The sequence below is a fragment of the Crocodylus siamensis genome, chromosome 8, assembly GCF_052110815.1.
Source record: "Crocodylus siamensis isolate JL-2025a chromosome 8, ASM5211081v1, whole genome shotgun sequence".
Lineage (NCBI taxonomy): Eukaryota > Metazoa > Chordata > Crocodylia > Crocodylidae > Crocodylus > Crocodylus siamensis.
This window is the reverse complement of record NC_143402.1, coordinates 45,290,834-45,435,012: the sequence shown is the minus strand read 5'-3', so window position 1 is coordinate 45,435,012 and position 144,179 is coordinate 45,290,834.

Below are 144,179 nucleotides of genomic sequence, written 5' to 3'. Positions count from 1 at the left end.
AATAGTGGAAGAGCTATATCACACATCTTGCATACAATATTTCTGTTTATACATCCCCATATAGCATGAACATTTTTTGAGACGACATTGTCACCTTGTTGCAGTTTGTGATCTTTCTCTGCAGAACTGCTGACTAGCCATCCATTCCCCATTGTATATTTGTACAGTTGATTATTTCTACTTAAGTGTAATATTTTATATTTGTCCTTATTGAATTTCATTCTACTTCTTTCAAACTGTCTGTCCAACTTGTCAAGAAAATTTTCAATACTATTTTTTCCCTCCAAAATGCTTGCAATGCCTCCAAACTTCATTATATGCAAATATAATAAGACTTTTCCCCATTCCATCATCCTAGTTATTAATGAAAATACTGAACAGCACTGAATGCAGGACAGGCTCCTAAAGACCCCGACTTGATGCATCCTTCCAGCTTGAGAGGGAGTTACTGATAACTATTCTGTGAGTGTAGCGTTCTAGCTAATTATGTACCCACATTCCTTTAATTTCCTTTAGATGATATTTATCTGGTTTATTTATGAGGAAATTGTGTGGGACAGTGTCAAAAGAAATTCTAGACATATCACATCTGTTGTTTCTGTTGTATCCTTAGCCCTTGTTACTTTACCACAGAAAGAAATTAGGTTCGTTCAACATGACTTGGGTTGTTCCTATTTATTACTTAATTATAAGTGCTTTCAAATAAACTTTTTGCAACCTGGAGTTAAGTTATTTGGTCCTTAATTCTTTGGGTTCTCTTCCCCCTTTTTAAAAATAGGCACTATATGTTGATCCTTTTCTCATAAGTCTTTAACTTGGGCAATTATTTTGTGCAGAGAGCCGCTTACTGAGTTTGGGCAAGCTGTTGAGGGCTGGATGGGTAGCCCTGCCCCTTAACACATGCCCTACCCACTGTCACCATTTTGTGACTGGAAGTCCTGCCCCCTAACCTCTGACCATTGCCACCAGAAGTCCCTCCCCTTGCCCCTGGAAGTAATCCTTTCAGCAAGGGTTTGCTGTCTTGGAACCAAAAGAATACCAAATTATATTCTAAAAGAAAACATCTACAACATTCATTAATTTGATTTTAAAAACTATTTTTGTCCTGATTTACATGTGTGTTTGTGTGTGTGTGTAGTGTATATAGAGGTGATTGCACAAGAGCTTAAAATGAAGTCTTACTCTTGTATGTTGAGGGGGGGTGGGTATAGGTTTGTGGGGGACTGTAGGTGTGTGGGTATGTGGGGTGTTGCGGAGGGCATGGGATATCTGTGGGGGTGGATAGGTATGAGCATGTGGCTATGGGGTTTTGTGTGGTGTGGGTGGCTATGGGGTTTTTGAGGGGCTGTACAGGGGAGCGTGACTGGGGTGTGTAAGTGGGTGTAGATGTGGGGTTCACATGTATAGTAGTGTGAGGGGGTATGGGTGCATGTGTATGGTAAGGTGTGCATGTGGGACTCACCCTGCAAACATGCATACATCCCCCTCTGCCCCTGCCACCCTACAAACACCCACACACTCCCTCCCCCTTCTGGCCCTGTGGTAACGGCACGGTCCATGCTCCCTGGTTTGGTGATGCAGCGTGGGGGCAGGGAAATGGCTGGGGGTGGAGCAGTGCTAGGCTGCTCGGTCCTGCCAGCTCCCCCTGGGTCCTACTGCCCCTTGCTCCTGTCATCTTTGACAGGCAGCCAGGAGCAAATAAATATGAACTTACTAATTTTTTTAGGGGCCCTGTGGGCTGGATAGAATGGCCGTATTTTGCCTGCCCCTGCTCTAAGTAGTTCTTTCCCTGCTCTAGCCTAAGTTCTTGCCTCTTATTACTAACTACCATTTGATTAAAGTTAATAATTTTAGTGAAGCATGAAGCAAAATAGCCTTGAAACATTTCAGTTTTCCTGTCTTGGGGAATGCTGAAAAGGGCTATTTACATATTGGATCACTGGTGCCTCCAGCTGAGCACTTTGGCAAAATAGATAACTATGAACAACTACTTCTTTAAAGTTACAGCATGCAAAATATAAGAAAGAATGAAACAACCCCAAAGTCCCTCTAAAGTTATCTTCTCTAACACAGCAGAGATCAACACTAACAGGACTCAGGGATCGTCTTCTAAACTCCAATTAGCATCTATCCATGGAAAATCACATCTATATGATTTGGGTGCAGATTGCTGGGCTTCTTAATAGATTTCATAGACATCAGGGCTGGAAGGGACCTCGGGAGATCATCGAGTCCAGCCCCCTGCCCAAAGGGCAGGAAGTCAGCAGGGGTCATAGGATCCCAGCAAGATAAGCATCCAATTTACTCTTGAAGGTGTTCAATGTAGGTGCTTGAACCTCCTCCGCTGGCAGACTGTTCCAGACCTTGGGGGCTCGGACAGTAAAGAAATTCTTCCTTATGTCCAGCCTGAAACGGTCTTGTAGGAGTTTGTGACCGTTCGACCTAGTCGTCCCTTGGGGCGCTCTGGTGAACAAACGTTCCCCCAGATCCTGGTGGTCACCCCTGATAAACTTATAGGTGGCCATCAGATCACCCCTGAGCCTACACTTTTCCAGGCTAAAGAGTCCCATGTCTCTCAGCCTGTCATCGTAAGATCTGTTTTCCTGACCTCTGATCATGTGCGTGGCTCTCCTCTGGACTCTCTCAAGCTTCTCCACATCCTTTTTGAATTGTGGAGCCCAAAACTGGATGCAGTACTCCAGCTGCGGCCTCACCAAGGCCAAGTACAAGGGGAGAATGACGTCCCGGGATTTGCTCGAGAAGCATCTATGGATGCAAGCCAGTGTTTTGGTCGCTTTATTAGCCGCAGCATCGCATTGCAGGCCCATGTTTATCTTGTGGTCAATGATGACCCCCAAGTCTCTTTCTTCTGTAGTGCTATCCAACATAGCACTGCCGAGCCTATAAGGATGCTGCAGGTTTTTCCTCCCAAGGTGGAGAACCTTGCATTTTTCGGTGTTAAACACCATCAGGTTCTCATCTGCCCATTTGCTGAGCTTGTCCAGGTCAGCCTGGATCACCCGCCTATCTTCTGGTGTGGATGCTTTGCCCCAAAGTTTGGTGTCATCGGTGAACTTGGCCAGTCCACTCCTGACTCCAGTGTCCACATCATTATTGAAGATGTTGAACAGTATGGGTCCAAGGACAGAGCCTTGAGGGACCCCACTGGTCACAGGGCACCACGATGAGTGACTGCCATCAATTACAACCCTCTGGGTTTGACCACGGAGCCAATTTCCCAGCCAGCAGATCGTGGTGGAGCCAAGGCCATAACTGGCCAGTTTGGCCAAGAGGTGATCATGGGATACCAGATCAAAAGCTTTTCTGAAGTCAAGATATATGACATCAATCTCTTCTCCCTCATCCAGGTGATAGGTCACCTGGTCGTAGAAGGAAATGAGATTGGTCAAACAAGACCTACCCGCAACAAACCCGTGCTGGCTGTCCCTTAGGATGTTAGCCTGGGCCAGTCCATCAAGGATGGCCTCCTTAATAGACTTAATGACATTCATTCTCATTGTGCCAAGAGGTGAGGCTGACTCCAAACCAGATGCTTCCATGAGCAGATGAGTTTAGCTGAACACTGCAGGACATAACTCTCTCCCGGTCTCTTTGGCTCACCTTGGCCCACTTTGCTGGTAGCCCCGCTCTCTCTGTTGCAATCTCATACAATTTTCTCACATATTTAGCAATTTAGGCTCAAAACATATTCCCCTCCCTGCTCCATGGGATTGTTGATGATGAAAGAAACCCAAATGATATAGCATTGACTCATCAAAAAGAAAAAACAATCACACACTAATCTGCCTTGAGTCAGTAGAATGTTAATTGCATTCAAGGACAGGGGTTCAAGACTCTTACAAAGGAACCTTTTTCCATGTGAAACACAACTATTTCTGTGTTTCACTACAAACTCCATATTCAGACTAAGAATCAGCTGAAATAATTCACCAAAAATACATATGCCTTCTGGGATGACTGCAGGAGGATGGACAGTCAGGAGGCTGTGGTAGTTGGCTCCCAGCATGTTGGACCTCTGTGCCATATGGGTCCTTGGGTCTGAAGAGTCTCCTGTGTTATTTCTTTCTTAGCTTCTCTGTGGCATTGCCTGGGCAAAGACAGCTTATGTTACCCCTTCATGAAAGTTGGATTTTGTGGGCCAGCTGCTCTGAGCTTACAAGACCAGTGGTGATCCCCTAGAACACCCCAATGCCTTAAGCAAACCCTTTCCCACAGTCCTGTGGCCACTGCAAGAAAACACCACGAGTACTGAAGTGATGATCATCTGACATCAACTCTGTTGGGCCAGCCATGTTATCCAGATATCTGACTCCAAAAGCAAGTTTTATTCTCCTAGTTCATTCAAGGCATATGCTCAAGAGGAGGGCAGACAAAGCACTTCAGGGATGTCCTCAAAGCTAACTTAAAAAATGCAATGTCAGTCTCAGCTCATGTGAAGGTATTGCCCAGAACCACCTCAAATAGAAGAAAAGTCAGCTGCAGAGATCTCAGTACTTTGAAATGTCATGAAAACAACAGGAGATGGAAAAGCAGGAGCAGCAGAAAAAATGTGTCCTGGACCAAATCAAGAATCCAGTATCACCCACCCCACCTGGAAACACATGTCTGAGCTGCAGTAGAGTCTGTTGATCCCAGATGGACCTCATCAGCTATCTTTGGGTCCAGCGTCAGCTTCGGCACCGGTCAGTTACCTGGATTTCAAGGCAACTGGAGCCCCAGACCCTGTTGTCTGGCATCCCTGAGAGAGATGCTCCTATAAACTCTGAAATGCAGGCAGCTGGGGATTGATCATCTCCAGCCCAGTGCAAGGACGCTGCTTCCCCTACTCCAGGTGCAGGCGCAGTGCCTGCAGCGACGCTCCTGCCAGCCTCTGGAGTTACCACCTGTCTGGTGTGCTCCCTGCCAGCTTTCTACCTCTCTCTACCCTGCCTGCCGGCATCCAGTGGGGTTTTTAAACTTCCAGCGGCAGCGTCCCCAGCCACTGCAATTAGCCTGGTGCTCCCACACCTCAGGAGCATCTGTTTAAAGAGCTTGCACAGCTGCGGCTCCAGTTCTGGCTCTGGCTGTGCTCCAAAAGGTAAGCTTCCTGGGGTGTGGGGGGCCTGTTTAAAGAGCTGTTCCATTTCATCAAAACTGTTTCACTGTTTTAACGTTTCACCCATAAGCTATAATGGGGAAGCATAAAATTGCCTGTAACTTGGACATTTCGTACCTGATTTGGATGAAACTTGCAGGGATGGTAGCCCCTCCTGAGGGCACGAAGTCTGCCAAGTTTGAAAGAGATAGGTGCAGAGATTTCTATAAAAATGCATCTCAAGGTGTTGACAAGCAGGAGCTGGGGAGCAGGAGCAGCCACCTGTGATCCAGCATGCAGATCGGGGGCCCGCACTCCCAGGAGGAGTCCAGGAGAGCCCCCGCAGCCCTCCTAGGGGTGTGGACAGACCCCTGATCTGCCTTGCAGATGACAGGAGGCTGCTTCTGCTGCCTGGGACTGGCGGTGGGCACAACCCGCACCCAGTGCTGGGAAGATTGGTGCTGCCACTGGCCCTAGGCAGCAGAACCAGCCTCCTGTCATCCAACAGGCAGATTGGGAGGGCTGCAGGGGCTCTGCCAGACTCCTCCCAGGGGTGCAGGCCCCAGTCTGCCAGCTGGATAACAGGAGGCAGCTCCTGCTGTTTGGGGCCAGTGGCAGCACAGATCTTCCCGGTGCTGGGCGCAGGGTGTGCCCAGTGCCAGTCCCAAGTGGCAGGAACAGCATCCTGTGATCTGGCAGGCAGATTGAGAGCCCAAACCCCCAGGAGAAGTCAGGCAAAAACCTGCAGCCCACCTGGAGGTGCGAGCAGGAGGCTGCCACTGCCACCTGGAACCTGCACTGGGCGCAGTCTGCACTGGGCACAGCTCCATAGAGCTGAACCCAATGGAGGGAGAGAGAGTGCAGCCCTGGCACTGCACTCCAATTCCCCTCACTGGTCTCAGTTTCACGGGGCTGTGAGCCACTGGGAGCTGAGCCTGGTGGAAGGAAGTGGAGCCAGTCAGAGCACAGGGGCAGCTCTGCCCACCTCCTGCCACTGGGCTGCACTCCGATCTGCTCTGCCAGCCCTGTGAAGCTCAGCCTGGTGGCAGGAGGTGGGTACAGCTAGTGCTGTGCTTCGCCTCCTGCCATCTGCTCGAGTTTCATGGGGCTGTGAGCCACTGGGAGCTGAGCCCAGTGGAGGTAGGTGGAGCACAGCCCTTTGAAATGAAATGAAACACCATTCCATCAAAATGTTGAAAATGAAGACAAAGCAGAATGGTGCGGTTTCACACAGCCCTACCTGGCGGAGTCTGGCTTGTTGCCAGTGTGGTTCCAGGCAGTCCGGCTCTACTTTTCAGCAGTGTGTGCTGCCCCAGGTTTTTTTTTCCTGTGGGTTTTTTTACCCCTGAATATCCAGGGTCAAAAATACCCACAGGGAAAAAAAACAGAGCAGCATATGCATGGGCAGTGTGCCTTTGCAGTGTGGAGAACAGCTGACTATGTGGTGTTGTAGATTTGTTTGCAGTGGCACATACCACATGGCTGCCCTTGTCTGGACACACCCACAGATACCAATCCCTTCCTATCTCCTGCATACAAGGTATAGGAGGTAATACACAGTACAGGACAGTCGTAAAACAGAAGGGAATTCATAGCTCACATGAAAAATCTTAAGTTGTCCACAGACAGATCCCCCAGGTCATCAGAGTTCTTCTTTGACTTTTCCTGGCATTACTCTTGATAGTTCTCTGACTTCCATGGCCATTAGTTAAAACCAACTGCCAAACTACTGTATTTTCCTGCATACAACACAGATACTTTAAAAAAAAAAAAAAAAAGCTGCTAGAAATCAACATGTGCACTATATGCGAGAAAATACTGTAGAAGCTGTTTCCGCCCCTTTGCTGACTGAAAGCAAGAGTAAAGTTTGCACATAATTCACAGGGAGCAGAAGAATGAGAAGGCTCAGCTCCATAGCTGCTACTACTCACGTGTTACAAGGAAAGATCTTTTTTTCTTTTCATTCTACCCTTCAAAAACAGAGTGCATATCTTATTCCAGGGTACTATGAATGTGGCAAAATATGGTAATCTACATGGCAGCAATGCCTGATTTACCTGAGGATTTAATGCTGAAACTTGCATACTTCTGTCCTTGCTCTCCTTTATACATCAGTAGAATATTATGCTCCAGGCTGAGCTTTCTTGCCCCACATGAGACTGGTTGACTTGGAATTCCATGAGACCATATCCATCACATAAAGGGCCCTATAGCTCCACACCTCTACACCAGTTACTAGTGTTAAGTAACACTGCTCCATTGCATATCCACTATAAAGATGCTTCCACTGAAATGGTCGTAAAAACCAAAGCTCCCTTAAACTCCAGTTGTATCTAGATTTTTTTAACCTCTTCCAGTTTGGCTCAGATCCCAATACGTGCTATGATCAGCAAATTATCTTGTTAAAATTAAAATGAAAAATGAAAACATAATGTTAAAATGGATGCAAATCTTTAAATTAGATTAAATGAGAAGATAGAAGAGACAAATCAAGTCTCTTTAAGGAACTGAAAAAATTAAATTTCCTGATTGAAGAAAATGAGCAAGACCAAAGCAATAAGGAACAGATCTTGAAACTAATAAAATACTTCTAGTTCCAAGACTGACACACAGAGCTCAAACTATGGGTAGATTGAGCCAACAGTTACAAGCAGTCAAAACTTGATATTTTTAGTATTTTTAATGTAACACAACACAAGATGCTACATGAATGCCTGCTTCTCAGTTGACTCCAATAACATTAAAAACTGTGGTTTTGCTTTCTCATTCCTTTCCCATTAAAAATGCTCTGATTTGCTCCTACAATATCTGTGCTCCTTATGAATGAACATCAAAAGGTCGTGAGCCATGAATTACGTAAGTAATTAAATGTGAGTATATTTATCCTATCAGGGCCTTATTGCTGAATTGTCCAAAGCTCTCTTATCTGGGCTGGAAACCTCACTTGCTGAAGGAGTTTTTTAAGAGATTGCTGATGCACCTCTTCAAGGCAGAATAAACCACCAAAGTGTCCTTCAGTGAGAGAGTTTGCTGCTTCTAGATTTGATTGTGGAACCAGTCAGTAGGAAGATGTGGAAATGAAAGGTAACTCAGTATAACCTCCAAGGTTTTGTCTGTTTGGATGCGAGTTTGAGAGGGTTTTAGTGTATCTACCCTACAATAATGGCCGATATCTGTGAATATATAATGATAGTAATACTATTATGTGCATATAAAGCACAGCTCCTGTGTTGTCCTTGCCTAACTCAGCAAAAGGGTCATTCCATGCTGTTGCCATGTTAAGAATATGGAGCAGCAGGGTTGGAACATGGATGTTCCGATGAACATGACCTGCTAGGTCACCTTTTGAAGACTATTACTTGCTACCACAAGTTAAATCAGCTCATGAGATTGTTTCAGTTTGTGCCAAGAGCAGTTCAGTCCCCAAGAATCTCCAGGAGCAGGTGACAAAAAAACAGTGAAGCATCTTCTGCAGAGTTGTTATGCCTAGTTTGATAGTTTCATAGTTAGTAGGGTCAGAAGGGACCTGAGCAGATCATCAAGTCCGACCCTCTGCCGTGGCAGGAAAGAGTACTGGGGTCAAATGACCCCAGCAAGGTGTTCGCCTAGCCTCCTCTTAAAGACCCCCAGGGTAGGAGCCAGCACCACTTTTCTTGGAAGTTGGTTCCAGATTCTAGCCGCCCTGACCGTGAAGTAGCGCCTCCTGATGTCTAATCTGAATTTACCCTCTGCCAGCTTGTGACCGTTATTTCTAGTCACTCCTGGTAGTTCTCGGGAAAACAGGGACTCCCCCAATGCCTGCTGGTATCCCTGACTAGTTTGTAACAGGCCACTAGATCCCCCCTCTGCCTTCTCTTGTGGAGGCTGAACAGGTTCAGGTCCCGTAGCCTCTCCTCGTAGGGCCTGCTCCACTGCCCCCTGATCATGCGAGTGGCCCTTCTCTGGACCCTCTCCATGTTGTCCACATCCCTCCTGAAGTGCAGCGGCCAGAACTGGACGCAGTACCCCAGCTGTGGCCTGACCAGTGCCGCATAGAGGGGGAGGATCACCTCCTTCGACCTGCTTGAGATGCATCTATGGATGCATGACAAGGTGCAGTTGGCCTTCCTGACTGCATCCCCACACTACTAGCCCATGTTCATCTTGGCATCAATGATGACTCCAAGATCCTTTTCTGCCTCTGCACTGATGAGAAGGGAATTCCCCAGCCTGTAGGTATAGTGCTGGTTCTTACCCCCAGGTGCATCACCTTGCACTGGTCAGTGTTGAATCCCATCCTGTTCTCATCCGCCCATCCCTGTAACCTGTCTAGGTCCAATTGCAGCCTGTTCCTTCCTTCTAACGTGCCCACATCCCCCCACATCTTAGTGTCATCAGCAGATTTGAACAGGGTGCTTTTTACCCCCTCGTCCAAGTCACTGATGAAGATGTTGAACAGTGCAGGCCCAAAGACTGAGCCCCGGGGGACCTCACTGCCTACATCCCTCCAGGTCAAAAATGACCCATCCACCACCATTGTCTGGGTGTGGCCCTCCAGCCAGATGGCGACCCAATTGACTGTGTAGGTGTTGACACCACAGTCCCCCAGTTTCTTAATCAGAATGGGGTGAGAGACAGTGTCGAGGGCCTTCCAAAAGTCCAAAAAGACTATGTCCACTGCTACCCCTGCATCTAAGGATTAGGTGACCTGGTCATAGAAGGCCACCAGGTTGGTCTGACAGGACCTGCCTCTAATGAACCCATGTTGGTTGCCCCTAAGCATAGTCTGCCCTGCTGGCCCCTCGTGGACATGTGCCAGAATGATTCTTTCAAAAAGCTTACCCAGGATTGAGGTAAAACTAACTGGCCTATAGTTCCCTGGGTCCTCCTTCCTCCCTTTTTTGAAGATGGGAACCACGTTGGCCCTCTTCCAGTCCTCTGGCACCACACCAGAGCACCATGAGTGCTCGTACAGCCGTGCCAGGGGTCCCACAATGACCTCAGCTAATTCCCTCAGCACTCTGGGGTGGAGATCATCCGGACCAGCTGATTTAAATACATCCAGTCCCTCCAGAAGTTCCCTGACTGGATCCTCCCTGACCTATGGCTTAGGTATGCCTCCCTTGGGGCCTGAGGGGGCCCTGGTGGGGGAGCTGATCTGGTCCCTGCTCAGGAAAATGGAGGCAAAGAAGTCGTTAATTAGGTTAGCTTTGTCATCTGATGTGACGACTAAATTTCCTAGCATGTCTTGCAGGGGCCCCATGTTACCCGGTACCTTCTTTTTGCCCCCTATGTATTTAAAAAAGGACTTCTTGTTGTCCTTGATCTGGGAAGCTAGTCCCAGTTCCATCTCTGCCTTGGCCTTCCTGACTGCCCCCTGTATCCCCCAGCAACCGCAGTATAATCCTCCCTGGTGATGGCCCCTCCCTTCCATTGGGTGTATGCCTCCCTTTTAGCTAGGAGACATTCCCGGATGCTTTTGGTGAGCCATGGGGGCTTTTGTGCCCTCCTGCTCCCTTTGATCCGTGTTGGGATTATCTCCCTTTTGGCTTGGAGGATTGTCTCCTTAAGGAGCAACCACTCTTCTTGGACACCTGGCTCCCCTCCCCTCTGGGACCTCAGTGCTTCCCTAACTATTCTCCTTAGCTCATTGAAGTCCGCCCTCCTGAAATCGAGGGCTGCTGCCTTGCTGAAGGCCTTTGCCACCTTGCGCTGGATGGTGAATTCCAGCAGGCGATGATCACTGTCGCCCAGGTGGTTGAGCACCCACACCAGGTCGTCACTTGTAGCTAGCACCGGGTCCAACAAGGCATCTCCCTTGGTGGGGCTGTGCACCTCTTGGGTTAGATGGAGGTCCTGCATTTGGGCTAGGAACCTACGTGAGCGGTCAGACCTGGCTGACTGCTCTTCCCAGCAGATGTCTGGAAAGTTCAGGTCACCCATGATGACCACGTCCTTTGATCTAACTACCTCCATGAGCTGACTTAAGAATTCCTGGTCTAGCTCCTCCCCTTGGTTGGGAGGTCTGTAGTAGACACCCACCGTTAAGTCTCTTTCCCCTCGACTGCCTTGTATTCTAACCCAGAGCACTTCTGTGTGCCCCTCCTCTGACTCTGTGCTACCTGGTAAGGAGGAATACACATCCTCAACGTAGAGCGCCACACCTCTTCCTTTCCTCCCTGTCCTGTCCCTCCTGTACAGCCTATAGCCCTTGATATTCACTGCCCAGTCATGCATTGGGTCCACTACGTTTTAGTGAGCTCCACTATGTCTGGGTTGGTGTCAGCTAGCAGGAGGGTAAGTTCCTCCTGCTTGTTTCTCATACTATGAGCGTTTGTGTAGAGGCATTTGAGGCCTCCTGTGTATGTGTGCACTGGCCCCCTAATCACAGCATTGCCCTGGCCCCTGTTGCTTACCTGTGTATATGTTCCGCTCGTCAGTCTAGGCTGGGCTGTACTTGTGAGTGCTGCTAGGTTTAGCGGTCCAAGGCTTCCTCTTCCCTTGTCTTCCCCTTTCCCCGGCGAGCCTAGTGTAAAGCCTGCCGGAGGAGATCCACCAACCTAGAAGAGAACACACGCTTACCTTTAGGGGAAAGGTGGAGCCCATCCTACCCAAGCATGTCTTTCGTCGTGATGTGTGGGTCGTTGTCAAGGAAGCCAAAGCCTGTCTCAAGACACCATTCCCAAAGCCCCCAGTTGGTCTCCGCAATGCAAGTTTCATGCCGTCTACCATGTCCGCTCACTGGTAGAACAGAAGAGAAAACCACCTGTGCACCTATCTCCTTCAGCACCCCCCTCAGAGCGTGGTAGTCCGCCATCAAGTGATCAGGGCTTCTCCTGGCCACATCATTAATACCCACATGGTATACCTGGCAATTTAGACTAAGCCCCCTCTCTTTTGATCGGTCCATTTTCAAAATGAGAATAAAAAGGCACCATGCTCAGCACATGGGTGACTGTGATGTGGGACGAAAAAGAGGGCTGTGAAGAGCTGGTAGAGCTGGCCAGTGAGGTGGAGCTGTTGCTCTGGAAGAGCCCAAAGCCTTCTCATCAGTACTGTACATTACAAAAATTACATTTTGGAAGAAGAAAAACAGAATTTTTTAAAAGAAGTATCCACTCCAATTTCCTAAGTTTTCCAGACTTTTTGGCAACCCATGAAATGCTGCTGAGCCAAGGAGCATGAAAGTCCATATACCTTGCTTCCCAGAATGTTTGCCAAGAAGATAGCAGATAGCCCAGCTGCTGGCCTCACTTCCATCCAAAGTTTCAGTAGAAATGATGCAACATTTCAATCCTGTTGAATCAGCATTTTTCAACAGAAAACCATTTAATTGGAAAAGTTTTGACCAACCCTAATCCTTTACACTACCCTGGATTAGCATCCCCTTCAGCTGGTTGATGCATCAAAACAGATTTATCTCTGAAAGTGAAAAGAAGTAAGTAATGGCAAATGCTGAATTTCACACATAGCACTGTTCAATTTTAATTAAAAAAATGTAATGCCTGAAAAAAAAATACACCCCAAACTATTTTTCATTTGAAAATCAGAATATTTCAGCTTAAAACTATGGGTTTTTTCAATTCAGAAATGTCATTGTGGTACCTCATAGGAGTTGTAGCTGACTCAAATTCCCATTCTCTATGAATGAGCTGGACTTCATTTTCCCCACATTACATGGTTATGCAATTCCCATGATATACCTCTCCCTCAGCCCTTCACAAACAAAGACTATGGTGTGGCCCAGGTGACTGGGGATCCTGGGGGCATGAGGCAGCTGAAGGAGAACTTCCACAAGCCCCCACAGTATCATTTTCAAATTGAAATGATTTGTTTGCATTTTTCACTGAAAATTTGAAATGGTCTTCAAGGGAAAGACATGTTCAGTTAGCCCCAATTAAATCCAAGTTTGCTTTATTTCCAGTCCAGAGGCCTAACTACCAGGGTCTATGCTCTGCATGGCAGCAGAAGCAAGGCAGGGACTGGGCTGGCAATAACATCAGTTGTAGTTCTTGTGCCCCTATAAGTGGGAGGTAGGGCCGGCATCCTTGGTATGCTGTGGCCTTTCAAGTGCTGACTGGCTTATTAGCAAAGGGTGCAGGTGCTGCCCAAACTAGCACTGGTGTGTGCTGCGGTTGGAAACTGGAGGCTCTGTTCATGCCAAGTTGGCCTAAGCCGCCTAGAAATACTTTGGGAAGGAAGGAGCTCCTGATTTTTATCTTTGTATGTCAGCTTAACACAAAGAAGGAAGAAAGAAAATCCAGCTGAAACCAGTCCTTCTATGAAAAGGGCAGTGAGAGGGAATTTGTGGCTTGGAAGGAAAATAACAGAGCCATAGAGGAATGAAGACTTCAGAGTAATTAGCTGAAACCAATGTAATTTACTCTCCACTTTGACTGAAATGTTTGTTAACAGTGAAGCATGAAGTCAGAAAGTAAACACTTCCGAGTGGGAAAGATATGCATGACTGTTAGATCAATCTCCAAAGGCTGCATGAGAACTAAGAGGATGTGTTTAGGAGTTCAGATAGCAGAGAAGTGGGCATTGGCCTTCAGATAGTTAGACTAGAACTCAGGTTTCCTACACCCAGTATTAAAAAAACAGTTGCATCAAACTGTTCAACTAGGGCTTTGGCTAGTTCAGAGAGCCAGGTGGGCTGAGGAGCCAGGGAAAGGCAGCTGGGGAGCTGGAAGGGTTGGCAAGAAGACTGACTGACTAGCTTGCTTGTTCCCTGCCTGAAATTTTTTGGTGGAATTGACACAGTCCCGTGAAATCTGTCAATTCTGTTGAATCAGCATTTTGCAACAGAACATTATTACAAGAGAACATTGTCGACCAGCTATACCAGCAAACGCTTTGATAGGAGAACACCAGGGAAGGTCTAGAGGTTTTTTACAGTAGCAGTGGCGACCACTGCCTGAGTCCAGAGATGCCTAGCTGCTGGACATCTTCTTTCAGTCAGACATTATTTATGTCCCAGATCCTTGCTATCCTTAATGACCCCACAGTGCTATTTGTAAGGGTAGGAATGCCCTGATACCATGGCCAAATTCAAAGAGTTAATTAGCTTCTCCTTCCCTACATTCCTGCTCCAATTTAAAAAGGATACAGTGTTCTGTGTTTCTCCTGGTACTCAATGGTTTTCACATTTGTGAACCACTAAACAACTGCCACGGTTCACAGTAGAAGAGGCAAAAATACAGGGCCAGATTTTTTTCTTTTTTAGGCGCTCATACTTAATTGTGTTTTCAGGCTGCTCTAACTTCGCTTGAAGTACTAATCAAGCACACAACAGCCAGCAGTTTGGAAAAGCAGAAAGGTGGTTCCAAGTATCCCCTTAAACCCAAACTACAGCATGTGCTCCTTAACTGCATAAAAAGTATGTGGCCACAGACTATAAGGCGCTCTAGACAGAAAGGTGCTGGAAACATGTATATAGTCATAGAAAGAAGACAAAACTTACTATTTATTTTCTGTTGTTGAAAAAGTTTGGAAAAGCAAGACTGTAACTCTCATTTAATTGGCTTGATAACAGCAGGCTAAAACAACATGATTTATTAGCTGGAAATCTTACCCAGGGATTGTCATCTAGTAAAAAAAAAAAATCACCTGAGACAATTCATTAGATTGGTTAAAAATGAGCAAAGAGGGTGCAAAATGGCTGGATAATTTCCCAGTTCAGGTTAAAGCAAAAAAGATATTCTACTTAACATTGGTTAGGCTAATATTTTTTTCTCTGGGAAAATAAAAGGAATTCTGTGTCTTCTTCTCAGTCTCAGAAGAATAAAACAAATCTTTCTAATGAAAAAATGGAAATATTTCTTCAAAAAAAGGAAGTTTCCCCACAACTTTTCAATGGAATCAAAAAGCCATTTTCTGTTCAAAGAAAATTGTGGCAACACATATTTGCCCAGCACTAGTTACAACCTTAAATAAAGAGCAGCTTTTCTGCCTGACAATGACTCATATTATGCACTAGATGAGCGTGAAATGCATTTTTTCATTGTATGGCTTGCAGCTTGAAAGGTACCAGTGCTAATGCCATAGCTTTTACAAACTTGTTTCACCCTCAACCCCTTTATTTATACAGATTCCTTTAGCAACAGATCTGTGCTCTATATCTGGAAGAATGACTGTTTCTTTTGCTTTTCTCTCAAGCTTTGGCATTACCCTCTAATTAATACGACTTTCAAACTGCCTTGTGTTTATTCCTTCTGTTTGTCCCCATAATTAAGAGATTGTCATTACAGCTTATATAAGCATATTATGTAGCTACCCTATTTAGCTTTGTTTTCTAGTTAGCTTATTATCACACACATTCTGGCAAGCTTAGTTATCCTTTTGGCCCTTGTAGCATCTGTTTCATGTTCTATCACCCTGCAAGTTATGGGTCATAAATCATATCACTGTGTAACTTGCTCCATTGCAAAACTTCTTTTAATAACCAGATGCTATTTAGATTTGTTATCCAATGTCATTTGCTGATTACCTTTGTCATATCTAATGTGCCAAATTCCTTTCCTCTTATGATAGTGTCAGAGTGATGCTGTAGTCATGATGATCCAGGAATTATAGTCCAGGAAGTATCTATCTTGAAGCCCAAGATGCTGCATTTCCATTGATATCAGTACCTGAGCTAACTATCTTAGATATATTTCCATGTTGCAGCAATTGCTTCTCACTGCAGTGTAGATGTATCCTAACAGAGAATAAGGGAGAAGAAAGGTAAAAGGCTGGAATAGGACAGTGCCTAACACAGGCTTGTCTAAAATTTGGGATACTTAATATGGTGAAAAGAAGAGTCTGAATGGAAGTTTTGCTCTCAACACCTGTGAATAAAGAGACTTTTCTGATAAACAAGAATATACATGTGGTATAGCACTTATCTCTGGATTATTCACAGCTCTAGTTGATCAGAAAAGCAGGGAGCCATGGAAATAATTCAGTGGAACAACACAGATAACTGTTTTAAACTCAGTGAAGGAGAAAGGTTTCTAGTGTACCAAAATAGAAGTTTCTGGGAAGCTCTCAAGAGAGATTTTCAGCATAGATGAACAATTGTTCCAAGCTATCTGCTGTGGTCTCTCAGAACTGAGGAGGGTTTCATCTTGGTTACATGACTAGGAACCTACCAAATTCACGGCGGAAGTGGGCTGCAAGGCAGCTCCTTTAATCTTGCAGGTTCCCCCTTGCACTTCCCCCCACCCATCAACAGGCGGAGGGGTCCCATCGCTCCCTCCTGATCAGCAGGAAGGCAAAAACTGTGGTTTTAAATATGGCACTATTTTTGGTTTTGCCTCCCACTGGTCAGCATCAAACAGTAGGGCCACTGGGGCCCCTCAGCCAATCAGGAATGGGGAGGGGTGCACTGGGGAACCTGTAAAATTAAAGGAGCTGCTGCTCAGCCCACTTCCACTGTGAATTCAGTAGGTCCCTATCATGACATATTGTTTCTCCCAATCTGTATTACAGCTATAAGCCTGATGACATCCACGTTTAGAAATGGTTACATTTTACAGCATCCACCAGGCTTTAGTGGAAAAAAATGTATCACGTAAGAGCAATAACATCTCCCCAGCTAAGGAGCACAAATGGTAAATGGCATCAAAGGCTGTGAATTGACACAGAATGATCAGTAAGGCTGGCTGTCATTGGAGTGACATCAATCAACCAGTTAGGTTAGAGCAGTCTCCATAATAATCCCAGTCTGAAAGCTACAGTAATGGTCTCTAAAGGTGCTCTTGCTTAGCAGTTTTGCATTTTGTGTTTGAATTTCAAACTACTGAGAGAAGAGCTACTTCTGGAGTAGTTAGGGTTGACTACAAGGACTTTCTCAAACCCATACCAGCTGCTCTTTTTCACTGTAAACTCTTACATGTGACCCCCCAGGTTGAAATCCAGCCTGACCCTGGAAGCCCTGCTGAACTTCTGGACCTGAGAGTGACCCTGCCCCATTCACTGCCATGTCTCTTTTCAGTGCGTCTGGAACTTACCAATGTAAGCGGACATCAAGCATGGGAAATCAGCCAGCATCAATCCCACAATTCTCTGTTCCTGACTTCTAGCCTTCCACACCCTGTTTCCTGTCTCTACTTCCCAAAATTAGACCCAAGCACAGAAGAAAGGGTAGGTAGTCCTCTAACTGACTTCTAGAAGGGCTTCACTTGAGGGTCAAGAAACACTTTTGGACAGCATCCACATGGGCCACAAAGCAAGCAAAAGCCAAGTCATATCTAGACCACAAACTTGCCACCAGAGGTGTAACTGGTCAGGCAGTCCAGTGCACCTGAGGCAGTCCCCCTTCTTTCCGACCCTGTACCTTTTTGCAGAGCTGTGACTGTGGAGGTTCGGACAGCGGGCAATGGAAGGACTCACTGTGACTGGGAGGAGGTGTCACCTTATTCTTTTGCTGCAGGCACCCATATCAAGTGCCCAAAAAAACACCTTTTGGTCTCAGAAAATGGGGTGACATTTCCCTCCATCAACAGTGAACTCTACTGCTACTCTAGAATGACATTTCCCAGAGTTCCTGTCACTCACTCGCAAACCCTCCTGAGCTGGAGCTGAAACCAGAAGGTTGCAGAAGGAGGGGCAGGGGGTGGGAGGGTAAGGTGCTCCTCCACCTTAGGCAGTGCTCGGGGCTCATGCCCTCCTCACCTGTGCATGTGTCACTTCTCTGAATAGGCATGTTCTGTTGTACAGCAATTGAGGGCAGATTTGGGGTAGGGATGTCTTTTTAGTCCCATTAGGAGATTAAAAGTGGGGTGATGTGGTACAAAAGTACAGCCTGCCATTTTTTCTTCTCTTTGCCATTTTTTTAGCTTTTCTTTTTGTTGTTTTTTTTTCTTTGGAGCAGGGCAGAATTCCAGAAAGAGCATTTGGCTTCCACATTTCTCTGTGGAGCCCAGAAGTCTGAGTGCAACCTGGATTTCCAGAAACTGGAACCAAAAGATATGGACAGTGGCCTAAGCTGGAGAAATGGGAAAATAATATATAAGATGAGGGAAATTGCTAATTGAGGTAAATGACAGACAACTCTGGTCCCAATCTAGCCCAGAAATTATGTCAGTGATAGGCTATGAATGCTTCAGGGGTCCCTGTTGCTAATTAAAATTGGAATTTGCAGAAAGGCCTGAAATAGTCAGACATTGAGTTCCATTTGGACAGCAACAGGATCTGATGACCAGATTTTCAAAGCTATCAGTACCCATTTCAAGAGACACAGAGGTGCCTTATGGGGCTATTTAGTACTTTTGCTGGCTTCAGTGAGAGTTAGGCAACTAACCTGCTCAGGTGCAAGCCTACTATCCACAGGGACTCTGTGGATACATCTACACATATACTTTAATGTGCAGTAGCAAATTTTACTTCACATTAAACAGTCACGTAAAAAAATGTGGGTGCCTGTACATGAGCCCAGAGGCTGCTCTAATGTGCTGTAATTACTGTGCTCCAGCCATTCTCCGTGTCTTATATATCAGTGTCTCCACACTTCAAAATGGTGGCAGGGCACTTTTTCAAAAGCTCATTGAAGAAGCTTTAGATAAAGTGCCCCTGCTACCATTTTGAAGTGTGGGGATGCTGATACATGAAACACTCCAGGCATCTTAATTAAAGCAGCCCTTAGAGCTGCTTTAATTATAGCACTGCAGAGGCTGCTGGCAGCATCGGCAACACCTTTTTGTATGGGGTACACCACCATGCTCAGGGGGTGCACATGCACCCCTTACATGTTGCCAGTGCTCCTGGCCAGGGAGGAGACATTGCTTCCTGCCCCAGAGCAACTGCCTGCTGCTGGGGTGAGGTGGGGGGTGGGGGGTGCAATGTCTCCCTGCCCTGGCAGCAGGGAGCTCCCAGCCCCAGCTCCCTGGTTGGGGCAGGGGACTTAGAAAGAACTGCAAGGGAAGGGCAGGTCCCAGCCCCCTGCTCCAATTTGCCAGTGGGGCAGCTAGCAGCAAATCCTCATCTGGGTAGGGATTCCCTACCCAGCTGGGGCCCAGTACTAGTTGCCCCAGATCAGGGTGTGGGGCTGGGACCTGCCCCTGACCAAGACAGTTTCCAGCCACTGCTCCACGATCACAAGGTGGACAATGAAGAGCTTGTTCACCGCTCAGCTCCATGACTACAGAGCTGGGTGGGGAACAGGCTCTCCAGCCCCTGCCAGCAGACAGTGCCCAGTGCCAGCTCTGTGATTGTGGGGCTGGCATTGGGAAATAAGGATCTCCCAGGTCCTGCTCCCCAATCCTGATCTTGGAATGGGGGGCTTGGAGCTCCTGGCTGCCGGGGCAGGGAAACGTAGTCTTCACCAGAGCTCCAGTGGTCTGGGCCTGTCTGGGCAGCAGACAGCTCCCAGGGGTAGGGAGCAATCTCCTACCTCCTGGTGGTCAGCTGACCAGGAGCAGATTTGCTCCCTGTTAGGTATCTATATGAACACTACCATGCAATAACTAATCACAAGTAAATTTGATGCTTCCATTTGCAGCTAGCAAATTTACTCATCATTAGCAAGATTTACTGTGGAATAAGCATGTGCACATGTAGATGTACATGCTTACAGCCCCAGAAACTACGCTACTTTGCAGTAAAGCATCTTGTGTAGATGCACCCACTGTGTGTGACCCACTTGCTGGCTTTCTCTGGGGCTAATAGACAACTAAGGCTGACTTCTACAAAATACTTTGCTAACTAGAAGAGAGATCATTTTATCAATTAAAGCATGAGCTTCAATTTCCCTTTTCATCATTTTTGGATGAATGGGTGCAGATGGGAGTTGATTTTGGCTGTAAATTTAGTGGAACATACTTAGTAGTAATAACATGATCTATCCTTCAAAAAAATCCATCTGCATTGTTCTCGGAGCTCCCTTTGCAGCAGGGAATTTCACAGCTGACTCAACAGATATGTCAGGTCCCATTCTCAGCTAGTTTAAATCAATGCAGCTCTATTGATGTTAGTAGTGCTATGCTGACTTACACTCTCCTAATCCTTATATTAGGTGACCCAACTTTCTTTGATCCACCTGGATGCTTTGATTAGAATACCATGAGTGGTGGGGTGGAGTCTGCTCATGGGGAGATTTCTTTCTCTCTTTTTTTAGAGTTGCCTTTCCAAAGCTCTTGCTTCATATGTTCACAGTGGGTCATTCCTTAAATCAGTGGAGGCCAATCTTTTTGCCAAACATAGCATAAATTAGCCCTGTACTTTCCTTGAGTGCCACTCCAGTCTCCTTCCCCTGCCTGTTCTGCTGCTCTGCTTTCTGTTCCCTGCTCCATGCTCTGTGCTCCTTACCAGATCTGCTGTTTTGCTTTCTGCTTCCTATCTTCCTCTTTTCTGCCTATCCCTTCCTTGATCTGCTGAGTGCCACTCAAAGAAGCTATCCTTGCCACATCTGGCACACATGCTGCATGTTGGCCACCCCTGCCCTAGATCACCCTGTCTGAGCCTCTTTCTCTTAAGCCCTAAAAAATTCACCAGAATCATAAATCATAGAAACATAGAAAATGAGGGTTGAAAGGGACCTCAGGAGGTCATCAAGTCCAACCCCCTGCTCAAAGCAGGACCATCCTTAAGCAGGCTTAAGGGGTTGGGGGTGCAGGTGGTGTTTTCCTCTATTCTTCCAGTTTCAGGCTATGGGCTGAGGACGGAGAGGAGGATCCAGGTAGTGAACCAAAGGCTGTGGCGCTGGTGTCATCAGGAAGGCCAATCTTAATGGACTGGCCGATGGCAACACCCTAATGGATAGCCAGCACAGGTTTGTTGCAGGTAGGTTGTGCTTGACCAATCTCATTTCCTTTTACAACCAGGTGACCTATCACCTGGACAAGGAGGAAGAGACTGATGTCCTATATCTTGACTTTAAAAAGCCTTTGATCTGGTATCCTGTGATCACCTTTTGCAAAACTGGCCTTTTGCAAAACTGGCCAATTGTGGCCTCGGGTCTACCATGATCTGCTGGCTGGGGAATTGGCTCTGTGGTTGGACCCAGAGGGTGGTGGTTGACGGAAGTCAATCGTCATGGTGCCCTGTGACCAGTGGGGTCCCTCAAGGCTCTGTCCTTGGACCTATTTTGTTCAACCTCTTCATTAATTATGTGGACATTGAGTCAGAAGTGGACTGGCTAAGTTTGCCAATGATACCAAACTTTGAGGTAAAGCATCCACACCTGAGGACAGGGGGGTAATCCAGGCTGACCTTGAGAGACTAAGTAAATGGGTGGATGAGAACCTGATGGTGATTAACACTGAAAAATGCAAAGTTCTTCAGCTTGGGAGGAGATACCTGCAGCATCCTTGTAGGATCGGCAGTGCTACGTTGACTAGCACTACAGATGAGAGGGACTTGGAGGTAAGGATTGACCATAAGATGAACATGAGCCTGCAGTGTGATGCTGCAGCCAGTAAAGTGAGTAAAACAATGGCTTGCATCCATAGATGCTTCTCAAGCAAATCCTGGGACATCATTCTCCCATTGTACTTGGCCTTGGTGAGGCTGCAGCTGGAGTACTGCGTCCAGTTTTGGGCTCCACAATACAAAAAGGACATGGAGAAGCTTGAGAGAGTCCAGAGAAGAGCCACATGCATGATCAGAGGTCAGGAAAACAGACCTTATGATGACAGGCTGAGAGCCATGGGACTTTCCAGCCTGGAAAAGCACAGGGCAACCTGATGGCCACCAATAAGTTTATAAGGGGTGTTCACCAGGACCTGGGGGAATGTTTGTTCACCAGAGCACCCCAAGGGATTATAAGGTCAAATGGTTATAAACTTCTGCAAGACAGTTTCAGGCTGGACATAAGGAAGAATTTCTTTACTGTCCGAGCCCCCAAGGTCTGCAATGGCCTGCCACTGGACGTGGTTCAAGCACCTACTTTGAAAGCCTTCAAGAGAAACCTGGATGTTTTTCTTGCTGGGATCCTATGACCCCAGCTGATTTCCTGCCCTTGGGGCAAGGGGCCGGACTCGATGATCTCCCAAGGTCCTTTCTAGCCCTAGTGTCTATGAAATCTGAGAAATCCCCAATGGCATCATCCCAGCCAAGGCTTTGTCTACTAGGGACTTAAAAACCTGTAAGGATGAAGATTCCACAACATCTCTATGTAGACTGTTCCAGTGCTTTACTACCCTCCTAGTGAAAGAGTTTTTTCTATTAGCTAACCTAAACTTCCCTTGCTGCAACTTGAGACCATTACTCCTTGTTTTGCCACCTGCCACCACAGAGAACAGTATAGCACCATCTTCTTTGTAACCACCAATCAGATAGTTGAAGGCTGGTATTAAATCCCCCCTCTGTCCTCTCTTCTCCAGACTAAGCCCAGTTCCCTCAACCTCTCCTCATAAGCAGGGATCCAAGTTTTCTGTTTGCTGAGGAAAAATGTGGATTTTCACATTTGAAGGAGAAAACGGTAGAAAACCACAGGTTTCCCCTTGCAGACTGGCAACCTTCCAGCCTGCAAGCAGCTGTTTAGGGCTGGGGGGAGGGCAGGGGGAAGGCAAGGCAGGGGGCACCACATGCGTCTACATGCACCCATGCATGTGGCCAGCATACAGCCAGGCAGAGTGGTGGAAGCAGCCCTGGCAGCTGGATGCAGGTAAGTCTATAGGGGCTGGGGGTTGGAGGGCTGTGGCTTGGGAACTGTCCAGGAGGCTGAGGGTGTGTGTGTGTGTGTGTGGAGGATGAGCTTGTGAGGGGGTGGGTGCCTGCTGGCACTGGGAGAAGGTGTCCAGGAGATGGGGCTGTGGCAGGGCAGGTGGGTTGGGAGAGCCAGGATCCTTTGCAGGTGGGGGGGCGGGGGGAGGGAGCTGCGTGGCTAGGCCAGCAACACCAGTCCTGGTGCCTGTGTTTGCAGGAGGAGGGTAGCCAGGAGACACTGTTGAGTGTGGAGGGGGAACCTCACCAGTGCTGAATAAAGGAGAATAATGACTTCCCTCAATCTGCTGGCAATGTTCCTACTAATGTAGTCCAGGATGCCATTAGCTTTCTTAGCAACAGGGGCACACTGTTGGCTCATAGTCAGCTTATTGTCCACTGTAACCCTCAGGTCATTTTCTGCAGAGCTGCTGCTAAGCCAGGCCATCCCCAGAGTGTCCCGTGTGTGGGATTGTTCCAAACCAAATGCAGGACTTTGCACTTGTTCTTACTGAACTTCATGAGATTTATTTTGATCCAGCCCTCCAATTTGCCTAGGTCTCTCTGAATCCTTCCTACCTCTATCCTTCTACTACTCCCCCCTCACTTGGTGTCATCTGCAAACTTGCTGAGGGTGCACCCTATCCCATCTTCCAGATAGCTGATGAAGACATTGAACAAAATGAGCCCCAGAACCAACCACTGGGGCATTCCACTTGATACGGGCTGCCAACTAGACATCAAGCCACTGATTACTACCCTTTGTGCTGGATGATCCAGCCAGTTTTCTATCCACCTTACAATCCATTCATCCAACCCATACTTCTTTAGCTTGCTGGTGAGAATGTTGTAGGAGGCAGTATCAAAAGCCTTGCTAAAGTCAATGTATATCACATTCACTGCTCTTCCAGCATCTAGAAGGTAATAAGGTCAGTCAGGCATGAATTGCCCGTGGCGAATCCATGCTGACTGTTCCTAATCACCTTCTCCTACCAGTGCTTAGAAATGAATTCCTTGAGGACCTGCTGCATGATTTTTCCAGGGACTGAGGTGAGGCTGACCAGTCTGTAGTTCCCTGGATCCTCCTTCCTCCCTTTCTTAAAGATAGACACTATATTTACCTTTTTCCAGTTTTCTGGGACCTCTCCTGATCACAACAAGTTGTCAGAGATAATGGCCAGTGGCTCTGCAATCATGTTGGCCAACTTCCTTAATATCCTTATGTGCATTGCCTCCAGTACCATGGATTTGTACACATCCAGCATTTCTAAATAGCCCCTAACCTGTTCTTTTGCCACTGTTAGCTGCTCACCTTTTCTCTAAACCTTACTGCCAGAATGTGCTGGGAGCTGACCTTGCCTGTGAAGGCTGAGTTAAAAAAAGGCATTGAATACTTCAGCCTTTTCTGCATCATCTGTCACTAGGCTGCCTCCCCCATGTAGTAAAGGACCCACACTTTCCCTGATCTTCCTTTTGCTGCTGACATACTTGGAGAAACCATTTTTATTACCCTTCACATCTCTTGCTAGCTGCAAGTCCAATTGCTCATTGGCCTTCCTTATTTCATCCCTGCATGCCCGAGCAATACTTTTATACTCCTTCCTAGTAATTTGTCCAAGTTTCCACTTCTTGTAAGCTTCATTTTTGTGTTTTAACACACTAAAGAGTTCTCTGGTCTTCTGCCATACTTCCCGTGTGTTGGGATGGTTCATTCCTGCGCCTGCAGTAAGGTTTCTTTAAAGTACAGCCAGATCTCCTGGACTCCTTTCCCTGTCAGACTGGCCTCCCAGGGGGTTCTGCCCATTAATTCCTTGAGTGAGTCAGTCTGCTTTTACTCACTGCGCTGTTCTCCTTCCTTCCTTTCCTCAGGATCCTAACTCAATCATCTCACGTTTGCTGCTGCCCAAGTTTGCATCCACTTAAACATTCCTCACCAACTTTTTCCTGTTTGTGATCCGCAGAATAAAAGGAACATAGCCCCTAGCTGGCCTCTCCAACACAGGCACATCTCCAAAACCTTCCTGGAATATGTATATGCTCCTTGTATAGTCCACGGAAATGTATGGCAAAAATAGTAAGACAAAGGACCAGCCTACCCTTTCGCACTCTGGCCAGCATAGAGGCTTATGCCAGTTCCTTGGATGATTTCTCTAGAATTCACTAGCCTGTATAGTACTTCTTCTGCCTGTATATTTCAGAGAGGTATCCTGGAGCCCTATTTTGGTTCAGTCATGTTTTTGCATGTGACTCAGAAATGAATAGGTTTTCTGTTCTGGTGAAAACAAAGGACAGACCCTTCGGAGACCCCGGAAAGCATCTTATTTTACATTCATACAATATAAATACACAGACTCCTGCACATTTTAAGACCCACATGTTAAAGATACATAGAAAAACAACAGTTTCTGGCTAAGTCACAGTTAGCTAGTAAACCGCATCCAGCCTCATGTTACAGCAGGTTTGCAGATGGAATAGCATAGGGAACTAAAACTATAGAGATACTGTTCACTAAGTAGAAAATAAACTAGTCTAGATGGAATATGGCAAGGAAGACATCACGCTTTCTGTGTCAGAACTGTAAGGGAATGTCTATGCTGCACCTTACATACCTGTTATGGGCTGCTCACCCCACTCACTCCACTCGCACACACAAAAGGAGGAAATGAGGCAAGGCAGCTGCTCCAGAGGAATCTCCCATGGTCACTTGAGCTCTCTTTCCCTGGTATGCTTCTGAGCAGATGTGAGGGGTGACCTTGGGCTGGCTTCACTGCCACATGGCAGGGGTTGGTGAGTGTGAGTGGAAGCATGTAGGCAGGGTATGCCCTCCCCAAGAGTGTAGGATCGACATCGAAAGACATTTCAGAGGTGGATACCAGGTAATGTTCTCTTTGGAACTTGGAGAATTTTGTGTCTACTGATCTGTAGAAGACAGATGAAATATTTGAAGGGACACTGGCTTTACGGCAGTCAGATACAGCCCGGCCCAGCCCATTGCAATAGAGAATCAAGTATCCTGGAAACAGCTAAAAAAGCTGAGTGTTTAGGGAAACTTACTTCATCTCATAGGCACATGACACAACCATTATGGTTATGTGGCCTGAGCTGCCAGTTTCAAGGCTTGCTCCAGACTTGTGTAGAACGTAATCCTCTGTAAATGGGTACCTGGTCACAAAGCAGGGAGGCCAAGGTGGCTGGGTGTGATTCCGGCCAAGCTAGTCCTTTGTGTGCCACTGGCTACAGGACTTGGTGCCCACAGGGCCAAACGTTTCAGAACAGACTTTTGACCTTCTTTGACACTGTCTTATGAGCTCATAGGCTGGAAGTAGGAGTCAGGAAGTATACTGATACATGAACGCTGTGTGCCCCCTGAGGCTGGAGGGGCATGGCAACCACCCATTCATGGCGGTGGTGGTGTTGGTGGCAGGGGAGTGGTGGTGGAGAGTGGGAAGCTCCTGCAGGCAGCCACCAGTGGTGTCAATAGTGGGGCTGGGCCGCGGAGGGAGCTCCTGCATCCGGCTACAGTGGTGTTCGCAGGGGGGAGGGGGTGGGAAGTGGCAAGCAGTGACCACCTGCAGGCACAGTTGGCAGCATTGCAGTGCTTTTTGCAGGGGGTGCACCGCCAAGTTCAGAGGGTGCACATGCACCCGCATGCACCCCCTGCACATTGCCAATAGTCTGGCATAAGATAAATTATTGATATATTTTGTCATACACTGCAAAGCCATTTCTGTGCTGTGACTACTGTCCTTGTACGATCAGCACAAGGACAGTGGATTTTTCCTTTTGGTACATCTACAATATTCTGCAGGGTCATCATCAACAAGCCTAAGTCATATGAGCTGCCCTTGCTTGTCTTTACCTTATCTTGTGGCTGCTGCATATTGTGGTTGCAGTTCCTCAGGCCTACTGCTTGTCTGTCCTTCTGTATTTGGCTCTAATTGCAGGTAGTAGAGACAGGAAATAAGTACAGAATGACTTGAAGTCAAAAACAGGGAGTTGTGGAATTTCTGCTAGAAGACTTCTTGTGTTCATGACTTGCTGAAACCCATGAGTCAGTTCTGAATGTACTGTAGACTAGCTGAGTAGACATAACTCACTCTTGTACATGATATAGAGACAGATTGGACTCTGCGCACAAGCCTGAGTATGGGACCTTATACCAGGGGTCAGCAAACTATGGCCTGCAAGCTTGATTCCATCTAAGGACATAGGGCTTTGGTGGCATTCAGTGGCAGGGGGTTTCCTGTCATACTCTGGAGAGAAACAGAGGCTACAATTGCATGGGAAAAACTGTGTCCCACCCGACTGCCTACCTCTTACCTAAACTGGGTCATTCCCAGCCTGTAGCCTAAAACAGCTGCTGACTGCTGTCTTATACTATTACTAAATTAGTGCATGCCAGAGATGAGGAACATCACTGTGGTTGTGATTAGTGTTGTGTGTTTTGAGCAGCAAGCCATTTCCACATCAAGTTTCTTCCTTTCTAGTTCAGAAGAGGCCAAGTGCACCAGGAACAACAGATCTGCTGAAGAGGTAAGACTTGTATATTCTTTAAGGCTGAGCTGGCTTTCAGGCTGGAGCATGTAAATATTGAGTTGGTGGTCGGATGAGGCTCTGAGGCTTTCTGGAACCATTGTGATTACCTCCTCAGCAGGGCCTCTAAGATCTGCTTTCTGTTTGCTGGCAGCCTTACAAGTCCTGTCATGATACACACGTATTAAGTCACAGTTCATTTGTCTGTGTCCTACTGGCCTTTGGTCTCAAGCGCTCACACCCTGTATGTCACAGGGTAGACCCTGCGTGGTTCCTCTGTCATTGTACAACTTAGGCAGGTAGAGCAGGTTTGTGATGCTCTTTGTGAGAAAGGTGGAACCTGGCATTCTCATGCATGAGGCAGTGCCATCTCATGAAGAAGTTGGCATTGACTTATTTCTGATGCAGAACTCATCTCTGAGGCCTGGAAAATATTTCTTAGTGTGTTCAGGCTACTTAGCTTATATGACAAATACCTAGCCAGTGGCCATGTCTACACAAGACACTTACTGTACAGTATCTCATTTACTGCTGCGCAGTAGCTTCGTCTCATGTAGACGTGGCCAGGGAGAATGACGATGACCTGGATCTAAGACAGGCCCAAGTAGGTGGGCCCAGGATAAATGGTGAAGTAGTTTAAGGCAACTCCCCTTCTTCTCTTTCTTGTGAACTGTGCCAAGCTCCCTGGTGGCCAGCTGCTAAACATATGAGCCCCCAAATTTGTGAATGTTCATACAAACCAGACTCTCAAGACCTTGACTCATCAGGAAATCTCAGGGAATGCAAGCTAATTTAAGGATTGAGTCTGGGCCTAACATGGAACATCTTTGTTCTTACCAGGTTTGAGGCAAGTCCCTGCATCTCACAACTTTGTTTCTGAGTTTCTTTTTAAAAATCTGACACCAAAATAAGGCAAGTCTCTTGATAGTTTGTCACAAACAGTAATCAAGTAACAGATGTGACAAGCATGACTCTGTGGTCTGGGTGGATGTTCAAAACACAGGGGCTGCCCATTCCCTGTAGCTTTTCAGTTATGAGAACATCTTAGTGGCTCCATAGTTATTGATACACGGAGGTTCTCTTCCAGGTTGGCTGATCTCCTCCGGCAGGCTTTTAACTAGGCATGTCAGGGGAGGGGGAGGAAGAGGACCAAGAAAGCCACAGAACACCAAACCAAGAGACACCCACAAGAACAGCCCAGCCAAGTCAGGTGACAAGCACAACAAACACCCAGGTAAGAGACAGGGGCCCAAACAGTCCAGGGATTGGGGGGGAGGTGCATACACCCTCAGGAGGCCTTAAATGCCTCTACACTAATGCTCGCAATATGGGGAACAAGCAGGAGGAACTTGCCCTCCTGCTACCTAACACAAACCCAGACATAGTGGGGCTCACTGAAACTTGGTGGGATCCAAAGCATGAGTGAGTGGTAAACATCCAGGGCTATTGGATGTAGAGGCAGGATAGAACAGGGAGGAAATGTGCGGATGCAGCGCTCTACGTCAAAAAGCAATACACATCCTCTTCAAACAGCACTGGGTCTGAGGTAGGGCAGACGGAGGTGCTCTGGGTCAGAATAAAAGGGGGTTGGAGGAAAGGGACTTAACGATGGGGGTCTACTAAAGGCCACCTAACCAGGGAGAAGAGTTGGACTGGGAATTCTCAGGTCAGCTCATGGAGGCAGTTAGGTCAAGGGACGTGGTCATCATGGGTGACCTAAACTGCCCGGACATCTGTTGGGAGGAGCAGTCAGCCAGGTCTGACCACTCACATAGGTTCCTAGCCGAGTTACAGGACCTCCATCTAACTCAGGAGGTGCACAGTCCACCAGGGGAAATGCCTTGTTGGACCTGCTCCTGGCCACAGGTGATGACCTGGTGAGGGGGCTGCAGGTTCTCAACCACCTGGGTGACAGCAGTCATCGTCTACTGGTATTCATTATCCAGCGCAAGGTGTCAAAGGCCTGCAGCAAGGCAACAGCCCTAGACTTCAGGAGGGCAGATTTCAATGAGGTAAGGAGACGAGTCGGGGAGGCACTGAGGTCCCGGAGAGGTGGGGAGTTGGGAGTCCAAGAAGAGTGGTTGTCCCTGGAGACAATCATCCAAGTCCAAAGCGTGACAGTCCCATACGCAGATCAAAGGGGGCAAGAGTGCTCAAAAGCCCCCATGGCTTACCAAAAGCATCCATGAATGCCTCAGTGCCAAAAAGGAGGGAATGGAAGGGAGGGGTCATCACCAAGGAGGATTATACCTCCTTGGCTCGAGATTGTAGGGGAGCTGTTAGGAAGACTAAGGCAGAGATGGAACTGGGACTAGTGACTCAGATCAAAGATAAAAGAAGTCCTTTTTTAAATACATAGGGGGTAAAAAGATGGTGCCAAATAATGTGGGGCCTCTGCAGGACATGCTTGGTAATCTGGTGGTAGCACCTCATGATAAAGGTAATATCTTTAACAGATTATTTGCTTCCATTTTTCTGAGCAGGGACAGGGACATCACCCCCCACTGGTATTCTGGACAGACCCAGGGGAGGTGCAGCCAGGCCCAAGGTCAGTGAGGACCTAGTCAGGGAACTTCTGGAGGGGCTGGACGTGTTCAAATCAGAAGGTCCTGACAATCTCCACCCCAGAGTGCTTAGGAAACTGGTAGAAGTCATTGCAGGTCCCCGGCACAGCTTTACGAGTACTTGTGGTGCTCTGGTGAGGTGCTTGATGACTGGAAAAGGGCCAATATGGTCCCCATTTTCAAAAAAGGGAGGAAAGAGGATCCAGGAAACTATAGGCCCATTAGTCTTACCTCAGTCCTGGGGAAGCTCTTTGAGAAAATTATCCAAGAGCACATCTACGAGGGACCAGCAGGGGAGTTTATGCTTAGGGCCAATCAACACGGGTTCATTAAAAGCAGGTGCTGTCAGAACCAACCTGGTGGCCTTCTACGACCAGGTCACAAAAGTCTTGGACACAGGTGTCCCAGTGGATGTAGTCTTCCTGGACTTTAGGAAGGCCTTTGACATTGTCTCTCACCCCATCCTCATTAAAAAATGAGGCGTCTGTGGTATCGACACCTACACAGTCAGATGGGTCGCAAATTGGCTGGAGGGCCACACTCAGAGAGTGGTGGTGGATGGGTCATTTTCGATCTGGAGAGATGTGGGCAGTGGGGTCCCCCAGGGTTCAGTCCTCGGGCCCACACTGTTTGATATTTTCATTGGCGATTTGGACAAGGGGGTGAAAATCACCCTGTTCAAGTTTGCAGATGACACTAAGATGTGGGGAGAAGTGAGCACGCTAGAAGAGAGGGACTGGCTACAACTAGATCTCGACAGGTTACAGAAGTGGGCGGATGAGAATCGGATGAGTTTCAATATGGACAAGTACAAGGTGCTGCACCTGGGGAGGAAGAACCAGCACCATATCTACAGGCTGGGGAACTCCCTTCTCATCAGCAAAGAGGCAGAAAAGCATCTTGGAGTCATTGATTCCAAGATGAACATGGGCTGCCAGTGTGAGGATGTGGTCAGTAGGGCCAACCGCACCTTGTCATGCATCCACAGATGCATCTCAAGCAGGTCCAAGGAGATGATCCTCCCCCTCTACACTACATTGATCAGGCCGTAGTCGGAGTACTGCGTCCAGTTCTGGGTGTCGCACTTCAAGAGGGATGTGGACAACATCAAGAGGGTCTAGAGGAGGGCCGCTTGCATGATTGGGGGGCAGCAGGGCAGGCCCTATGAGGAGAGGCTACGGGACCTGACCCTGTTCAGCCTCCACAAGAGAAGGCTGAGAGGGGGTCTATTGGCCGTCCATAAACTTACCAGGGGGGACCAGCGGGGAATGCGAGAGTCCCTGTTTCCCCAAGCACTAATGGGGGTAACAAGGAACAACAGTGATAAATTGACTGAGAGTAGATTCAGGCTAGATATCAGGAGGTGTTACTTCACAGTCAGGGCGGCCAGGAGCTGGAACCAACTTCCAAAGGAAGTGGTGCTTGCCCGTACCCTGGAGGTCTTCAAAAGGAGGTTAGCCAGCCACCTAGCCGTGGTCATTTGACCCCAGCATCCTTCCCTACCCATGGCAGGGAGTCGGACTAGATTATCTGCTTAGGTCCCTTCTGACCCTATCAACTATGAAACTATGAGATCTGCACTTAAAGAAGGAATAAAAACCTTCTGTTTCACTCTTTCATGTCTAAATTTAACTTTGAGATGCAACAGATTCACTCTCTAGGGGGCAACTCCATTTTTATTTATTTATCAATTTATTGTGTTTAAATAGTTTTCCAGAGGAAGCCTTTAAACATGTTGAAACTTCACAAATGAACATTCCTATAATATGCACCCTCTACACATAGTTCACACAATGACAAGTACACATGAATACACACCCCATACAGACATTTCCATAGTGAACGCACCTACTATTCCATAATCTTCATGGAATGTTCAAGGCCCCCTTCTTTCTGTGTTACGTTTAAAAGGCAAAGCGTTGTTCCCCTTATTTACCAAAATGGAAATGTCCTTCTCCCTGAAAAGCTTTTACAGTTGCCAGATTCCATTGGCTACTAAACTGCTACTTCGCTGTGAGTCTCACCAGTTTGGCTTGACAGAGATCCTTGGGTAGCCTAGGAAATTAGTTTAGGGAGCAGGATTTGGGGACTGGCAAACCTGTTAGGTAGACAGGAGCTAGAGAGGAGAGAAGAAACCCAGGGATCAGCCCCTGAAGGTCTTCCCATGATACATGGGTGGAGCTGAGTCAGTAAAGCCTTAGGGTACTAAGGGAAAGTGAGCACCTGAGCTGGGTAACAAACAGGGTTATGGGTTATGCTGGGGACCTTGGCTACTATCCATGAGACCTTGCGTTCTGTGGGATGTGGAGGACTTCAGAGAGGTGAGCGGTTATCAAAGCTGGAGAGAGCACAGTTTTATGGGGGATTGCAGGGAGGAGCTACAGAGGACCAGGGTGGAGAAAGATGATCAAAGGCATCCTTTGCTCTGACAGATCATCTGTATTTCACCAAAGAGGGACTCCAGTATTGGATATCTATTGGAGCTCAGCTTTCTGACCTCTCCTTCGATCAGCTTTCTGCAGCTTACACCTTTGACCTTTCCTGTTCCCCACAAAACCCCCAAATCCCTTCTTGCCACCCCACAACCCAGTAATTCTCTGATGTTCTTTTATAGCCCCATGTCCCTCATATTGCCCATTTGCCCCCTATTTTTATTTTCACACTATTCTTTGTCCCCTGCCATATTTATTTCTAAATGCAGCTTGGTATGTACTTGGGGATGTGGGATATTTTTCTTTTCTTTTTTTCTTTTTTCTTTAACTTTTTCTCTGAACACTTAAAATGCCTTCCATCAGCTTGATCAGAGCATGGAAAACATTATAGGAAGTAAGACATATCAGGGACAGTATCAGTTGAACAAACCAGAGTGCAAGGGTATCAGGGGTACAACAACGGCCCGCACTTGTAGGGAGCAGATTAGAAAGGCTAAGGTGGCGACTGAATTTAAACAAGCAACAGAAGTCGAGGACAATAAGGAGTCCTTCTTTAGGTATGTAGGGAACAGGAGGAAAACAAATGGAAGTATGGGGCCATTGCTTAACAACTCAGGACAGCTGGTTACTGACACTCAGGAGAAAACTGAACTCTTGAATAACTACTTTGCTTTGGTATTTCACTTGACTAAGGGAAAAACCATAATAGATAAGGTTCAGAATGGGCATAGTGGGAATGACTGCCTTCCTACTGTTGATGTTGAGCTGGTGCATGATCAGTTAGAAAAGTTAGACATTTATAAGTCAGCAGGACCAAATGAGCTTCATCCGAGAGTGTTGAAGGAGCTGGCTGAAGTCACTGGGGGACTTCTGGAGAAACTCTTCAAAAACTCATGGCACTCGGGGGAGGTCCCTGAAGACTGGAAGTGGGCCAATGTTGTACCCATTTTCAAGAAGGGGAGGCGAGAGGACCTGGGCAACTATAGGCCAATCACCCTAACTTCTATCCCAGAGAAAATCCTGGAAAAATTCATCAAGGAGTCTATATGTGATAGGCTTGCAGAAGGTAGCATTCTGAAAGACAGCCAGTATGGCTTTGTTGCAGGCAGGTCTTGTCTTATCATCTCATCTCCTTCTACAACCAGGTAACTCGCCACCTGGAAAAGGGAGAGGAGGTCAACGTTGTATACCTAGACTTCCAAAAGGCCTTTGATCTCGTATCCCATGATGTTCTCATGGGAAAATTGGAGTACTGTGGACTTAATTGCTCAACAGTTTGGTGGGTAGGGAGCTAGCTACAGGGTAGGACCCAGAGAGTTCTAGTGAATAGATCTGTGTCGTCCTGGCAAGAAGTGGCCAGTGGTATCCCTCAGGGGTCTGTGTTTGGTCCAGTGCTTTTCAATATCTTTATCAGTGATTTGTATGTGAGGGTGAAGAGCTCACTGGCCAAGTTTGCGGACGTCACCAAGGTATGGGAGAGTGTGGTCACACTTCAAAATAGGCTGCAGATACAGGCAGACTGAGACAGGCTGGCAAATTGAGCAGATTGGAACCAGATGAAGTTCAACATTGAGAAGTATAAAGTACTCCAACTGGGGATGAACATTCCTCAACATACTTACAGGCTCAGTGGCACCAAACTGACTAGCACCATGACTGAAAGGGACCTATGGATAATAATAGACCATAGTATGAACATGAGCCTGCAGTGCGATGCTGTAGCCAGCAGGGTAAACAATACTCTGGCTTGCATCAACCAATGCATCTCAAGCAAAACCAAGGAAATGATTCTGCTTTACTCAGCATTGGTGAGACTGCAGCTGGAGTACTGCATCCAGTTCTGGGCACCACTTTTCAGCAAGGATGTGGAAAAGCTTGAGAAAGTCCAGAGAAGGGACAACTGTCTGATGAGAGACTTGCAAGGCAAGCCATGTGAGGAAAGGCTGAGGGACTTGGGTCTCTTCAGGCTAAAAAAGAGAAGGCTGAGAGGGGACTTGGTAACAGTTTACCGTTATATCAGGGGAATACATCAAGGACTCAGTGAATAATTGTTCACCAGAGCATCCTTGGGGAAAGCCAGGAGTAATGACCACAAGCCTGTAACACTAGGAAAAACTTCTTCACAGTTAGGGTGTCCAGACTGTAGAATAAATTCCCCCCAGAGGTGGTGCAATCACCTACCCTAGAAATCTTCAAGAGAAGACTGACCCCAGTTGTCTTTCCTGCCTACGGCAGGGGGGCTGGACCCAATGATCTTGCGAGGTCCCTGTCAGCCCCTAACAATCCATGAATCTATGAAACTCATTTGGCCCTGCAAGCCAAATGAATGGTGTGGGACCAGCCTGCAGGCTGGATCAGACCCATGAACCCTGCATGCTAGATCCAGTGCAGGCAGCACTCACTCAGGCCAGTCTGGATGGGTTCTCATTGGGAAGAAGTAAAATATTGTAGGTACTTGGCTATCACCATGGGACTAAGTCATGGTGCGGGATTCTTCCTGCAGTACTGCCAGGGCTCCAGCACCGCAACTGTTACCTGGGCAGTTGGGTGCCAGCACCAAAAGATCTCCCATCTCAGCGAGGGGTAGGGCAAAGTCTATGGCCTGGATGACTTGGCTCTGTGGGCTGGATTTGGCCCTTGTGCCGTATATGTGACACCTTTCCCATATTGGAATTCACATCTTTGGGATGCATAATTTTTGTGGCAATGAGCCTCCTGGTAGGATGTGGACTGGAAAATCTATTGGCAATACCTGGTCAATTTTAATAAATTAATCCTTCAGGACAGGGAATCATTGAGAACTGGGCTGTAGAAATCCTTTGGAAAGAAGTATTTTCAGAGCATGTAGGTGAGAGAGCCTGCTGCTATTAGAGGCATACTCTAGTTTAATGCAGAAATTCGGTGTCTTTGGCTTATTAGATCCATTGTTTTCAGATGCTAAAAAGATATCCTTGCCAGCTTTGGTGTCCAGCTGTGTTTGCCAGCACCCATACTAATGATAGCTATGGAAAGTGGAGAGTCAAGTTTATTAGAAAGAAGAGTTGAATTGAGAAAGAGGTAGATTTGCTTTGGTCTTTATTCTTCCCCTTTTTTCCCATTAGCACTCCTTTCTCCTCTATGTGCTTTCACTTCTTGTATCTTTCTCTTCAAGAGGCACTTATCCTCACTTTATTTTTGGTACCATCCTGCCTGTATTTTTCAATCCTTTCCCTTTATGCCAAGTTATATTTTAAAAAATGCTGCCAAAATTGGAGTGGGGAAAGCCTTTCCATGGTGTCTCTGCCTGAGAGGGACCGGAGTCCCAGAACACAGCTTTGGAGGCATTCCAAGTCTGCTTTTCTACTGCAAATGTTTTTATTCTTGTCAACTTCTATGGAGCTCTTTATCTCTGACCTCATTATATTCTTTAATTTCACCAGCCATGATCCCCCAAATTTATCCTATGGAGAAGTCATTGAAAGGGTGCATGGGAGAAAGCCATCAAGTTATCTTCTTGGGGAGACAGAAATCAAGAGGTTCCTCAAAGGCTGCCACCCTAGCCTGCAGCAGCTTTCTGTTCATGTGCAAAAACCACTCCACACCTATCTCTGCCAGTGCTCCTCAGCCCTGATCTGCAGCTGCCTTGCTACGTCAGTCCTGAGAAATAATAACAAGACACTGCAGTCTTTGTGACCTAGGACATTCTGTGAGTGTCTGGGTTGGCCAGGCCCAAGCCTGGCATGGTTCAGCTTCATCCCTCATTTGCTGCACAAAGTACTTATTAAGTTTAGAGCAGTGGTTTTCAACATATAGGCTGCAGACCCCTAGAGGTCTGAAAATTATGTCTAAGGGGTCCGTGAAAGATGACTAATATGAATTCTCAAAAATATGTGAATACTCATCCTTACAATTCAAAGAGGTCCACATCTCCATTCAGAATTTCCAAAGGTGTCCACACTTCCATTTGAAAATTTTTAGGGGTCTGCAAGTGAAAAAAGGTTGAAAACCACTGGCTTAGAGAAATGATACACTTAATCTATTTAGAGAGCATTGTCATTGTCAGCTGGCTGATCAGACTGGCTGGCAGAAAGGCTATGTGTGGGGGTTATACATCCAAAGTGTGATAGAACTTTAACTTTTTTATACCTTTGTTTTTATACCTTTGTTAAATATAATAAAGTTTTAGAAACAAGTAACTCAGTGGTTCTCAACCTTTTTAGGTTCAAGGCACCCCTCAAAAATTCCATCTCTTAGTTTTCACTCATCTTTTACACAGGAAATTAATGAGTAATTCTTCTGTTGTAAAGAACTCTGAAAGATCACAGTGAGTAAGAATGTTTTTAATGCTATGGATTCTTATTTGAAATCATTTGGCTTATCTTCTGAATCATACCTGCATGCCTGACAGTGCTAACATTGCATGGTATCCTGTGGCACCCCTGAAAGAATCTCAAGTGCCCCAAGGTGCCACAGTATCACTGCAGTAACTGTTTCATTAATTTATTTGCATCTATGTATACATGTGCATGTACAAACATTTCTGTGTGCACTTTGTGCACGCATGTGTGTGTCCATGTGTGTTCAGAGTCACAGCCCTCCCAAGAAAGGGTGGAGGAAATAGACTTGTTTAAAGCACACTGGTTGCTGGGATTCTTCCTTCCTGTTGGGGGATGGGGGTACCACAAGAGGGAGACCAGTGAGGCTGAGCCAGTTCTTTTCTTTTCCCACGAGCTCCTAATGACCTGCACTTGATGTGCTTTGCCAATAATGTTATCTATGAGGGCCAAACAGAGTTGAGCTGACTTGGGATGACAGGGTGTTTTGTTGTTCTGATTTCTAAGCCATGCAGAGTGTCACAACAGTGACTGCAATGTGGGGGATGTTTGCCAGCCCCCTGTCTTTGAAGGTCATTTCTTGCATCCTGCGGTTGGAGGATGAGGTCATGTTGTGTGTACATGTGCCTGACTTCCTGCTCAGCATTTGGCAAATCACAACCTGCACCAGCCAGGAAACCTCATCACTCCTCAGCCTTCTTTTTACACTGAGGCCTGAGTCATGATCCATGTTAAAACTGTACAGGACAACTATGAAATGTGTGTGCATAGCGGTAGGTAGGAGGTGACTTTAGAGCACATTTCAGCTCTCTCCTAAATCAGGGAATGCTCCAGTCCCCAGTGGGAGCACCAGATCTATGGCCACAAGTTGTTGCTTTAGTAATGGGGGAGTGCTGGGATGCAAATGTTCTTGTCACCCTCCATACTCCAAGAGCACCTCCTACACTGAAGCAAAGGGTGGGTGTAGGAGTTGATCCAGCTCTTATAGACAACTCAGGTGTTCTTCTTTTCCAGGGGGACTGTTGTAACTGCTGGAAGAGTCAGTATATAGACTATGTTACACCTCTAGAGAGGTGGAAAGCTGCCAGAAGGAGCAGGAGCTGGATTTAGCCATCAGTGTTGCCTTGTGCAGTTGTTAGAACGTTAGAGATGCAGTTTCACGTGGAAAAGATGAGTGCGTCTCCTGGTGGGAAGCTCCATGGTAACAGGAGTCTCCTCCTCCCTAGTAGTGGCCAGGATTTTTTTGATAAAACATCAATTGAAAGACACTTTTTGCAGGAACACACTCGTTCCAGTGACATTTTTGGTGGGAAGGCCTCTCTGGTCTAGGGTGGAATTTCTGGCCAGAACAAGAGGGTGCAACTAGTTGCCTGGTGAGTGAGGCATACAACTGGGAATCGGAAGACCCAGATGCTATTCCTTGCCTTGCCTGCTTCAGGCTAGGGGCTTGAACCTGTCTTTCCTACATCCCAGCTGAGTGCCCTGCCCACTGGGCAATAGAGTTGGTCTCTCTCTCTAGACCAATGAATATTTAATGATTCATATAAAGTGGAACAACTTCAGTAGGAAATACTGCAAGGCTGATGGTCAAAGCCACTTCAGATGTAGCAGACTGAAGTGCAAGTCCCTGGTCTGAATTGGGCAAAGCATCAATCTTGTTTCTCAGACAGATGGTTAATTGTATGCTGTGTGCACCAGGGTAAAATTTGCATGCACTGGTCTAAATTTTCATGGTTGCTTCAAAGTCAATGGAACTGTGGCAATTCGTACCTACTGAGGTTGTGGCTCAGTGCAGTTTTAAGAAACCAAATGAAAGCGTGCTCTTTTACCTAAGCATGCTTTTTTACATGGCTGTGCTCCATAGTCTAAGGGCTGATATGTAACAGGAAGCCCAGACAGGTGACAGAGATGGCTGGTGATGGATGCTATTAGCTTGAGTCTGCAAAGGTTCTGCAGGAAGAAACCTAACAGGAAAGAGCACACTGTATGGATATAGCATGAAAGCTTTCTAGTCAGAGCCTTACTGGCCTGTAGACTTCTTAAATAGAACTTTTGTTCAGCTGATATCTCCGCAGTTAGTCATGGAACTCTTTAAAGACCAACTGGAAAGTGAGAATTATATTAATTTGGGCTGTTCATGCCCCTTTATCCTGACACAGGCCCGCAGGCCCAAGCCATTTTAGATGGTAGATTAGCAGTGCTTCATATGATTGTAATGCAGACACAACTGCCAGTCTGCCTGAAATGCTGTCTTCTGAATCCTTTTGCTAAGATATATCATTTACTCAGCCTATGTGAGGTTTGGCTGTTTGATGGATAGTCATTTAATGCCAGCCCTAAGGGCCATGACCTTGATTCTGCTTATGCCTCTTCATATTGCATCCCGAGTGTGTGCTGAACAGTCTCCGAGCACAGTGTAAGAACCGTCCCCCCTCCCCCCCGGCTCCCTCATGAGATCTAGGACATGATCTGTGACTAGGAAGTGGCAGAACTAATCAGATGGTAAAAATAAGTAATTGTTAGATTGGATTAAAGTGAAAATGAAAAAAATCTGTGAACACAACAGATTTTCTCTGTTTCTGTGTTTCTGAATCTTTAGAGGGAAACTCTCCCTCCACTGTGATTATTACAGGTGAAAAAAACAACCTTAAATGCACCCACAAGGACAAGGATTTCCTTTCTGGTAGCTTGAAGTCAGACTTCAGTTACTCCCTCCTAACCCAGGGCTGGGAATGCTGTCACTCTTTTCTTTTCCCATCTGTTCAATAAAGTTCTGTCTTGGAATCAGTGGGATTCAGGTACCTGAATAGGAGTCAGAAACCTCAAAACCTTGGAAAACCAACTCAGTGTTTTTTGAGCAATTTGTCCTGTATGGATTCCCCCATCCTTTGGGTTTACAGTACAAACCAGCATTACCCTAGACCAAACAAAAATTCACTGTTGGTTCTAGAGGAGAGGGGAATCTAGCTGCAGCTGGGAGCCTACAGCCAGTTTCCAGTAGCAGCAGCTCTCTGTTAGTGCTGGCTGTGTTCATTCATGGGGCTTCCCAGTTGGTGCTGAAGGGTGGGGTGGGTGAACTGGAACCCAGCCACACCTCAGAGGGGCTGCAATACATCTGCCTTACCCTCCGGGGGGGCCGAAAACTCCCCAGACCATAGGTGGAGGGATAAAAAATTTGGGGGGGCAGGGCTGAGTGTGCATGTGCACCACCCCCACCCCATGGGAAAGTCTGTAGGGGAAGGGGTGAGGGGAAAGGGAAGGGCCGTGGGGGGGAGTGGGGCTGGAGCTGCACCAGGCTGTGCTCAGGCTGGGCTGGGTTGTGGGGCTGTCGGAGCCAGGCAGCTCCTCCAGGTGCATTGGACGGTGACTCCTGCTGCTGCGTGCACTGCAGGGGAGCTGGGAGGCAGGGCACCATGGGGGAGCCATGATGAATGAGGCCCCAGCTGGGTCGGGTCATGGGACAATTGGAGCCCGGTGGCTCCTCCAGAGGCATGGTGCAGCACAGTGCCATGGAGCTGGGGGCGGGGGGGCGGGTGTTACATGTAGCCTGGGCAAGGGCAGGCTACAGCTGCAAGCTGGCCTCTGCCTGATCCCAGTCTCTGCACCTCACTGCCACTGATTTGAAAGCGGTGCAGCACAGTGCCATGTGCCTCGTTGCAGCGGTGGCACTCACATGGCACCACGCCACTTTTGAAGGTGGCAGCAAGGCACAGAGGATGGGAGTAGGAAGAACCCAGCTTGTAGCTGCAGCCCACCCTTGCCTCAAGCAAGGAGCGGGTGAGGCACATGCCCCACCTTGGATCCCCAAGCCCAGGCAAAGAAAGAAACTTAACTGCCTGCTGGGCTGGCTGGGATCCTGGCTGTGTGCCACAGGCTATCCAATTGTGCACACCTCTCCCTGCTGCTGCAGCAGCCTGCGGCCAGGCTGTCTTCTGGCCATACATGCTGCCCCCTGTGTTTGGGGGGGCTGAGCCTGGTTAGTGCCCCCCTTTTGCTGCCTATGCCCCAGACTGAACTCCCTCTGCTCCCCTTCCCCCCTCCCATTCTGAAAACAGCAACTGGGAGCTAGGCAGACAGAAGTTACAAAAGATGTTATATTTTGTAACATCTTTATCTGATACCTCATGCAATGAGGGGTCAGATTTTCATCCAATTAGCCATTTTAAAGCTGTTTGCAGCCATGTACTTGTGTTTGGTCACAGCTGTAAAGTGCTTTCTGTGGCAAGATCAGGTGAAAGTTGTCACTTCTGCCTGCACCCCAAATTCTCAATTGTCCAAGCATTCACTGCTTGAATCCTGCAGCTTTCAATGTCTTAAACATGCCCTAGAAGGATGTTTTGCCTACTAGCATAGATGCTTTTATTGCTGTTCCGAAGTCACTGTGGATACACCACAACAAATATCCAAAGTGGAAACTTCACAGGGAAGAGAGGTCAAAATGTAAATGCACTAATGAGATCAAGTCCCATAGAATTCATATAATTCTACTGCATTCACAAAATGAGGTGATCCTTCTAATAACATTTTTTGACATTCTGACAAAGTTTCCACTTAGTCATTAAGGCAAAATGCCCAGTGGCTTCAGCAAGAGTTTGGGATGCGCAAAGGAGACCAATGAAAGAGCCAGACTTCATGCTAAATTAATAGTAACAGGCAAAACAACAGAGCCTTTAAAGAGACAAAACGGAGAATTTTGGGTCTTAACAGTGAATCAGAATGAATCTAGGAGAACAACTTCTGTTCTTAGATAAACTTGTGCAGCTCCCCCCAAATCAGTGGGATTATTTCAATGTAAATGGGAAAATATTTTGGACCATCCAGCATCTCCTTGATGCCTTGGTACAGTGATCCACCCTTATCTTAATATCATGAACAACACTTTATAAATCCAGTTCATTTTCATATATCCAAGACAATTTCAGTTTTTAGCGCAGGATGGATTCCTGTGACAAGAATGTGTGCTCTCCTTGTAGGTGAATTTTGTGTTGCTAGTTCCCTAGTAATTTATAGGTTTGTTTGCAGTGGTTGACACAAGTTTAGAAATACTAGTGTGATATAAATGATTATTTCAGCTTCTGGGCTCCTTAGGGTTAGCAGGGATGAGGTATCGTTAGGAGGCTTGCAGTTCATATGCGATTACATTGTCTAGGACAATGGTGTATGAATTCACCTAGGATACAAAAGTTATATGATCTCCTTGTATTGGCATGATGAACAGCAGGTTTCCAGGAACCATTATCCTGTCTCTTCTGCACAGAGGCCCAAGATTTCAGCACAAAGAGTAGAATTTGATGGTGCCTAGTTGTTTTAGTTGGAACCAATGTCTCTTCTGGGGCAAAACTGTCAAGCTGATTGCTGTAGCACCCCAGAACCTGCATTCCTACCAAACAGACTGAGCCAAGGTTGGGGTCCTGGTGCTTCCACAGGCTGTAGCTTTGAGTCAGTCTGCAGAAATTAATTTAGCAAGGGTTTGTCAAACCTAGGATGCTTTCAATTAAATATTTTTGGCTCATTACAAACATTCTGTAATTTTCCTGTAATTCTGTAAGGAATTTCATTCAGGAATGTCCATGATGTGCTTTTTGATTCTCAGATGAATGGTGTTATATAAAAGCAAAGTACTGCCCTAGTCAAGAGGGACTGTGTTGCTGGGGCTGGCAATGTTGGTGGTGGGCCACAGGGGAAGTGGTAAGGCAGAGATGAGGACAGGATTGTCACTGTCGGTGCAAGTAACAGGAACACAAATGGACATGTAGTAGCTGCTGTAACTGTGTTCACAGTGGTGGGGGACAATAGCAAGGGATGGGATGGGTCTCTTTTTCTCTCTCCTGAGGAGCCACCCTCTTTGCCTCCGTTCTCGTTATCATGCATTTCTCCCTTGCACTGTAGATGCCAGTGGCTCTATCCTGGGCACCAGTGGAGATGTGATGCTTTCTCTCCTTACAGGGTGATATTGTACATTTTCTCTGCAGCCCTCAGCTGTGTTATCTCAAGAGATGTGGTGACACAAAACTACCACCCTCCCAGGACATCATTCGGCTAAAGTGCCACAGCCCTTTATAGGGTGTCACTTACTTCTCCAGTGGCTATCAACTGTCTGCTTGGCAGAGAATGCAGCAGCACCAGGGCAGAGCTTTCACTATCTGCGCTCGGTAGGGCCAGCCACAATCAGCTCTGGACTGAGCACTCCCTCGTCTGCAATGCACAGCAATATTAACACCTCCTTAGCTGTACTGGTATTTTCTCTTATCATTTTTTATTTTTGCCTCCAGGAACTGGAATACCAGGTGGGGGTGAGATCTTGTATTAGTTTGACTCCTTGGAATGGCTTCTTGAGGTATATTGCAAGGTAATCCACATACCCAAAATACCAATACTAGATCCAGGGGGTACTGCACCAGTTTCATTGAAGATGAATGTACAGTCCACCAAGAAGTTGAAGGAGTGCACAACTGTCCCTTTTTCTTCCTGCAGCTCACTATCTTGGGGAATGATCGTCTGCTGGTATAAATCTCCCTGGCTTCCAGATACAATCTGGCCTTCTATGGAGATAGCCACATTGGGTGGGTCTACACATGCATTAGACCCAGGAGAAGTTTACTCATGAGTAAATGCTCCCAGGCAGGCATCCACATGTGCAGGGAAGCAGGAGAAGATTTGCTGCTAATGGCAGCAAACTTCTCCCACTTCCTGGGCCCCTGCAATGGACCCCTGCTGCTACCAGGGGGAGCTCTGGAGCTCTACCCCTGGCTGCTAGCCCAGGGGCTAGCAGGGAGCACTGGGCTAGGAGACAACTGTCTCCTGGCTGGCGCTGGGATATTACACCCTGCCTCCAGGCGGCTGCCTGCTATCAGGGCAGGGCTCCCCAATCACAGCCAGGGGACTTGGGAAGAGCTGCAGGGGAGGGGCAGGTCCCAGACCCCTTTCCTGACCTACCAGTAGGGCAACTAACAGCTAGCTCACTGCTAGCTGCCCCACTGACCTACCCTACCCCTGAAGCTCTTTCCAAGCCCTGTGCCTTGATTAAGGCATGGGACCGGGATCATCCCTGAACTGTGATAGTTCCTAAGCCCTGTTCCTCCATCATGGGGTGGGGGGTAGAAAGCCTATTTCCTGCTCAGGTTCACAATCATGGAGCTGGGTTGGGAACAGGATTTCCAGCCTGTTCCCCACCCAGCTCTGTAATTTCATAGATTTCATAGACATTAGGGTTGGAAGGGACCTCAGGAGATCATCGAGTCCAGCCCCCCGCCCAAAGAACAGGAAGTCAGCTGTGGTCATAGGATCCCAGCAAGATAAGCATCCAGTCTACTCTTGAAGGTGTTCAGCGTAGGAGCTTGAACCACCTCCGATGGCAGGCTGTTCCAGACCCTGGGGGCTTGGACAGTAAAGAAATTCTTCCTTATGTCCAGCCTGAAATGGTTTTGCAGTAGTTTATAATTGTTCAACCTCATCATCCCTTGGGGCGCTCTGGTGAACAAACGTTTCCCCTGATCCTGGTGGTCACCCCAATAAACTTATAGGTGGCCATCAGGTCACCGCTGAGCCTGCGCTTTTCAAGGCTAAAGAGCCCTGTGGCTCTCAGCCTGTCATTGTAAGTCTGTTTTCCTGACCTCTGATCATGCTTGTGGCTCTTCTCTGGACTCTCTCAAGCTTCTCCACATTTTTTTTGAATTGTGGAGCCCAAAACTGGATGCAGTACTCCAGCTGCGGCCTCACCAAGGCTGAGTACAAGGGGAGAATGACGTCCCAGGATTTGCTTGAGAAGCATCTATGGATGCAAGCCAGAGCTTTGCTTGCTTTACTAGCTGCAGCATCACATCGCAGGCTCACATTCATCTTATGGTCAATGATGACCCCCAAGTCCCTTTTGTCCAAAGTGCTAGCCAGTGTAGCACTGCCGAGTCTATAAGGATTTCATAGACATCAGGGCTGGAAGGGACCTTGGGAGATCATCGAGTCCAGCCCCCTGCCCAAAGGGCAGGAAGTCAGCTGGGGTTATAGGATCCCAGCAAGATAAGCATCTAATTTACTCTTGAAGGTATTCAATGTAGGTGCTTGAACCACCTCCGCTGGCAGACTGTTCCAGACCCTGGGGGCTCGGACAGTAATGAAATTCTTCCTTATGTCCAGCCTGAAACGGTCTTGTAGGAGTTTATGACCGTTCGATCTCATCATCCCTTGGGGCGCTCTGATGAACAAACGTTCCCCCAGATCCTGGTGTTCACCCTTGATAAACTTATAGGTGGCCATCAGATCACCCCGAGCCTACGCTTTTCCAGGCTAAAGAGTCCCATGTCCCTCAGTCTATCATCGTAAGATCTGTTTTCCTGACCTCTGATCATGCGCGTGGCTCTCCTCTGGACTCTCTCAAGCTTCTCCACATCCTTTTTGAAGTGTGGAGGCCAAAACTGGATGCAGTACTCCAGCTGCGGCCTCACCAAGGCCGAGTACAAGGGGAGAATGACGTCCCGGGATTTGCTCGAGAAGCATCTATGGATGCACGCCAGCATTTTGGTCACTTTACTAGCCGCAGCATCGCATTGCAGGCTCATGTTCATCTTGTGGTCAATGATGACCCCCAAGTCTCTTTCTTCTGTAGTGCTATGCAACGTAGCACTGCCGAGCCTATAAGGGTGCTGCAGGTTTTTCCTCCCAAGGTGGAGAACCTTGCATTTTTCGGTGTTAAACACCATCAGGTTCTTGTCCGCCCATTTGCTGAGCTTGTCCAGGTCAGCCTGGATCACCCGCCTATCTTCTGGCGTGGATGCTTTGCACCAAAGTTTGGTGTCATCGGCGAACTTGGCCAGTCCACTTCTGACTCCAATGTCCACATCATTAATGAAGATGTTGAACAGTATGGGTCCAAGGACAGAGCCTTGAGGGACCCCACTGGTCACAGGGTACCACGATGAGTGACTGCCATCAATTACAACCCTCTGGGTTCGACCACGGAGCCAATTTCCCAGCCAGCAGATCGTGGTGGAGCCAAGGCCACAACTGGCCAGTTTGGCCAAGAGGTGGTCATGGGATACCAGATCAAAAGCTTTTTTGGAGTCAAGATATATGACATCAATCTCTTCTCCCTTGTCCAGGTGATAGGTCACCTGGTCGTAGAAGGAAATGAAGATTGGTCAAACAAGACCTACCCGCACCAATTCCGTGCTGGCTATCCCTTAGGATGTTAGCCTGGGCCAGTCCATCAAGGATGGCCTCCTTAATAAACTTTTCTAAGATCTTCCCCAGGATAGAAGTCAGGCTAATGGGCCTGTAGTTAGCCAGATCCACTCTCCTCCCTTTCTTGAAGATCGGCACCACATTGGCCTTCTTCCAGTCTTTGGGCACTACACCAGAGCGCCAGGAGTTTTCAAAGATCCGTGCCAGGGGCTGGGCTATGACGCTCACCAGCTCCTTGAGTACCCTGGGGTGCAGTACTCCAGCTGCGGCCAGGATGCTGCAGGTTTTGCCTCCCAAGGTGGAGAACTTTGCATTTTTCAGTGTTAAACACCATCAGGTTCTCATCCACCCATCTGCTGAGCCTGTGCAGGTCAGCCTGGATCGTGAGCTTGTCTTCACGTGTGTATGCTTTGCCCCAGAGTTTGGTGTCATTGGCGAACTTGGCCAGTCTGCTTCTGACCCCAATGTCCACATCATTAATGAATATGTTGAACAATATGGGTCCAAGGACAGAGCCTTGAGGGACCCCACTGGTCACAGGGCTCCATGATGATTGACTTCCGTCAACTACCACCTTCTGGGTCTGACCACGGAGCCAATTTCCCAGCCAGCAAATCATGATGGATCTGAGGCCACAGTTGGCCAGTTTTGCCAAAGGGTGATCATAGGATGCTAGATAGAAGGCTTTTTTAAAGTCAAGATATATGACATCATTCTATTCCCCCTTGTCCAGGTGATAGGTCACCTGGTTATAAAAGGAAATGAGATTGGTCAAGCAAGACCTACCTACAACAAACCCATGCTGGTTATCCCTAAGGATGTTGGCATCAGCCAGTCCATTAAGAATGGCCTCTTTAATAAACTTTTCTAAGACCTTCCCCAGGATAGAAGTCAGGCTGATGGGCCTATAGTTAGCTGGATCCACTTTCCTCCCTTTGTTGAAGATTGGCACCACATTGGCCTTCTTCCAGTCTTCGGGCACTTCACCAGAGCACCAGGTGTTTTCAAAGATCTGTGCCAGAGGCTGGGCTATGATGCTTGCCAGCTCCTTGAGTACCCTGGGGTGTAGATTGTCAGGGCCGGCTGACTTTAAAATATCCAGCCGCTCAAGGTGTTCCCTCATGAGGTCAGCATTGATGGAGGGCAGGGGATCTCCCTCACCTGGACCTCCCTGTCCCGTGGTGGGTATGGGCGTCACATGGGACTGATGAAAGACTGACACAAAGTACCCATTTAATAGGTTGGCTTTTTCCTGGTCATCAGTTGGCAGTTGCTCCATCTGGTTCAGCAGGGGTCCAGTGTTGCCTTTGCTTTTCCTCCGGCTCCCCACATATCTGAAAAAGGACTTTTTATTGTCCTTGATGCTCGCAGCTAGTTGGAGTTCAGTTGCAGCCTTGGCTTTACTGTTCTGCTCCCTGCAGGACTGGACCAGTGCAGAGTATTCCTTCTTGGAGGTGGAGCCCATCCTTCATCCTTTGTAGGCCTTTCTTTTTGGCTTCAGGAGATCTGCTAGATCCCTGGAGAGCCAGGGGGGCTGCTGTGCCCTCTTGCTGCCTTTCCTCCGAGATGGAATTGAATTAGCTTGTGCATTGAGGATTTCTCCCTTGAGGACCAACCACTCTTCCTGAACTCCCCTCCCCCTGGGGTCATGGTCCCTTAGGGCCTCACTGACAAGCCTCCTGAGCTTTTCAAAGTCAGCTTTCCTGAAGTCAAGGACTTCTGTGTTGTTGACTGACTTGCCAGCTTTACGGCAAATGGTGAAGGTGATTAGCTTGTGGTAGCTGTCACCCAGCTTCCCATCAATCACTAGGTCACTGATTAGGTCATCCCCAGTAGCCAGCACCAGGTCAAGTAGTGCTTTACCTCTTGTTGGCCCATAGACTTCTTGAGTCAGGTAGAGGTCATCCACGCATGATAGGAAGCTTTGCGACCACTCAGATTTTGCTGAGCGATCCTCCCACAAGATGTCTGGGTAACTGAAGTCACCTATGACAACCCTGGTCCTGGAGCATGCGGCCTCAGCCAGTTCCTGGGCGAACTCCTGGTCAAGCTCAGGACTTTGGAATGGAGGTCTGTAGTAGACTCCCACCATTGTGTTCCCTGTGCTGTTCCCCACGGATTTTAACCTAGAGGATCTCCAGTCATCCACCGTGGTCGCCAACATCAGCTTGCAGGGGCGTGTAGCTTTCTTTAACATAGAGAGCTACACCCCCGCCCCTTTTATCTACACAATCTCTCCTGGACAGGGTATAGCCATCTATACCCATGGTCCAGTCATGGGTGGAGTCCCACCAGGTCTCTGTTATCCCTATGACATCATAATTATTTGTGTTAAGCAGGAGGATGAGTTCCTCCTGCTTATTCCCCAAGCTCCTGGTATTTGTGTACAGGCAGGCAAGTGTCCCCTTGGGGGCTCTTGCCTTGCCCACAGATTGTACCAGGGCTGGGGCAGGAGTGGGCTCCCTTAAGTGCCTTGGCCTGCTGGCTTTGCAAGGGTTGCTCAGTGGGCCAGCAGTGGCAGTAGTCCCCCTGTCCCCCAGCGAGCTTAGTTTAAAGTCCAGTGGAGCAGGTCAGCTAGTCTGGCTCAGAAGAACCTCCTCCCCAGGTGAGAGAGGTGGAGGCCATCTCTTCCCAACAGCTCGCTGCCTCTCTCTCCAAAGAGCGGGCTGTGGTCATAGAAGCCAAAGCCTTCCCTATGACACCAGTGCCGCAGTCTTTGGTTAACTATCTGGATCCTTCTCTCCCTCCTCAGCCCATAGCCTGAGACTGGGAGGATCGAAGAGAACACTACCTGTGCCCCCAGACCCTTTAGCCCCACTCCCAAATCCCTGTAGTGCCTCATGACCTAGGTGAGAGCGCTCTGAGCCATGTCATTGGTGCCCACATGAATAAGGACCGTGGGATAGTGTTCTGTGGGCTGGAGGAGCTGTGGGATCCTCTCCACAATGTCTCGGATGCGGGTCCCCGGGAAGCAGCAGACTTCCCGGGCTAAGGGGTCGGGGCGGCAGATTGCCCCCTCAGTGCCCCTCAGGGTGGAGTCTCCCACAACAAACACCTGACGTTTTGTCTTGGGGAGAGTGGGAGCGGTAGCTGCGTTTGAGCCTGTGTTGCCTGTGGGAGCTGGCAACTCAGCAGGCTCTGCTGGAGCAGCAAGAGGTGTGTACCTGTTGCTAAGCTCTAGTGAGGCAGGGGCCTTGGTGCGGCGGGCCTTGGGGCCCTTGACCACCTTGGTCCATGCCCCTGACTGGACAGAATGGGAGGTCCTGGAGTCCTCCCCTGTCCTGGAGGGAGACCGTGGTCTACCCTCCAACTCCAGGGGGGAGAAGGGCCTGGCAGTAGGAGTCTATCTCCTGCTCACAGTCCCTGATGGCATGCAGTCTCTGGACTGTGGCTTGGAGCTCCTCCAACTGGTGTGCCAGAGACCCCAAAAGGGAGCAGACCCCACAAGGGGAGGTGGCCATGCTCCCAGACACCAGAGCCTGAAAAAGGGACAGGCAGCCCCCACAGCTGAGAGCCAGAGGTTCCATCTGGGTGGCTGTCTCTGAGGTGCTGGGGGGGTGGGCACAGAGCTCGAGGGGACCCTTGGAATGTGGTGCATGCCCATCTGCATCATGCCGCTGGTAGGCTGGCTATGGCTGGGACTGTCTACCCTAGGGGGCTTGCAGGAAGGGCCTCAGCCCTCCTGCTCACCCTCCTGCATGAAGTCCTCACTAACTCACGTGCCAGCAGAGAAGCGTGCCTGTTTGCACAGCCTGTTCACACGGCTCTGGTCTCGTGGCTCCCTGGGGGGCTGGGTGAAGTAGGGGCCTGGGTGGGGCGAGACCCAGCCCGGCTCCCACTCAGTCGCCTCCTCCCACTCTCTAGGGGTTAACCCCCTCCCACCACAGGCCCCGCTTACCTCCAGCTGTGCTGGGGGTTGGCGGGGGGCTCCGCAGCTGCTGGGGGGTCTCTGGGGGGCTTTGGGGGAGCGGGGGCGCAGCAGACTTTCACTTGCGTGTCTCTCACTGCTCCCTGAGCCTAACTGAGCTGAGCAGGGAACAGGCTCCGCAGCTCCCACCAGCAGAGAGCTCCCATTGCCAGCTCCACAGTTGCGAGGCCAGCACTGGGAGATCCTTATCACTCAGCACCAGCTGCACATTCACAGGGCTGGCACTGGGAGATCCTGTTCTTTCACCTTGAGCCCTGTGACTCTGGAGGTTGGGCTGGAAGATAAGGATCTCCCAGCCCCCACTTCCCAATCATGATTTTGGAGTGGGGGGATTGGACCTCCCTGCTGCTGGGATACAGGGACATAGTACCTACCCAGGCTCTGGTGGCAGAGCCCATCATGGGCAGCTCCCGGGGACAAGAAGCAATATCCCACCCCCTGGTGGCCAGCTGACCGGGAACAGATTTGTCTCTGGTGAGGCATCTACAGTAGTGCTACGGTGCAGTAACTAATTGCAAGTAAATTTGCTACTTGAATTTGCAGGTAGCAAATTTACTTGCAAGTAGCAAGGTTTACTGGTCAGTAAGTATATGCATGTGTAGGCCTATGAGCTTACTGCCCTGTAAAGTATGCTACTTCACAGTAAAGCATCTTGTGTAGATTCACCAACTGTATAGAAGGTCAGTAGCAGTTTCGCACTGACCCCGACCTTGTCCTTTCATCCCTGAGTGCTGCTTAACAAACTCATGGGAAAACTGCAGAAGAAGCAAACTATTGTCCCTGACATAATTTAGGGATGGACATTAAGATTAATGACCTGTTTGCACAGAGCTGCCAAAACAATCTTCATCCTGAGTATTTGTGTCCTCCCTCTATGCTAGGAGACAGGGAACATTATAGAGGTTGGAAGCTGCTGTGTGCTATATGAGCAGCCAATTATGGAGATACTCTAAAGTTGTGGTTAGCTCAGTCTAGAACAAGGTGGGCAATTATTTTGGCTGGAGGGCCATTTAATGAGTTGTGGTAAACTATCAAGGTCCATAAGGGTAGCCCCACCCCTTGACAGGTGCCCCAGCCCCTGGTCACTATCTTGAGACTGGAAGTCCCACCCCAAACCCCTGGAAGTATTTGGGCTGGGGGGAGGGTTGCCATTTTGGAACTGGAAAAAAAACAAATTATATACTAAAAATCAAACATCTACTGTAACTTATTTTAATTTCATTAAAATTATATTTTTGTCCTGATTTGTGTGTTTCTGTAGTGTATATAGAAGTGATTGTGTAATAGCTGAAAATGAAGTCTTACCCTTGTATATTGTGGGGGGCTGTGGGTAGAAGTTTGTTGGGAGGTATAAGTGGGTGGGTATAGGGTTTGTGGGGGGTTGTGGGTATGTGTGTGGATGTGTGTATGTGAGGTGTGGAAGTGTGTGTGGGGGGTTTGTAGGGGTGTGTGTGGGTAGGTATTGGGGTGTGGGTAGGTGGGTATGGGGTTTGTGGGGGAATGTATGTGGTGGTGTGTGTATATGGGGTATGGGAGAAGGTGTGTGGATGTGTGGGGTTTGTGGAGGTGTGTGTTGGATATGGAGGTGGGTGGCTGGGTGGGTATGGGGTTTGTGGGGGGCTGTGGGTGTGTGTGTAGCTTATAGGGGGTGTTTCTGGGGATGTGTGTGTGAGTATGGGGTTTTGGGGGGGTTGTGGGATATGTGGAGGGGAGTGTTTGGAGGGGGTGTGGCTGGGGGTTGTGGGATGTGCATGGTGGGGTGTGGGTGTGTACAGTGGGGTGTGCATGTGGGCCCCACTATAAAAATGCCCCCTCAAATGCCCTTATTGTGCACAGCCCCTACCGCCAGCAGCAGCAGCAGCGGGCAGTGGACTCTCAGGGCACTCACAGTCCATGGCAAGCAGAGCCCCTTGGTGGCACATGGTCCTAGTGAGCCCCAGGACTCAACATGGCCAGGCCGCCAGCTCCATTGTGTGGGCTTCCCATGCAGTTCCCAGGTTCTTTGCCCAATGGGGGAGCCCAGTGCAATGAAGCCCGTTGCAAGTCTTGGCTGGGATGGCAGGGAGAGCAGCAGATCCAACCTGGCTTCATCATGCAGAGCTCTCCCTGCTGTTCCCCATGACCTGTATGTGGCAGTGAGCAGGGCTGGGCTGCCAACTCCATCTTGTGGGGCTCCCCTCAGAGGCATGCAGCTCAGGTGGAGAACCTGGGAACTGCATGTGAGCTCTGTGGAGCCCTGCTCAATGGAGCCAGGTGGACCCCACACCCCTGCTGACCTGGGCTTCATGCTCCTGCTGCCCCACCCTGGGGCCCTGCCAATCCCAGGGCACCAACTTGGGCCCCATGTTCCGACTCAGCTGCTGCTTCACTCCCACTCACTGATGCTTCCCCCCAGCACTGCTGCCACTTCCCACTCACCCACCACTTCCACTTCTCCCCCTCTCCTTGCTGCCTGCTGCTATGGCCACCCTTTCCTTGCCTGCTGCCACTGCTTCCCTACCTGTGGGGTCAGGGCTGTCCTATGGGAGTGTGTGGGGCTCAGCCTCATGTGCCTGCCCACAGGCTGGACGAAATTGCTTAGTGGATCAGGTCTGGCCCTCAGGCCATATTTTGCCCACTCCTGAGCTAGAAGAACCCCTGAGTTAGCTCCTCCCTCTGCCACTGCTGCACACAGACAACCTGTTTGACTGACTTGTTTAATAGCACAAGCTTAAGGGATAAAACCATTAAGATTACAGAACAGAGCTATAACTAGCAAGACAGCAGCAAAAGGAAAAACTTGAAAATTACTGTTCTGCTACTTAATGTGAATGGCAATATAAAAAGACAGAAATATTCACAAGTAATTTGGAAAAACAGGATGATGCATACATTTCACAGGATATTACAGCTTGGGAAAGAAATTTGCCTTCTATAACAAAAGAAGAGGTGAAATAGTGACTGTTAAAAATAAACATTTTTCAAATCCACAATCCTACCAAGAATGGTAATTTTAACCATTTCAATCTTGAGAAATTTCAAAGGATTAGAAGACTAATAACATGGTCCAATATTTAAAAAGGGTAAAAGGGCTATGCCAAGCTAATATAGGTGGGCTAGCATGATATCATTCCTGGAGAAAGTCATAGAACAGTTAATTCAGGACTAGCAAGAAAGGTGAAGATGTATATAAATAATGCCAGCCCCCCTAGTTTCATGGAAGGATTATTTTGCCAAACAATTCTCTTGTCTTCTTAATAAAATTAGATGCCTGGTTGAAAAAGACAAGTTTGTTAATGTAGTATACTTGGGTTTCTCCAAGCTATTTGACTTAATACCACAGGAGATTTTGATTAAAGAGCTTTCATTAGGTGGAACTAACAAGGCACACATGATATAAATTAAAACCAGTCTCTGACAGATCTCCAGATGTAGTTGTTAATGGGGATGCATCAATGAATGGGACTGTTTGAAGTGGGGTCCCTCAGGGATTATTTCTTGGTCCAAAATTATTCAACATTTAGCAATAATCTAGAGATGATATATCTTTGTTGGTAAAGGCTGAAGATAAAACAAATATTGTTGAGATGGTACATAAAAAGAAGGAACAGTTTTACAAATTGATCTGAAGTGCCTGATTAAACAGGCCACATCTACACAAGATGCTGACTGCACACTTGTTACTGAACAGTCATTTAGTACTTTTATCAACAGTAACTTAATGACAGTGCAGTAACCCTAGCATTGCCAAATGGCTTTTAGTGATTCTGGTGATTCTGACTGTATAGTAGCTCATTATTATTGCACAGTAGTGTCAAATCACACTTTGTGCCATGCAATGCTGCTGCACAGTAGTAATAAGCTACTATGCAGTAGGGCTATGCGAAGCTTTGGTCCTTCTTTCAGTTCAGCAGAGATTTGACCTGATTTGGTAGCCAAATCTCTGAATCTGAATTGAATCAGGAGACCCTTAATCTCTCCAAATTGAATCAGAAACTTCCGAATCGATTTGGAGAGATTCGGAAAGATTTGGCAATTCAGATATAGACACACCCTTAAATGTTTTTTCTATATACCTCAAGGTCCCAGGTGGCTCATGAATGCTGTGATGCTGGGGCAGATGGAGTGTCCCACAGGAGCGCGGGGGGGTCCCCAGCGCACGCGGCAGCAGACCCAGAAATGGATATGGACCAGAAGCACTTCCAGTCCACTTCCGGGTCCACCAGGAAGCATGCTGGTGGGGCCCTCTGCACCGCCCCCCTGGCTTGGCAACTGGTGCCTCCTGAGTCTGGGGGGAATCCAGGGCCCCGCCGCAGCCAATTGCTGAGCCAGGAGGATGTGGGGGAGCGTGTAGGGGTCCCCACCATGCTCCTGTGGGATGCTCCATCCACCCCACCATTGCAGCATTCACAAGCTGCGCCTGGTACCTTGAGGTATGTAGAAAAAACATTTAACGCTGTGTCTATGTCCAAATCACTGATGCTCTGAATCAGCATCGAATCTTGAGATTCGGATTTGGCCGAATCATATTGGAGACAGTGATCTGAATCAACGAATCGAATCACTGTCCTTGATTCAGGCTGAATCTGAATTCAAATTGAATACGGCCTGTTTTGCACAGCCCTATTGTACAGTCAGCACCTTGTAAAGATGTAGCCACAGTCCTACAAAATGTGTCACTTAATCACTAGTTCTACTTACTTACACTTGGGTAGTCAGGGGCTATTTCAATCTTGCTGACAAATGTTCAGTAGCTAGAGGTTAAAGTTAGATTCAATCTTGAAATAAGATGCAATTTTCTAACAAAAATGTTAATTAACCCTTGATACAGCTGATCAAAGGAGGTAGGGAACTTTCCTTACTTGGGGTTGTTTAGATAATTACAGATCTTTTTCTAAAGGATATTATTCCCATTTCAGGAAAAATTTGATGACATTTCATGTGGAAACAATATCCTTAATAAAAAAGTTAATTAAAAATGTTAATTTCTGAAAAAAACTAGTAATTTCTTCACAATGATTTTTAATTTGAGTTATATTGTATATTTTTAGCTGTATAATAGTGTTACTTCTATGTTACTTCTTAATATGTCAGCAATAGTAGAGAACAATATAATTTACCAAATTCTGAATGTTTTGTTTAATTACTTTTTAAGTTTTAGTTTAGTTTAGTTTAGTTTCATTTAAAAATCATTAAGGGCAATTGCTTCTTAGGACTGATTGAAATAACTTCTTCTGTTCATAGTTTCATTACCACACAGAAAGGAAACTGTTTCAATAAATATGAAGTACCCGTAATGTTTTTAAAAATTATATCATAAGTGCAATGAGGCATTATTTTATCTTTGGACACTGTATGACCTGACCTATCAAAAATAATTCAGATTATGGCATGTCTATATGACATGTATATATACTAATACTAATGATATGTCATGAAATAATGTAAAACAGTAAAAATAATATAAATATAACAAGCATAAAATACATTTTTAAATGACATTTTGAGATTATTCCCAAACAAAATGTTCTAAATGTGTGTGTTGGGGGTGGGAGGCAGCGGTTGGACTTCTTATTTCAGGGGCAGGTTTGAAGGTGTGTGGTTTTGCATCAGTTTGGAAGGAAAACAAATTCTGAAACAAAAACATTTCCTGCAAAATGGAAATGTCAGGTTTCAGAGAATTTAAGGCCAGAAAAAACCTTTAGATCATTTAACCTGACCTCCTGTTGGACAAAGACCATTTTCTTTGTTGCCCCTGTATTGGGCTAAGTGACCTCATTTAAATCAAAGCCTTTCAGTCTTCAGCTGACTAAATTGCTGTGTACCAGGGGGAAGACTGAAGGCTCCAAATAACAGGGCAAGGGACACTTCATGCTATAAAGGAAGACATAAGTACCTTAGGGTATCTGCCAACTTTACCTTTGGGAAAATTCCTCACAAGCCCCAAATGGCAGTGAGTGGGCATGTCTAAACATGACACTAAATGTACAAGTAGATTAATTCTCTGCTCATTAATGTGTCACGGCAAAAACCGTGCTATTGCAATAAGGCACAGTAGAATTAGACTACTGTGCTTTAGCACCACTATAAAAGGCATACTTTCATAGTTGATAGAGTCAGAAGGGACCTGAGCAAATCATCAAGTATGACCCCCTGCCATGGGCAGGAAAGAATGCTGGGGTCAAATGACCCTAGCAAGGTATTCATCCAGCCTCCTTTTAAAGACCCCCAGAGTAGGAGCAAGCACTACTTCCCTCGGAAGTTGGTTCCAGATCCTGGCCACCCTGACAGTGAAGTAGTGCCTCCTGATATCTAGCCTGAACCTACCCTCAGTCAACTTATGGCCATTATTCCTAGTTACTCCTGGTAGTGCTTGGGGGAATAGGGTCTCTCCCATTCCGCGCTGCTTCCCCTTGGTAAGTTTATAGACAGCCACTAGATCCCCTCTCTGCCTTCTCTTGTGGAGGCTGAACAGGTTCAGGTCCCTCATCCTCTCCTCTTTGGTCTGCCCTGCTGCCCCCTGATCATGTGAGTGGCCCTCCTCTGGACCCTCTTGATGCTGTTCACTCCTGAAGTGTGGCACCCAAAACTGGATGCAGTACTCCAACTGTGGCATGACCAGTGTCGCATAAAGGGGGAGGATCACCTCCTTGTACCTGCTTGTGATGCATCTGTGGATGCATGACAAGGTGCAGTTGGCCCTACTGACTGCGTCCTCACGCTGGTGGCCCATGTTCATCTTGGAATCAATAATGACTCCAAGATCCTTTTCTGCCTCTGTGCTGACAAGAAGGGAGTTCCCCAGCCTGTAGGTATGCTGCTGGTTCTTCCTCCCCAGGTTCAGTACCTTGCACTTGTCAGTATTGAAGCCCATCCTGTTCTCATCCACCCACACTTGTAACCTGTCTAGGTCTAGCTGTAGCTTGTCTCTCCCTTCTAATGTTCCCATTTCTTCCCACATCTTAGTGTCATCCGCAAACTTGAACAAGGTGCTTTTCATCCCCTTGTCCAAGTCGCCAATGAAGACGTTGAACAGCGCAGGCCTGAGGACCAAGCCCTGGGAAACCCCACTTCGCACATCCCTCCAGGTTGAAAATGACCCATCCACCACCACTCTCTGGGTGCAGCCCTCCAGCCAATTTGCAACCCATCTGACTGTGTAGGCATCAATGCCACAGTTACCTAATTTTTTGATGAGAATGGGGTGAGAAACAGTGTTGAAGGCCTTCCTAAAGTCCAGAAAGATTACATTCACCGCAACACCTGCATCCAAAGGTTTGTGACCTGATTGTAGAAGGCCACGAGGTTGGTCTGACAGGACCTGCTTCTAATGAACCCATGTTGGTTGCCCCTAAGCATAATCTCCCCTGCAGGTCCCTCACAGATGTGCTCCTGGATAATTTTCTCAAAGAACTTCCCCAGGACCGAGGTAAGACTAACAGGCCTATAGTTTGCTGGGTCTTCCTTCCCCTGTTTTTGAAAATGGGGACCACATTGGCCCTTTTCCAATCCTCTGGCACCTCTCCAGAGCACCACAAGTGCTCGGAAAGCTGTGCCAGGGGTCCTGCAATGTCCTCTGCCAGTTCCCTCAGCACCCTTGGGTGGAGATCATTTGGACCCGCTGATTTGAAGATGTCCAGTCCCACCAGAAGTTCCCTGACCAGGTCCTCTCTGACCCTAGGCCCAGCTGCGCCTCTCCTGAGTTCATCTGGGATTCCAGTGGGGAGGATGTCCCGGTCCCTGCTCAGAAAAATGGAGGCAAAGAATCTGTTAAAGAGGTCAGCTTTATCACCTGGTGCAATCACCAAATTGCCAAGCATGTCCTACAGGGACCCCATGTTATCCAGTGCCTTCTTTTTACTCCCTATGTATTTAAAAAAGGACTTCTTTTTATCTTCTGTCTCCACCTTAGCCTTCCTAACAGCCCCCCTACAGCCTTGAGCAATGGAGGTGTAATCCTCCTTGGTGATGGCCCCTCCATTCCACTGGGTGTACGCCTCCTTTTTAGCTTCAGAGGATCCTTAATATCTTTGCTGAGCCATGGGGGCTTTTGAGCACTCTTGCTTGCTTTGACTCGCATTGGGATTGTCACTCTGGGCTCAGAGGATCATCTCCTTAAGGAATGACCACTCCTCTTGAACTTCCAACTCCCCACCTCTCGGGGACCTCAGTGCCTGCCCGATTAATCTCCTTAATTCATTGAAATCAGCCCTCCAGAAATCTGGGCCTGCTGCCTAGATACAGGCCTTTGACACCCTGCAGTAGATAATGAATTCCAGTAGGCGATGATTGCTATCGCCTAGGTGGTCGAGAACCCGCAGCCCCCTCACCCAGTCATCACCTGTGGCCAAGACCAGGTCCAGCAAGGCATTCCCCCAGTGGCACTGTGTACCTCCTGGGTTAGGTAGAGGTCTTGTATCCCGGCTAGGAACCTATGTGAGTGGTCAGACCTAGCTGACTGCTCCTCCCAGCAGATGTCTGGGTAGTTTAGGTCACCCATGATGACCGCATCCCTTGACTTAACTGCCTCCACGAGCTGACCTGAGAATGTGCATGGCATGTGCTGGCGCTACTGTGCAGTAGCACCAGTTACTCAGCATTTAGTTAGTACCTGTCATTACAGGTACTAAACTTTAGGGCTGTGCAAATCTTCGACTTAATATTCAATTTGACAAATATTCAACACATTCGACCTTGAAAAGTGAAAGTCGAGTCAAATAGCAGCTGGTCAAATAGCTGTTGAATCGAATACTGGAAGTCGAATATTAACAGTGTGAGTCGAATATTAACAGTGCAGGTTGAGTATTCGACAGGGGTTGAATATTCGACTTGCCTATACTGGATTCCCTGTGTGGGGGGAAAAAAGGAAAGTAAGGGAGGGAGGGGGAGAGGGGGAAGGGGTGCTTTCATGGCTGACGTGTGTGGCTGGCCAGTCACCTGTCAGCATTCTCTGAGGTCTCTTCCAATCCCAGTGCTCTGGGGGGGCCAGAGAAAATGCATAAAAGGCAGCAGTTTTTCAGCTCCCCTGATTCCTGCCTTGGGGTCAGTTTCTGAGCTGCTGGTGTTCTCCAGCACCTCTGCGTCAGACCATGGCAGCTGGAAGCCCTGATCTTCAACAGATTCTCTGCTTGCAACGCTAGCAACAGGGATTTCTGAGAACTTGGTGCTTTTATTTTATAACTACTTTTCATATTAGTTTACGCTTATATTGAATAGGGTTAGTAGTAGCCTAATATCTATTCTATATATAGGAATTTAGTTATATATATATATTTTTATACATCATTCATTCTTTCCACCACATCAACTCTTCTCAATATATTATCTACACACACGAACACATTTACATAACATCCAGAAATCTAATCTGCGGTGCACAGCACACTTAGTAGAGGTAAGCGGGGCCATGAACCTCATGGTGCAGGGTTGGCTGGGTGTTGGGCAGGCTGAGCTCACCCGTGGCTTCATGGTCACCAACAATGGGGCCAATATGGTCAAGGCAGTCCGTGATGCCAACTTTGCTGGTATTCGCTGTGTGGCACACAATTTACATCTGATTGTAAGGGATGCCTTGGAGGGAGACAGGGCTGCCGGTGATGGTGCCAGCAACACCAGCAGGCTCACTCCAGATGCAGGAAGGTGGTGGGCTACTTCCACTGGAGCATCAAGGGGGGCAAGATGCTGCGGGACAAACAAACAAAGCTAAATGTCCCGCAGCACAGACTCATCCAGGATGTGGAGACTTGGTGGAGCTCCACATACCTGATGCTCGAGAGGCTGGTGGAGTAACAGAAGGACATGCATGAGATGGCCTTGCTTGGGGAGATTGGGATCAGCGGCCCCCTGACCAAAGCTGAGTGGGATGCCATCTCCCAGATCTTGCTGGTCCTTAAGCCCTTCCTCGAGGCCACTGAGACCCTCAGTGCTGCTGATGCCTTCCTCAGCCACGTGGTCCCCATAGGGAAGGAGCTCCGCAGTCAAACAGAGAGCTTCCTGGGGGCCAATGCTCCTGGCTGGGGCAGGCTGCTGTCACCAGATGTGCAGACACTGAGGCGGCTGAAGCAGGGCCTTAGGAAAAGGCTTGAACCCTTGGGGTTCAACACAGTGCATATGCTGGCCGCCATCTGTGACCCAAGGGTGAAGGACACCATATATGGCAGCGAGACACTGACTCACTGGAGGGAGGTACTTATTAAGAAAGTGACGGAGGCAGAGCGGCGGAGGCGGGGGGAAGTGGGACAGGGGGATCCACTGCCTGAACCCAGGCTGCTATGCACGAGCCGGTCTTCCCCTCCACCACAGTGCTGCCAATATGGGCTAAGGCCATGGCAAACGTTAGGGGGTCCAGACCCACCAGTCCCCAGGATCAGGCAGACAGCCCTCACACCGTGGTGTCTGCCTATCTTGCTGAGCCTGTGGAGCTCCTGGACTGTGACCCCTTGGCCGGTGTGGTCGGATCTGGCCACAGTTGCCCAGGAATACCTGTCCTGTCCACCAACCAGTGTGCCAAGCGAGAGGGCACATCCATGGCTGCGGATGTTGTGACACCCCACCGCACCTGCTTGGATCCTGGTTTGGGGGAGAAGCTGGTGCTCCTCAAGGTGAACCTCCCGCTGCTGGGGGTCCCCAAGCACCAGGTGCAGACCGAGCGAATGCCGCCCTCCTCGCTCCATCTGGAGCACGAGTTTTGTCTGTCAGCAGCCTAAGGTGCAGTTTCCCCCAAACCCCTGCACCTATCACTGTGAAAGTTGGCAGGCTTTGTGGGCTCCTCAGGGGTGAGCAAGCCTGCAGTTTTGAGCTCCCTGTGGCTTTCCACACAGAAGTCACAGGAGGTTTTCTCTCAAGAATTTGGGGTGCTGTTTCTCCGAACCCCCAATCCTATCTTGTTGAAAGTTGGCAGGCTTTGTGGGCTCCTCAGGAGCTACCATTTCTGCACATTTCATCAAGATCAGACAAGAAATGCCAAACTTATAGCCTGCTTTGTCCTTCCCCATTATAGCCTATGGGGAAGTTGAAGCAACTTGGATATTCAACTGAGCTTCAACCTTGCATCAAAGCGGACCCGCTTCGACTCGAAGCAGACGGCAAATCGAAGTGGGACACAGTTTAATATTTGACATGGCTGTCAAATCAAATATTACCTGCTCTGCACAGCCCTACTAAACGTAATGCCCAATAGTCACGGCGCATTAATCCATGTGTAGATGTGCCCGGTCTGTCTCTGAACATGTGCCCAAGTTGCACCAGTCAAACACATGAGGAAAAGGATTCTTTTTACCGCCTTAAGAGCACTCTTCCACCCAATTCAGTGTCCAGTTCTGACTTGAGGCCAGTCCTTGATACTTCTAAAACATCATGAGCAAATGTATAACAATTGAAGTCTGCTTTCAGTTTTCCTCCCCATTCTTGCTTCTCTTCTCACCTCACTAAATAACAATTCATTAAAAAAAAATCTAATTAAATAACTAAATAAAAAAATCTAGGTGCACTGTAGAGAATATAAACTCACATCCTGGTCAAATATAGCTATACCAACAAAACGTCTGCATAATTCCTAAACCTTTGCAAGATAACCCCTAAAACAGACTTCTTTAGCCTCAGATATGGTCTCCATCACCACCTCTGTTATAATCTTAATAGTCACCGGCATCCAGATCCCCTTTCATGATCTTCAAAGTTACCAGTGAATTCACACTCATAATTCATTAGCCACCAGACCATGGCTCGAGCGATTTACTCCCTAGTTCTCTTTCACAATCTTAGTAGCCACCAGCCATTCATTCATAACATTAGTGGTCACTAGACCTCCATGCATACTATTAATAGCTAGCCTTAATGTCCACTCATACTTAATGTCCAGTTACAGTTACAAAATCTCACTCATGACATTACTGGCCAGCCCTTCTTGAGAGCTTCACACCAGAGACTTCTGCTGAAAGAGGCAGTGTGAAATCAACCTTTTGACCTATGGTGAGTCAAATGACAGGAGTTTTCTGAGGGGCTCCCAGAAGCTTTTTATCATACTCGAGAATAACTTAAACAATACTAATGATAGAAAAATATATGAGTTGCCCTGTAAATCAGGGGTGGATTGTGAGCAAAACCCGGTCACACATGTTAGGGCTGACTAGCTTCATGTGAGGCTCCTCAGTGGGTTCTCTATGTTCAAAAGACACTGGGTCCTCTGTGCATGGGAGTATGTCCAGTGAATGCTGCTGGGTCACAAGCACAGCATGTGACTGGAAAGTGGCCTCATTTAGTTAGTGGCCTCATTGAGAACGCCTTGCATATAAATCCTCATGCTGGAGTTAAGGATGAAGTCTGCCAAAACAACATGCTTCTAGAATCATCCTGTTGCCTTGGACATTTTGCCAACAGAAAGGAAGTTGATTTTGGAGGGCTTCATACTATAGCAATTTTGCAAGGCCCAGTGAGGTTTAGGCTCTTTGTTTTTTGTGACTTTTTCAGGTTCAAACTGATAAGCATTTTCCATTGCAGAGAGTTGCTCTGAGAGAAAGCAGCCAGCAGTTTGTGCTTAGACATAGATCACCAAAGGTCGCTTGGTTGGCCACATTACATGCATAACTCTGAATTAGATGCCACCTCACAGGCAAATGGGAAACTGCGGTGTGCTTGATGCTCAACTTCTGGAATGTAAGGAAGTGCTTGGTTCCTGAGAGAGAGAAAGGCACTGTATACTTCCATAGAAAAGGGCCACAGGACCCTGATTGGTGCCCTGATTGCTTATCCCTAGTTATGCTAGGTAGGCAACAGGAGAGTGTACAGGGACAGTGGTAATTAACTGTAGAACAAGGCATCCTCTTCCAGCACTGAGCAGAGAGCTTTATTAGAGCAGGGAAAGCAGCACAACCCCTGTCACTCTCCTCTCTTTCTGTTTCACTACAAATCACCTTCACCAGTAACAGGTCAGAGAAGATCAGCTTTTTATTTTCCTTTGGAAAGCATCAAATAAAAATAAAAACAAAAGCACATGCTATTATTTTCCTAGGGAGAGCGACCCAAGGGAAAACACATATGACTAGCGTTGCTAGTGGTGCAAGCAGAGTAACTAGTCACGTATGTATTTCTCATAGAAGGAGCTTAGCTCCATGGTGGTAGCAGAACATGAAGACAATAGAAGAGCCTCTGCTCAGAACCAGCTCCAGCCCCACTTACCTGTTTTAAAGAAACCACGCAAGTACCTCACAGATCTGAGGTGGTTAGCAGGAGTAGGGGTAAGCAAAATGAGTGATACCAGATAGCTAGAGTGAGGATCAAGGCATTGGGAAAAGAAGCTAATAACTATTGTGGATACCTAAATGGCTGCCAGCACACAACCAAGAATGAGAAGAAAACAGTTCGAGCTGCTCTTCCTAGCAAAGCCCCACTGTGGAAAGCCTGGCATAGCTTTGCTAAACTTAGCCCGGACTCATACTCAGCCTTGAGCAGTCAAGGGGAATGACACCAACCTGCGTAGAGCCTTTGTGAAAGGAACAAAGGAGAAAACTGGACACCTTTTTACAGCCCCCTGAAAAATGCTTATGGCCCCCTCATATCCATCTCCAGAATTGTACCATACCTGCAGAATTAGCATAACAACCCACTGCATGTATCAGCAACATGGAGCTTTACCAGTTAAGCTAAAAAATAAATTCTTTAGCTGATTCTTGTCTTATGAGAATCACCAACTAGAGGGGGAAATATTACAGGTGTGTGAAATGGGCTGTATTCGATTTGGATTCAGATTTGGCCCAAACTGGGGACAATGATTCGATTCATTGATTTGGATCACTGTCCCTGATTCCGAATTTAGAAGATTCGATGCTGACTTACAAGATCAGTGATTCAGCCATCGACACAGCTTTAAATGTTTTTTCTACATACCTTGAGGTACCAAGTGTGGCTTGTGAATGTTGCGATGCTGGGGCAGATGGAGCATCCCACAAGAGCATGAGGCAGATGGAGCGTCCCACAAGACACGGCGGCGAACCCGGAAGTGGACCGGGCAAGATCGTGTAGACAAAAGGGCTGGGGGTGTAGCTCTCTATGTCAAGAACAGCTACTCATCCCTGCAAATTGACATTGGCACCCAGGAAGGACAATTGGAGTCCCTCTGGGTTAAAATACATGGGGAAGGTGGCACAGGGGACATCATGGTTGTAGTCTACTGCAGACCTCCTAACCAGAAACAAGAGCAGGACCAGGAATTTGCTAGGGAACTGGCTGAGCTGCACGCTTTTGGTGCATGGTTGTCATGGGAGGCTTTAACTACCTGGACATCTCAGCCTTGGTGAGGCCACAGCTGGACTACTGCATCCAATTATGGGCTCCACAATTCAAGCAGGGTAGCTTGAGAGAGTCCAGAGGAGAGCCACACATATAATCAGAGGACAAGAGAATAGGCCTTATGAAGAGAGGCTGAGAGCCATGGGACTCTTCAGCCTGGAAAAGCACAGGCTCAGGGGGGACCTGATGGCTGCCTATAAGTACATAAGGGTGTGCATCAGGACCTGGGAGAACGTCTGTTCACCAGAGCACCTCAAAGAAAAACTAGGACCAACGGTCATAAACTTCTCCAAGATCATTTTAGGCTGGACATAAGAAAAAATGTCTTTACTGTCCAAGCCCCCAAGAGCTGGAATAGACTTCCTCCAGAAGTGGTGCAGGCACCTATTCTGGACTCATTCAAGAAACATTTGGATGTTTATCTTGCTTTGACCCTAGCTGGCTTCCTGGCCCTGGGGCAGGGGGCTGGATTTCATGATCTTCGAGGTCCCTTCCAGCCCAAATGTCTATGAATCTATGAACCACCCTCCAAGTGAGAAAGTTTTTCCTAATATCCAACTTAAATCTTCCTTGGTGCAACTTGAGACTGTTGTTCCTTGTTTTGTCATCTGTCACCACTGAGAACAGTCTAGCTCAGGGGTGGGCAATTATGGGAGGGCCACTTACCAAGTTTTAGCAAGCTGTCAAGGGCCTCATGGGTAGCCCTGTCTCTTGACAGGTGCCCTCCCTCCTGGTTGCCATCGTGGGACTGGAAGTCCCACTCTCTAACCCCTGACTTTTGCCACCAGAATTTTCTCCCCTTGCCCCCAGAAAGAATCCTTTCAGCAAGGACTTTTGCCATCTCAGAACCAGAAAAATTCCAAATTATATTCTAAAAATCAAACATTTACATTATGCATTAATTTGATTTCAAAAAATATTTTTGTCTCGATCTACCTGTGTGTGTGTGTAGTGTACCTGGAGGTGATTGCACAATAGCTTAAAATGAAGTCTTACTTTTGCATACTGTGGGGGTGTGGGTGGCATGGGGGAGTGGATATAGGTTTGTGGGGAGCTGTGGGTGTGTGGGTATGTGGGGTGTGGGGAAGGGTGCAAGTGTGTCTGTGTGGGGTGGATCAGTGCAGGAGGTGTGGGTGTGGGTTGAGGGAGCATGTGGGGGGGTGTGAATTTGTGGGGTGTTGGTGGGTATGGAGTTTGTGGTGGGATGTATATGGGGGGATGGTGGCTGGGGTGTGTGAGGGGGCATGGGGATGGGAGCCTGCATTTATGGCAGTGCAAGGCGTGTGTGTGGGTGCATATGTATGGTGGAGTGTGCTCATGGGACTCACTCTATGAACACTCACACACACACACTCACACACACACACACAAACACTGTGCCTCACTACACACACACATGCACGCATGCACGTGTGCACGTGCGTGCACACACATACATACACACACACAAACATACACACACACACACACACTGTACCTCCCTCACTACACACACACCACCCATCCTGCTCCTGCCCCTGGGGTACTGGCAAGGCCCCAGGTCGCTCAGTCCAATGATGCAGCCAGGAGCCATGTGGCCTGAGTCCTGCCGGCTTCCTCTGGGTCCTACTGCCCCTGGCTCTTGTCATCTTTGACAGGCAGCCAGGAGCAGATAAATATTCATTTTCTAAACTTTTTAGGTTCCCCACAGGTTGGATCTGGCCCATGGGCCATATTTTGCACTCCCCTGGTCTAGCTGTACTGGAACCATACTTCAAGTAGTTGAAGGATGCTATCAAATCCCCCTTTCCCCCCAGTCTTCTCTTCCTCAGACTAAATAAGCCCAGTTCTCTCAGCTTCTCCTCATAAGCCATGTGCCCCAGCCCCCTAGCTATTTTCGGTGTCCTCTGCTGAACTTTCTCCAACTTGTCCCTGTAACCCCCAGGTCCTTTTCTGCAGACCTGCTGCTTAGCTAGTTGGTCCCATGCCTGTAGTGGTGCATGGGATTCTTCTGTCCTAAGTGCAGGACTTTGTACTTGTCCATGTTGCAAAGTTTTTGCTTGACTGGAATATGTAAAGAAGTTCTGGCACCCTATTTATTCATTTGAGGTTTATTTCTTTGCTGCTTATTTTTTTTAACCTTAGAAAGAACCTGGTTACCAAGACTTTTTCTCCCCTTGTTTTGCCTGGAGATCTCCTTAGAAAACCAGAGAACTGACCCCAAAGCTTTCCTAGCCCCTCCTTGAAAAGACAGTTTATTGAATCTTCAAAGAGTTTTGAGGAGTTGAATAAACCCCCCTGCTCCTTTATCATTTTCTTTTCATGTCTGAGATCACAATTGTATTAGTGCTATAATCATCTGTAGAATGTTCCAGGGAAACAGACCTGGAATTCATATATCCAGAGAAGCAGATCCTTTTGCCCCCCTAAAAAAAACTTTTCAGATTTTCATTAGGCAAAAAAGGAGTAACAACCCCTAGGTTGTTACTAGGGCTGTGCAAAGCTTTAGGTGGTGATTTGATTTGGAGGAGATTCAACCCAGTTTGGTGACCAAATCTCCAAATCTGAATCGAATCAGCGGACCAATTAAAAGGTCCAAATCAATTCAAAGCTCTTTGAATCTTCAGCAAAGATTTGGAGAGCTTTGATGATTTGGACATGAAGCTGCAGCTGGACACAAAGCTGGCAAGTACGGGTAGGGGAGGGGGGCTGGGGGAGAGGGAAGGGGCCATGGGGGGGCCCTGCTAGGCCCCATCCCCTGCCTGCTCCCCCAGCCCCCTGACCTCCACCTGCTCCCCCAGCCCCCCCATGGCTGCCCTGCCCACCCCAGCTCTTGGTGCTTTAAAGAAAAGCCCCACTGCTCACCAGGTGCTGCCAGGTGTGGGGATGATTCCCACTGCCCCCCACTCTCCCAGCCCCCTCCCATGGCTGCCTCACCCAGGCCAGCTTCAGCCCTTTAAAAAAACTGAGAAAAGCCCCAGGACTCACTGCTTCTGCAGCAGCCTCGGGGCTTAAGGGGGCTTGTGGAGAGCCCCCCACATGGTGTGGTGCAGTGGGGGGGCAGCAGGGATTGCCCCTCACTGGCAGGAACAGTGAGTGTGAGGGTTTTCTTGTTTTTTTTTTCTTGAAGGGCCAAGAGCAGCGACAGGCTGGGCAGCCATGATGGGGGGCTGGGACTGTGGGGGGGGTCACAGGGCTCATGAAGAGCCCTCCACACAGCGTGGGGTGGTGGGGGACAGCAGGGATCTTCTCCTGCCTGGCAGCACCCACTGAGTTGGGGCGTTATTTTTCAAAGAGCCGGGAGCTGGGGCATGGACGGCAGCCATTGTCAGGCTGGGAGGGTGGGCGGGGGATAGACCTGGGTGATTTGGAGATTTGGCATAAGTCAAATCGCCGAATCTGATTCCACCAAATAGATTCAGGGCAGTGATTCCTAGCCACTTCGCAGAGGCCTAGGTTTTTTACCCCTTAGGTTTTTTAACCCCTTAGGTTACCCAGTTAGGATTTTTAAATGATCACATTCTATTTCCCTCTTTTTCTTCATCCGGTCATAGGAAAGCCAACTGGAACAGCCAAAGGAGTGAAACCATGGGTAGTAATAGCAGTATCACTGACTTTCCCAACCAGCCTGTTCTGGTTTCCAGCAGATTATGCTGGTGCTGTGAAACCATATCCATTCTTATTACAGGCATCATCATACATGCTGTTTAAGAGACCTGATCCAAGGCCATTTAGATCAATGAGAGTCTTTTTGCTGAGTTCAATGGATTTTGAACCAGGGTTTCAGGTGGCCCATGGAGGGAAGGTACTTGTGGCTTTGAGCAAATACTGCAGTATACAATGCACAGAGTGCTGGTCATGTCCAGATAAGGTGACACCATCACCTATTGAATTACAGAGTCCCGTAGGCAGAACTATTGATGTAAAATATTGTAATAAATAGTTTGTCATGGAGAGAAAAGTTGAAGTCAGTTAGGGCTTGATCCTGCCTTAAAAAGAGGAGGATCAGTACTTGAATGCTAATTTTGTGGCACCCTATGCATTAGCTCATTTTTATTTTACACTACATGAGCTGATGCAAACCAGAGTGAAGTGGTATTAGAGCCACATGGTCCAGAAATGCCTTTATTATGTGCAGTTATAGGTACTGTACTGGAGAATAAAGTCAAGCAGAGAGGCTCAATTCATGCTGGGTATAATTCGACTGAAGCTATGGAGCAATGCTAGGGGTAAGTTGGGTCCCAACTGCTTATTTTTTAATTGGAAGTCAGATGATCATGATTATTTAAAGGAAAAAGTTTGTTTGCCACTGTTTCTGTGTCCTGCTAATTAACAGCCTCTGAGAGGCACCAGGGAACCCATCTCTGGGGTCCAGTGTCGCAAAAACATGCGGAGGTTAATTGAAGGCAATGGGAAAACAAGAACCCAGGCTTTAACCTTCTCGGGCTGCCCTTGTTATGCTAACAGCATTGTGCAGGCAGATTTAATGACTCCTCATTACCCTGCTACCTAATTAACCTCATGCCCTGAAATACAGAGAGTCTAAACAAGAACCTCCCAGTCTAGGAACTCCCTCCATCTACCGGCCCCAGGGTTAAAGGAGATGCTTCCGTCATTGCCATGTTCAAATCCCTGAGTGGCTTCCAAGTTATTCCCATTAAAAAAGGACAGCAATTCGGGTATTTCACTTCATTACACTGGAGTAATACAGTTTAACTTCAGTATGCTGCACTGATGGCAGGGTAATTTGCCTGCAGTACCCTTATCCCATTACAGCTAGTGCTAAAATAAGGATAAGATAACTCACAAGTCAAAGGACTCTGTGCATTCCTTTCTCTTTCTGTGGCCCTCTTCCAATCCTCAGGGATCTCCCCTGTGTGCCATGATTTCTGAAAGACTTTGGCCAGGAGTTCTGCCATGACCTCAGTCATCTCCTTCAGCACTCTCAGATGAAGTCCATCTGGTCCTGCTGACTTATAAATGTCTAGCTTTTCTCGTAGGTTTTGCAACAGCTCAGCATCCACGGTGGGAAAGCTATCATTCCCACCGTGCCCCCTATGATCCTTATCTCACTTGTCTTTCCCCTTGATTCGGTGAAATACCGAAGCAAAGTGGGCATTCAGGAGTTCAGTTTTTTCCTGAGTGTCTGTTATCAGCTGTTCTGAGGTGTTAAGCAGGGGCCCCATGCTGCCATTTGTTTTCGTTCTGCTCCCTACATACGTAAAGAAGGACTTCTTATTGTCCGTGACTCCCTGGGCTAACTTAAATTCAGTAGTCACCTTGGCTTTCCTAGTCATTTCACTACAAGTGTGGACCACTGTTATATAGTCCTCCTTGAGAACTGTCTCTAGTTTCCACTGTGTGTATGCCTCTTTTTCCTTTTTCAAGAGGACTGCAATGTCCCTATTGAGCCAGGAGGGCTTGCCAGCCCTTCTGCTACTTTTCCTCTTCATAGGAACGGTTTTCTTTTGTGTTCGAGGATCATGTCCTTGAGGAACAACCACTCTTCATTCAGCTCATTTGCCTTCCATCCCTGATCCTGCACTGCCTCCATGCTAATGCCCTGAGCCTGTTGAAGTCAGCATTTTTGAAGTCCTGCTAGTTGATTTGTCAACCTTGTGGGGGACAGTGAACCTGATGAGCTCATGGTTGCTGTTGCCCAGGCTACCCTCAATGTTCAAGCCACACACCAGATCATCTCCTTTGGCTAAGACCAAGTCTAGAAGACCGATACCTCTGGTTGGCCCTTACACTTCCTGGGTCAGAAAGAGCTCCTCGATTACAGTTAAGAAGCTACATGGCTGATCTGACCTAGCCGAGTGTTCCTTCCAATCTATGTCTGGGTAATTGAAGTCGCCCATGACAACCAAGCCCCTTGCACGTGCGGCCTCTGTCACTTCTTGAGAACACTCCAGATCAAGCTCCTTCCCTTGGTTAGGTGGCCTATAGTAAATACCCACAGTTACGTCTCTCTCACCTTCCCGCCACCCTCCCCCTGCCCCGCAAAGCTTGACCCAGAGGGTTTCAAGCTGCTTATCTTTGGAGCCAATGTCAGCATCCAGAGCGGTGTATGGCTCCCTCACATAAAGACCTACCCCTCCACCTTTCCTCCCTGTTTGGTCTCTTCTGTTCAGGGTGTAGCTCTATATGGCTATGCTCCAATCATGCAAGACGTCCCACCAGGTCTCTGTAATCCCTACCAGGTCATACTGCCCACTAGCGAGCAGGAGAGCTAGCTCCTCCTGCTTGTTCCCCATGCTCCTGGAACTGGTGTACAGGCTGCTGAGGCCCCCAACTGACACTCAATTTCCTGAGACGCTGTGGGAGAATCATTCCATTAGCATTTTAAAAATAGTTATCTTATTGTCCTCCATGTGGGAGCTTTCCTGTGTGCCAGTCCCCACCAGAAGATGGATGCCGTTGTTTCTGCTGGCACAAATAACTATGGAAGTACTAGTATGGGGTGGGGGGTGCCCAGGGACAGCAGCATGCGTCCAGCCCCACTTCCACCCCACCTTTGGGGCTGGGCCTTCTACCCCTCTCCCCTCACCACTGCTTCAGGGCTGGGTCCAGGGCCAGGCTGCCCCCTCCCCTTTCCCCTCACCCTCCATCTGCTGGCCCAGCCCCACTGTCCGTTCCATTGCCAGACAGGGCCAGAGATGTGGGACGTGGCCAGAGACATGTCGCCAGAGACATGTCCAGGGCCAGGAATGTGTAGCCAGTGGTGCTGGCCTTGCCCCCCCATCCTCCCCATTTTTGTGGCCTGCAGGGAAAAGGGGGATGCGCTGCTGGCCCCGCCCCCTCTGTCTGCTTCTTCTCCACAGCCTGCAGGGGCAGGGGATGGGGCCAGCACCACTGACCCATCCGCTCTGTCACCTGGTGGGGGGACTGGGGACAGAGGCCCAGGACCAGGCTCACTCCCCCCACCCTCACCCTGCCACTTTGGGGCCAGGGCCACTCCCCCCACCCCCAACCAGGGGGCTGGCAGGGACAGAGCCTGGAGTCTGGTCCTGCACCCCTACTCCCCTAGTCTGGCCCTGCTCCCCTAATTCAGGCCTCACTCTGTTCCCCTGCCCCCCCTTGGTCGTTTCAGGCCTAACCCCATTCCCCCTCGGCAGTTTGGGTTCAGGGCCATTGCCCCATCCCCCCTCTCCACAGCGGCGCCAACCCTGTTCCCCACCCCGTCATGCCACCACCTCCTCCATGGACTGGGGGGAGGCACTCCACCTTTTCCCCACTCCGCCACAGGGCTGGGCCCGGCCAGCCCCCCACCCTGCCACTGTTGTGGGGCCCAGCATGCCTCCCCATGCCCTCCGTTTTGGGGCCAGGCTGGGCCCAGCATGTCTGCCCTGCTCTGTCCCCTGTGTCTCCACCATCATGGCGGTAATCTGCTGTGCTGCCACCTCTTGTCCAAATGCTGTATTTGCACTCTGATTGGTTGTTTCTGTCAGCCAATCAGAGTGCGAATAAAGCATTATGGACAGACAGACTATGGCTTTTATAATATTAGAATAGGTTACTAATGTAGATAGCTGGGTTGTCAGTGTCTTAACCACTGTGCCAGCAACAACACTTTCAGTAGCATTACGTAACACAATAGTTCCATCAGCACTCTTACAGTTGTTCCTGTGAGTGGAAACTGATAGCAGTGGTGGGAAATATTAGGGCAAAATGCAAACATAGACACAAAAAGAAGGATAGAACAGCCAGCTAGGGACATACAATGGGAGAGGAATGCATAAGCCAAACAATACCACCCCAGCCCATTTGTGATGGCCTATAAGATTTATCCACACATTATCAGTGAATGAACCAATTCTTTTGATGTGTTTCTGAATTATAGATGAGGAAAGGAGGTTTTCAGCCCCCAAAACAGGCACTCAGAGGTTGACTTCTCTTGGATGAATGGCCAGTTAGGTCATATCCTGTCTCTCCTTATCAAGAGATACAGGGTCAATGGCACAGACTGGCCTGTATATTCATAAAATCATAGGACATGAATGTATGTAGTCTGTCTGTGTGCCAGGGCCTGGGACAGAGGCTACACAGAAGAATCCAGGGTAGCAAGGGGCAATGTTACAGATCATTCTGCATTTGCAGTTTCTCATTCATTTCCTGGAAGCAATTGCTGTAGATGCTACTAATGCTGGTTGTGGGAAAATGACTTCTAGGGTCAACTGCTAAGGCAGAAGGGTGGGGAACAGTATCACATAAAATGGATAAGAGCAAACTGCCATGTTCTAGGCCAGTATTTGTTCAGGTTGGGGTGTGGTGGCAGACTGAATAAGATTCTCGCTACCACTCCAAGGACATCCATATAGGTCTTGGTCTGGACTCATGTTCCTAGTTGGATCAGCTGCAAACAAGCACCTGGTCATTCAGGCAAGGGAATCAATAATGTCTGTTTGTGACACTGGCCACACCCTTCCTTTGATTGCTGTTGGCTATAGAAATTGGCATGCCTCAACCATGGTGGGCTGATTGGCTCAGATAGACATTTCGCTTTTGAGATGTGCAGGTTGGTGGCTGATAATGAATGGTGTACATGATCCCTCTCTTGATGTATGCCACAGGAGCCTGATTGGGAGTCACTAGACACACTGGTGACAAAACAGAGGAGGACAATGAAGACAAAAGTAAGAGGGTTACATATGTAGCAACATCTGTAATGAAAGTGTAATGAAGTGCTAGGCTCTGAGTGCCCATTTGCATTCTTAGGTGGCATATACAAACCTTTCCCTGGCTAAGAAAGAATTAATTAAATGCTCTGTGCTCACTTAGCCCTGTCTCAGAATATGGGCCTAGCGTAGCATGTTGTGAGGGAGGATTCACCAGCTCAGTAGGTGGTAAAACTGGAAGAAGAGTGACTTTTGGGTTCTCAGCGTCTTGGGAAGACATAGCTGAAGGTTGGGAAGGTGTAAATGATTGTTGCCTGCCAGGGCTACTTTGAGTTTGATGTCTAACCAGTAATTTGGGACTACTGAGACTTACCTGAGGGCACTGAACTGGGTTATGACCTGTCAGAAGCTCTTTGATAGATGAGTCCTGCTCTGACCTTGGGCCGGCCCAGTTATCTCTGCTTGCTGTCCCTTTTACTGTTTCATAGCTTGGAAGGGGTGGACTTCCCTAGGTCCAACTAGAGAGCTGTGCTGTCTGCACCTAGTCCTGTGGTGGAGGAAGGTTAGTGGTCAGGTAAATGTCTATGGTTTTAGCCTTTATTTATTCTGTCTCTGAATATTTATTCTTTACTCATGACTGCATATTTTATCTAAGTATAAGCACAGCCAGGTCTAGTGTATTCTCTTCACCCATGCTGAAGGATGGAAAAAAAAATGCTATTTCTCTCTGCCCAGATTCCTCCTTTCCTCTTATGTCAGCTAATATTGATTCATGGAACCTAAGAAAAGTCTGTAAATTGAAGCACAAAATAGAGAACTTGCTGAAAAATTAAGTGGCTCAATTCACTAACAGCTGAACACCAGGCTACAACCCACATACTAAGTATCATTTTGATTTTCAGTTCTCTCAAAGTTTGGCAATGTTTGGATCCAGAGCTTTGCTTCATGCCCACCTCAGCTATAAGTCCACATATCACATCTTGTTACATGTACAATGACAAAGCTATTGTGGCAGTGAGGGTCATCCCCAGGGTCCGGAAGTGCCGGGGACAGACCTCAACACTCCCAGGAGAGGGCTCAGGGACCCCAGCCCTGCTCAAAACTTACCTGAGAGACAGGACAGGGATGGGAAGGAGCCACGCAAGCTGGCATTATACCGGCTTTTCAAGTGGCTGACATCAGCTGTGACTGCCACTGTGGGAGATTTAAAAACCCCAACAGAAGCTGGGTGTGGAGGAAAGGCAAGGGGTGAGATGCCGAGCTTGCCAGAGAGTTACCTGGCAGAGCTGACTCCTCACATGATGCTGCCCCGCTGAGAAAGGGAGGTTGTGGCTACAAGCCAGCACTTCAAGTGGAGGCCAGGGAGCCCAAGAGCCACTGGCTGGATACAAGGAGCCAAGCCAGGAGTCAGCACAGCAGCTCAATCCAGCTGGCGGTTGACGAGTGGACAGGGTGTAGGGGAGGCAGAGCCCAAGGACCAACCACGGTGAGTTTGTAAGTACCCCATCCCTGGGTCGTGGAAGAGAACAACATTGAACCCCTCCTTACAAATTCCATCAAGTTGTAGCAAGCAAGTTGGGGGCCTGACCCAGGGAGCAAAGTGATACTCACAGTACCAACTGAGGTCGTCACAGCTATAGAAGTTTGAAGGCCACATAGTATAAGTCAGTCATGAATGGAGGGTTGCAATGTATCCCATGGAGTGTGCTGTGTAAATAAAGCATCTCTATCCTTTTTATAGGTCATTTGTTTCTGGTTTTTCTCTGTTTCCTTTTCACCAGAAGTTTTGGGGGGTTTTACAGTTTGGAACTGAGAACAAAAGAGGGTTGAAAGGGAAGACTCTCTGATTGGGGAGAGAAGATTGGATCTCTGTGATTATACAGATGCCCACATAAGTTAGAGTCTGTCTCCTAAGAGATTAATCACATCGCCTCATTTCTCTTACCTATGATGATCTCCACTAGATTCCAAACAAGGATTAACCAAATGAAAATTAATCTGTGAGAAATCCCTCCCATGTTACATGCCACAACCTATGAATGCTACAAATGGATACTTTGGAACTCACTAATCAATTCTAACTATTTCTCCAATTACATGGGATGTATTCTAGGGAGCAACCCCATGCACATAGGCACCAGTGTAGTAGTTAATGGGACATCACCAGAAGAATTCTCTTCTATGTTTTCCTGTGTTTCACAAGGTTTCTGCTCCCAACAAGGTGCACACAAACCTAAGAGAAAAACTCTCTTTGTACCATGTGAGATTTTAGTTATGAGACTTGAACAAGCTCCCTTTCACCTTCATGTCCTTCCAGCAGAGTAGTAAAGCCAAAAGCTATGGAGGAAGAATGGCTAAGTTGCTAGTTTGAGTGTGATGGTGTATGAAGAACCTACAGAGAAGCCATTTGTAAAAGGTTATTGCAAGGCATAATCTTCTCTCCCCCCTGTGACCCAGCAGCAGAAACAGTATCTATAAAAGTTTGAAGACCAGGCAGAATAGGATAGCAAGTTGAAAGGAGCAATTTGGAGATAACGAGCGTCAAGCAAACAAGGTAGGAAGTAGTCTGGGGAAAAGGCAAGGGGTAGGAGTGGTTCTCAGCAGCTTGGCACAGGGCCTCTGGGTTGGAATCCATGAAGACACTGGATCCGGGTCTCCCATCTTTCCTCTCCTGTAGAAGGAGAACTGACCTTGACAGGTTGCAACGGTGGGCGGATGAGAATAGGATGGGGTTTAACACTGATAAGTGCAAGGTGTTGCACATGGGGAGGAAGAACCGGCACCACACTTACAGGTTGGGGAACTCCCCTCTTGCCAGCACGGAGACGGAAAAGGATCTTGGAGTCGTCATTGACTCCATGATGAACATGGGCCGGCAGTGTGGGGAGGCAGTCAAGAAGGCCAACCGTACCCTGTCATGCATCCACAGATGCATCTCGAGCAGGTCCAGGGAGGTGATCCTCCCCCTCTATGCGGCACTGGTCAGGCCGCAGTTGGAGTACTGCGTCCAGTTCTGGGCACCACACTTCAAGAGGGACGTGGACGATATGGAAAGAGTTCAGAGGAGGGCCACTCGTATGATCAGGGGTCAGCAGGGCAGGCCTTATGAGGAGAGGCTACGGGACCTGAACCTGTTTAGCCTCCACAAGAGAAGGTTAAGGGGGGACCTTGTGGCCTGCTACAAACTGGTCAGGGGGGATCAGCAGGTATTGGGGGAGTCCCTGTTCCCCCGTGCGCTGCCAGGAGTGACCAGGAATAACGGTCACAAGCTGGCGAAGGGTAAGTTTAGATTAGATATTAGGAGGCGCTACTTCACAGTCAGGGCGGCTAGGGCCTGGAACCAGCTTCCAGGGGAAGTGGTGCAGGCTCCTAGCCTGGGGATTTTTAAAAGGAAGTTAGATGAGCACCTTGCCGGGGTCATCTGACCCCGGTGCTCTTTCCTGCCAAGGCAGGGGGTCGGACTAGATGATCTACCTAGGTCCCTTCCGACTCTAGCTACTATGAAACTATGATCTGGAAGGTGAGGATCCAAAGGTGGGCAGGAAGTTGGACTAGAAAGATATCCAAAGCTAGACATTGGATTTTCTGGCTTTTGGGATATACTTGAACAGTTTATAGTCATGAAAGGAGTAGTGAACTGGACAAACAAAAGGGATCATAGGTGACAAAGGCCTGTTTGGCCTGTTGCAGCAGTGAAGGGACACCATGGACACTGACTCATTGGAACTTAAGAGACCACTTCAGTGTCTTATTCTTCCATAGACCTTGGGCAAACCACTTAGCTTCTTTGTACTTGTGCCTTATACAGTAGAGCTAATGGCCCTGCCTGCTGCACATAGGTGTGGGGTGGATAAATACACTAGGGATCATGGAGCACTCAAATGTGCCTCAGTAGTAATGTTGGTCATGAGTAACTTGGAGGCCATATTTACAAAAGTCTAATTTACAAAAGTGACTTTTCTTTTCACCCAGTATACCATTCTGTTCCATTCAGGTTTTTCTTCTGTACCCAAATAACTCTGAATTAAGGGTCTCATTTGTATAAATTTGTATAAATTTCCATGATATAAATATATAGAGTTGTATACCTTGTCCTATGTAACAGTCTAGGGCTGCTTGTAAACTTCCTATGGAAACACCCTTCAAAGGCTTTTTTCTTTTGTTTCTCTCTCAATTCTTTGTTGATCAACTCTAATAGCTGCATCCCTGTAAGGATCTTGGAGCCCTCGCTTGATATGATTGCTGCTGAGGAAGGAACCGTTGACTATTTCTTCTGCCTAGCAAGTGAAAAGGCCTGTTTTGTGAGGCTAGCTTGTACAGAAGGCTGATACGTTTCTGAGCAGACAGCATTCTGCAATCACAATCAATAGTGGGACATGCAGAAGACAAGCAAAAATCAATGTATTACAGTAGTTTGCTGAAAATCTCTCTTTCCCCCAAGTTCTCCACAGAAATAAACAAGTTATGGAAAAATTGTTGCCACTCTATTACTTCAAAAGTTGAGGAAATCTGGTGTATAGATGACTAACATTCAACCTTTTTATGATACTTAGGGACAGGGCTGAAAAGCCCTTTTAAGTTAATCTTCCTGTAGTTGAGAGTAGTTATTTTTTATCTAAATTTTTATTTATATTCAATAATGCATTGAACTACTTATTAATTCATATTAAATACATGCAGCAGGGAATCAGATGATTCAGTGAACTAATTTAAGAGCCTTTCATCTTCCAAGTCCCAGGTTCAAATCCTGACTCTGGAGGCAGTTACACATGAAAAATCCATTTGGGTTGTATTACCTTCATCTCTTATGGTTGATCTCTCATATCATATAAGAAACCTGTGCACTCTGCTCACTACTGGAAAGTTAAGAGGTAATGCAGCTCAGAACTGTTTGACAAAGCAGAGAAAGAACACGGCCAGGGCCAGGCACCTGGGGGGCTGCTGCACAAAAAGGCAGTGGCAGTCTCTAGTTGTTGCCACTGCCACAATTATGGTTGTGTGGTTGTGGGAAAAGATGGGGTTTTTGCCCCCCATACACATCAGCACCTGGAGCTATTGCCTCCATTGCCCTTCCCTAGTTACACGACTGGTTTGGTAGAAATCTGGGGAGACCACAACTAGAATAGCAGCAGCCATTGCAGATAAGGACCAAGTAGTTCATGAAAGCTGTGTTTGGGCCCCAAACTGGAAAAACAGGGAGAATGAGCAATCAGGATCAAGGTGCATAGAATATGATCTGCACTGATCTCTTAGCTGCTGCCATGCTACCTGGCTAACAGATCAGTATGGGCACCTCATCCGATTCCTCCAAAGAACCATCATCGACATTGTCCCTGGATAGACTATGAGATCTAAACCAAGCCTAGATTGCAAGGTGACTGATGGGAGGCAGACTGGTGAAGACAAAGCCACGTATGCTGTAAGGGACTGATGAAATTGTAGGACTCTGGATGCTGTGATTTCACCACAGTTTAGATGGTTTTCCATCAAGAGAGGAGGCTTGAACCTGGGTGAGGACTAATAAGTCTTTTCATGTCAGGAGGCATTTTCTTCAGCAGGGGTCTGACACTTATGTGAGTTAAGCTGGCACTGGGTTCTTGATTTCTCCATAGTGGCTGTACTAGAACCCAGGATGGGGGTGGATCTTCCTGTTCATGGAGTCCAGTCCTTGGACTGCTTTACGTGTCAGTGGGCATGCCTACATGTTCTTTAATGTGCTGTAGTTACTGAGCATTTAATTTAGTACTTCCTTAATGAAGTATTAACTGAATGCACAGTAACTACATTTACTGTGCAGTAGCACCAGTGCATGTTTTTTTGTGATATTACTGTGCAGTAGCCTAATAACACTGCACAGTAGTTTGTTAGCACAGTTTTTAACTGTCACGCTACCGTACAGTGTTATTAGGCTACCGTGCAATGAGTGTCTCATGTAGATGCGCCCAGTATTAGCAATTCTTATCACTGGCGTTGTATGGTATATGTGCAAGGAAGAGGGTTTGTGACAACATTTGCCTGATGCATACATGTGGAAATTCTAGCATTCACCTAACTGCTTCCACTGAAATTACTTATAAAACTCCCACCAGAAGCAAAGTTAGGCCAAAACTGAGTGTTTTAGAATATGTCCACTCTGCTCATGAATCCAGAAGTATCTCTCTGGGAAGTGGTGAGAGTGTAGGAGTTCTGTTGCTTCTTACAGAAACCTTTCTCCCCACTCAGTAAGCTGCCAGCTGCTTCAAGGGAGGATGCTGGAATTATTTTTTTAGGTAATACCTGCTTGTTTTTGCCCTGATTTCACTGCTGCTGTTCACAACTTTGCTCTCAGGTATTTATTTTTGGTCTTTCCAGATAAACCAATTTCCTGGAGAACTAAATGATGCAGGAACAAAATAATTGTACTCTGCATCGTTAGTATAATTCAGTAGGAAAAAATAACTGTGGGTTACTATTGATTTCCTATTGGCCTTTCCCCTGTGGAAATTTATGAAGAATCAGACTAGATGCTCTGAGCCTTTCTGGATAGGGCAGTATATAAATCTAAATAAAAATAATATTGAACAGAGGGGGAAGATTGTTGAGAATGAAAAATAAAACAAGAAGGGCCAGAAACTTGGAACATAGAGCTGGAAAGTCAGGATTAGCTGCACCTGAGTGGCTAAAGGCAGAAATTTCCTTAGTATTTGATGGGGTCATTATCCTGGATTGCTCTGAGATACCATATTTTCTCACATATAGCATGCCTCAAAATAGAATATACTTCTTGTTTTTGAAAGGTAGAATGATGAAAAGATTTTTTTCAAGAATTATGGTTATATAGGGCAGAAACAGCACCCATTCTTCATCTGACTCATCCTCCTTTTCTTGCTTAACTAAACTGAAACCTTAGCCAAAGACTGGTGTCCATGGGTGGATCTATGATTTTGAAAAGAGCTAAAGTATCCCCAAGGCTGTGAAATAGAAGGAGAGAGACCAGAAACAGCCAGCAAACAGTAAAATTGCTCTAAGAAAAGTAAGTTGTTTAGTGGAACATCAAGATCAATAAAAAGAAGAGAGGATGGTTAATATACCTGAAGTAAAGAAAAATGATGCAGTAAGTCAACTTGGCTGTCTGAATTGTAATGCAACAGCTGCTTCACCGTGAAAGAGGAATCAAAGCAGGGTGTTTCTATCCCGGTCAGAAAATCAGATTCCCCACTTATTACATGTAGCCCATTTTGGGTGGCTGATTTTGGGGGGAAAAGGTGTATGTTGTACGCAAGACAACATGGTATTACTGTGATTCTGAGGCAAGGTAGGGTGTTAGTTAAGGCTCTTGCTTCAGCTCCAGAAGCATGAGTTTGAGTGCTTCTTGTGCCAAAGGTCAACACAACTGCAAATGAGCACATGCTCATTCAGGCTGGGAGGTTAAAGGCAGTGCTATGTGATGCTATCAATTAGGGGCCTTATTCAATTTGGATTTGGATTCGGATTTGAATCAGGGACCAAAGTTTCACACAGCCCTACTATCACTATCCCTCCTTTGTATGCTGCTGGGTACTGGCACTTGCATACTTTATCTATGCTAGCCTGATGGCCCACTAGGTTTGGGCAGACTTTTGACTACTAGAACAATAATAAGATATGGATGTAGATAATGCTCTTGAATATTTGTGGCCTAGTATTGAGATGCAGAAGGAAGAGGGACTCCAGAGCTAGAATTGAGCCTGGGTTGGAAGGACTCACTCCCTTCTGTTTGCAGGTGCTTGCTGTTTGCAGGTGCATTTTTGGCAAGGGAGGGAGCTCACAGTCCATTTGGATGCAATTATTATAGCTGTTCTGCTAAATACTGTTAGCAGTAAAAAGGGGGCAGGTTAAATTTTCTAGGAACTCTCTCCCAGAAACCTGGGAAAACTAGGATCCCAGGCAGAGACTACATCCCCACTTCCAAGGACCAAGTGCAAGGGTTAAAATCAAGTTTTATTTCAGGAAACTGGAATGGGAGCACAAAATAAGACAGCAATCCATAAATCAACAATAGCCCCCCCACGGTGTTGTGGAAACAATCCTAGTCTGTCCTCTCAACATGCCCAATGTTTTCAAGCATCACCCACTTCCCATTTCCACTCTCCTGCACCCAAGTTTGTCAAAGATTGGTGAGGTCCAAAGTATGGATAAGGCTGTCTCTCACTCCTAAGGGCCATGTTCCACAAAGGGCTCTCATCTATCCTAGCTGAAACACTCACAGCTTGGGTGCTAGATAAGGAAGCTCTCCCTTAAATCTGCCTCATCACTGCCCTGGCACCCGCTCAGCTCTGCCAGCTGCTTCAACCCCTCCACCAAGACTTTGGAAAAGGAGCTGTTATAAAAGTGGCCCCCCACTGGAATCTTGTCACCGGGAAACTTTCCAGCTCCTTCCTTCACCTGACTGCTCCAGATGCCAGTGTCAGTCAAAGAAACCCTCACTTCAGGCCTGATGCAACCATGAGAAAGCCCGGAGCGAGTGAAGGAAGAATGGGGCACCTCTTCTCTGCAGCTGTAGGATTTGTCACCATTTCTTCCTCAAGAAGACGAGTAAGGTGAGGTCATTTGATCTTGGCAGCCAAGATGCAGCCAGGCTGGACCAAGTAAAGGTTCAGACTCTTCCTCAGTTTCTCTTTCCTCCTGTGATAATCTTAGGGATTACACATACGGCCCATGAACATACTGGAGCTGGATGCAGCCCTGAAAAATATAGGCAGACACTGTTTCAGCTCCCCCATCCAGCCACTAGCTCTGCATCTCAGTGTTTTGCTTCAGCAGCCCCTACTATTGAAGCCCAGCCTCCCGCAGCTTTACCCCTGCTACTCTAGCCCTGAGTCTCTTTTTACTGGACCATGCCAGCCATGGCAAAAGATAGGGTAACTTTTGTGGTAGATGCTCATTAGGAAGAAGGATGAGCTCCAGCAAACTCACTTCACTTGTAACTTCTTGTACCAAATCCACCGTGGCAGAAGGCAAAGGGACCCTTTGTGTGACCCACAGGCTCCCAGAATACATTCCTTTGCAATTTGATGAAATATGCAGTTATTCTAACCTAGAAGCTAGATGTTTCCATATTATTAACCTGCTCTGGCACCCTGCAATGGCCCCTTGTGAACTCCAGTAAATAATGCATGAGAGTCTAAGGCTGTTATGGTCTCAGGAGTTTCTTCCCTCCTTGACACACAGAATATGTGCATAGAGTAGGCCAGATCCTTTGTGGTGTAAATCAGCATAGACCCATTGAAATAACTGGCTTACCCTAGCTGGGCCCCTCGCCCAGTCTGCATGGCATTCCTCTTTGAACTCTCATGTGAGAGAGCACACCCCGACTGCAGCAATGTTCCAACATCTCGGTTTAGAGATAGTCTCAAACAGGAACCATTTATCCAGCTCCCCCCAAGTCTTAAAGGATAAGGTAAAGTGAAACCAGAGGCAGACCCCAAAGCAGCCTCACCCCCAGGCAAGGCAGAAGACAACACACAGTGGTGCAGTGGTCCAGAACAATAGGGAGCAGGACACAAGGAGCTAAGCCTGTCTCAAGATCCTTCATCAATTTGTGATATTGCACCTTTTATTAATACCCTTAAAGTTATCTACACGCAAGATTGGGACCATCCCAAGGAGCTTGGTGGCTAATGCCAGAGCCAGGCACACCCAGCCTTCACTTTGTTGAAATAGAGTGGGATTAGGAGGGAGTATTACATGTGATGGAGTCAGTATTATTTTAGTCTCATCCCACCCTCCCAAAGACTGCCACTGTGAGATCAGAGCCAGACCTCTGGCTGCTTGTTCAGTCCTCACTTCTGGAGGTTTTTCCAGTCCTGGTCAAGCACTATCCAAATCCTGCATTTGTTCTGTGTTCTCCTATCATAGTAACTGTACTCTTTTATAGTTGTCCCCACATTCTTTGTTAGGTAAAGGAATATGAGGAACTGTGATCCAGAGAGACTGGCTTAACCAGAGTAATACAGGAAGCTGGGGCAGGTTTCCTAGTACTTGGCTGGGGCTTACTTTATTGCACCATTGTTCTTTGTATGGTCAGCTCATTAGGGAAAAACATTTCTAAGGTCCTCCTGGTTTCAGTTGAGTTCAAGCCTTCACTGAAGGTCCAGGTGTGGAAACATTCTCTTTTTTCTAACTCTGTGACATACCAGCACTTTGTTCAGAATAATGGGAGATGATTTGTGCTTAGACTGGCTGAATTTTTTCAGGCAAAACTTTTTCTTCAACATATTCAGGCCTGAGTCATTTTAAGTATTTAGGAGATTGTTTGCCAGAAAAGCCTGCTCCTGCTTTATTCTGATGTACTTGAAATGAAAACATTTAGCTCTTGCTTTGATCTGAAATGTCACTTCAGTGGTACTAACAATGTTAAAGCTTTGAGAATTGATGTTTTGGGTCAAATAAATTTTGTTTGAGCCAGAAATTTAACCAACTTTTATAAGTGCTGGAGAGGAAAAAACCCAACAAACCTCCCTCAGCCTGTACAGCTCGACTTATAGTTCCATATCCTGGAAGAAGAATGTAAGGGAGAACCCCTTTTTGGATGGAGCTTGGTAAGGATTTGGACCAATATCTTGCTCTGTTTTGCCCCTTGATGGAACATTGTTTAGCAGAGATGACTTTCCAGCAGGCCTTCATTGCCCAAGGCATCCTGATGATCAGCAATGAATAGAGAGATAAATACAAAATATTTTAACATATTTCCTGCCATTGATTTTAATTAAAACTAAATTAATGGTTTTAAGTGAAATTTTATTTTCAGTTAAATCTTCTGGTGGGAAGTATTAAAAATAAAATTGAAGCTTCTGTTTTTCATACCCAGAAAAATCTTGATGTTGCTGCCCTTCTTTTAAGTACTGAATCCAACAGAATGAAAGTTGAGAGTGTTTTAATGTTTTTGTTTTTCTGTTTCTCATCCTCTTGCTCTTTCTAACCTGAAAAAAGCTTTGAAAGAGTTGCAGAGTGAGAAAGTTTATTTCTTCTGAGAACCTTCAGTATCATTGTATTGGAGCCAATGGTAAAAATGAGAGAGGCAAGGGTGAAAATATGCACATGTCCAAACTTTTCAAACATTAAATGAATGGAAAATCAAACAATTGTTGTTTTAAAAAAAATTCCCATAAAAAGCAAAAGGTGCCAGGAAGGTGAGAAGGGAAAGAATAAAATACTGAAACTTTGGAAACTGTAAAAATTCTCCTTTTATAAAATTATTTTGGTTGTAAATATTTCACCTTGAGTTTACTCTAAAATGGGGGCATTGAAAGGGATCTTCTTTCTAAAAGTTCTAATAAGTGCTGGGCAAGAGCCTGGGGTTTTGTTGTTGTGGTTTTGTCTTTGGGTTTTGTGGGGGGGTTTTGGTGGTATCTTTTTTGAACCAGCTAGTTGTGAAAAGTACATATAGTTGTGAAAGATATTAGACCAACTTCTGGGTACCCAGTGCTATTTCTGGGTTCTGGGTCAGGCATTGTTTGTTCCATCCAGAAGAAAAGGGCTCGTTTTCAATTGATACAAGCCAATATTTTCATCCTTGTTTGCAAACTTTCTTCTGACCATGCCTATATTTCATGGTTGGCAGGGGTGTAGGGATAAGGAGGGGTAACCATGTTTCTCAGCCAGCTTTTACTAGAAATGTTTCTTGACTGTATGGAGTCCATGGCTGCTTGTTATCTTGCCAGCTCTTCCTGTCCTTTCCCCTTGCTGCTAAGAGCAGGGGCCAAATGAAGACCTGGTGTAAGCAGAAACTCCTTTGAACATGGTGTGCAGGGTGCAGGCTCCTTAGACCTCTTCCTCTAACTCCAGTACCTCCAGCCGGCTACTTCTTGGACAGTTTAACATCGCTGGCTGCTGCCACCTAGTGTTAACATGTTGAAGAGCAGTTGATTAAAATCTTGCCAGGTTTGCAATATTTCACTTGTTTGGAAGATAACGTATTTTGGGGTGTAGAGATCAGCTATTGTCCACCTCATCCAGCTCCCAGCTATGGATGAGCACTTGAATGTCCAACTAAAGTGATTATTTCTTTCTGCCAGTCACTTGCTGAATCTGAAGTGGCAGCCTACTCAATTAGTAGTGTAGTCATGTTATTATCATTATAACTATTTTAAAAAGTTGTTAATGTATTAATCTATAACGCATCATTAGCTTTTTGTAGTGACACAGTCCTGACAGAAATAAGCCAATGCCTGTCTGGTCTGGACTTGCACTGGGGCAGATGCAGGCGCTGTCTGGGTGCACAGGGACACCTTGGATCTATCTGAATGCCTTCAAGAAAGGCAAAGTAGGATACACATTATCCTCTGACTGCCTTCAGTTATCCTCTGTAACTTGTGGCACTACAAATCCTACACAAATGCTAGAAACCTCTCCTGGAGGTGACCTCTCCCCTGCCCCCTTTCCCAACCCTGAGCATAAGAGCATGTCTGACCTGGGATTGAGCACGTCTACAAGCCTTTACTTTCTCCATGCCCTGGGTGATTCCTTAGGGGCCTCTTTCTACCCCAGAGCCCCTTGTGCTCCCTGCTCTCTGAATAGTCAGTTGCTAAAGTCATGAACAACACATGCCCCCGGAGGCTGGCGGGGCATGGCGACTGCCCGCAGGCGGTGGTGACAGTGGCGATGGCGGGGGTGTGGTGGCAGCAAGTGGGGAGCTCCTGCAGGTGGCCACAGTGGTGTCAGAGGGATGGGGGAGGGGTGGCGAGTCCTGGCTGGTGGCCGATGACCACCCACAGATGCTGCTGGCAGTGTCGGCGGCGGCCAGCGGTGATTGGCGACCGCCCGCAGATGCTGCTGGCGGTGTTGGCAGTGATGGGGTTGGGGAGTGGCAACCACCCACACACAGCATCAGCAGCAGCAAATTGCAGGGGAGGACACTGCCAATCTCAAAGGGTTTATGTGCATCTGCGTGCACCACCTACTCACTGCCAATGACTGAAGTTAGTGCGGCCTGCATCTCCCCGGCTCCGCTTATCAACTTGCTGCAACCTGCTCTGCCCAGCTGATGAGCGAGTAGTGACCCACACTGACCAGTAGATGGTGCTGGTAGGAAAGTGATTACAGAGCCCTCCTCTCATGGCCCATGGCATTTAGTTGTTTTCTGCTCCAGAGCCGGGTCTGGTTGGTGTCTTCCCCCCCTTCCTATCAGCAACACTGTAAAAATAACCCAGCATGTTTAATGATCCCAGATTTACCATGCAGGGTCCACAGAGTGAGTTATTACATCCAGAAGATTACCGAAAGAGCTAAACTGCAGTAACTCAAAACCCACAAAGCAAAGGCGTCTTCTGGGCAGACAGGATTCTTTGGGCAGCTAATGGAAACATAACCCTGATTTATAATGGTTTTAGCCGTATTTATTTTCCCCAGGATTCTTCTCGTAACATCCTCTGTAGCGGCCTCCTTTAGGCTAGAATCCGTGGGCTGCCCCTTGCTTTCTGCCAGTCACCAGCTGGGTAACTCTGGGGATTCCCCAGGATCCTGAATAATAAACCACTCTGGGGGAGGGGGTTGCCTAAGGGAGGGTCCACCCGTCAGGGGCAAGTGTTGAGACAAAGACAGTGGAAAAGATTTTTTGCCACTCTCTCTAGCAAGTGCTGTTAAAATGCAGCAGCCACCTCCTTGAACACCATGGGCTAAATGTCCCCTTATTAGGGTAGCTGTGGTCAAACTGCAGATGTCTTATAACTCAGGAAAAGTCCCACTGTACTACAGCTCCAACCCTGTGTTTGCACATGCCTTTTCTTAATTTATTTGATTTCTGTTGCATGCCATAGCCATGAAAGAAATACAATGCAAGGCAACTTCCTACCGTCATGGCTGACTAACAGCACTTTAAAACCCCACCTTAACAGCGCACCTGTGCTTCCACTCAATGATCTCAACTGTGCTAAGTCAGTATCATTATCTCCTTTGTGCAGAAGGGCAAATGGAGACAGGAAGAGTTGAGGTGACTTGCCTGGGGCTCTACCATCACCCTGCAGCAGAGCTGGAACCAGAACCTAGTCCCAAAACTCCATCCTAGGATTGTATCCACCTTTAACTTTTGCTGTTAAGGCTGGCTGGAAAATAATCCTGTCCTGTGAAAAACATCAATGGTTTGAATCGTTTTAGTTTACATTGGAATAAAAATGAGACACCCAGAATTTTTTTGTTCCTGTTGAAAAAGACCAAGTGAAAGGATTGGCTTGCTCCAAGATAGCTTCTTACACCCAGAACTGGTACCTGCCTACCAAGCTATTAAATCTCTCTCCTGTTAAAGCTGTTCCACTTCATATATTCACTAGGCCCAAGATAGATGACAATGGCTTGGGAGTTAGGGTGTTTAACTGGAATTTGGGTAACTCATGTCTCCCATATTATAATATAAAGGTCCATGCTTGTGGTCCAGCTGGGCACATACCTGGGTCTCTTTGGGCTCTATGAGTACTAGGCTGTATGAGCAATCAGGCTATGGGCTGTTCTGAGTTGTGGTGATCTTTGACAGGAAGTCCCATTAGGGATATCTGAACACTTTGGTTTCAACAAAATGTCTGTCTCTTGATAGGGAAGAAAAGTTTTGTCAGTCTTCTGATCCACTCCGATTCTTCCTCAGTGGTGAGTCCAGAGGGTGACTGCTGAGGGATGTACTCATGGCATAATTGCAAGAGGGTCTGTGTGAGTGGTTTCAGGGTGCAGGCATACATTACAACCACACTGTGAAGTTACACATTACACTTCAGCCATACTAAATCTGTGAATGTTAAGGGGTGTTAAAGTTAGAATATGCTGTGAGCAGTTGCATGTTCAGGATTAATACCATTTTTTGGTCATACAGCTCAGACTTGCCACTGGAGGACTGGAGAGCAGGTGTGTGGCTAGGCACCAAGACACCTGGCTTCTGTCCCTGCTTTGGGTGAAGGGAGGGGCTGGAATTCATACATCCTGGGGTGCTCAAGGACTGCAAATTGCTTTTTTTTATCTTCATGGAAAAGACTGAAGTTACATAACATGTGCTAGGTAGCAAGGCCCAGAATTAACCCTCAAATCAAGTGATATAACTTTGAGATGCTCAGAGATACTTAGGATGCAGACACTTGTGTTTTAAGTGCCCTTAGTATGGTCTACATATAATGTGTAATTTCACCCTCACTGATTGGGAACAGGTTCGCAATGGGGTGCAGATCAAGGAGACAGAAGCGCAGGTGGTTTTCTCTTCTATTCTCCCAGTGAGCAGAGGCGGACGGTGCCACAAGACATGCATCAGTGAGGTCAACCGGTGGCTTTGGAGCTGGTGTTACCAGGCGAGCCTTGGGTTCTTGGACCATGACCCACATTTCTGCACAGAGGACATGCTCGGACGTGACAGGCTTCATCTCTCCCCAAAAGGTAAGTGTGTTTTTCCTTCCAGGCTGGCTGATCTCGTATGGTGAGCTTTAAACCAGGTTCACTGGGGGAGAGGGAAGCAGAAGAACGAGAAGACACTTCGCAGTCAAGCCAGGTGACGCATGAAAATAGTACCCAGGTAAGTGACAGGGGCCAGGGCAGGCTTAGGAACAAAAGGGGGGCACAGGCACCACAGGAGGCCTCAAATGCCTCTACATAAATGCTCCAAGCATGGGGAATAAGCAGGAAGAACTGGCCCTCCTGCTAGTTAGCAAAAACCCAGACCTAGTGGGGCTCACAGAAACCTGGTGGGATTCTACCCATGACTGGGCAGTGGACAGCCAGGGATACAGGCTGTACAGGTGAGACAGAGCAGGGAAAAAAGGTGGGGTGAGGGTGTAGTGCTCTACATCAAAGAGCAATACACATCCTCAATGATCAGGATGGGGTCAGAGGAGGGGCAAACTGAGGTGATCTGGGTAAGAACACAAGGGGGTCATGGGGAAAGGGACTTGATAGTGGGTGTCTACTACAGACCGCCTCACCAGGGGGATAAGTTGGACTGGGAATTCTCAGGTCAGCTCACGGAGGCTGTAAGAACAAGGGATGTGGTTGTCACGGGTGACCTAAACTACCCAGACATCTTCTGGGAGGAGCAGGCAGCCAGGTCTGACCGCTCATGTAGGTTCCTAGCCAGGATACAGGACCTCCACCTAACCCAGGAGGTGCATAGTCCCACTGGGGGAAATGCCTTGCTGGACTTGGTCCTTGCCACAGGCGACGACCTGGTGAGGGGGCTGCGGGTGCTCGACCACCTGGGCGACAGCGATCCTTGCCTGCTGGAATTCACCATCCAGCACAGGGTGGTGAAAGCAAGCAGTAAGGCAAAAGTCCTTGATTTCAGGAGGGCTGACTTCAGTGAGCTAAGAAGATTAGTAGGAGAGGCATCTGGGACTTGGAGCTTCAATGAGATGGGAGTCCAAGATGGGTGGTTGTTCCTCAAGGAGACAATCCTCTGGGCTCAAAGGGAGTCAGTCCAATTGTGTACCAAGGAAGGCAGAAGTGCTAAAAAGCCCCCATGGCTCAGCAAAGGCATCCAAAGATGCCTGAGGGCACAAAAGGAGGTGTACAAGCAGTGGAAGCAAGGGGCCATCACCAAGAAGGATTACACCTCTGTTGCTCACGACTGCAGGGAGGCTGTTAGGAAGACCAGGATAGAGATGGAGCTAGGGCTAGTGACCAGAATTAGGGATAACAAAAAGTCATTTTTCAAATACATAGGGAGCAAGAAGAAGGCACTGGATAATGTAGGGCCCCCACAGGCCAGGCTTGGCAATCCAGTGATTGCAGCAAATGAAAAAGCTGATCTTGTTAACAAACTTTTTGCCTCCGTGTTACTGAACAGGGACCGGGACATCTCCCCCACTAGGATTTCAAAGGGACCCAGGGGAGGTAGTGCCATGCCTAGGGTCAGGGATGACTTAATTAGGGGACTTTTGGAGGGGCTGGACTTATTTAAATCAGCAGGTCCTGATGCTCTTCATCCAGGGGTGCTGAGGGAATTGGCAGGGTCATAGCAGGACCCCTGGTATGGCTGTATGAGTACTCGTGGAGCTGTGGCCAGGTACCACAGGATTGGAAAAGGACCAATGTGGTCCCCATTTACAAGAAAGGGAGGAAGGAGGACCCTGGCAATTATAGGCCAGTCAGTCTTACCTCAGTCCTTGAGAAAATTATCAAGGAGCACATCTGCAGGGGCCCAGCAGGGGAGGTAATGCTCAGGGGCAATGAACATGGGTTCATTGAGGGCAAATCCTGCCTGACTAACCTGGTTTCCTTTTATGATCAGGTCACAAAGTCCCTGGATGAGGGCGTCAAAGTGGATGTCATCTTCCTGGACTTTAAGAAGGTGTTTGACACTGATTCTCAGGACATTCTCTCAAAAAAAACTAGGCGACTGTAGCCTTGATGCCTACATAGTCAGATGGGTGTCAAATTGGCTAGACAGTCACACCCAGAGAGTGGTGGTGCATGGGTTGTTTTCAGCCTGGAGGGATATCGGCAGTGGAGTCCCCCAGGGCTCAGTCCTGGGGCCTGTGCTGTTCAGCATCTTTATCAGTGATCTGGATGTGGGTGTAGAAGGCACACTGTCCAAGTTCATTGATAACACTAAGATGTGGGGCAAGGTGGGCATGCTGGGGGAGAGGGACAGAATCCAACTAGACCTAGATGGATGAAAATAGGAAAGAATTCAATGCAGACAAGTGCAAGGTGCTGCTTCAAGGGAGAAGGAACCAGCAGCACATCTACAGGCTGGGAACACCCTTCTAGTCAACACAGTGGCAGAAAGGGACCTTGGAGTCATTGTTGACTCCAGGATGAACATGAGCTGCCAATGTGAGAAAACGGTTAGTAAGGCTAACCACACCTTATCATATGAAGAGAGGCTAAAGGGCCTGAATCTATTCAGCCTCCACAAGAGAAGGCTGAGAGGGGATCTGGCGGCTGTTTACAAACTCACTGGGGGGGACAGGCAGAAATTGGGTGAGACTCTGTTCCCCCAGGCACCACAACTTGTTAGAGAGAGGGTTCAGGCTGGACATCAGAAGACATTACTTCCCAGTTAAGGCTGCCAGGCTCTGGAATGGACTTCCAAGGGAGGTGGTGATCTCTCCTACTTTGGGGGTCTTCAAGAGGAGGCTGGATAGACATTTGGCTGAAGTGTTATGACCCCAGCACTTGTTCCTTCCTGGGGCAGGGGGTCAGACTTGATGATGTGTTTAGGTCCCTTCCAACCCTAAGCACTATGATACTATGATACTATACAGTGCTGGTAGCCATGCGGCATGGGGCCAGCTGAGGTATGCCTTCCTCTGCCACTTCTGGGGGCTCCGATACACCTAGCAGCTCCTTGTCCTGCGGGGCTTCTCCCTGCAGGACCCGTGAGGGATGCCAGATTTTTACCAGGACCTCCTCTGGGCCAAGAGGCTCGTCATTGCCTCCAGGTCCCCTGTGACACTTCCCTAGGGTGTCTCCTCTGGAACCCCCAGCTGGAGGTGCTGACAACAGAGTTGCCTCACTTGCGACAGAGGTTGATCCTGGCTGGTGTCACCCGTATCGGAAAACTCCTGGACTATGCTAGGCAGGAGTGGCTGGACCCCACTGCACTGGCCCAGCACATGGGTCTACCTATGACATGTGACCTGCCGTCTGGTCCAGGAGGTGAAATTTGTCCTACCTTCTGACACCCTTGCCTTTGCTGACCAGGTCCTGTGTGGTGGAGGCTCCCCCTGACCCCCTATGTCCTCCAGCTCACCAGAGTTTGTCATGGGGCTGGCGCCTCACCCAGCCTTGCAGCCTTGCAGCACTCCCTGCTCCAGCTGGAAGAAACAAGACCGGTCCGCTTTTCCACTGTCCATCACCACCACCTCTGTACACTCATATGCCGCACAATCCATCATGCTGCCCTCACGTCCCGCCCAGACACCAAGTGGTAGGACCTGCTCAGTGAGGGCGTGGCTGGGGCACCCCAGTGACTGAGTCTGTACTCCACCCTCATCCCACGAGCCACTGGGGACCTCAGCTTGTGGCTCCTCCATGGAGTCACCGCCACAGGTGGGTACATGGCAAACTTCATAGACACCCTTGTCTCCTGCCCCTTCTGTGGCAGGCACACATGACCCTCAAGTGTGCTAGGCTGCAGCCCCTCTGCCTCCAGTCCACTGGCTCCTTAGATGCCTTTGAGGGCTGATGGGTGCAGCCCAGGGGGCTCTGCTCAGTGTCCCCCTCTGGAGCTCTAATTTTCACAATTTGACCCCCAGATCACTCCTACCCTGGTTTTTTCCTTAGTTGTCCCTCCCCTCCCCCCAAAAAATCAGTTGTATCTTTCACCCTTTGGTCCCACACAATGGGAGCTATTAGTTAACTGGGTGGGCCTTAAGGCCTATGTCCTCTATAAGATACAAATAGACAGGAGCTTCTGGGGACCTGGAGACTGTGGGGCCACTTTCTCCTCACTGGTCTGCACATGCCTCCAAGTGGAGCACTACTGGGTAGCACCCACCAGTTCCTTAGATGCCTTTGAGGACCGGTGGGCACGGCCCAGGGGGCTGTGCTTGGTGTCCCCCTCAGGAGCATTCATTTTCATGTTTTGACCCTTTGACCCTCACATCACTCCTATTCTGTTTTTGCCTTTGCTGTCCCAAGAATTTAGTTGTTGCATTCATCCATTAGCCCCTGTGAAAAGGGACTACTTAGATGGGTGGGCCTTAGAGCCCATGGTAACTGAATGGACAAACAGACAGGAGCTTCTGAGGTCCAGAGACTGAGGGGCCACTTACCCCTTACTGGTCCACACATGTCTCTGAGCAGAGCAGAGGGAGGTGTCCACTGCCTCCTTGGATGCTTTTGAGGACTGGTGGATGTGGCCTGGGGGGCTCTGCTTGGTGCCCCCCTTAGGAGCACTCATTTTCACATTTTGACCCTTTGACCCGCACGTCACTCCTGTCCTGTTTTTTGCCTTTGTTGTCCCAAGAATTTAGTTGTGTCATTCAACCATTGGCCCTGTACAGTAGGGGCTACTAGTTAGAGGGTGGGCCTAAGGCCCCATGGTAAAGTGGATGATACAAATAGAAGCTTTTGGGGCTGGGCCACTTGGTATCTGGGGACACTACCCCTGTGCCAGATGGACTGCTGAAGCATCCCTAACTGAGAGTTCCCTGCACCCTCTAGCCACTACAACAGTCTGGCAGTGGGGGCTGCTGCCTGGCTATGACCTGCTGTCACCTGTGACAGCATGTGGCCCCAAGGTTGTGCACCTGCCAGACCTGGACAGGGTCTGCATGGCTGCAGTAGAGCATCTGCACCTCCGGGCCAGCTGCCAGTGGGCCACGGATGCACAGTTGGCCTTTGTGCGGCACTACGGCCATGTGTGCTGCCACCCTGCCATCTGGGGAGCTCTTGTCCAGAAGATGTTCTTATTGTGGTGACCTGCTTTGAACTGTCAAAGCATGTCCTCCTGGCCCAAAGTGACCAAGAGATCAGCCACCTCCAGCTGCGTCCTGGGTGCCAGCCCTGAGCAGTCTCCTCTGCCTGGGTCCTGCCACTTGCCTCACTAGCAGGAATTGTAGTGTGCCCTATTTAAAAACTGAAAAATCTCTCATAGGAAAGCCCAAATTCACTCTTTAAAATACCCTAAACTCCATGTTTTTTCACAATTAAAACAAAAGGCCACTACATATATAGTGAGAGACATCAGTTTGACAATGTTTTATTGATATATTTACAGTTTTAAAGCAATGTGGAAGCCTACCAGTGTCTCGATCATGATAATAAAATAAATTCTAAATATCTATCTGTTTTGATGTTTGCTTTTGGTTTCCTTATCATAGAACAATTAGAGCTCCCCTGGCCCCTTCACTAAATAGGATGTGGGGACAGCTTTCCCAGCTGCCACAGCTCCTGCCAGCAGGTCTTAATCTGTCTGGCAGCTGGCCATGCTGGGTCTGTAATGGAGTAATGGAGGGGGTGTGGGGCTTGCAAGAGAGAGGTGAGAAGTGGGGTGGATGGGTGTGGGGATGTGGTGGAGTGTGTGGGTAGGTGTAGGTGGATTGTGGGGGGTCTGTGGGTGTGGGGGACTGTGTGGGGAGGGCTGCTCAGGATGGGCATGTCCCCTGCCCCACCCACAGGGCACAGGCCCTGACACAGCACATGGATTGCCTCCACCACAGGGGCTACAGCCTCCCTGACAGGGCACATGCTCCTCTGCGTGGCACATGTCCCCCCACAGAGCCCAAATGCCCCCCATACAGGGCCCTCCTGTGCCCCCACAGGGTCCACATGCCCCTCCCCAGGGTCCACATGCTCCCCCCCACAGTGCCACAGCCCCCCCACAGAGCAACCCCCCCTGCATGGCATACATGCCCCCCTACACAGCCCAAATGCCCCCACCACAGGGCTCACATGTGCCCCTGCAAAGCCCACATGACCCACCCCCCACAGGGCCCTCAGGCACTCCTGCAGGACCTACATACCCCTCCACAGGGCCCTTATGCCCCCCTGCTCAGCCCATATGCCCTCCGCAGGGCACACAGCACCCCCCTTCCCTGCCACATGGCATATAGCTCCCCCCCTCCCCGCAGGAACAGCTCTTTGCCCAGCCTGGCTTGGTGCAGGGCCATGAGCCTTCAGGCAGTTCCGGGCTACTTGGGCTGTCACCTGGGGCCGTGTGCCACTTGTGAGGACCGCAGGCCTGTGTGTAGTGCTGGAATCTTTTTGATTTTGTTTTTCTTAAAGAGTCAGAGCTGGGGCGGGCAGGGGTTGTCTGGTCATCTAGGATGGTTGTCTAGTAAAAAAGAGCAGGTGCTTGGGGTCCCAGAAGGTAAAACCCAGCCCTGGACACAGAGGGAATGTTCTGTATCTTTGAGCAAAGACACCAGAGTGGAGAACACATGTTAAAAAATTCAAGTTACAAAGTTATTTTGGCTCCTGAGCCTGCCCTGAAAATTTGAGGTTCTCTTGTCACATTTACCTGTTTTCCATATTTCTTGCTTCCTTTTGGGCTTTGTCAATGATTCACCCATGGACCAAAAGAGAAGAATATCAGCTGAAGCAACCCTATACTAAGGATTAAGTGGACAAAGCAAAAAAAAGTAACAGGACTGGAGGAGAGGATTTTCCCTTCAATTTACAGGAACTCTCACAATAACGCTAAACATGTTTCAGAAAGGAGTAGGATCTTTGCTTTGAAACAAACTGTCTCACAGGAGCAGCAAAGCAGATACAAACTTATCTTTTTAGGTCGCACAAGCTGAGTCTGGGCCAGATCAAAAGGGGACAAAATGCACTGGCTTTTCCATGATGCGTGCACAGCAAATTCAGGGAATGAATCCTTAGCAAGGCCAAACAGCCAGCACCTTCCACTAGTGCCCCATTCAGCAAGAAGGAAAGACCAATTTCTACCTAAAAAGGTCTGAGTCAAAGCCCAAGAGTGTTTCTCTTGGATCAAGCTGTCAGTCACTTTCAGGTGTGAGGGAAAAATCTGTCACTGAAAGCAAATTCACTGGGTGCGTTTACATGTAGCTGTAGGGCAACATTGTTACAGTGCCGTGCTTTAGTATTTCCTCTTGGAAGTACTAAAGCATGGCACAGTAACTGCCAGTAGGCCTGTGCGAGTCAGCTGCAATCTGATCTGGCTTCGGATCCGGCTGCTTTGGATGGCAGTGATTCAATCCGGAGCTCCGGACCAGGTTCGGAGCCACCTTGGAGATCCGGCCATAGGGTATAATGGGGAATCAATGAAATATCTATAACTTTGTTATTTTTTTGGTCCGATTTGAATGAAACTTGCAGGGATGGTAGCCTCTTCTGAGAGCATGAAACCTGCCACATTTCAAGAATATCAGTGCAGGGTTTTGGGGGGAACTGTACCCCAAATTCTTGAAAGCCAAACTCATGTCACAGCTGTGTGTTACACCACAGAGGGGTGGAAACTGCAGGGCTGGTAGCTCTTACTGAGGCCACAAAGGCTGCCAAGTTTCAAGGAGATAGGTGCAGGGCTTTGGGGGGAACTGCACTCCAAGCTGCAGACAAGCAAAACCGGTGCCATGGGTGACACAGCGTGTGTTAAGGTGCAGCGGGGTGACAGCTGCAGGGATGGTGGCCCCTGCTGTGATGCCTGCCAGCTGTCGGGGACATCCATGCAGGGGAGTCTGGGGCCCTGCACCCCTGGCTGCTGAAAGACAAAACTCGTGCCAAAACCATGTCTGTCTTGGGGCAGTTGATTGTCTGTATTGATTCGTTCCACTCCTTAGCCTGGTTCTGTAGGTGCTAATTGCTGCTCATTACGTCGTTATGTAGTAGCCAGGTCCTGTGTCTTGAGCTGGTCCCTGAGTCCCTGGTCCCTGAGTGAATCATGATTGATTGATTGGTATCTGGTAGCACAGCAGCTTAGCAGCCCGGCCAGCAGCAGTGTCTCCCCTCCCCGCCCCGAGCCAGAGACGGTCGGTCCCACAAGCACCCATGGCACCAGTTTTGCTTGTCCACAGCTTGAGGGGCAGTTCCCCCCAACCCCCTGCACTGATCTTCTTGAAACTTGGCAGGCTTTGTGGCCTCAGTAAGAGCTACCACCCCTCCAGTTTTCACCCACCCTGTGATGTAACACATAGACGTGACAGGAGTTTTGCTTTCAAGAATTTGGGGTGCCATTCCCCTCAAACCGCTGCACCGATCTTCTTGAAGTGCTTCATCCTCTCTGCAGAGTCTACCAACCTGAAAATTTCATCCAAATCACACAGAAAACAACAAAGTTATAGATATTTTATTGTTTCCTCATTATACCCTATGGCCGGATCTCGGAGATGTTTCTGAGGCAGCTCCAGAGCGCTTCGGGAAGCCTAACAAGGCCAGTGCTGCGATCTGGATGTGCTGCTTCGGACCCTGAAGCACTCAGAGCTTCTCCAGATCTGAAGTTCTGTCTGAAGCCTTGCACAGCCCTCACTGCCAGTACTGCACCATGCAGGCAGCACACGGTTATATTTTGCCACTAGTTCACTGTAGCGGCATGCTGAAGTGGGGAAACACACCACTATGGTGAAGTAGTTGCTGATCACATGTAGACTCACATGGTTACTACATTGCCATAGCATGCCATACAGTGACATAGCGTGTTGCTACAGCAATGTAGGACAATGTGTAGACTGTCACTAAGGAAACTGCTGCTCTCTGTCCTCTAAAACAGCAGTTGTCCAATCTTGCGCTCTACCCCAGAGTAGGTAACCGATGACCCATAGGTCAGATCTGTGAAGCCAGGTTGCCTGGGGAAGTGTCAAGGTCAGCACTGTGGCAGCAGAGGAGAGATGGGGGGAGTCAGTGGTGGCAACAGCAATCAAGCAATTAAGTTGGAAGGCGCAGCCAACCCTTGGTGTTTGCTCTGTTAAAGTTCCCCACAGCTGCAAAAGACTGCAAACACCTGCTCTCCTCAAATGTTTCTTTGTGCATCCATCCAGTGTCTCAGCTTATACTTAGACCAGCAGTTCCCAAACTGGGGGTCATGATCTCAATGTCAGCAGATAGGGTTGTGAGGGTAGGGGGCTGTGGGTTGGGAGTGAAGGCCATGCTGAGGAAATGGGGTCATGCTGAGGAAAAGTTTGGGAAGCACTGACTTAGACCATAACGACAGTAGAACATGGAGTGCATTATCTCTCTGGAGCCTGGACCAATGGGCCTACTGTTTTAACAGCAAGATGTGCAGCATGGGATGTGGTGAGTGGAGATGTCCAGTCAAAAAACCAAGAAGATAAAGCTCCATGGAGATTTAAAAAAAAAAAAAAGGAATTTGCAGTCCTCGAGCATCCCAGGATGTATGACTTCCAGCCCCTCCCTTCACCCAAAGCAGGGATAGAAGCCAGGTGTCTTGATGCCTAGCCACACACCTTCTCTCCAGCCCTGCAGTGGCAAGTCAGAGCCATGTGAGCAAGAAATGGTATTGATCCCAAAAATGCAACTGCTCACAGCATATTCTAACTTTAACACCCCTTAACATTCACAAAGTAAGTATGGTCTAAGTGTAATGTGTAACTTTGCAATTTGGTTGTAATGTGGTGAACAAGCTAAAGCCACCTTCCTTTGGCTGCGCTGCCAGGACTCCAGTTTTCATGACAGAATACCTTGGTTCAAGTCCCAGCTTCCTCAGTTTTAGGCCAGGTTATCTAGCAAAAGATTGCAACTGTTGCTTGCTGCACATGGATTCAGTACAAGCATTTCCAGCGATGTTTAGCTGCAGCTTGTCTAATTTATTTGAACAGCACTGCCTTGGCACGTTGCACACATAAATGCAAATATGCCCCCCACTTCCCAGCCACCACCCACGTTCCACTCACGTTATTGCTTTGGCTACACTGGGACAAGCCTGACATGGAAGGTCCCTCTTTGTAAGCATGTTGGAAAAGGGATGCCATCACGTTCTCCTACCCCATGCGTTTTAGTTACAGATAAGTCCCTAGAATTCCTAGCCTGAATGTGCAATGCTTTGGATTTCTGCTCTTTGTGAAAGCAGCTGCTTCAACATGTCCATGTGAAGAATAATGAAAAGTGGCAGTGGGAAAGTGGGAAAAAGGATAGAGATTAGAATATATGAAACCATTCACAGCCAGGAGCAGTTGCTCAAGAGGATGTCTCCCTTTGGCTTAGTTCAGCCACCTACTGCATACAGACTCTGTTAACCATTATGCTACTCCTGCAGCAAGCCCAGCCATTGGAGCAGGACTTTGAGTCTTCTCATGTTGCCACCCAGAACCTGTTCCAACACTGGGATTAATACAGGATAGACAAGAATACGTACCTATGAGGTTCATTGTCTTTCTAACATCTGTGCAGAAAGAAGCTCTCACAGAAGAACGTGAGCATCCAATGTTTAATAAGCCTCCCTTTCAAATTTATTTCACCTTATGTTATTTAAACAGAAATTCCTAGAGTTCCTAAATAAGATCAGGGCTGCTCTGTGCTGGGCACTGGATATGGATTTAATGAGAATCCCTACCCGCAATGAATTTAGAGTCTAAACAGACCAGATAGAAGGAAGACAGCTAAAAGGAAGTATTATTTCTCTACCCTATGCAGGGGGAAATGAAAGCACAGCAAGGTCTAAGTTCCCACCAAAGAGATAGGACTCAAGCACAGATCTCCTGAGTCCTAGCTGAATGACTTTTCTACAAAATCATACTTCCTCTCTTGGGCTGAAGCACCGAGTCTTCCTCCGCAGACTTCAAAGAGTATCTTGGAATATAGAAGAAGAGTGGTGCTGTTAAAAAAGAAAAAGTTATTTCCTCCTTCCTTTTGTCAAGGGAACCTTGCGTACCAGGGCAGGAGTGAGAGGCAATGAGCGCTGACACTGTGGGCAGCTGGAAAAGTCAATTTCACTAAATAATAATACTGCAGATCTGCCAAGTCTCGCTCACTGGGACAGAAGTTCCTTCATTTTCGATTAGAACTTGAGCAGTTTCGAAGGCAGCTGCCTCCCTCAAGCAGGATCCAGCCACGTGTTCCAGCGAACCATTTAAAACTTCTCACACCAAACTTTTTAAAAATTTCACTCAATTTAAGCTGTCCCAGCTTGGGAGACTTGAATAATAGATAATATACTGTATATATTGGCATATAAGCTTATTCACAGGCAGGGGCTGTCTCTTAATATGTGGCTTCACACAGTGGGGTCCTGATTTTGTCTGGGGTAACTAGGCATGCAAATAATAGTAACAGCAGATATAACACATCTTGGACTGCTGCTAAGAGGGCAGGGAATAAGCATTAATCAAAGAAAATTCTGGGCTCTTATCAACAGGCCATAGTAATTACAAAAGGATGGAAATAAACTGGCCTTTTGATGTGAGACAAAAGTCACAGTCAAAGCACTGCTACATTCAAGTAACAGGAAAATCCTACCAACCCTGTGTGAAATGTTTTGCCCATTCACCTTAGATGGTTTTACACGTGCTTTGTGGATACAGGTGGGACACCAATTAGAATGGCTCTGAGAGCTGCTGTAATTAAAGCGCCTACAGCATCTCATATATCAGCATCTCTGCACTCCAAAATGGCAGCAGGGACACTTTAACTAAAGCTCATTGAATGAGTTTTAGTTAAAGTGCCCCTGCTGCCATTTTGAGGTGCAGGGATGCTGATACATGAGACCCAGAGACAGTGGGAACACACTAATTAACATGCTCCAGCAAACCTAATTAATCGAGTAATAACAGCACATCAGAACAACCTCCCCACATGTCTACAGGCACCCCTTGATACTTGCCAGATTGCCCAATGAAAATTGACACATAGGACACGTCCAGACAAGCTTGCACGTGCATCTTCCACATCTCAGAGCAGCTTGAGATGTGGCAAGAGGCATGCTGGGATCAAAAAAACGTTCTCTGCTCTGCATATTTGCAGCGCAGGTTCAAAATTTGATATCTGGAAATCCAGTAGGGCGGTGTGAAGCTTCGGGTGCTGAGTCAATTCAGAGGCGATTTGGCTTGATTCAGTGGGTGAATCTCTAAATCCAAATCAAATCAGGGGACTAATTATAAGGTCTGAATCAATTTGAAACTCTCTGAATCAATTCGGAAAAGATTTGGAGCGCTTCAGTGATTCGGGCAATCCCTGCCTGCTGCAGCAGGGAGCTGGACCCGGACTCTGAGCTGGAAAGTAGGGGAAGGGGGAAGGGAGGCTGGGGGGGGGGAGGGGACCATGGGGTGACCCCTGCCATGCCTCATCCCCTGCCTGCTCCTCCAGCCCCCTCAACCCCTGCCCGCTGCCCCAGCACCCCACCCCACCATAGCTGCCCTGCCCAGCCCCAACTCCTTGTGCTTTAAAAAAAATCCCCTACTCACAGGCTGCTGCCCAGAGGGGGGAGTGATCCTTGCTGCCCCCCCCCCCCACAGCCCCATACTGCTCTGCCATGAACCCCTGACCCTTCCCTCGCTCCCCCAGCCTCCCAAGGGCTGCCCCATGAAATTGACCACTCCTACTCAGTTTCACAGCTTCTCATGCCACAGGGATCCAATGTGTTTTGCACTAGGAGTACAACAATAGGGATTTTTGTGGCTGATACTGATAGCCGATTTTTAAGGCGGCATATTGGCTGATATTGATTCAATTTCCAATACCAGCCCAGCCGCTTGGAGAGCTGCATGCAGCTGGTAAGTCTGGTGTGGTGAAAGGGGAGGGGGGAGGGAAGGGGCATGGGAGGGGGGGGAACGATCAAAGCCCCCACAGTGAAGGAGAAGTGGGACTGGGGCAGGTGCTGGGGCAAGTGCTTACCAGCCAGGGCAGGACAGGCGACAGAGTCGTGGCTTGTTCGGGGGGTGTGGGAAAGTGGCGGGAGTGGGGGTGGCTCCCACAGCTGCACACCACTCGTCCAGGAGCCACTGGTCCGGCACTTGCCTGCTTGTCCGGTGGCTCCTGCCACTGCTCCCACCAGTCATCTGGGAGGGCATGGGGGGGAGGGGCTGGGGCCAGGGCTGAATGGGGCTCTTCCAGGCCCACCCCACCCCACCCCACACAGATCTGGGGGCACTCCCTGCTTTTGCCCTCCTGGACAAGCAGTGGGAGCAGTGGTGGGAGCCGCCGGACAAACAAGTGAGCGCCACACCAGTGACTCCTGGATAAGCTGCGTGCAGCAGCAGAAGCCGCTTCCCCCCTCCCTACACCCCCCAGATGAGCTTCATCCCGTGGCCCCCCCACCCGGCTGGATAGCACTTGCCCCGGTCCCACTCCTCCCTCACCACGGGGACCTTGATCTGCACCTCCCACACCCCTTCCCTACTCCCTCCCCCCACTTCCCCTTCCACCACACTGGACTTACCAGCCGCACACAGCTCTCCAAGCTACCAGGCTGTGCTACTTACTGCCTATGTGCTGTGCTGCAGCTGTGCACATGCACAGGCATTTAACTGCCAAATAATTAGGCACATCAGGCTGATTTCCGATACGATCAGTTTTCTTCATATTGGTGCTGATCCAATATCAGACCAATGTATCAGTGCATCTCTATTTTGCACTGTCTTAACACCTGGCCTTGACTGCTGGGCAGTCTCTGTCCCCTTGCATTATGATGGTTTGAAAACATAAACCCTCAATCAAACTCTTTCTAATAAAGCCTTATTGTGCATTATTAGAAATGAAATAAGGGATGTCCTGAAGAAGTGTTCACTCTGCCATCACCTGCCATATTTATTAGCACAAGTTCAAAATGTTGCAGTTTAGTTAAACCAAAATAAAATAAGGCCAGGGGCAAAGGGGAAGCAGCCAGTGCAAGATCTGACTGTCAGACCCATCCTCTTAAAAGGGGTTTCCCTGGGAGTGATGGAGGAACAGGGACTGAAGTTTCATCTGATCCTCAGCCTTTACACATGAAAGAGCCAGTTGTTTGTTTTCTACAGTTGTCAGCTATTGTCATGGCTCTTAAACCTTGCCCAGAAGCCAGGTGAAAGGTGGGAGCTGCTTTCAGGTGCTATCTGGAATCAGACAATGGTAATAAAGAGGAGTTTGTCTTTACATTTGATTTTGTGTTAAGGTAAGGAGGCTTTTACAAGACCATTGTCCCTTCTTGACAGGGAAGTGGGTGGCAGGTACTCAGTTTGGACATCCTTTCAAGTGAAAAGGCCTCCACTGGGATTACAGTGCCTATTATAGGCTGATTAAATATTAAAACAATTCATTTTGTACTTAAACTGTTGCGATGGCTCCTGCTGACGGCGGCTTTGAAGTCTGTAGTGAAAAGGGTTTGCTCTTTTGTTTTTTCTTCTTTCCATTCCCTCCCCCTCTCTTCCAAGTGGCATGGGGGATGGGTGGGCGCTGCCATGCCTTGATTTTCCAGTGCTAGTGGTGGCTTGTATGGCACATGCTCATGAGAGCTGGTAGAGGACAAAATGCTCCACCTGCAAAGGAAACTGCTCATGTGTGGAAAACTACAAAAAAGGCCTTGGACTCCTTGGCTCAGAGTGACTGAACACCACATTCTGGCACCAATATGACACCTCTGAACTGCCAACTTCTCCTGTTTTAATCCTGGGTGCCCTCCACTGCTCTGCACCAAGGTATTTCTGTTCTGACAAGCAGTGCCCCTTGCGGTTCCAGGCCTGGACCCTCTGCCCAGCCAGTGACTCTCAAGTCTGACATGTAGTCCCACCTGCTGTTCCATCTCCAGCCACACACAGTAACAGTCCCATGTGTCCAGACCCGAGCTTCCCATCACAGTGCTAGGCCCAGCCTCTGCTGGTAGGTGGATGATCTTGAGCAGTGGTTCTCAACCTTTTTGTACCAAGACCCGTTTGTAAACATGAATGGCCAGTCCTGACCCAGTAAATAATTTAAGTAGAAAGCAGAGACCTGGCCCTGCCAGTGCCCCTCCCAACCCCAACTCCTGCAGGGGAAGGGGTTGGCCATGGGGAGCCCTCAACCAGCTCCTTGCAGGCTGGAAGAGAAAACCCACAGCTTCCCATGTTTTTCTCCTTGAAAGGAGAATCCATTTTTAAAGTTTATCCGTGACCTGTTCCAGTGTCTTCCTACCCTCCTAGTGAGAAAATTCTTCCTAATATCTAACCTAAACTTCCCTTGCTGCAACTTGAGATCATTGCTCCTTGTTCTGTCATCTGCCACCACTGAGAACAGTCTAGATCCACTCCTCTTTTGAACCACCCTTCAGGTAGTTGAAGGCTGCTATTAAATCCCGCCTCAGTCTTCTCTTCTCCAGACTAAGTAAGGCCAGTTCCCTCAGCCTCTCTTCATATGTCATGTGTCCCAGCCCCTGAACCATTTTCATTGCCCTCCACTGGACTCTCTCCCATTTGTTCACATCCTTTCTGGGGGTCCAAAAGCTGAACATAGTAATCCAGATGTGGCCTTACCAGTGCTGAACAGGCGGGAAAAATCACTTCCCTTGACCTGCTGGCAACACTCCTATCACTGCATCCCAGTATGCTGTTAGCCTTCTCGGCAACAAGGGCACAGTGATGGCTCGTATTCAGCTTATTGTCCAGTGTAACCCCTAGGATCATTTCTGCAGAGCTGCTGCCCAGCCAGTCAGCCCCCAGCCTGTACTGGTGCATGGGATGTTCTGTCCTAAGTGCAGGACTTTGCACTTGTCTTTACTGAACCTCGGGAGATTTCTTTTTGGCCTAATCCTCCAATTTGTCTATGTCACTCGGATTCTTAGTCATACCCTCCAGCATATCTACTACTTCCCCCAGCTTGGTGTCATCTGCAAACTTGCTGAGGGTGCAATCCAACCTATCTTCCAGGTTGTTGGTGAAGACATTGAACAAAACCGGCCCTAGGACTGACCTCTGGGACACTCCACTTGATACTGGCTGCCAAATAGACATTGAGTCATTGATTACTACCCTCTGAGCCTGATGGTCCAGCCAGTTTTCTATCCACCTTACAGTCCATTCATCCAGCCTGTACTTCCTTAGCTTGCTTGCAAGAATGTTGTGGAAGACCATATCAAAAACCTTGGTAAAATCAGGGTATACCACAACACTGGTCCCCCTGCATCCACAGAGCCAGTCATCTATTCATAGAAGGCAATTGGGTTGGTCAGGCATAACTTGCCCTTGGTGAATCCATGCTGACAGTTCCTAATTACCTTTTCCTCCAAGTGTTTAAAAATGGATTCCTTAAGGATCTGTTTCATGATTTTTCCAAGGACTGGGGTGAGGCTGCCTGGTTTGTAGTTCCCTGTATCCTCCTTTTTCCCTTTTTTAAATACGAGCGCTATGTTTGCCCTTTTCCAGTCATCTAGGACCTCTCCTGATCACCATGAGTTTTCAAATATGATGGCCAGTGACTCTGCAACCACATCAGCCAACTCCCTCAGCACCCTAGAGTGCATCCCATCCAGCCCCATGGACTTGTATATGTCCAGATTTTCTAAACAGTCCCTAACCTGTTCTTTTGTCACTGTTGGCTGCTTACCTCCTCCCCAAACTGTGCTGCCCAGTACAGTAATCTGGGAGCTGACCTTTCCTGTGAAGACTGAGTTAAAAAAGGCATTGAATACTTCAGCCTTTCCTGCATCCTCTCTCACTAGATTTCCTCCCCTATTCAGTAAGGGACCCACACTTTCCCTGATCTTCTTCTTACTGACATACTTGTAGAAACCCTTTTTGTTACACTTCACATCCCTTACTAGCAGTAATTCTAATTTCGCTTTGGCTTTCCTGACTTCATCCCTGCATGCCTGAGCAATACCTTTATGCTCCTCCCTAGTTGTTTGTCCAAGTTTCCACTTCTTATAAACTTCCTTTTTGTGATTTAGTTTACTAAAGAATTCCTCGCTAAGTCAAGCTGGCCAAGCTGCCATATTTGCTAGTCTTCCTGGACCTTGGGATGGTTTGTTCCTGCACTATCAATAAGGCTTCTGTCAAGTACAGCCAGCTGTCCTGGACTCTGCCCCGCCAGGCTGGCTTCCTAGGGGATCCTGCCCATGACCTCCTTGAGAGAATTATATTCTAATATCATATATTCTTGTGACCCACTTTTGGGTTATGACCCATGGCTTGAAAAATGCTGCTCTAGAGGTCACTCTGGAGATTGATGAAGGGGACCAGCCTGTGAACCAGACATCTAACTAGGTTAGTGATGGAGGAAGGAGGAGATCCATTCCTGCCAGTGCATGGTGGTGGGGAAAATCCAACAGACTAGCTAAGAGATGCAACAATCATTTTGCTCTGACTTCCTGCCCATGTTAGCAAGTCTGGACCCTGTGGCCATTCCCAAACATCCACTTCACACGGGCCTATTTGGAGCCAGCATGGGGACCCCTGTCCTACACAGAGACCTCTTCCACTAGGCCCCTTTCCTGTGTAGCCCCATCATAGGGTATGTACATACTGAAACTACTATCTCTCCCAAAGCCCTTTAGTGTTGTGCTTTAGGGACAGGCTTAGGATCTGGTGCTAAGCAGAGACAAAACCCTGCTGAGCTCAATAACTTCCTGAGGCATGAAGCAGCTCAGAACCCAGTCATGGACCCCATCCAATCACCACTTAAATTTACATTAATATGGTTAACATTAATTACATTTAATTGTTCTTTTAATTAAGAGGCAACATGATTCAGTAAGTAGGACTTCAGACATGCTTTGGTACACCCCTGAACTCTGTTCATGGCCCTGCCACTGGCCTGAGTAATCTTAATGAAGGTGCATAGAGGGGAAGTGATGATGAAACTTATCCTCCTGCATAAAGTACTTTTCTATGGAACAGTAAAACGAGCCAGGTGTGCCTATGCCCATGAATAATCCTGGAGAGGCCAATGGGACTATACATATGCTTCAAATTAAACATGCACTTATGCATTTTGTTGGATCAGGGCCTTAATTAAAAAGCTGTGGCTCAGACTTTTTTCCTGCCAAGCACCCAGTTTTAGGAGCAAGAGCACAATTTGAATCCCGTGGATGGCCCCTCACCTGCTCTCTGGAGTCTACAAAGGATGTGGAGAGAAAAAAAGGAAAAGATTTCTTCTTTTTTTTCCAGTAAGAAAAAAAATCAGCTTTTCCAGCCCCCCTTTTCCCTTTCCCATTTTTACATCTGTTGTATGTGAAATCTGAGCAAACTCTCAGCAGATCTCATTATCCCGCAGCCCCATCGCTCTGAAGAGGGCTGAAAGGTCCTTCATGTAATGATTTGGAGGTGATTTGTATTTAAGACACTCGGTTTTCAGATGCCGAAGGAAAAAAATTAAATAATTGAAAGCTGTGAGGTGGGGGGAAGATAGAGGGGGAGGAGGAGAAGGGTGAGAGTCAAAGAAAAAGAGAAAAGAGTTGCTTATGATTAAGAATATATACATATTTATATCTATCAATTCAGCTATGTAAATAAGGAAGTCACTTGAGCAAACACCAATTAAAGGGACAGACCCAGGAAAATAATCACCACGTCTTTGTGCAAAGCCGGCCCGCATATGGATCTCTGACGGCTCTGAGAGGAACGTGCACAAGGGATTCTGAATCTCTTGAAAAAACCATTTAAGCACCTGCACCTTCCAGTAACTGCACTTGGTGCTGTTGGTTCAGCGCCTTGGAAAATCAGAGCCTAATGACTTGATTCTGCCCTGGACCAAGGTAGAGTTTCAGGGTAGATAGGAACAGAGACACTTCTCCAGTCATCTTCAGAGCCAAAGCATCCATTAGATCCTTTTAGCATAACCATACTTATTAAACAAAGCATATTAATTTCATTAGGGGATTAGTAGTCCCTTCCATTCTCTGCTGGGAGATGGGATTCCTGTCCATTAAGCCGTCTCGGTTGATGACTAAGAGCAGCAAAGATGTGGACATAGCTCTTCATTGTAACAGGGAGGGTTATCAAAGGGAACAGTGATGGGGATAGCCCAAAAGGTAATAGGGGAAAAAAGGATTAAAGTGGAGTAAAAGAAATAAAAGATAAATGAAGGGGAAGTCCAGGGGCAAGACCAGGGGGCATTTACTGATACTAATGCTTAAAACCTGGCATCAGATTCTTGACATGCTATCTATTCTCAGTTTCGCTGACATAAAGCAAGAGCAGAGCTGTAAAAAATTGTTTTCATTGAATAGTAAATTCATGGGGAAAAGTGGAACTAATAGGTTCCAAAACTCAGGTCTAATTTCTTGTTTAGTTGTGGTCAAGCAAATTGGAATGAAAAACAAATTGAAAATGTATGCATAAGCATATGTGTTTAAAGCTTACATAACTTGAAAAAGCCAAAAAAAAAAATGGTCAAACAAAACACGTGGATCACATCCAGATGAGCATGTCAACCTTTTGTGGCACCACAAACTATATGTAGGTTATGTTAAAACATGCCCTGTGCTGCAAATTTGCAGTGTGGGGCCAACATTTGCTACCAGCAAATCCTGGTAGCAAAATAAAGTGTCCCAAAAAAAGGCCAAGGGAGACGCTCTGGCTTCAGGTCACTCCTTCAGTTGTGCCCTGGCCAGGAGCTTGCCTGATGTAGGACAACTTGTCCCTCAAGAAAGTGCACATACAGAGGCGTGTACTGTGGCAAGCCACCGCAAGACAGTGGCGATGCATAGTTTGGCCAGTAAGCCAAAAGAATCCCTGATTCACTGAGGTATAGTTGAGAGTAGCTCTGCTGAAGTTCTTGAGGTTATACTGGAAAATCAGGCGTTGCATCCCCAAATGGTTTCAGAAATATTCACCTATTCATTCTCCTGGCATGCTTGTAGTGTGCTGCTCATTACTGGGGAAACAGAGGCCCAGGGGAACAGTCTGTCACTCTCGGTGTGATGACCATCTTAGCACTGTACACAACCACTCCAAGCCTGTGGAAAGTTATGAATCTAGGTCTACAGAACCAACTACCTGCTCCTTGTTCCTTCACCTGGTGTGCTCTTGGTCTCAGTGCTTCTCTCACTTGTTTTTGTCATCACTAGAAAGGGAACTGGAGTTCTCTGCTTCAGGTGGCCTGAGGCTAATATTGTGACACTATGATCTAGCACAGCCAGAATATGACAAATACCACAGACCAGGAGCTCAATCAAAAGGCACACTATATTGCCATTTTAGTGTTAGGTAGAGCTGTGTTTTCTTATATCCTACATTTCCTGCCATATTATGAGCAATACATTATCTATCTGAGGTACTTATATGGACCCCTTTAACTTGAATATCCAAGTACTTCATACTCTGCTTTATTTCACCTGTTAGTTGCACAGAGCAGTACTAATAAGCCTCGAGCACTGAAGGTCTGTTCACAGTGAGTGCAGAGCAGTACAGAGGTGTCCAAGGTAAGTTTAAGCTAAGTTAAAATCAGTGGGCCTGAGTAATGGTAGCAGTCTATCCAATGTGATATGGAGCTCAGCATAGGCTGCAAAATCCATCTGAGAAGCTGAGCTATTGTAGCTGCAGCTATTTTCCTACCAGTTATCCAAACAAGCTTCAAGGTATGTCTACATAAGATTTCAGTCATTGCAGAAAGATGTACCTTGAGTCCCCTTGGGGTTATCTACCAGTTGACTTTCCTTTTACATTGAACAACCAAGGTCCTCAGCTGGGCTCCTTCAGGCTCACTCTACTGATATCAGCAGGTCACTTCCACTTAGACAAGCTACAGATATAACCCACTGTATTTCTTTCAGGTGGCTCTATTGCCTCCTGAAATGAGACTCGGGCAATGGGAAATTTGGGATGAAGGTGAAGGAATAGCAGGAACCTAAACATTTTTTTTCAGTGGCCATTTTTAGTCTTCTGCCCCCTCCCCCAATATATGTGTCCCATATTATGCCCACACAGCAATGATATGTTACTGAGCCCCAGAATCCCTCAAACACTAGAAATATCTACAGCATTTCCACTGACAAAGCCACTGGCCGCAGCAGCCTCACTGTGCATCTCTGAGCAATTCCTTCCCTCCCTAGTGATATACAGATGGCCCATTAGACAGTGCATTAAGGCTGGCGAGAGGTGACTTTTATTTAAATCCATCTGTCTAAGATCTAAGAATCAAGTCAGATTAGTCTGTCTTATCCCTTATCCAGAGCTAACGAGTTGGACGCGGCAGGGGGAATAAAAGTCGAAAATCAATAGACTGAGAAGATCTGAAGGTTTTACACTCACCATGCATGTATTTACCAGCTTCCTACAAGGATCAGGAAACATTCAAGAACCTCCCCCAAAGACCAATGTTAACCCTTAAGAGCCTCCCTTGTGTGGCCTCACCATCTTTAAAATGATCCCATCAGGCACTGACTCCACTTGTGGTACGTGTCAGACTGGCACAGTATCTGTGCTTTTAAAAATCAAGGCCTTGGGACCATAGGGAGGGGAGACAGACAAATGATGAGACTGCCTTGAGTAATGAGATTTTATAAAGCCCAGCAACTGTGGGGTTCTGTTTCTTTGCTTCTTGGTGTCTGAGCCTTTCAGGAGCACTAGGGTCAGGAGCTTTACTCCCCTTGCATAAAGGCCAGAAATTATTTTAAAAAAAAAATGAAAGCAGAGTCCTGTGTCTGCATAGAATGGGGTCTATCCCAGCTGAGGGCCTTTGTTGTTCAGTGAAAGAGGAAGGTCAGTTGGTAGATTACCCCAGTTCCATCCAGAGACAACCCAAGCAGGGTGCAAGGCCAAGGGCAAATCAGCTGGTGTAGGGCACTGTCCCTGGACGCAAAGAGGCTGTCAGTGGATTTGGCAGAAGGGGGGATGGGGAATGGTGAGCGGCCAGACGCGCCAGATTTGGCAGCAAGGCAGAGAGGGTGCTGAGTGGCCAGACATGAAGCTGATGGCAGCACGGAGTCCCTGCGCCACTCCGCCCAGGTCCACTGGGACCCCCAAAGGGCGGGGCCTAGAGCAATTACCCCGATTCACCCCACTAGGGATGGTCCTGACTCTGGATATGTTTGCTGTTGGGGTCCAATTTCACAACATCACTCAACTGCAGGTCATTTCCAAATATAGCCTTATTATGAAATCCCTACGTCAGGGGTGACAAACTTATGAAAAATCCAGGTGAAAGCCATTTCACTGTGGCTGTGGGACTCCCAGAGGGGCTGGGAATTTGGGGATGGGGTGAGCAGGGCGGGGTCTGTTGCCAAATTCCTAGCTATGGGGCCTTGATTGGCACATGTGTCAGTGGCGGTGGGTGAGGGATGGATGCATTAATCTCTGTGCTGCCACCCAACTCTGATGCCCCTGGGTTCAGACCTAGCCCGGGGGCAGGCAAGTTTGACACTCTGCACTACATTATTTACATGTGGGTGTTTTCAATGCTACAAAGAAAGGGAGAGATCATGAACATGACCTTGTAGCCTACTGGTAAGGACACCCCAGGAGAGAGGAGACCTGGGCTGAAGTCCTTGCTCCAAAGGTGGCTTATTACAAGATGTCTCAAGAACTGTGTACATATGGTAATCATTAGGGATACAGCGATAGAATGATTGACAATGAGGATTCTTGTTTCCCTTGAAGGAAAGCAGCATAATTGATGATGTACCCTACCACAGGAATTCAACTATTGACTTCCAGGTATTAGTCATAGCAACAAACAACAGACTAATACACACATGGATTTACATTTTCTTAAGACACCCTGTATTTTTCATGAAGCGGTCACTGGATAAGATATATCAACAGAACAGCACTCTTCTCCCTCCCAAATGAGTGTCATATAACCATGACATTACAGGGTCCTACTCCCTCTAATTTCCTCTTTCTGACCCACTGAATCTTGAATTCCTTTGTACACACTGAAATGTCTTCAGCAGAAGGGTAGGAGATCCCAGTACCTTCATCCTCCTGAACAGTCTGGTGGGCAGGACATTTGTGTTGAAGGTAGAAGGTATAGATTGGAATCCCTCAGGCAGAGGATGGAATTGAACTTGGGTCTTCTGCATCTTGGGTGATGGGCCCCAGAGTCAGATCCAGAGGGTGCAATGGTGCCGTAATACCTATAGGCAACACATAGTGGGGGCATAGGGAGCACACCCCACCCGACCGGGCCACTGCTACTGCCAGCACCTGCGGGTGCTCAACAGCTCCACCCCCGCTGCCAATGCTGGCGCCAATGTCTGTGGGTGCCCCCCAGTTTCAGGAGGCACCAGTTGCCTATGGTCATACTCCCTTTGATTCCAGGTCCACCCAAAGTTTAAAGTAAACTAGCTGACAATGGCAGCAGTATTTCTACTCAGGCAGCAGTGAGGGACTCAACTGACTGCATGGTTCATTATTTTTTACCTGATTCCTTCTAAACTCTTTATTCCACAAAGTTAACATCCATCTCTCCCTTTTAATGGTCTTGGTGTTCCACTAATCTGTCTTCTGCAATTCTACTGTAAGTTAGCTGCTTCTGGGAATGTAGCTCTTATCTCACAGCCTTGCAGACTGATTTTAATTCTAGCTAAAAACGTTAACTTGGATGTGGAAATGTTAACTCAGGTGAGCATTAATTTAGGCATGGAAATAACTTTCAGTGCAGTATTGGATGCACTAAGATGCTCAGAAAGGTTAGAATTTGTTTTATGACTCTGAAAAAGAGATGAACATTTAAGTCTAATGACTACAGGGCTAACGAAACAACATCTTTTGATTATTTTTTCCTAGTTTGTTGTGTTTTTTATACATAATATATGATACAGAAAATTAATACATATTCCAATAAAGTTACATGTGTTTCTGCTTCAATCTTAAGCGGAATAATGTAGCCTTGGTCCCTAACCATATTAGTAAAGCTTCTAGGTTCTGTTTACTTGAAGAAAAATGTGCGTTGCCTTATATGTGGTGATGTACCACCTGCACCCCCTTTTCAAAATCCTAGAACTGCCCGTAAGTGCTCCAAGGACTGAGCTATTGTATAAAAGGGGAGGGAAATTGGTAAAATTACTTATTTTATTTAGGAAAAATAAGCAGTTGCTGCTGCCCCTGTGTGATCCTGACCCAAAGAGTGTGCTCTGAGAACACTTGCTGGATTGAATCCTCTTAGGCAGCTCAGTACAGGGAAGGCACAAAAGTGGTTTAAAGCCACATTTACTTTACTCTTTTTCCAACGTTTCACCTCCCAGGGACTCAGCACAGAGTCTCAGGTGTCGCATTTTACAATATTTTTCCACTAAACAGCCACAGAGTATTGGGCTCTCAGGCTCTCTTCAATGTAAACCAGGTCCTGAAATCCACAATGCAAACTATGCAGATTTCAAATCCAGACACAGAAATGGCTAATGACCCCAAGGCTAGGGACAGACATTACACATAAACTGGTTTAAGTGATCAGAAACTGGTTTAAGCCTGGAAACGAACAGACATTCAGTGCACATAAACCAGTTTCAAAATGGCTCAAACTGGTTTCAGATAAACCTAGTTGAATGTAGTATCAGACTTAAGTGATTTGGGTCAAACTGGTTTATGCAATGTCTGTCCCAGACCCCTTGCTGGTTTAAGATAAACCAGACTCCCTCAGCATGCTCTCTGGGCAGGGCTCTGCTCTGCTCCAGAGCTGGGCTGGCCCCTGCCCTCTGCTTTCTAGCCAGAGCAGGGACAGGACATGCCAAGACACCGGGCAGCATGGCCCCGTTAAGGCAAAGTGGGCAGGAAGGGAATTACTCCTTCCCTCTTTCCCTTCCTCCTCCACCACAGCCGGGGTCTGCCTGTCAGCTGGGGAGCAGAGGGGAGGGGGCTGGTGGACCCTGGCTTCAGGGTAGAAGGGACAGAGGGAGGAATTAACCCTTCTCCCTGCCCCCTTCACTTTAATGGCTCATGCCAAGATGGTTGTCCTGTGGGGCAGGAAGGGGGTCTCTGTTCTGTGCTGGGGGGACTGTTCCCTTCCCTATTCCTTCCCTCACGGTGGGGAAGGGGGGCTTTATGGGGTGCTGGAGGGGGAATACTCCTCCTCCCCGCCAGGGCTGGGAGGGAGTGGGGGTCTATGTGAGGCTGCCCAGCCCCGGCGTGGGACACTTGCCCCACTCTTCACTGGCTGTGGCTGTGGCTGTGGCTGTGGAAGTTATAGCCAGTCCCTGTGGCCAGGCCAGGCACTGTTGCACAGAGCCCCTGCTCACCCTGTGGCGGAAAAGGCACAGGAGGAAAAGTCCCCCCACCCAGGGCTGGGGCTGGGCCAGGCAGCCTCACAAAGAGCCCCACTCCTGTCTTCTCCCTGTTTCTCCCCCACCACTGGGGGGGAAGGGGAGGGGGCTCCATGCAATGCAGCCTGGCCCCAGATGGGGCCTCTTCTCCCACCCCCGCTGCCATGGGATGGGGAGCGGGGCTCTGTTCCATGCTGGGAGGTACTCTTCCTCCTCCTCTTCTTCCTCCTCCCCCTGCCCCACCCCTGCTGCCAAGGGGCAGGGAGGTGGGGCTCTGTGCAGGCTACCCGACCCCAGCCCCAGCCCCAGAGGGGATCACTTTCCCCCCCTGTGGTGTGGGAGGGGCTCTGTCCAGTTTGGGGGGTGTTCAGTTCAGGGGGGGAACTCTTTGTCCTCCTCCTCCTCCCCTTGCCCCCACCCCTGCCACCAAGGGGCAGGGAGGGGGGCTCTGTGGAGGCTGCCCAGTCCTGGCTCCAGCTCCGGCTCTGGCCCCGGCCCCGGCCCCGGAGGGGGACCAAGCAACTGCTTTAGCTGGGCTGAGCAAGGCCAAGCTGGGCCAAGCTGTGGGGCTGGGGCCACCACTGGTAGCTGTGGCTCCATTAAAGCCACTCCCTGTGCCCCATCTGGACTGGGCCAGGGAGCCCTGCAAGAGTCTCCCCGCCCTGCCCCACAGTGGCAGGGCAGGGGGAGGAGCGGGAAGAGTGCCACACATACCAGCTGCTCTTACTGACAGGGGAAGCAGATGCCTGGCTGTGCTCACCTCCATGTCACTGAGCTGCACCCACAGCCCAGCTCAGCCCCAACAAGCGACTGCCTTAGCCGGGGCTAAGCGAGGCCAGGCTGAGTCAGTCCATGGGGCCAGGGCCACCCCTGGCAGCTGTGGAAGCTGTGGCTCCTTTAAAGCCCCTCCCCATACCCCAGCTGGGTGGGAGGAGGGGGGGGAGGAGCAGGAGGAGGAGGAAGAAGTATTGCCCCCCACAGCACAGAACAGAGTCCCCCCATCCCATGGCGTGGGGAAGCGTCCACCTCCGGGGCTGGGGTCGAGAAGCCTGCACAGAGCTATCCCCTCCCTGCCCCTGCTCTGTGGGAGGGGGGTTGGGGAAGAGTCCCCATCTGGGGCCAGACAGCATTGTACGTGCCTCCCCTTCCCACCACTCAGTGGTGGGTGAGGAGCAGGGGGAAAAATTCTCCCTCCAGGGGTGAGCAGTCTTGCAATGCCCCCTCCCCACCCCATTGTGGCAAGGGCCCCCCCGCCAGCCCCGAACAGAGCCCCACTCCATGCCTGGAAGTGGTGTGGGAGAGGGAGGCGGGGAAAGATTTCACCTCTGGGGCTGGGCAGCCCTGTGTGTGGAGATTGCTCCCAGCTGTCAGGGAGCTGCTGGGGAGGGCAGAGATCTCCCCTCCTCCTTCCTCTCCCCCCCTTCCCCATCCTAGCAGACACTCCCTCTTCCCCAGGCTCTGAGCCCTGCAGGCCCAGGTGGGGTTTTAAACCCCTCTTCAATCTAACTCAGGCCTGCTTGGGCCTGGCCACGGGCAGCTTATCTGTTAGAAGAGAAGGGGTTGCTCTAGTGCCTCCCAGGCTTCTGGCCTGAGCCACTGCAGGCATGTGCTGATTGTCTATCTACTTCCAGACTGGTTCACCTCTGCAGACTAGACTAACCTGCAAAGGCTGAATCAGCTTTATGAATGTCTGTCCCTAGCCCAAATGAAGGCAGCAAAGGTTCCCTCATGCAACATTTTGCCTCTTTCTGGTACTTCTGACATCAAGCAAGGTGGATCCCCAGCCTTGCACAGCTTCAGCCTTCATTACAAAACCAAGGAGGCAAAAGGAAATGGGATTAGGGAATCAATATAATGCACATTACTGCTGAGCTGCTAAATCCAGAGCACAGACTGGAACGTGTGTGGTCGCCTGCCTCAAGTTCATGCCAAATCCAAAGCAGCCCCTGTGAAGAGGTTAATCAGGCTGCTTACAGCCACAAGCTTTCCAAACTCACCCACAGCTCCAGGTCATTCACAACTCCCTGGGCTTTCTGGTGAACATTACCAAAGTGCATTCGGTGCTCATTATTTGCCCATGTCCCTCCTTCATTGCTTTCTGACAACCCTTTCCATTTGTTTTGTTTTTCCTCTTTTGGCAGTTCCCACAACCCTCTCAGGAAAGAGCTGATTTAGGAAGGAAGCTGTTGAAAAGTTTCTCTCAATTCCTTTGCTCTGGTTACTGAATTGTCATAGTACATTTATGAGGCCACATCCTGTCCTGGGCAACTACTGCCACTAGAGCTGATTTATTAGGGCTGTGCGAAGCTTTGGGTGGTGATTTGATTCTAAGGGGATTCATCCCAATTCGATGACCGAATCTTCCAATCTGAATTGAATCAAGGGACCAATTTAAAGGTCTGAATCAATTCAAGGCTCTTCAAATTTTTGGAAAAGATTTGGACAGCTTTGATGATTCAGGCAGTCCCTGGTGGCTGCAGCAGGGAGCTGCAGCTGAGTCCGAGATGGTAAGTACCAGGGACAAGGGAGGAGGGGCTGGGGAGGGGGGAGGAGAACATGTGGGGACCCCTGCCAAACCCCCAACCCCTGCACATTCCCCCAGCCCCCCCCACCACATGGCTGCCCCCCCACAACTCGGTACTTTTTAAAAAAACCCCGGTGCTCACCAGGTGCTGCCTGGTGGGGGGGCAATCCCTGCTGCTCCCCACTGCCCCACACTGCATGGGGAGCTCTGCACAAGCCCCCTGAATCCCCCCTCTATTCTCCCCAGCTTCAGCTCTTTAAGAAATAAAAACTAAGAAAAGCCCCGGGACTCACTGCTCCTGATGGGACCTTGGGGCTTCGGGTGGGGGGGCTCATGCAGAGCCCCCATATGGCATGGGGCAGTGGGGGGCAGCAGGGATCACCCCCCACCAGTAGGAACAGTAAGTCTAGGGCTTTTTTTGTTTTTTGTTTTTTCTTAAAGGGCTACAGCTGGCCCAGGAGAGGCACCCGTGGGGGGAAAGTGGGTATGAGGTGGAGTTGGGGGGGTCTTTCAGAGCCCCCCATGCAGCATGGGGCAATGGGGAGCAGCAGGGATTGCCCCTCGTTCGGAAGCACTCACTGAGCCAGAGCTATTTTTTAACAAGTGCTGGGAGCTAGGGCACCCATTGCCGGGCTGGGAGAGGGGCAGGGGATGGGCCTGGCCTGGCTGATTCAGAGATTTGGAGATGCAGCAGCAGCCGAATCTCTGAATCAGATTTGTCCAAATTGAATCGGGACAGTGATTCAGATCACCAGATTGAATCACTGTCCCCCGAATCGGCCAAATCCGGATCAAATACTAGCCACTTCACACAGGCCTATAATTTATGGTTGTCACAAGGATGACTCTGCCAGGCTAATGTACCCATAATGCTGCTGTTGGGGCCTGGGGGAATTTCCTCTATGAACGGGGAGGCCCTAGTAAAGGTAAGTAGCTCTCTGGTACACTGTGAAGATGTGGTGGGCATACTTCCTGGATCGAGAAGGAGGCCTAATTGCTGTGTTCCTACACTTCAGCTGTTGCTACCTGCCTTGGCCTTACTGGGAGCTGAGCACAGTGGGGTGTGGAATAAGCAGCCCCAGAAATAGAGAGGTATAAAGTAGCACAGGGTCCCCTGGCCCCTGCACTGAGCTCAGCTTGGCATAAGGGTGAATCTGTGCACCACTGGTTTTTAAGATGCCTCATCACAGAATAATACAGCAGTATTCCAAGTAGCAGAATTGGGCGCAGTGGCAGCACTGCCCTTCCATATGGAGAAGTCTGAATAAGTGCAGTGGGTTGCAGTGCTAGTCAGTTCCCTCTGGAGAGCCAAACTAATCCCTAGTGGATGTTTCTCCACATCAGTGACCCCATGTCAGACTACAGGAGAGTCCCAAATTCAGAACAGAGATGGTTGGTTAAGTTTCCCAGTCACAAAGACCAAAACATGTATTTTCAGTATAGGACAATTTCTTTTCAAAAAACAGAGAAGGATGAATGCATATCCCAGTGTTCATTACTCTACAGCAGTGGTTCTCAACCTATTTGTCATAGGGGGGCCACACTTGTAGCTCTCAATGTGTTATGTGGACCTCACCCCACAGCTGAGGGGGCCCCTAGCTACCAACCTGCAGGGCCCTGCCCCTTCCAGGACAGCCTGAGCCCTGGCTGCTGCCAGTGGGAGGCAGCACTTGCTGAGGCTGGAGTGGAGCACAGAAGCTGGCTGCCCCCGTCTTCTTGCCCCGTGGGTGGCACAGCTGGAGCAGAGCCCATGGCGGGGGAGGGTGGATGCAGGCTTCCCACTGCAGGCTCTGGGCTCCCTGCCCTGCTGCCCTCCCCCTGGAGCTTCCATAGCCCAGCAGGCAGGACCTGGTGCTGGCAGGCAAGGAGGCTTATTGCCACTGGTAGGAGGTCAACACCAGCTGCACCACCATCGTGAGGTTCCCCCTGGCCACCCAGCAGCAGTAGCAGTAAAGAGCTGCTGTTGAGAGGGCAGGAGATGCCTCACCATGGCAGAACAGCCAGCATGGGGCTCCCAGCAGTAGCAACGAGCCTCGCAGCCCTGCCCTTCCATGGAGGCCACCAGGGGGAGGGCAGCAGGGCAGGGAGCTCTGAGCCTACAGTGGGCAGCCTGCAACGACCACCACCCCACACAAATCTGGAGGGCACGTGCCCCCCCATGTCTCCCTCCCTGGGAGGGCATGCAGTGGTGGGGAGCTAGCCCCTCTGTTGCCCCCAGACAACCTGCCTTTGGCTCCATCTTGCTCCCCAGCTGGCCCCACAGCTGCACATTCCCCATGCACTACCCCAGCTGGCCCTGCCCTACTCTGCTCCATCCCTCCCTCCCTCACCATAGGGGACTTCAATCTTCCCCCCACATAGACTTACCTGGAGAGAGCTGCAAGATCTGCTCTCTGTGCTGCCTGGCCGCCATATGCATGTGCGCTTACGCATATATACATACACACGAACATGGTGCCCCCTGCCGCTGATCACTCTCATCCTGCTCTTCACATCCGCAAGCAGCCCCTTGCAGACTGTAACTCTGCCAGCCTGCAAGACGAAACCTGCCATTTCCCGCATTTTTCTCCCTGAGTCTAACAAACAGTGGGCGGTGATCTTTACTTTTTTTTTTTTTTTAAATGTGCTGTCACATGGGCTGCAGCAGTGTGCTGACTGGGCCATGGGTTGAGAACCACTGTTCTACAACATTCCACGTCTGACCTGGAACATCACATGGTAGCTGCCATCAGAATAGCACTAAACAAAATGTAGTATAAGTGCATCTTCTTTCAGATGCATACAGGAAAACATTGTGTCAGGTGAAAACTTGAAAGTTGTTGGCAGAGAAATGGTCCAGGAGCCTAGATGAAATAGGAGCAAGGGAGAAGGCAGACCTGTGTGTAGAAAACGTGCACAGCACAATCTGTAGCTGGTGCTTTTAATCTCCCAGATTTAGAACATTTATATTAATTTGTGGCATTTTAAAAATAGCCAATGGGGGGCTGCTAGTTGTTTGACATACAAGGGTAGATGTTCAAGAGCCTAGTTCCCACTTCTATACCTACGTGAGGACCCGATTTTCAAATGTGCTCAGAATCCAACCACCTGAGCTCTTCAAAACTCTGGCTCAGCTGTGGGTGTCAAGCTTATCTCAAAATTCCTGGGCATGCAAATATACTGTTAGTTTACCAGCACCCTATTGCAACAGCAAATGTAAGCAGAAGCAACTTCAGACTCCACCCTGCCATGGTCTGGACAAAGTAATGGAGGATATTGGTAAGAAGTTCACTTGTGTGTTGAGGTAGGCACTACATCTGCTCTCTGTTATTACAGGATGTATGACTTGTTCTGCCCTTTCCTGAATGCCTTGTGTGGAAAAATTCCTTACTAGTATCTTCTCAGTTTCTTCTTCTGGGGTTTTTTCCCCTTGCCATTGTCTCACCTGTCTGTCAACCAGTTGCTAAGCAACCAGCTCTGCCTACAGGACCTTGGCCAGGTGAGAGTGGGGTGAACTAAGCTCTCTATTGTGTTAGTACTGACTTCATGGCATGAGGGCAGGGGTCATATCAGGTGACCAGTGATGCTTTTTGACTTAGTTGGTTGGCCTCAAACAACACCTGCCCTGATAGGACCTGGAAAGGTGATATCAAAAGATCTATATAGGCTAAGACTGACCAGGAGGAGGGGCAGCAGACATGTTAAGTCTCATACAGCAACTGGAACATCTTCAACTCCCCTTCTCTCAGGATGCTGAGGATGCTGAAGTGAGTAAATTACTTGGCACTTATCTACATATATAGCTTTCTGTAATGTAGAAGTGGATCAAACAGCTACTTAGCTGACACTATTTGCTCTAAGGTTATTCTTTGATATTTCTTTAACCTGTACCCTTCCCCAAGCTTACTCTCTGTAACTAATAAAGGTCTCCACTGTAATAAGCGTGGTAGACTCATTGGGAGAGGGTTCAGGTGTGCCTTTTTTATACCCTTGGCTCGGAAGACAAAGGAAGGCTACTTTTTGTGCTTCAGGCTAAAGGAAGCACCCCAAGTTCTTGTGGTGGGTCAAGCACCCTCAAGGACTACAAGGCTCGTGTACCCCAGGGAGCACAGGGGGCAGAAACAGTCCAGATCCCTGGGTGGTGGCAGTGATGACCCCAGGTTTGCGGGTTTGCTCCAGGAAGGGGGGCAGTCAGATGTGAGGCACCCTGGGGAGCCACTCGGAGCTTGCTAGGTGGTCAGGTACAGTGAGGTGGGTGGCTCAGTGCAGGAGCACCCCCTGCTGGCCCACCACAACTTGTCTCTGTGGGCTACATGCTTCTTGCAATTTGATTTAGAATATGGGTCAGCCTCCTGATGCCCTCAGGCTGGATCCTGCCTGTAAAAAGTTTGGATCCAGCCCACAACAACTGAGTATATTAGCAGCATATGATAGTGAGGCACTAGAGCATTCCTATGCCACCTTCTGCTTTTCCATTCCCCTCCCTGCTGTCTTACTGTCACAGCCAAATTTCCTCCTCTCCCTGGTCACTGGTGATATGAATCTGTACCACTTCATGGTGATGTTAAGTGGAGACTGCAGGTCAAGCAAGATGGCATACACTCAAGATCAGGGGAATCCAGAAAACAATTGCTGGTGGTGATGGCCAAGTGACTGCAAAGAGCTCATAGTGGGTTAGTGGGGTTGCTTTTTACCTTGGGGTTTCAATTAGTTGGATGTGGACAGAACAAGAGCAAATTCTTTGCAAGTAGTTGAGGTGAGTGGCTGTTATTAGATTGCCAGTCTTGGAGCTTATCTTAAGTGAATGCATTTGGAAAATTTGGGGGGGGGGGGGATAAAAGTTCCAAATAAGAAAAGAGAAATAAAAATGAAAGAGAATGTACAAAGCATACTATCAATAGAAATATTTTCCTGGGAAAGAAAATCAATGGTAAACAGTTTACAGTTAAGCTACACAAGAGCAACCAGAATATGGCCCTAAGTATTAATTATTAATACCAAAGCTGTTTATTTCCTTAACATATTAAATAGGTCACATACCCCTCCTAATAAAGTTGCTGCATTTGGTTATGTCTCCAGCTGGCTGGCAAGGGGAGTTCTGCTGTTGAGTTTCATAGAGTGAGTGAGTATGGAAGATTTCAGCTTGGTCTTGGAAGTTGTTACCCAGAAGACTTGTACCCCTGAGTGAGTTATGCAGGCCACTGCAGTTAAGCTCAGAAAATCTTTAGCTCATGCCATCCTATGATCTGTACATATCCTCTTCTCACAGGGAAAGTTCTAGAATTGTTTTTTAAAAATGGAAGAGTTGATATTAGGTTAATAAAGATGGGCTGGGGGGCCTGACTACTGAAACACGTGTCCCAGTCTCATCTGTACCAAACACTTTCAGTGGGACTTTGCCAAAGTCACTTCATTTAGAACATAGGAATAGAGGGCTGGAGGAGACCTCAAGAGCAGAGGCATAACAAAAAGATTCTGTGACCTAGGTGGCAGCAGTGGCCAGGCTGGCCGTAACAGCAGCTCCAATCAGTTCTCGGGGCTCATGCCCCAGGCACCCACCCATAGTTATGCTACTGCTTCTATTCCACTCCTGTGAACAAAAGCAAGCTCCACTTTAAGTCCCCATTCTGTGGAAATTGAGTTAACTCTTCCCTATCTCACAGGGGTTCTGGAAGGACAACATTAATTAATAACTGAGGTGCTCAGAGGTCTGGTGATAAGGAGCAGGTAAGCACCAAGGAGCACTAGGTTACACTGCTCCAGGCAGGGGACCACCTAAACTGCAAGCAGTATAGCCACATTCCCCAGGTACTGTATGTGGGCTAATTAAGTGCCATGGAGGCCTGGTCTAATTGGCAGTTTCAGTCAACAGCACTAAGGAGTTTGCTTAATTTCTCACATAGATGCAGCAGCACCCTGCACAGAGCAGTGAAGCATGCTTGAGGACACCACTGCTGAGGATGGGACACTTACCACACAGACATGGCCCTGCATTCTAGTCCTAGTTCTTTTACTGGCTTTTGGGTGAGTCATTTCCATGCTGAGTGCCTCAGTTTCCCCATCTGCAAACTGGAGACACTAATAGTGATAGAGTGCTTTGAGATATGCAGATGGAAAATGCTATATTAGGGTGAATTATTATTAACAACTAACATAAACCATTTGCTGGTTTAGGATTTAATCACTGAGACACAGGCAGATTGTAATGGACGTACCTGTTAGAGTCTATCCAGGGTGTTAACAAACAGTAATTGTTTTTAGTTTAGTAATCCCAATTAGGGAGGGTGCCTTACCTCACAAGAGCTATTTCTATTTAAATCTGATAGGCATGCCAGCTTGTCTGCTTCGCAAGCAGCACCCACTGCCTTGTTGCTGTGAATTCCCTTTCCTCAGGTGAATGCAAATAAAATTTTCAATTATAAGCAGATCTGTGCAACTGATCTCTTACATACACGGTAAGATGGCAAAAAAAATATACAAATGCTGAAAAGTATGTAACCCTTCACCACAGGTTGTTGGCTGCAACAGGAGCTAAATAACTGGGGATCCATGTTCAAATAACTAGGGGTCCTGCTTAAAAAGAGCAAACGCTGCCCACTCAAGAGCCTACCCGGAACTGCTGGGATCTCTAATTTCCTTCCTTCCCCACTCACAAGCACTAAGTCTGTGCATGAAACAAGGAAAATTTTATGAGAGGGGGTGAAGACGGCATTAACCTGAGAAAACACAGCAACAATCTAGCTAAATCAATAAGTGAACACTCCCCCACAACTACCTTTGCAGCAGCCTGTTAACTCTTGAGCATCCACGGCGCTTGTATACGTAATGGGGGTTTCAACGTCACTAAAGTAAACAGGGTTGTTAAAATAGACATGGTGTGCTTTCATTTGTTATGTCACTGTGTACAAATGACAGCTTTTAAATTGAATAAAGCTCAGTGTGCAAGTCACAGTAAATTACAGCAGAGGAAGCCACATGACAATCCACCCTGCTGATCTGTCTGGTATTCAGTTATAGCAGGGGGTGCTGGCCAACCACTAATCCCCTCACTCCCAAAATGCATCCCCCTGAAGCTGCAGCTGCCCACAGGGAGCCCCATGCCTGCCCCTAACCTTTGGCCCTGGCCTAGCCAGAGATGAGGAGGCACACACTTCCCACCCCAAATTGTAGCCTCCAGGCATTTTTTTCATTGTGTGGGTACAGAGAGCTTGACATCACAGCACAGTCAGACCTGTGTTCCTGCAGTGGCAGCAGGCAGTGTCACCAGGCCTACATGGTCATCTGCCCCTCTATGCATGGCCCTGACATTGATGCCCCCTTAGATCATACTACCCCTGGCTCCCCAAGGGCACCCTTACTGACAACAGTACTATGACAGCATAGCTGGTGACAGCTTGATTCATTTTGGCCATGGAAAAAATTCTCAGCATCAATGATGAAGACCAAGTCAAGTTTGCAGGTAATGGAGCAAGAACCAGATATATCTATAAACCATGGCCCCAGCTGGACCCGGGAAGAACTTAAAAACTCAATTGATATTTGGTTGGAAGAAAAGATCATCAAGCAGCTGGAAAATAGACAAAATAAGCCAGTCAATATGACAGTTGCAAAGGAAATGAAGGTGTGCGGGCACAACTAGGACTGAACACAGTGCCATAGCAAGATCTAGACCCTGAAATGTGCTTTTAATTGGGCCAAGGATGAGAACTCTTATTCTGGGGCAGCACACACAATTGCACCATTCTATGACCAGCTGTCTGGCATTTGTGCTAAGGATGCAGAATGATGAGGCTTGTCTCTGTTCATTCGGGACGAGTGTTCAGGAGGGCACACCTAGTCGAGAGCACAGACAGAGGTGTTGGGCAACTGCTCCCAGGAGCTGGTGGATGGGGACATCCAAGATGAAATTATCTTCAACATGGAAAGAGTCTCCTCAATAGCTAGGCTGCAGAGCATAGAGGAGGAGGAGGAAACATCAAATGGAACTTTGCTGTCCCCCCTGGACTTGTGTGACACAGAAGTTCCAGAGACCCAAAGATCATTTTCTGTTTTGGAGACGCAAGAGGATCTGCACTCAGGAACTTGTAATTTTGGGGGAATGGGAATTATATTGATTTGTAGTACTATAGCAGGCATGCAATGTTTTGATTACATTGGGGTGGACATGCTGGAGGTTTTCTGAAAGTTGCTTAGGCAGGGTTTAAACTTTGATTTAGGGAGTGGGGATGTGATCTTTGACCATGAACACTTTTTTTCGCCATTCCTGTCACCAGCTACTGCATCCAATTGAAGCTGGGGAAGTGTACCTGAACTGCAGACACCAGCTCACACTGGAGTAGAGAGAATGCATAAATTATGCCACAGGGAGTGACACTCCAGAGAGAGCATGACGGAGTCCTTGGTGGTGGCCATGAAATTGCAAGTGACCACTGCAGATGACTGGTGGGACGAAGTCCAAAGGTGCCTAGAGAAAACATGGCCAGAACTAGGGAGTTCAAAAAGGATATCATAGACAGCACAAAACAATTCCTAGAGATGACCTCATGGTGCCGTGCAGGTCTTGAGGAGACCCATGCAATGATTAGAGAAGAGATCCTTAAGCACATGACCAAAGCCCCAATTTGAAAGCAGGTCTCCCTCAGGAACAAGCATGCAGGATTCTTTAGGCTATAGCCAGGAGGTGACCAGCACGGAGACTCCTGAACCTATTCCCCCACTTCCCACAGTGGCAACCTCAGGGACACCCACATTGACTGTGACTGAGGGGTGCTCCAATTCTAGCAGGGCCAGGAGAGTGCTACTACACTTTAGGTAAGAAGGGGAGGGTCAGACAGAGGGTGCATGGCCAGGAAATCAGAGCATTTGACAGGAGACGGGTTCTTAGTTGGTGATGCTGCTATTTATATAGGAAATTGGGGAGTGGGCATTCCACATTATTTCATTGTCAATAAATTACCTGCTGTGTTCTAATAAAAATTAATTTTCATCTATGTCTACCTGCTGTAATGGGAAGAGTTGTACATGCCTGCTTTTGCGTGTTGAGTGATGTGAGCAAAGCCAAACATTTCCTGGATTGCTTCAGACATGTAACGATAATGAAAGAGAGTACTTCCCCAACAGTGGACTCTGGGTGGGGGGGTGTTGTGCAGATTTGGGGTACCTTGGTAACTCAGGGTGCAGTGGAATGGAATATTTGTTTTTGGGGGGGGCGCGATGCAACGCCACCTGCCTGCACAGGCTGTCCCGTACTATAATAGTAGTGCTGGTGCTGGTGGCAGAATGCAAAAGGCAGGGCATGGGAATAGGGCCACCCATGTTGCCTGCAGGCAGCACACATCCCCGGAAAGCCAACGCCACCTGCAGGGAGGGATGACCAGGCACCCCCACATGTCTGTGGCCAGGGTGCCCCCCTGTGCTGTGCTATCCCTTAATCTACTGCTGGTTCCTGCAACTGCTTAATAGCTGCTTGGGTACCTAACATGGGCATCCAAGAGTGCTTTCATTTGTCCTTAAAAGCAAATGACACCCTGCTGTTTCCGTACCTGCAACACATGTCCCTGGCCAGAGTGCCAGGCTGGACCGTGCTCCCCCTGACTCCTGACATTTATTTTCAGTGCCCACCCCCCACTACCCAAGATGATATACAATTCTAACAGATTTTCTAGTTTTACAATTTTTACAAACCCCTCTATGGGTGCCTTTCTCAACTGCTATGAGAACAAAGCCAGGGAACCTGGCTTGAGATTCTGATAATGGCCCACATTTAAAAAAACAAGTGCCTGCCCATCAACATTATGCAAGTCCCTCCCTTTGGCCAGTACACATGGAACCTGAAGTCAAGCACGTAGAAACTTTGATTTCAATAATTGAACATAATTGATATATTAAGCATGAATTAGTTGCCCATAACACTCATTTGGGCAGAAAGAACACCTTTGTTCAGACTAACTGAAAACCTCTGGGGAAGTCTTTCCTTTCCCAAAGCTTGACTTAGCTGTGGGCTGTCAACTGACAGCCACACCATGGCCACTGTACTAAGTATATGTTCTCAAAAAAGGAACTGGCTTTTGGATGGTCACCACGCGTGGAAAGCATTCTTTGGCCACCCTACACCATGCCTCTTTGCATGTGACCTTGAGGTGTTTGGGACCCTGAGCTGGACCCTTCCCCATGTACAGATGTTGGTTCTGCACAGCCAAGACACAGAAGCCTTTTGTGAAACGTTGCAACATTTCACAGATTAGATGCTCTGCACCATGTGTTATCTGCTGCCTTTCCTTAGATCAGGGCTCAGCTATGCATGAGGGTGCCCTGTGATAATGGTAAGTCAAGCAGTCAAATCCAGTGGATGAATGCCACCCTCACTTTCCTCACCCCTCCTTCTCAGCTTTGTTGGACAAGATCGTGCTCAGAGATGTGCAGGAGATTCCCCCAGTGCCACAGAGGCATGGTGTTGTGTGGCCCAAAAAGGATTTGCAGACATAATATCAGCAAAATAACCAGTCCCTTATTTGAGCCCTTATACAGAGCACATTGTAATTAACCACCAATGCTCTTTACTTCCTCAGTGGTTTTACATAAAACATGCAAGTGGCTTTCTGTGAGCCTGCTTGAGTGTTAAGTGGCCCTGATTTATGAACAGCAGGTCTGTTCCATCAGTATTCAGTCAGTCAGCCAGTCCCTCACCAGCTATGTAAGAAACTGTAAGCAGGGACCAGTATCTTGAAACATGGATGACTGGTGGGTAGGCCACTGTTGTATCATGACCTGAAAGGGACCCTGTAGATGACCCTTGTTGGCCCACCCATCTGTACATGGCTCATTGATTAGCTACAACTTGCAGATATTGGTGGCGCCAAAAATTGCAAAAAAACCATCCAGAGCAAGTATGCCCATAAGAAACAAAGTTGCCAGCATGGCACCAGCATGTCTGCTGTCTAAACTTTGTGCACCAAAAAGAGGGTTGGAAGAAGGTGAACTTTACTGGACCTGGTCACCTGAAGGCCTATAAATTGAGGGCACAACTCCCTGGGTATCCCTTATTGATCAGAGATGTCTGACACTGAGGAGAGAAGAGAGCAGACCAGGGAGAGAAGAGAACAGACTGGGGTACATAAGGCTGGAATCACTTGGTCCTATGCAGAAACTAAGAGCCTGGTGCAGTTGCTGGGGAACCCTGAGATATGAACCCAGTTAGTCAACAGCCTGCATGTGAATAGCATATATACCTTAATAAATTCAGAAGATTTGCCGAGCATGGGTACAACAAGACGACGACCCAGTGCAGGGTGAAGACCAAGATTCTAGGGCTGCTTTCTGATATGATGTTGCAAGAGCTCAGTGGCAGGGCACTCCTGTGCATAACATGTTGCATTATTGGTACTTCCATCTGCTAACAGAGGTACTCAAATGCTATAAAATGAGACAATCAGCTGTCTCCATGTCATCCTCTGCTCCTGAGACCTCATTGACCACACCAACTCATGCTGCCTCTATCAAGGAAGACAGCAGCAGGGTACCAGTAATGGGCTGTGATGATTCCTCTGAAGAGGACAGACCAGGGACATTGACCTTCACTCCTGGTATGAGAAGCCCTGGGGAACCTTTAAGTCAACTGTCAACTGAACTGACACCTGTGATTAAGATGGATTATGAGGTGAGGGGTGGGGGGATGGTTAGGCTGGCATCGGACACTGCTTTAAAGACTTGACAACTTAGTGGCAAGTGCAAGGAATTGCAGGACAACACACAGTAGGGAGACTGTGCTGGGACATTGTTGGCAGCCAAACAGGGCCTGTAGCCCACCGGAGGACTGGAAGAGGGCCAATGTGGTCCCTATCTTCAAAAAGGGAAAAAAAGAGGACCCGGGAAATTACAGGCCAGTTAGTCTTACCTCAATCCCGGGTAAGCTCTTTGAAAAAATTATCCTGGCACACATCCAGGAGGGCCTTGCGGGGGAATGCATGCTCAGGGGCAACCAACATGGGTTCATCAGTGGCAGGTCTTGTCAGACCAACCTGGTGGCCTTTTACGATCAGGTCACCAAATCATTAGATGCAGGGGTTGCTGTGGATGTAGTCTTTCTGGACTTCCGGAAGGCTTTTGACACTGTCTCTCACCCTGTCCTCATCAAAAAGCTGGGAGACTGTGGTGTCGATGCCCACACGGTCAAATGGGTAGCCAAATGGTTAGAGGGCCGCACCCAGAGGGTGGTAGTGGATGGGTTCTTCTCGACCTGGAAGGACGTGGGCAGTGGGGTTCCGCAGGGCTCGGTCCTCGGGCCCGCACTGTTCAACATCTTCATCAGTGACTTGGATGAGGGGGTAGAAAGCACCCTGTTCAAGTTTGCTGATGACACTAAGATGTGGGGGGATGTGGGTGCACTAGAAGGGTGCAATAGGCTACAAGCTGACCTTGACAGGTTGCAACGGTGGGCAGATGAGAATAGGATGGGGTTTAACACTGATAAGTGCAAGGTGTTGCACATGGGGAGGAAGAACCGGCACCACACTTACAGGTTGGGGAACTCCCCTCTTGCCAGCACGGAGACGGAAAAGGATCTTGGAGTCGTCATTGACTCCACGATGAACATGGGCCGGCAGTGTGGGGAGGCAGTCAAGAAGGCCAACCGTACCCTGTCATGCATCCACAGATGCATCTCGAGCAGGTCCAGGGAGGTGATCCTCCCCCTCTATGCGGCACTGGTCAGCCCGCAGCTGGAGTACTGCGTCCAGTTCTGGGCGCCACATTTCAAGAGGGACGTGGACGATATGGAAAGAGTCCAGAGGAGGGCCACTCGTATGATCAGGGATCAGCAGGGCAAGCCTTATGAGGAGAGGCTACAGGACCTGAACCTGTTTAGCCTCCAGAAGAGAAGGTTAAGGGGGGACCTTGTGGCCTGCTACAAACTGGTCAGGGGGGATCAGCAGGTATTGGGGGAGTCCCTGTTCCCCCGTGCGCTGCCAGGAGTGACCAGGAATAACGGTCACAAGCTGGCAGAGGGTAGGTTTAGATTAGATATTAGGAGGCGCTACTTCACAGTCAGGGTGGCTAGGGCTTGGAACCAGCTTCCAGGGGAAGTGGTGCAGGCTCCTAGCCTAGGGATTTTTAAAAGGAAGTTAGATGAGCACCTTGCCGGGGTCATCTGACCCCGGTGCTCTTTCCTGCCAAGGCAGGGGGTCGGACTAGATGATCTTCCTAGGTCCCTTCCGACTCTAGCTACTATGAAACTATGAAACTTGGCCAGGCAAGACCTTTTTGGTCATTTTTGCCCAACCAGTTTTTATATGCTTGCAAGATTTGTTGAACCCAGAGTTCTCAAACAGACTCGATTCCCCACATTCTTTGATTTTTCAGCTCTGCTTGGTACGCCAAAAGTGCAGACCAGACAGGAAGGCTGTTAATGATAGGATTAGACAGATAGAATCATCAGCACCATCAGTACCTGCGTGGTGTAGTTGCATAAGATTGAGAGATAGGTATGTCTTGTCACTGACCACATGACATCTGGGCATGGTGGCAGGAGGCATTCACAGGAACAAGAGAGAGCACAGCAGTCCAGCTTTAAAATTTAGAAACTAGTACTGTTTATCTGTAGTAGAAATTGTTGATGATTGATTATTGCTTCTTTGTCATTTTAAATATTGAATCTTATTGTTATTACTTGTTATAAAAGTTGTTATAAAAGTTGCTGATTATTGCTTGTTGATTACCGTTACCTTGTAAATGCTGTGCAGTTTGGTAAATTATGCTTCCCTATCTCACAGGAGTTCTGGAATTTGGTAAATTATGCTTAATAGATCAGTTATAGTTAATTATATAAATAAATATTTCTATTTTCTTTTAATGTGGGCCATCAGCAGATAATCAAGCCAGGCTCCCTGGCTTTATTCTCATCACTGCCAAATCAACAGCAGTTGACAGAGACACCCATAGAAAGGTTTGTAAAAATTGTAAAACTAGAAAACCTGGTAAATCCCCATCCAGGACTGCCTATGCTGGCAGGTCACCAGTGAGGGACACTGTTGGAGCTGGCGGGGGGGACTGTGTGTGGGTTGTCACACAGATGGTGTCGGTGAGAGGTAGGAGGGCATCTCACTTTGGACTGGGGAAGTCTTTGGACCTAGCCTGTTTGGACCGGGGGAGTCTTGTGAGCAGATGGGTGACATTTCCTCTGAAAGGAAAAGGAAAGCACTCCAGGGCTTCCCCTTTAGGTGGCCAAGTGGTTCTTCATTCCTTGATGGAACCAGGGGCATGTTATGGGGCGATGGTGATGCTGTCAGTAAAAGCACCCCTTTGGGAGCCAGGGGCAGAAAGGCCCAGGGGGGCATCCATGCCAGCGCCATGTGTGGGAGTGTGGATGACCATGCAGGTTTGGCAATCCTGTCTGCTGTTGTTGCAGGAACACCCATGAGTCTGACCATAGTGTAAGCTCATATACTTGCGACTGTTGTGGCAGCATAAGGAAAAAAAAAATTAGAGGCATGGAGGCTATTGGCTGCAGTCCTGTAAATGGGTTGGTGCCATTTGTTTTGAAGGGCAAATGAAAGCACTCCAGGGGGCCCCCTTTAGGTGGCCAAGTGGTTCTTCATTCCTTGATGGAACTAGGAGTGGTTTATGATATAATGGTGCCATTGTCACCCTGGCCAGGGCATTGCTGAGGGGGAGGGGTGTCTGTGCAAGTGAACAGAAGATTGATTCATGTTAGGCTGGCTGAGCTGCTACATCTGATGCCTGAAAATACACATTACACACAAATACCTAAAAATTGCAGGTATCCTCTTTCTCTCCTGTCTGCAAATTGAAATGACATCTAGTGGAAAAAGGGGCTCCCTACACAAAAAGTTTCAGAGGCATCTGGTAAACAAAGGGGCTCATTACACTTCATTCAGTGAATTACCATGTAAATGTGACAGATCAATGGATTCATCATATTAATGGGTGTTGTGGCAAACAAAAATACTTTGGGATGTGGTTTGTTTTGAATGGCAAAAAAGGCATTTAAACCAGGAAAAAAACCAAAACCGCACATGTAATGTGTGACGCAAACTGGGAAAAGGGCAATTTTCATCACATGTACAAGCACCTCCTGTGTGCAAATGCCCCTCATTAGATCATTTTCTTCCTTTTGCTGAGCCCTCACGATGATTGGGTAGTGTATTCCTACAGTCATGAGACTGCTGGCTGCTGACAAGAACAGCTGCTGGTTTCTGAGGCATTTTAAGCCTCTGTAGTGTGGTCAGAGTTCAGGCTCTACTCTTCACTTACTTGGTGAAGATCATCTGTCTAGCACCTCCTCCAGAAAGTGGGAACCCATTACCCAACTGGCCCCCAGGATCCAAGCCCTACCAGAGCACACTCCTTCCTAGCATCTGACTGAAGGTGTGAGCCTTCTTGTTTGCAACTTAACTTCTTCTGAAGGCTTGTGACCAAAGTAAGCAGACAGGCCCATTCAGATAGGCTTTACATGAAGTATCAGAACATACTATTACTTTTTATTTGAAAAGATCAAGTGCTCTAGACTACAGACTATTAGAAGACAAACTTCCTAATTGTGCTACACCTTGCCTTAGTGTCCCTTTATCTTGAGTTTTTTTCGGGGTCCATCTGTTTTTAGGAAAGACCTCCTGATGCAGAAAGATTCCTCTCAGTTTGGTCAAGTAAAAAAGCCTAACAGATGAGCTTCTTCCCTTTTAAACTTGACAAATTCCTCTTCAGTGGATCCCTAGTCAGCCTTCTCTGGAGAGCCCATACCCCTGACTTTGTTGCCAATGAAAACTCTCCTTTGAAAAACCAATTTTGCATGATTGGAGGGAGCTCATTGTCTAAGGTATTGTATTCACAGTGTATAAACAGTCTGAGATGTGTCTCGGCACAGCTGATCCACTTCATTGGCATCTACAGACACCTCTTAGGGCCATTGTCTGATGGGGTCAGACCCCTGCCACTCCTGGGATTTCAGAGGCCCAATCCTGTGGGGCAATGTCCTGGGTAACATGCCCCAAACCAGGTTCCTCCAGTTTGTGCCCTACAGAGGATGCCAACATGCGTTTCATACTGCCATGCCATGGAAAAAATGTTATGATGGCACAAAGGCAGCCATAGGGAAACGTCAAAATGAGGTCTGTGGCCTGACATGTCCAGAGTTCAAAATCTCAAACAGAATCCACATCTAATTGGTTAGATTCAGTCAGCAGGGGTAGGCCAGCAGATGATACATTCCCACCTTCATTTTTCAGTGTGGACAAACCAACAGTTTCCCAGGAAAATCAGCTGAGTCCCATACCCAGAAGAGACAGAGAAAGTGGCATCTATGTGTGGGGCTCTTTCAGAGGAAGCCATAATAGAAATCACATCAGGGAAGAACTGTTCCAATGACCTTGGACAAAAGCACCTTTTTCATAGATTCATCGATTGCTAGGGGCTGGAAGGGAACTTGCAAGTTCATCAGGTCCAGCCCCCCTGCACTAGGCAGGAAAGAGAACTGGGGTCAAGTGACCCCAGTGAGGTGACCGTGTAGTCTCCTCTTGAAGATTTCCAGGGTAGGTGATTGCACAACCTCTGGAGGGAGCTTGTTCCACAGTCTGGACACCCTAGCTGTGAAGAGGTTTTTCCTAGTCTTAAGCCTGAAATGGTCTCCCAGAGGTTTGTGGCATTCCTGGTTGTCCCCAAGTTCCTGGTTTTCCCCAAGGGTGCCTTGATGTATTCCCCTGATATAGCAGTAAGCTGCTACCAAGTCCCCTCTCACCCTTCTGTTTTTTAGGCTGAAGAGACTCACGTCCCTCAGCCTCTCCTCATATGGCTTGCCTTGCAAGTCTCTGATCATTTGGGTGGCTCTTCTCTGGACTCTCTCAAGCTTTTTCACATCCTTGTTGAAGTGTGGTGCCCAGAACTGGATGCAGTACTCCACAATGAGCTGAGTGCTAGTTAGTTGATATGTTCTATAGCACAGATGAGATGGCATTTCAGAGCATACAAAACATTGGAAATTAAAGTTTCTCTAAAAATATATTTGTGATAGAAATTTCATTCTTTCTGTATCCATCACCTACTTATTTAGACTCATGTAGGGCCAAAATCCACAAATGAAATCAGAATTCTGCTGTGCTAGGGGCGGTATATAAGTATAGCAAGAGTTCTGCAGCCCCAAAGGGTTTACAGTCTAAACAGGCCAGAAAAAACAAAGGGCAGAAGAAAAGGAGTAATATCCTAGATTGATTCACAGTGAACTGATTCAACAAAAGGATCAAGAGCCACATTTTCAAAAGAGCTCAACTTCCATTTAGGGACCTAAATAGGCACATTTTCAAAAATGCCTGGAGCCTTCTGTTATGAGTCTTTCAGCCAGATTTCAAACCAGCTCAACACCCAGCACTCTGGGTTCCTTAGCAAATTTGGTTGCCATTCTGTGCAGTGAGCTTTTGAAAATCTGCTCTTTGGTGACCTCCCTAAGGTCAAATAAGCAAAGCTGGATATGAACTCAGATCTCCTGAGTCTAAGTCCTAGACCTTGAGTGCACTTCTACCCATCTCTAGCTTATTTCCAGAATGGAGTTTAATTTGGGAGAGAAGGTGGGAGAGATTTAATTTAATGGGGCAATGAAGCAAAGATACAAACCATACATCCCTTTGTGACGAAAATAAAAACCTCCATCAAACATGCATACATCTACTGGAAACAAATCTAAACTCTCAATTTGTACATGTCAAGTCTGATGCTCCCTGCATTTACAAATCTGTGCGCACACTCATTCATGTTCTGCAGCTCCCTGACTGGGACTGGCTCTTTTCAAGGCACTGAGTAAATAATATTCACCAGGCCTATACGTTTAGCATGCTGCCCCACTGTACATTAACATTTAAAACAAAATAGTTTGCCCCATCAAATAGATAGCTCTGAGGGCTGCTAGTGCACTACAAACATCATGTAAGTAATTTGTTCAACATTGGTGATAATAAGCTACACAGAGCAATAAGAACATAAATACAGGCTGGGCTTTGTGTGCATGTGTATTTTTTTTTCCCTTTTCTTCTTCTTCCTCTTCTTCTTCTTCTTTTTTTTTTAAAGCAACCTCTGAGGGGAAAAAAAGGGCATGAATGATTCATAGAGGCAAGGGGGAAAAAGACAGAGGGAGAGAGAGAAAAAGAGAGAGAGAGATTAAGAGAGAGAGGAGCTTCAAAGTGACTGGAGCCGATTTGAAGTCCTGAGCGTTCCTGTGCTAGGGTAGGCCAGCAATTCACCAGAGAGGCCCCGTCAAACTCCCCCCCCAGCCCATTGCCTCCTCCTTCTCCTCTTCAGCAAACAGAGGCTCCAAACCAGGAGTTCAAAGTTCACCATCATCTAATGATGTGAAGGCCTCTCCGAACCTGTGTGAGTGGCATCTGTTTATAAGCCCAGCCCTTCCCCAGTGATTTAGCCCAGTTTAAGGGGGGGGAAGAGTGAGAGAGTGGAGAAGCCAAGAGTGGAATGATATGCAGGGTTTTTTAAAAAGATGTATAAAAAAATCTACTGGTGGTAAAACGCCTTTGATTCTGAATATTAAAAAAGCCCATTAGATTTAAATGTAATGAGAGCATTAAGGCAACTGCCTTGATTTGTATTCACTGGCTACAACACAACTACTTTGGGAACCTAAAAAAACACAGCTTATAGCAAGATGTGAACTGGTTCTCTCACTGGGGAGACAAACTCCCATATGAGGGGGGACAGCCAGAATTGGAGAGAAGTTATAAGGGAATAGAGACCCCCTGCAAACTGGGATAGTGGGAGAGATGGGAGTCAGGGGTTATGTCAGGAGTAAATTGGAATTTCTGCTTTTAAAGGAAAATGTCATCACTAGAACGGGCTGAAATTCAGAATTTCTGTTTCTCAAGAAATTTGTACATTTTCAAATTTAGCTCTGGACTGGGATGAAAACAAATTATTTGGTAATTTTCCATTATATAGATTGAAAACATTTCATTTGGAACTAGTCGCATTTTCACTTTACGTAAACTTACTTTATTTCATGTAATTTTTATTTCTATATGACAGTTAACACCTGATAGAAGCAACAGGCTGGTGCCCTGGTGCCAAATTGCTCCTAAGTGGCTGCTACTGTTATAGGGAGTGTTGTCTTCATACATGCTATGGGAAAAATACTCAGGTACTCAGGAGAAACACTGCTAGGAAGCAGTTGTTTCTTAGCCAGTGTTGCTGCAAATAAGCATTGACTGTATTTCATGACATGTCAGCAATAATAACGATGTGACATGACATGTTAAGCACTACTATAACTAAAATGTTTTAGCATTTCAAAATATGGCATGATGAAAGACTGTATAATGCACTATGAACATAAGGTGGCTATACACGTGCTCTGATGCATTCTGATTAGAATGCATTGGAGCAGACTCGATTAATGGAGTCTGCTGCAGCAGTTTAATTGGAGCACTTCAGTGTGCTGCAGCATCTTTTGTATTCAGCATCCCGCCTTTCAAATGGCAATGGGGCATGCTAAATAAAGCTCGTTGAATGAGCTTTAGTTAAAGCTTCCCTGAGGCCATTTTGAAATGCGGGACACTGAAAACATGAGACACTGAAGCATTTTAATTAGAGCGGCTCCTGAGAGCCACTCTAAATAAAACGCTCCCCACACTTCCCCCATCTCAGAGTACATGGATAAGCACCTATAGTTTCTCTAGTTTGTAATCAGTGCTGATCTTATTTTCCTGTCTGCAGTGTCAAAGAGTCAAATAACCTTGTGTTAACTTGGAATATTTTTTTTCTAGGATATTAAACACAGCTATTGCTTCAATTAGTTCTGAACATTTTATCTTATTTTCTTGTTTAAAGTCTCTTTTATTTGTTGTTGTAATGAAACAGTGTGATACTTTGGCTATGGGAAAAGATAAACGTAGAGTACTAATTGGAGTAGCAGACATTTTTAATATCTTAGAAAAAATGTTTCTTGGGTTACATGAGGCTATAAAAATGCAATTTATTCGAATTTGTAAAGTAAAATATAAAAAAGAATACAACATAAATTGAAATTATGTCAAATAAAATAATAAGGTTATAAACTATTTTATCTATTATGCCATAATATGGCATGACAAGATATGTCAGTAGTAGTATATAATATAATATGTTTATTTTTCCTGACTTGCCATGGAATAATATAAACTAATGTATCCCTCTCACAAGGGTGTGTGGCTGTGGGGCTGTGGTGACTCAATTTTCCCCAAGAGTACCTCCGTTTAGCAAGAAGAGTACAAACAAGGCAGATTTATGTATATTCAGAGCATTTGAACTGCAATCTGTAATATAACCCACAAAACCCAGCATGGATGCTTGCTAATAATTTTACCCTTTTCAACAGTACATCTTAAAACTCCAACTCCAAAAGTCTCATGAGGACACTTCAGGGTGAGACTCTTCACCTTGTGCACAGCCCCAGCTCTCTCAGATGGGGCAAGGACTTTCACTGCTCCATGGTTCCACTGACTGTACTACCTTTTGTGTCCTTTTCCGTGCATCTCACTCGGGCCATGCCCTGTCGCAGCAGTCAGAGTCTCTCTCTACTGGGGTCTCAGTGTGGAAGTTGATCCTCATCCTAGCTGCACCCAGACCAGTTTCCTCCACAATCTCCCTGGAGCCTCTTTCAATGGTGCATAGAGCATACCAGGGAGCAAGGCCTTTCCCCTGCTCCTTCCAACCAGCTCTGGACAAAATGCTTCCATCTTGCAGTTCCCTTTCCCCCTGCTTTCCCTCCTCCTAGACTTCAAAGCAGTTTGGGGGCTATCATTCAACCCAGCTCTTAGCTCTCTGGGTCTGGTTTTCCTGGGCTGGGAGGGCCCCCACCACTCTCTGCTTAACCCCTGGCAACCCAGGAGGAGGAGTTACAGTAAAATAAATGTTGACATGAAAATTTTGCTTCAAATTGAAATTTAAAAGTTTTCTTAAGCACCACTTTTTAAATGATGCCACACTTTCAAAAGGATTGATCATGAGAATTGACTTAATTTTGTTGAAAATTTAAGTTTTGATGAAAGTACATTTTCAGATAGAAAATCATTTAATTAAAAATGTTCTGAGCAGTTGTAATCACTAGGGAAGTTTTGAACAGATGTAAAAAACTTTTGGCTGGGTATCATTGGGTGTGCTGTAAAACTAGAAGGTAGGCCTGTGCATATAGGAAAATATATGATTCAGGTTCGGATTCAGATGATTTGGATGCCAGCAATTCGATTCAGAGCTCTGAATTGATTTCCTGGCTCAATTCAGCCAAATCAGCTCCAAAGCCTCAGACCTGGTTTGAAGATTCAGTCATAGGGCATAATGGGGAATCAATGAAATATCTATAACTTTGGGGAGGCGGGGGTTGTCTAATTCAGATGAAACTTACAGGGTTGGTAGCCTCTGTTGAGAGCATAAAGCCTACCAAGTTTCTAGGAGATAGGTGCAGGGATTCAGGGAAAATTGTACCCCAAAAACTTTGACAGCAAACCTCATGTCACATGTATGTGTTAAGACACAGTGGGGTCAAAAACTGCAGGAGTGGTAGCTCTCACTGAGGCCACAAAGCCTGCCAAGTTTCAAGGAGATAGGTGCAGGGGTTTGAGGGGGACTGCACCTCAAGCTGCAGACAAGCAAAACTCATGACATGGGTGACACTGTGTGCGTTAAGGCACAGCAGGGTGAAAGCTGCAGGCTTGTTAGCCCCTGCTGAGGCCACAAAGCCTGCCATCTGTCAAGGGGATAGGTGCAGGGGCTTCTGGGTTCCAGGGCCCTGCACCTGTAGCTGCTGACAGGCAAAACTTGTGCCATGGGTGGTTGTGGGACTGACTGTCTCTGTCTTGGGGCAGCTGATTGTCTGTATTGATTCTTTCCTCTCCTTAGTCTGTGGTTTTGTAGGTGTTAAATCTTGCTTATTAATTCGCTATGTAGTAACCACTAGTAGCTAGCTACTGTGTATTGAGCTGGTCCTTGAGTGAATCATGATTGATTGGTAACACAGTAGCTTAGCAGCCAGGCCTGCAGTAGTTCTCCCCGCACCCCAAGACAGACACAGTTGCACAAGCACCCATGACATGAGTTTTGCCTGTCAGCAGCTAGAGGTACAGGGCCCCAGAACCCAGAACCCCTGCACCGATCTCCTTGACAGCTGGCAGGCTTCATGGCCTCAGCAGAGGCTAGCAGGTCTGCGGCTTTCACCCTGCTGGGGCTTAACACACACACGTGAAATGAGTTTTGCTTTCAATAATTTGGGGTGCAGTTTCCCCCAAACCCCTATTTCTATCTCTTTGAAACTTGGCAGACTTTGTGGCCTTAGTAAGAGCTACCGTTGCTCCAGCTTTGATCCCACTGTGGCTTAACACACACAGGTGACATGAGTTTTGCTTTCAGAATTAGGAGTTCAGTTTCCCAGAAAGCCCTGCATCTATCACCTTGAAACTTGGCACAAATCATGCTATCAGAAGTGGCTATCATCATTGAAAGTTTCATCTGAATCATCTAAAAGACAACTAAGTTATATTGATTCCCCATTATACCTTATGGACGAATCTCCGAACCTTTTCCGAATTGATTCGGAAGCTCCAAATCGATTCAGAAAGCCTAAAGCTTCCCATGATTCGATTTGGATTCACAGATTCAGCCTCCAAATCATCTGAATCACCTCCAAATCTGAGTCATGATCTGAAGCTTTGCACAGCCCTACTAGAAGGTCTATTTAGAAAAGACTGGAATAGAAGAGGAGAAGCCTCTCAGGTCCACGAGGGTTTGAAAGGAACTGAGACAGAAGTGCCTCATATGTGTTTGGGTTGGAAAGGGAGAAATATTAACTGAGTGCAGGAATTGAGGACAAGGCAAACTGGCAGATTTTAGCATCCACTCATGTGTTATAAGCATAAGACTTCCTTCACTTTTTAGGAGAATTCAGTGGTGATGCGTAGGGGGTCACATGCATGTGCATGTGCACCTCCTGAGAGCAGTGGCACATTTCCTGTCAGGCTACACTCCCTGTTTAGCTGTTGGGCAGGGGGGCAGGTGGGAGCACCAGTACCCCTCCTGTGAGCACCGGCCAAGGAGCAGGGGCTCCAGAAAAAGCAGCCATACTGCTTCTGGAAGTGGCTGTGGGACTTCCGGAAGTGGCGTGGCTGCTTTTTGGTGAGTGAGCTTGGCCGTGGGGGACTCCCCCCCAGGTCACTGACTGGTGTCAGGGGGGGCTGTGACTCAAGAGGCACCAGTCACCCATGGGAGAATTGCAAGTCTTCCTCACTGCTCTTCATCCTCTGGGGCTAGAGTGATGAGAACTTCTCCTTCTGTTTCAGGCCATATACAAGGATTCATTCCTGAGATCACCCTGCTTGGAAAAAGTGAGGGTAGTAGTAACTGCTCTAGTCCTCCCATTCCTGGGGGATCTGGAGCAGCACAGCAAAGCTCCCTGTTTGCTTCTCACACTGGAATCCTGGGTGTGTGAGGAGATGGTGGAGAGCAGTCTTCTTTCTCTCTCCTCCTGGTTTACAGGAGAAGCAGGAGCAGCTGCCCTCTGACCTCTCTCCAAACCAGGATGACCCCAGCCTCTGGAAGGCACAGGAGTCTTTCCCCATGGCTCATATCCTTCTGGTCCCTGGGAAGAGTTAAGCCATAGGAAGTGTACAAGCATTTGTTCTTCTGGAAACAACCTCTCCCAGGTTGGAGCTGCATTATTTTTCTCCTGGAACTTCTATTTTTGCTCTGGGAGAAACAGCATGAACATTTTTACATTTGTGGTTTCTACCAGGAGAATGGCGATTCTCCTGCTAGAAACATAACGCCTCTCCCCAGCCCTTCCCCAGCCCTTCAGCTTGCACCAGGTGCAGCTTAACAAGGCTGAAGAATTAGGTCGTAACTCTGGAATGACTTCTGTGAATTATCTTCCCACATATCAACAATCCCCAGGCAGCTTCCAAGGGCAGTACAGGTGGCAGAAGGAGAAGAGGAGAGTCATTGTGAAAGGTTAACTGTGATCTGGAATGAGTGACAACTAGGGCTGCGTGAAGCTTCTGACATAGCTTTGCATCCGGAGAAGCTTCGGACGCTTCAGGGTCTGAAGCAACATGTCCGAGTCAAAGTGCTGGCCTCATTAGGCTTCCCAAAGCAGTTTGGAGCCACCTTGGAGCCACCATGGAGATCCAGCCATAGGGTATAATGGGGAAAGAATAGAATATCTATAATTTTATTGTTATTTGTCCAATTTGGATGAACTTTTTCAGGGTTTGTAGAATCTGAAGAGAGGATGAAGTCTGCTAAGTTTCAAGAAGATCAATGCAGGGTTTTTGGGGGAACAGCATCCCAAATTCTTGAAAGCAAAGCTCATGTCACATCTAGGTATTACAACACAGTGGAGTGAAAACTGCAGGGGTGGTAACTCTTACTGAGGCCACAAAGCCTGCCAAGCTTCAAGGAGATAGGCCTCTTGTCGGTTCATAGATTTCTTGAGTCAGACAGAGCTTGTCCATGCACATGAGAAAGCTTTGCGACTGTTCGGATTTGACTGAGTGCCCTTCCCACGAGATGTCTGGGAAATCTTCCATGACAACCATGAAATCTCCCATGACAATCATGCACTGGGGAGTATGCAGCCTGAGCCAGTTCTTTGGTGAATTCCTGGTTGAGCTCTTGTTCCAGATCGGAGGTCTGTAGTAGACTCCTACCATTTTGTCCCCTGTGCCATGTTCACCATGGATTTTAACTCAGAGAGTCTCCTGTCATCTGCTCTGGATGCCAATGTCAGCTTGCAGGGACATGTAGTTTTCCTTGACATAGAGAGCTGCACCCCTGCCCCTTTTGTCTACATGATCTCTCCTGTACAAGGTATAGTCGTCTACACCCGTGGCTGGGTCATAGGTGGAGTCCCACCAGGTCTCCCTTATACCTATGAGATTGTAGTCATACTTGTTCAGCAGGAGGACCAGTTCCTCCTGTTTATTCTCCAAGCTCGTTGGTGTGCAGGCACATAAGTGTCCCATTGGAGGCCCTAGTCCTCCCTACACATCATTCTGGGACTGGGTTCCCTTGAGTGCCTTAGCCTGCTGGATTTACAAAAGTTGCCCAGTGGGATTGCTGTGGTAGTAATCCTCCCACGCCCTGGCGGGCTTAGTTTAAAGCCTGGTCAAGTAGGTCAGTCAGTCTGGCTGAGAAGAGCCTCCTCCCCAGCACAGTGAGGTGGAGGCCATCTCTTCCCAGCAGACCACTGTCTCTCTTGCCAAAGAGCAGACTGTGATCATGGAAGCTGAAGCCTTCACGATGACACCAGTGCCGGAGTTTTTGGTTAACTACCTCAATCTTCCTCTCCCCCCTCAGCCCATAACCCAAAACTGGTAGGATTGAGGAAAACACCACCTGCACCCCCAACCCCCTAAGCTCCCAAAACCCTGTAGCCTCTCATGACCTGGATGAGATTGCTTCAAGCTGTGTCATTTGTGCCTACATGGATAAGAAGCATAGGGTAGTAGTTGGTGGGCTGGATGAGCTTTGGGATCTTCTCGGCTACGTCCCAGATATGGGCTTCTAGGAGGCAGCAGACTTCCCAGGCTAAGGGGTCAGGGCAGCAGATTGTGCCCTCAGTCCCTCTTAGGAGGGAGTCTCCCACAATGATCACTCTGTGTGTGGTCTTAGGGAGAGCAGGGATGGTAGCTGTGAGTGAGCCTCTGTTGCTTGCAGGAGCTGGCAGCTCTGCAGGCTCTACTGGGGCTGCAAGAGGTTCATGCCTGTTGCAAAGCCCCAGAGGGGAAGGAACCTTGATGCAGTAGGCCTTGGGGCCATTGACTACCTTGGTTCAACCCCCTGGCTGGATAGTATGGGAGATCCTTGAGTCCTCCCTTGCCCTGGAAGGTGACCTTGGTCTACCCGCAGCCTCCAGGGGGTGAAGGGCCTGGCAGTAGGAGTCTATCTCCTGCTCACCATCCCTGGACTCTGAGGTACATAAAGTGGTTGTAGAAAAGAAAGAAACTTCTGAGATGAAAATTATCAGGTATATAATCATGGGCGACTGGTGCTTCCTGAGTCAGAAGGGGTCCTTGACCCCCCAGTGGCTAGTCAGTAAGTGGGGGGGGGGTCCCCTGTGGCTGATCATGCTGATTTGGGGAGGAGGTCCCCCCATGACGATTGTGCCAACTGCAGCCAATCACACCAACCCAGAAGTGCCGGCAGTGTGGGACTTCAGGGTCAGCATGATCAGCCACAGGGGAATCCATCTCCCACAAGTCAGTGCAATTGGCAGGCAGGGGACTGTAGGGATTGCTTTGCCTGGCACCCCCCACTCCATGGCTGGCGCTCTTGGGGGGTGGCAGCAGCACTCTTGCCTGCCCCCCCCTGCCCATCACCTAAGTACAGAACATGGGCTGTTAGGGGGTGCACGTGCACTCCTGAGCACCCCCTATGCATCATCACTGTATGTAGTATTACCATACAATATGGCATTCAGTAACTATAATACATATAGGTTTGATAGTTTTCAAGAAATTCCAGAGTGCTGTGTACTGGTAATATACAGTAATGTAACATACACTTTAATTAAAGTAAAATTGTGTCTCACTGATCTATTAGAATTCTTTGAATGCGTCGATAGAGTTGTCAGTAAAAGAGATAGTTGATATAATAGTAGTGCAGGGAAACAGAGTGGGTTAGTGAACAGAATATGCAGATTGTGTGTTAGACAACCTGGCTTTTCTTCCTGTGTCAGCTATTGTCCTCCATTTCTTTTCAAATAAATTGCTTTTATATCCTCTGTTCCTATTTCCCCACCTCATCATTTTTTTCTGTGGATTGTAAAGTCTTATTACCTTGTTGAAAGTGGTTTAGTACAGTTGGTTCATGAACTATTGCAACACAAATGCTAAATAATAATAATAGCTGATATGAAACAGTTTTTCTTATTCTTTCAGTGTCTAACTCATTCCTCAAGGTCTCCATAAAATCCTAATTCTGGGTGATGCACACTGAAAAGTTGCTAATAACAGTTATGTTTGTATGAAGCAAAATTTTGCTGTCATAGACATTTTCATCATGCAACAGTTTTATTCTAATGTTTATGCCACATTGTAAAGTGAGGGACACCAGTCAAGAGTGAGGGGCACCAGCAGGCATATGTGGATTAATGCATGGGCCAGCTGGGCACGAGCCCAGGAGCCCCTACCATTCTGGGGCCCTGGCCCCAGGATCCTCATCAGCAGGGAAGTGAAAGCTTCAGTTTTAAACTTGGAGTCCATTTTTGGCACCAAGTTTAAAACTGTGGCGTTAACATTTGCTTCCTTGGGAGCTGGAAGAGGGGCCCCTCCTCTACCAGTAGGGCTTGGGGGGCACAGGGCTGGAGTCAGGCCGGGAGAGCCACGTTGTGCCTGGGGGAGGGGAGCAGGCTGGGTGGTACAGGGTTTGCAGGGGAGGGGGCCAAAACGGGCTGGGAGAGCCATGCCCCACCTGGCGGGGAGTGGGGGGGGAGAGGGAGCTGGGCCAGGCCAGGGCAGGAGTGCCATGTTGTGCCTTTGTGGGGAGTGCACCTTGTGGGTTTGGGGGCCTAGAGCCCCCCAAGTTTCATCTTAGTCCCTCCACAGCCACCCCTCTCCATGCTGCGGCCCACAGCAGCTCCCTGCGGGTCACTGTAACAGGGTCCGAGCCGCAAGCAGCTCATGGGGAGTGCAGGCAGGGGGCAGGGGGCCGGGGGCTGGGGGGAGGAGGCTGCCTCCATGTGATCGAGAGTGGGGGAGGGGGGAGGTCTTGTGAGGGGAAACTGTGTGTCTGTCTGTGTGTGGGTTTGTCTGGGTCTGTGTGTCTGTGGGTGTGGTTCTTTGTGTGTGTGTGGGTCTGTATGTGTGCCTGTGTCCATGTGCAGAGAGTTAGAGTCCACATGCCTGTTTCTGTGTGTGTCTGTGTGTGTATGTGTGTGTGTGTGTGCATACATTTGGCCATAACAGGGGCAGGGAGCAGGAAGAAGAAGTGGGCGTGTGCCCCCCAGCCCAACGGGGTCGCCCAGCCTCACCCACCAGCACTAGGAGGGGAAGGGGCCCTTCCCTCCCCTGCAGCCCAGCTCCCATGTGGGAAGCGGGTCTCCAATTTTGTGCTTGCCTAGGGCCCCAGTGCACCTTAATCCACCTCTGCCAGCAGAGCTGGGGGGCAGAAACTGCAGGTCCAGAGGGCAGGACATCGGCAGGACAGGGGCTGCGGGTCGGGAGTGAGGGGCACCGGCAGGGAGCTGCAAACCAGGATTAACGGACACAGGTGATGGGATGGGTGACTGTGGGTTGGGTGTGTAGGGCAGTGGCAGCGCCAAAGGGCTGCAGGTTGGGAGTGAGGGGCACCAACAAGGGGTGAGGGGCAGGGTATTGATGTTTGGGAGTGAGTGGCACAGGCAGGACTGTGGGGTCAGTGGGTCCAGAGTGAGGGGCAACAGCAGGGCTGGGGGGGGTGGCTTGTCAGTGAGGAGTAACAGAATGGGCAAGGGCACTGCACCTCCCCCCACCCAATCATATTCCCCCTGCCCTCCCCCGTCTGCCCTCCGGGTAACAGGTGTCCTCTTTTTGGACCTGGAAATATGGTAACCCTAAATTCTAACATCTCTCCCAACTACAGAGATATTACTAAAATAAAAAGCCTTGCTTCTCACATGTTGTAAAGAATCATGGTCATGTAAGAGAATTGTATCTTGCAAGATGAGTAGTATGTCTGCCAGCCAAGCCTGGGTATTTCTACTGGAGGTAAGGATATAAGCCTTACTGGCA